This window comes from Malaclemys terrapin, chromosome 5 (assembly GCF_027887155.1).
Source record: "Malaclemys terrapin pileata isolate rMalTer1 chromosome 5, rMalTer1.hap1, whole genome shotgun sequence".
In the NCBI taxonomy this organism is placed as follows: Eukaryota; Metazoa; Chordata; order Testudines; family Emydidae; genus Malaclemys; species Malaclemys terrapin.
The window spans coordinates 48,619,390-48,763,568 of NC_071509.1; the positions used below are offsets into that span (position 1 = coordinate 48,619,390).

Consider the following 144,179-nt stretch of genomic DNA (forward strand, 5'->3'; position numbering starts at 1 on the left):
CCACAATCCCAATGCCAGCTACTGGATTGATGGAACTGATTATAGAGCATCACCATGGGTTCTGTGCTAATCTTCACTGGCTATCCAGAGTTGCTTAGAAAAGGCTAAAGTTTAAGTTGTATATTTGTGAACTTTAGGTGGTCTCCTTCATTAACATACGCACTGAGATGGCAGTTCTTAGGATATATGTATAGATGCTCACATGTACTGAGCTGATGTGATGATGACTAAAAGTTCTCAGTTATTGGTTGGCAAAAGCAACAGGTAAAAAAAAAAGAATGAAATTGTTCTCTTCTTCCCAGTATAGCTGGCCTTCTGCCTGTGTGAGAGGTATAATTTAATTGGGCAATCCTTCTCTTCACCCCTTATGTCATTTTGAATTCTCAGCCCAATTAATTACACCTGCTGGGAGTACAGTGTAAAGAAGCTGTAGAGTTATCTAACTACAGATAAGTTGAAGTAACTCCTACTCAGAATGTGCTACCAAAAGTGCAAGGGAAGTACACAGCAGAATCTCTCACTGACAGAAAGCTTTGAGGTGACAGAGAATGGGACCTGCTACAGGTGTGATAGCTGACTTCTCAAGCACATGAATCACTGGTAGCCAAACGTATTGCAGCAGGTACTAGCATAAAGCCACAAAAATGGTCTTTGCACAACACAAGCAACAGAGAAAACAAGTACAAAGTATGGGGAAGATGTGAAATGTTGCAACTGGTTATACAGTAGGACAGCAACTTATCTTGCTGCCTCTATTTCTTGTATAGAATAGCAGGTGTATTACCATTCTACCCCATAACAGCCTAATGGTTTCATTTCAAGTCAGGGTGTCTATCAGCTGGAGTTGTTTGTAGCTATTCTCACATATTCATGGGAGATGGCCATTAAAATGGCCTAGCTGATGTGTATTGTACTCTAGATACTAGACCTGAACACATTTTCCACCCCACCCCACCCCACCCATCCACTGGGATGGTACTGATGACAGAATAGTGAGCCAGGAGCTTTGATGCTCCCACTTTGCCCATTTTACAGGAATGCACATTTAGAATTGCATTGGGGGGGGGGCGGAGGGGACAACACCTAGGTCTGGCAGGACTGTATTGAATGAGGTTGGGATTTCACTCCAAGAGAAAGTGTCAAACATGCCACAAATGCAGATATCCAAGAGAGCACTATTATTCTCTCCCCCAGAGTACAGAGACAGTGGAAGTCTACTTCTGTGTCATTTTAAAAATGTTTAATTCCTTTAGCTTTGTTTGTACCATATTCTTTTACTCCTGGGGGAATTCTGCACCACTATGCAGAATTCATGTCCCCCACAGATTTCTTTGCTTCCCTGCAGAAAAATGACTTTGACAGGTAAGCTGCAAGAGCACTCATGCACCACACCCTAGTAGTGCAGGTACATCATTTCAGGCACCCAGAGCAGCTGTTGGAGGGATAAATCACCATGGGACTGGGGACACCCAAGCCAGAGGCTCCTACACTGAGCTGGGATCAGCTGCTAGTCCTGGCTGGGCTGGAGGCAGAAGAGGACAGGACTTCCTCTTCACCTGAAAGGAGAGGCTGGGGCTGTGTCAGACCCACCCCCAGAAACTTCCCCCAGCTGCAGGAAGCTCAGCATCCTCCCACCATTGCTCATCAGCTATGGGGGGAGGGGTCACTGTACAGGGAATTGCTCCCCCATCCACCCAACCTCTGCATCAGGAACTCCCATACCCAGTCACCTCTGCCAAGCCTCAGCTGGTACATCCAGAACCTCCCCCAGTCCTCCATACCTGAACCCCACACCACTGAACCTCAACCCCTGCCTCCAGACTCCCACCTCTGCACCCAGACCACCCCCCCATAGAGCTCCCTGCACTCAAACCCCCACCCTGATGTCCCACCCCCTGCACCACCTTGAGCCCCTACATCCAGATGTTCTGTATTGGTAATAGTTTTATTAACACAGTTAGCAAAGTTACAAACACTCCGACGGTTGTGCAGCAAGGTAAGTGCAGCAAGGTATGTAGAGATAATACAGAATGTGCTGAGCATCCATATGCTCTCCCCATCCCTTGCAGAACATCTTGAAGTATTAGTTATCCTCTTCCTCATCTTCCCTTTCACCATCACCAGTGGTCATCATTCTGGCACCTCCTAAGGCACACAGGCTGGGACACAGCTTTTATGTGTTATACTGATACCACCATGCCTAATGCATATTCAGAATGGGTTTCAGCACCTTTGTCTTATTTGTAGCTCCTCACCTTACTAATGTTGGGGTGTCCTTCTCTCCTAGGTCGTTAATCCTAGAGACTGCACAGGGGGTCTGCAAAATATTACCAAACAAACAAAAAAAAACTTTCACCACGTCTGCATCCCCTAACCATTAAAACCAACAAATCTACTATTTCTATTTCCACAATGTTCTATGGTGCATGAACACCGCAATACTCACATTGTGCAAGTATCAATGTAAAAAAATCTCACTGCATTGCAACAGCAAATCAGAAGTGACATCCATTTTTTTGATGACTGAGATGTCTTTGATGGGTGGAAGTGGAATATATTTTTGCAGTGTGTGAGCAAATTAGATTGAAAATGGATACATTTTTTAAAATGTCCTCATACTAGTACTGTAGTTGTGCTGAAGCCATGGACAATGCAAGCAATAAGAAACAAAACGAAGAACAGAGTTTGACCAAAATTATATTGATTTTGGTTTTATGGAATTTAGTGATGGATGATCGCAATGCATTGTATGCTTATAAATCCGATCAAACAAAGCAATTAAACCTGCCAAGTTGAAACAACACCTCGCAACAAGGTACCTGGAGTATAAGAGATAAATCCAGAGACTTTTTTCAATGAAAGAAGAATACAGTTGACACAAAACTCAAATAACAAACATATCAGTTCCAGAAAAGGCTCCAAAAGCATCTTTCTTAACAGCACTTCAGACTACAAAGAGCAGAAAATCCCATACAATTGGAGAAGAACTGATTCTTCCACCTGCTGTAGGTTAGGGATAATGCAGCGAAGAAACTTAAGGCCATACCACTTTCTAATGCCACAGTTAGTAGAAGAATTGAAGAGCTTTCAAATGATGTAAAATGCCAACTAACTGAAAGTCTACATACATGTAAACAGTTTGCAATTCAGCTTGATCCCACAAAATTCAGATGACACAAAAATTGATGGAGTGGTAAATAACAAAGGGGACAAGCCACTGAGCGAATTGGTAAGCTGGCCACAAGCAAACAATATGCATTTTAATATGGTTAAATGTAAACATACATCTAGGAACAAAGAACGTAGGCCATACTTACAGCACAGGAGGATGCTATACTAAGAAGCAATGTCACAAAGATTTGTGGGGTCCTGGTAGATAGTTAGCTGAACATGAGCTCCCAGAATGACATTCTAACTAAAAACAACTATTCTGAACCTTTGATGCATAAACAGGGGAATCTCGACAAGTAGACAGGTTATTTACCCCTGTATCTGGCACTGGTCCAACTTCTGCTGGACTACTGTGTCCAGTTCTGGTGTCTCACAGTCCAAAGTGTTGTTGATAAAGTACAGAGAAGAGCCACGAGAACAACTGGAGGCATAGAAAGTATGCTTTACAGTGTACACTCAAGGAGCTCACTCTATTTAGCTTAAAGAGAAAGTTAAGGGGTGACTTAACTGCACTGTATAAATGCCTATATGGGGAACAAATATTTAATAATGAGCTGTTCAATCTAGCAGATAAAGGTATAACATGATCCAATGGCTGGAAGCTGAAGCTAGACAAAGTCAGAGTGGAAATAAGACATACATTTTTAACAGTGGGAGTAATTAACCAATGGAACAATTTACTGAGGGTCATGGCGAACTCTCCAATACTGGCAATTTTTAAATCAAGATTTAATGTTTTTTCCTCAAAGATCTGCTCTAGAAATTATTTAGGGGATGTTCTATGGACTATGCTACACAGGAAGTTAGACTAGATGATCACTATGGTCCCTTCTGGCCTGGTAATCTATGAATCTGCCCCTCCTGCTGTGTGATTAAACAGATATAAGGTTTTAGGGGTACTCAGAGCATGCCTATGGGATTGGGCCCCACTAGAAAGATAGGCATACCCCCACCTACTTTGAGACTCCAGCTTTGGTTTATGCTAGGGCTCTGAATAGCTCTTTAGAAGTAGGGTTATCAATGTTTAGACGTGTTTTTGGACATTGCCTCGTGGAAATTTAGGCATTATTAAGACTTAAGTGCCTACAGGATTAGGAAGCAGCACAGTGGTTCTTTAGAAAATGCCAGTGGTATCCATCCAAGTACCTTTAAAGATCTGGGCCAGAGAGATAAAGTGATTTATCAAGGCCACACATGAAGTGGCAGATCAGGGAAGTGAAACCAGGTCTAGATGTACCAGGCTAATGCCCTAACCACTGGAGAATCCTTTCCCTGTAAAATACTCTTACATACAGAATAAGATGGCTTTCAAATGCATTAACCTTTATTGTAATAAAGTGCCAGCAGCTTTTATATAAGGCAGGGTATTATAACTGAGGTCCTGAGCAAGTATACAATTGAATGTACAAGCAATAGGAATGATTGAGTGTAAATCACATACACAGAGCAAGAGAAACATTAAAAATACAAAGGTTTCAACAAATGTTTTAAATTCATACCAAATTCTATATTTTAGGTATTCCAGACTTCTATTTTTTCCTCTCTGAATTCCTGATTGATAGGCTGGTTTAATACAAACTGAATCAGAGGTGAATGTTTCAGTTTCTCATGGCCTTTATCTAGAAGCTGGCACACCTCTAGTGTGAGCTGTAAGCAAGCAGAAGTCTGGCTAACATTTCTAAATAAAACTAATTTGACATTTCATGCAAGGGACAGCATGCAACTGGCATGACTAGACCTCCCACTAAGGAGCCTCTATCCTGTTTAATGATATATAAGCAGTGCAATATTGCTGAGAGTCCTAATGGTTTCAAGGTTTGACTGAACAGATTATGGAGACACTGTTCCCTTAATTAGCTGGAGCTGTCAAGACAATGGTTGGAGGGCCTTCATAGCAGAGTTATAATCCTACCATTTTAGGTTAATCTGTCTGTGCCCATTAACTAAGAGATAACATTATGCATCTGATTTTTAACAATGCATTCACAAATTATGCAAACAATACACACACACACACACACCCCTAATTGGCATTTCACAATTACCTAGTTTGCTGTCAAATCATAGCTGTACCTGTTCATACAAATCAGATCTGCATCACTGTCATGAAGAAAAGCGGTGTTCGTTTCTGCTTTCCAACTAACTATATATTCATGTTATCACCTGAGAGTCAGCCAATTAGGTACCAAGTGCCTTTCCTCAGTCTGTGGGGGGAGAGGATGTTTTCCTGTATAATTATGAAGAGCAGTGTAGAGTTGTAATCAGCTGATTTGATAAAGAGGACTAAATGCACAGCTTTGCCTTTGGCAAGTTGACATTTTATTTTTCCACAAAGTACATTGCTAAAGACTACAGCATGACTGAAATGTGCAAGGGCTTCTGAATAATGGGGTACCCATTCTAATGATAAAAGGTGACAGTCAAATGCATCTCTAAGGTTTAAAGACTCTTTGGGACTGGGACTAATAAATACCCTCTGACCAGGAGAGAGCTTCATTCTGGGTGCAATTCAATACAAGAAGCATGAAAAGTTCTCTCAAAGGTTGTATGAGGTTTACTTGGGGAAAATGAGATGAAACATGAGACGAGGCCATGAGTTACTGAGCTATGTGAGTTTTAAAGAGAGAGACAGACAAAAAAAAAATGAGACTGCAGCTGCAGACAGCTTGTGCTAGACTCATTTGCAATGATTCTGCGGGGTGGGCGGGAAATGAATATGTGCCCTTTCTACTTGGGTAGATCTGAGCCACTGTCAGTAAAACTGATCTACCAGGCTCAGAATCTCTCTTTTACTATGATTTTTTATTAAAAAAAGATTAGTATATTTAATACTACTTTAACTCTAGGTCCTAACATGCCAATTTCCATCAGTTGGTTTGAGGCTAAGAAATTCCTTCTTCCTGTTATGAAGGGTTCACTTTTATTGAAGTCTCTTTTTGGAAAATACATTAATGGGAAAGATCATTTCATAGCAGAAATCTGGATCCTTAGAGCCGTTCAATATATTCACAACAGAACCACAGCCCATAGCCAGACAAGTTTCACTTGGGTTTTGTTTTGAACACAATCTGGCTTCAAAGCTTTGGGGTTTTGTACTCCCTTTCCTTTCACAGGCCCTGGAATTAAATGGCCAGTATCAGCGCATTCCTTTGCTCTTCTCTTCTGTTGCTCTGAGAAGAGTATCCAAAGTCTTGAATTTGTTAGACATGCTCTAGAGTGGCAGCCTGCAACAAGTTACTGAATACTTGGTATCCCTTTCCACGTGTAAGACTTTAGAGACATTGCCCTGATGAATTAAGCTCATTAGAGATGCATGGTCAAGTTCCAAGACTGCTGAAACAAACCACACCACGGGATGCAAGTAATCAGCACTGACCATGAGTTCAGCTGGTTTATTTTCAGGTGAGGTGGGTAAAAATCTGTGTGTGTGTGTGTGTTGGGCGGGGAGGGAACCTAGGTTCTTTCTCTGGCACTACCTTGGGATGAGGGGGCACCTCTTGTCTTGGACATCCTTCTCTCAATGCTATGACTCATCTAGGTTCCAGACTTGGGGTCTAGCCCTCCTGCTGTACTTCTTAGGGAGTGTGTCCCCATTCTGGAGTGTGGGATTTAAAGAAGTCCAAAAGAAAATAGAAAAACACCTCCACAGCCCATGAAAAAGGGCCAGGCTTTTGCGGTCGCACACCGGATAAAGGCCAATAGAGTCCCAATTATTTTTTTTTTAATTTTTTTTTTTTTGCAAAATGCAAAATAGCCTGAAATAAAATGTAAGAATATGTAGGAAAGTAGGAGTCTGATTTTATCTCACATCATATATCCCACAACATAATACCTGACACATACTGTGTGTATTTGATCATTTATTTTTGATACCATTATATTTCTTCAGTAGCATATTCAAAAGCTTACCTAGCACTGTAAGCTTTACTAGATTTCTTAGGTGCAGGTTGTTAAATCAATTGTGAATTATTGGTTCCCATTAGTATGTTTTTCACATGCTCTTTGCAAAGGTCAGAGAAAGAAATTAAGATACTGTACTTAGGTACACTTCCAGACAGATTCTACCATAGTAGAATGCAAAGTCCATCTCTAATCAGAGCATATACATATTATATGCAATATTTTTAAATTAGAAGTGCCTCATGTTTAAACACTACAGTGGCCAAGCAAAAACCATGAGCTTATCTGCCCTTATTTTTATTTCTTAAAGTCATTCAGCAAATAAAAATATAGGCACATAATTTCAAGAGCATTTCTTTGCACTTGCAGTTGTATAGTTTTAGATGCTTTACAACTTGGTGTGCAAGTACTCTGACAGAGTTCTAAAGAAATACTAGTGGAGGAGCATTTTAAAAAAAAACTTCCTCTATAAAAAGAAAATTCTATACATTGCTGATGAAGATGCTCCAAATGTAACTGCCAATGGTCACCTTGACTTATGATCAATCATAGCATTCATTGAGCCATGGACTCAATTGTCCAAATCCAGTTTAATTGAAAATACAAACAGGCCCAACAAGTTCTGGGCACACGATATTTACATCCCACATCACTAAAACTGATATTAACCTCATCAGGAGTCAGTATTGACTTATTGAATGTTTCTTTAAGATTCCATAATGCTAGTCCTTACAGTACAAAAGTAAACTTAAGATGGCCAAAATAATCTGTTGGACTTGGCCAGCTTAAAGAAATGAAAATCGGACTCTAAGAGAAAAAGCAAATTTCTTTTGGTCTATGAAAAGACAGCAGGAAAGAGTTAATCATCATTAAGATGAAAGACAGAGGCACACAATCAAAACTTGCTGGCAGTTCAGTATAGGAATGAATAGTAGTGAACCACTAAAAGTCCAAAACATTAAAAGTCTCAAAGAATGAATTTCGTTCTAGAAAATGATAGTCTGTTTCAAAAACTTTAATCCATTATTTTCTTTACTTTGATTTTTTTATACTTTTGCAGCCCAGGATTTAAAGTTCTCTGTTTTTATTTCCAATGATTGAGTTTTTGGAGACTATTTTGCTTGTCTGCTGTTGCTGAATTTCCTTCCCTTCAATGTTTCCAGAGTCTGATATTAATTTTGATACCAATCAGGACACTAGGAGTCTTATTTAGAAGTCTAACTGCCATTCCATCTACGCATCCGAAGAAGTGGGCTGTAGCCCACGAAAGCTTATGCTCAAATAAATGTGTTAGTCTCTAAGGTGCCACAAGTACTCCTGTTCTTTTTGCCATTCCATCAGTTATCCGTACAATAAAGCCCTTTGAAAGGCAGAGGGCAGTTAGAAAGCCTATGATAGTGCTGGTGTTCTTACTGGGTACCTCTGCTGTCACTTCACAGAATGGCAAGGCTGACACTCCCCGTGGGCACCTCATTGGTGCTGAAATGTGTACTGGCCATCAGCATCAGGGCTGTGGAGGCCACAGCAAGGAATGAGCTGTGTGGACCTACATGGCATCAGGTTAGAGAACATGTCCTTTGTAGGAAGAAAGTAAGACCCTGATAGAGAGGAAGGAATGTTTGGAATTTTGGCATGAAAGACCCTTTACCATATTATTTTTCTGTTTGGGTTGTTTACTTACAGCTTTTAAGAGCAATTAGGCGAGGGCTATTTAGCCCAAATGTAAATTTGGTACATAAATACCCAAACTCTTAAATGCAAAATTTGGATCAATCTTTGGTTCAGATTTCAAAACAACCCCAATGTTTGAAGGGAAGGGTTTGATGTAGGATGCCTCAGATCTGATGCTGTGGTTCAGACACTACTTCAGTACACACACCAGCTGTGCTAATGTCATCATCAGTAATGCTGATGAGCAAACAAGGCTTCTGCTAACTCTGTACGCCTTGGTTACAAGGGAGGGGACAATGTTAGTTTAATAATAATTTTAAAAAAAGGAAGAAGATGACAAAATATGAAGGGGAGGGGGAAGTGTTTTCAGCATCTACTAGGATATTAGAAATAATGGAAACCAAAACTTTAAGAAATCTTGGCAGTGTGTCTTTAACTTTACTATTTAAAGCTTCAATTCACTTTACTCACTGGAAAGCAGGTAGAGAACCTTCAAAATGGTCCTGGTTGTTTTAAAATGCTTTTTCACTGCTCTAGCCACTGATTTTATTAAGTGACCATTTTGAATGCAGGCAAATCACTTTCAGGTAGATTTAATCAGCCTGAGCACCTCAGGAACATGCTTTGGGCCCTGACTGAGTTGAAGAGGCCACTGCTCTTTCTGTGTTTGAGCCTTTATAGCCTGAATTCCCTTCATCCCTCCTGCAGCAGCTGTACTAGACCTCAAAAGTCCGTTTGCAAAGCACGTCCCTGAATAGGAGCTCCTATTTTAAGTTGTCTAGCCTACCTATATACCTTCTGATTCCTCCAGGTCATATACAGCCTAATGTAATGTGATGCATGTGTCAGGTTGTATCACTGCTTTAAACAAGTGGCACTTTTTGGAGCAGCCTAGTAAGTAGAAATGGTAAACAAGTATTCTGCTGTCAGCATGCTGCTGCAATCAGGTTGATCTATAATCTGGCCTTTCCTTTCCAACGTTTTCTAAACTGCAGTAATTCTGCTCTTCGTGTTTTAATAATACTAACAAACCTTATCCATGATGGCTGTGACTTTGAAATGGTAAATAATCAGTTTCATGAAAAAAGGCATCCTGGATTCAAAAGATGACAACTTAACAGGTTCTTGCAAGGACAAGTGGAAACAATGCCATCTGAAAGAATACCAAAACAGCACAGATATTTTTCCTTGCCAACGACAAATGGAAGTGGTAACTGAGTTATATTACAATATTTAACTAACAATGGGTCTGCTTTCCTTAACATTGCTATTATTGCTCCCTGTTCAGGGAGTTGTATATAGTAGTAGTATGAATCAGCAAAGTATGCTGCATCAGGAGTTGCCTCTAGAATCTGAGATTTTTACTAGTAGTATCTACACTTTATTACTGATTGAGGGAGCAGATTGAGGCCCATGAAGATTAATGATACTGTAATCAAGGGGATTGTGGGCTCAAATGAGATAGGGCTGCAGAACAGAACCTTTAGCCTGCAAGTCTTGCTTGTGAAGAAAGAGGACCTGGCTACTGTAGTACTTTTTGAATTAGACATTTGTTCTCTAAGGAGTTTTTTATTATTAAAAAGGTTTTGTAAGATTGCCTTGCAAGTGAAAAGGACCAATTGTAGTATACAAGTTCTCTCCTGACCACTATGCTCTTAATGAATTACCCCCACCACCCAAAGTTTGAATGTTCATTTCAGACATTTAAAGTTTGAAGATTTACCCAAAGCTTAATTGAAACCACATTGTTCTGCAAGCCGTATGTGAGCAGTATTACTTGGGATAGGTCCCATACTTCTCAGCTGAGGAGGAAGTATTATGGGAACAGCGGGAGGGGAGGGGGGGCAAACCTTTGGTACTTCCACTTTTGTTCTTAAGTCAGGCACTGCAGTCAGACAAAAGTTAGAAGAAAGATTTGGAACCCCCAAATGGATAGTCATTCAGTTCAACTTCTGAGCAAAGATTTGGCTCAAATTTATTGAATCTGAACCAGGTTTTCCCAACCCCAGTATTAACTGGCTTTCACCCAAGTCAGACTATCCTAATTTACACCAGTTGAGGATCTGGCACACATCCTGCCCAATGCTTCTATGCTTGTAACTAATGCTGTAGGTATATATGTTACTGTATCATTGCTAAGGCTAAATTGGTACCTGTAGGCCCAGCCCTAAGCAGGGATAGTTGCAGCACCACAGTGCCCCAGAGATTGCTCAGTAAGGTCTTTCATAAAAGCTAGAGACACACTGGTTATTAATACCATTGCAAAATGTATGTGCAAATACCATGTAAGGGTGTAGTCCCTAAAGTCTGAATCAAGGCATACATAAGAACAGCCATACTGGGTTAGACCAAAGGTCAGTTTAGCCCAGTATCCTGTCTTCCAACAGTGGCCAATGCCAGGTGCCTCAGAGGGAATGAACAGACCAGGTAATCAATTCATCCATCCTCTATCACCCATTCCCAGCTTCTGGCAAATAGAGGCTAGGTACACCATCTTTGCCCATCCTGGCTAATAGCCATTGATGGACCTGTTATTGGGTGATAAAACAGGTTTTTGCTAGATAAAGGATGTATAGTCACCTGCTTGCCTCAGTTCACATGTAAATTTAGCATTGTAAGCCAACACAATGGAAGTCACATTTATGTATGAAATCAGCACACAGCAGTATAAGCTTTGGGTGGGGGAAGGGGGTGCATGGGATGATCCTGACTCGGGAGATGAACAATGAACTTTGGGGGATACAAGGAAAAGGCAAAAAAAGCCTCCCCTTATTCCTGCACCTGAGGAAATAGACAGTAGGTTTACATTCATGAAAGTGGGATCCCAACCATCCTTGGTTGGAAGTGCTACAAAGGACATTTGGGTGAGATAAGACTGCCTCAGACAGATTGTTAGCCTGCTAAAGTTAACCTGCATTAATTAAACTTATAATTGTTTATATAATATATTTCTGTTTTCCTTAAACTCTTGATCTCTGGTAATAGGCTCATGATTGTTTTTGCTATACCACAGCACTGAGTTATATTTATTGTACAAGGAGCTGAACCTAAGCTGAATCAGTCCAGCTGGTGCATATACTGTTCCCCTGGGGACAACAAACCTGGTATTTCTGTGAATAGCCAGTGACAGGGACTGGATATCACAGGGAATGCTTCAAAGAGACTCAGGAACTGGGGTACACCTATTGTTAGCCTACAAGGCAAAGTAAGGAATTGCTATCTCCTTTGGGCTAATAGGCTGATGGCATCAGAGATGACAGCAAGTCTCTCTCGCGCTGGAGGCAGGCAGTTTGCAAGGTGACTCAGCCTGGATACCTAAAGAAAGTGTCACAGGAGTGATGTCAAAAAACAGATCCCCAGGACAAAATTAAATAAATTTTCTGTGATGATGCATTCATTGTGACTTGTGCTGCTAAACAAATATGGCTGCTGCATTTTGTATCAGGGCTTTTTCCAGATGTGTGGCTTCATTCCTAAGTAGAATGACTTGCAATAATAAAAGTCTACTTAAGTTCTCCTAAAACACCTATGCTGCATTCCTCAATGTAGCCTGTCTGGGTACTAACAGCTTCTTCAGAAAACACAGCATGGGGAAAAATAGGGTTTACCCTCTGAAACTGCAGTTATCCAGAAAAAAAAACAAGGAGTCTGGTGGCACCGTAAAGACTAAGATTTATTTGGGCATAAGCTTTCGTGGGTAAAAACCTCACTTCTTCGGATGCGAAAGCTTATGCCCAAATAAATCTGTTAGTCTAAGGTGCCACCAAACTCCTTGTTGTTTTTGTAGATACAGACTAACACAGCTACCCCCTGATACTTCAGTTATCCAGGTAATTTCATATGTGGTTCAGAAAGAGAAATGATTAGTATCATACCTCTCAGCCTGCCAACCCAACTCAGAAACAGGATATGAGAGAGAGGTTTCAGAGTGGTAGCCATGTTAGTCTGTATCAGCAAAACAAACAAGTATTTCTGGCACCTTAGAGATTAACAAATTTATTTGGGCATAAGCTTTCATGGGCAGATCCATGGAGTGGAAAATACAGTAGGAAGATATATACACACAGTACATGAAAAGATGGGAGTTGCCTTACCAAGTAGGGGGTCAGTTCTACCGAGACAATTCAATTAATGTGGGTTATCAACAGGAGGGAAAAAAAATCACTTTTGTAGTGGTAATCAGCATGGCCCATTTCAAACAGTTGATAAGAAAGTTTGAGTAACAGTAGGGGGAAATTAGTTTTTAGTTTTTGTAGTGACCCATCCACTCCCAGTCTTTATTCAGGTCTAATTTGATGGTGTCCAGTTTGCAAATTAATTCCAGTTCTGCAGTTTCTCCTTGAAGTCTGTTTTTGAAGTTTTCTTGTTGAAGAATTGCCACTTTTAAGTCAGTTATTGAGTGTCCAGGGAGGTTGAAATGTTCTGACTGATTTTTTTAATGTTATCATTCTTGACGTCTGATTTGTATCCATTTATTCTTAAAGAATATTCTTAAATATTTATTCTTTAATAAATAAATGGGGCATGCATTAAAGTTGTTGTTTAGCTGTATGCTTCTATGTTTTCCTTGTATGGCCTACACTTCCCAGAACTATTTTGGGGCTAGATTGTGACTAAGAGAGGGGGTATATAGCCCTCCTACTTGCCTTATGCCCCTGCACAGGGTATCCAGAGAATGGGTCCAGGCATGATGGATAGCAGGCAGTTCCTGCACCCACTCACTGTCCATCTGCTCCAGTGGGAAAAGCAGAGTCTTGGCTTTGTCCCCTCTGCTCATGGGGCCAGATTAGATATCCAGGCATGAAGAAATAAAATGCACCCTTTTAAAGGCTGCAGTAACTTACTTCCCCATGAAGCAAGAGAGGGTCAGGAGACAAATTTTACCTCAGAGGAGCATGTCCATAACACAATGCCTCCTGGGCTACTCCTGAGGTGGTGCAGTTTATATTCTGGCACAACCAAAAGTAATCTAGCCTTTAATTTTATTTCTCTTCTTTATTTTTAATTTAGGGTGTCATTCAAACTATTCTGAAGAAAACATTTTAATCTAAAAATGCCTTGCAGCTCTTCTAGTGCACATCTACAAAATCCTTAAAATGAAAATTGGTTAAAGTGTGCATGTTTTAGTAGAGAATAAATCATATTTTAGAAAAATGTAGTCAACTTTCTCAGGCGGTGTATCTGATTGGCATAACACTGTTTTCATTTTCAGGGTTATGATGAGACGTGGAATATTTGCATTTCTTTAAATTCAGAATCAAAAGTGGCCACATGAAAGAAACTCACACTCACATTGCTTCCGTGATAAGGACTCAATAGCCACATTACTCCTCATATAGCATAGCTGACTGTGGAACCAGTGTTATGTAAGCCATTTTTTGCAACAATAGACAGACATTCCCCTGCCTCCCCCCCCAACTTCTTCCAGCATTGAAATTATTCCAGAACTACCTTTTGTTCTTGTATATAAAGTATTGAGTCACTTTTTCAGACCAAAGTGGTTTTCAATTTAAGGATTCATAGTGAAGTTTATAGCAGTTTATTTTTAGGTCTAAATTTCAGAAATGGAAGAAACAAGTGTGAAACCAGTTTTGAGAGCAGATGATTTTCCATGGTTTCAAGAGAGACTCTTAAGTATAGCTAATTTTCTTCAATATTAGAAAATTTGGTATTACAATGAGGACCTTACCTCTCTGGCATGGAGATGCAACTATGTTTTTGTTTCCCTCCTTGGTGGATAGTTAGCCCTCTTGGCCAAATCAAGAATTTCAAATGATTCTATCAGGCAGTCTTCACCCAGCTTCTTTCCTTCTATGGGCCACGTCCTCTTCACTGAAGGCTGTATCAACCTTTCCACTAGTACCACCACCACTGCACGCAGGGTTATAAATCCAGTTCACAAGGCCTTCCTCTCATGCAGGAATGCATCACAGGCTTCCACCTACCCCCATCCAGTATCTGAGGACCACTATCTTCCCTTAAAGGTCTATCAAGGTTCTCCTTCTTTCAGTGTCTGACAGCACCCCTTGGTATTTCCTTAGGAAAGCTCATGCTTTTTCCTCTGAGAGCTCCACCCATGAGGTCCTGAATGAAGTAGAAGCCAGGGCTGGCTCCAGGCACCAGCGAAGGAAGCAGGTGTCTGGGGCGGCCAATAGAAAGGAGCAGCACTCCATCTCTCATTGGGGCGGCATGTCCGGTCTGCAGCGGAAATTTGGCGGCGGGACCTTCAGCAACTTGGTCTTCGGCAGCACTTTGGTGGCAGCTCAACTCCGTTTCAGTCTTCGGTGGCAATTCAGCAGCGAGTCCCTCACTCCCTCTCATCCTCTTCGGCTTCACTTTGGTGGCAGCTGAATTGGGTTTTTCTTTTTTCTCTCCCCCCCGCCGCTTGGGGTGGCAAAAAAGCTGGAGCCGGCCCTGGTAGAAACAATCCATTTTTCTCCCATTTCACTTCCAATATGACTTCCTATGCTCTTCCCCTCCTTGGGATAGTCCAAGCCTCCTTTAAACCCTTCAGTCTCTACTTCTCCTTCCCAGGCTCTCTTGTGATGTTCCCTGCTGCCCTGGCACAATCCAGGGTCTTTTCGTAGAGAAAGCAGGCACCAGTCTCTCTGGACTCTGTTGAATGGGCTATTTCCTATATTCCTGGTATTCCTTGCTGTGTCTCCAACAGTCATTACTGTGGGAATGTTAGCCAAATTATATATTTTTAGAAGACTTTGTATTCTTTGCACTTATGCTAACTGTGAACCAGGCTCCCAGTATGCTTTGTTACTCATGCCATGCAAGTGAACTGTATGTAACCATTTGTGTATGCAGAACCTTTCAGAAGTAATGCCAAATATAACCAACATGGTTTGTTTATCTTCTAGGGATAATTGGTGCAGGCACTAGAAATAGTTGGGGTAGGTATCTCTGTACCCTGAAAAAACAGGAGGTACAAACTAGGTAAGAGAAGAAAGGTCTGTATTAACCGTGGACTTTCCATCTGCTGTAATCAAGTGTGATACAAAAGAAGGATAGGATTAAGATCGTACTTTGAAAACTAACTGCTGCATGCTGTTTTTCAGATTGGTATAATATATTTGCCTGTCTAGTGCTGATTTATCTTAGTTCTATTGGTGTTTATTAGTCAAAGTTACCGGACATCTGATCAACTATCTAACAGGAACCACAAGTTCCAGAATATCCCTGTGGTTGGCAGAACTGGGAAGCAGACCATGCCAGTCCTGTAGCCTGTCTTACAGGGCCACATGACCTGCCCCTTCCTGGATATACACACATTCAACCTGTGTGTTGAGTCACCAGTACTACTACTTGCCTGTAAATATCAGGTGAGTTTGGCTGCTTTTCTTAACTCCATTTTAAGGGCCCTGCAGATCTCTGCAAACCCCAGTGATTGTCAAACCCCAATGTTGGAGGTGTAGTCAAAAACCACTGAAGTTTTACTTAACCCAACAGCAGTGTTCAATAATCTTTCTACTTCTAGAGACAGCCTGTTGTGTTCAGGCACACATACAAAGACATTAGATAAACATGAAATACACTGGCTGGAAGGCTGACATTACCCTACCTTATATCTTAGAATTCAGAACACACAAGAACAAACCAGAAACACATACAGCAGACTTCTCCCTAAACAGAATGTCACAACCCATCCCAACTTTCTCTAGGCTGGCTCTGATTCTATACTTTCCTCCAAGGCCTGCTAGCCTGCAAGCAATCAAAATTAAGTTTAAGTGTTAGCTTGTAATTTTAAACACAGTTTTCAATACTCTAAATAACCTAATCCAATAAGGGACCCGCAGTCCTTCCCCTCAGGGCCAGGTAGTCTAGCTTTGGCTCCTGTGAGGAGAGGGAGTCAATCAATGGTCCCTCTCCTCAGAAGCAATGGACAATCCTTCAAATTAACCTCCCAAAGTTCCAAATGAGCAGGAGTCCAAAGCCCTCTATGTCTGGGCACCCAGGGGCTTGCTTTTTTTGTTTTCGGGGGCGGGGGGAGAAAGAGAAGTGTCTATATCCCACTTCATACATTTTTCCTTAACACATCCTATTTCCCAATCCACAGTTCCTTCTCCACCAGCCAGCTTGCCCTGTTACACATATATTGGGAATGGAGCTAGCCAAAACCTTAAATTTCCTGTGGGATGGAAATTCTAAGATTTGAAAATCTGTCCCTATTCAGGATTAAACCAGAGTCAAAAACCTTGGAAGTTTTTATAAAATTAAACATTTCATTTGATCTTCAAAGTGTCTCATTTCAGTAAAGTCAGAACACTTCATACCAATAAGGTAATTTAGCAGTGGTGGTGGAACTGTATAATCTCCAGCCCCAACTACACATGTTGGATTAACTGATGAGGAATCTAACTTCTCAGTTTTACTCCCTTTCGGTCTAAAATGTGTCTGTAGTTGCATTGTTCTGGGGGAGCATTGGGGGCACAGTGTCTGCTGGCGCAACCTGGATTTGTGCTGAAGGGAAGGAGTAAATTTGCCCCAGCCCTGCCCTTTAAAGCTCCCTCACTGCTTAGCACCGTGGATCCTCCTACTTCCCACACTCACCTTATCTAGTGAATTGCTCCCATGGGGAGCAACCATACAGGGGCTATTCTTGTCAGCCTCTATGTGGCTAGCACCAAAGCACAAAGGGAGAGTGATGGGTTGGACCCCGCTTCTGGGATGCCATCTGATGTACTGGATTTCACTGAGTCTCTCCTGCTCCACCAGCCTACATATAGGTAGGGGGCCACACCCAGCTACAGCCACAGACTGAAGTCAGCTCTATGTGAGAGGACTTCTCCAGCACTCACATGATCATCCTTTTGGGAGATAAACCCAAAATAATACTGTTTTGCACTGTATAGAAAAATCTGCACAGCACAAACTCATAAAAATCCACCCTCTTCCTCAATGCAAAGAGATGTACACGACTTCCTGCCATCCCCAGTTAGAAATTACATAAACTGGGTTTAATAAACAAAATAAGATTAACTACAGAAGGTAGATTTTAAGTGGTTAAAGGGATAGCAAACAGAACAAAGCAGATTGCCTTAGTAAATAAACAAAAGCCGCAAACTGAGTTTAACACACTAGGATACAAATTAGTAAATTAGCACCCTGAATGATAAATGGGCTGGCAGATTCTTAAGGTACAAGTTGCCTTGACTTTCCCACATTCTCTTACACAGGCTGAAAATCCTTCCAGCCTGGGACCATCACTTCCCACAGTTCAGTCTTTGTTCCTCGGGTGTTTTCAGTTGTGTTGTTGTAGGGAGAGTGAGGACCCCTCATGCTGTAGTTGTCTCTTTTATATCTCCCCTCCCCCTGCACACACACACTTGCTGGAAAGCTTTTTTGCCTCCAAACAGTTCCCATTGTGCAGAGCTATCTCAGAGTTTTCTATTGCACACTGTTCCTGGGGTAATCCTTGTGTTTTTGTGCATTTCTTCAGTCAGCCACTAATACTGTTTGGCCTTATCCAATGTAGCTCATTTGAAATACATAGACATGGTCAATATTCCCAGCTTCAGATAAAACAATGATACATGCATACAAATTAGATAAACACATTCAGTAAATCATAACCTTTCCAATGATACCTTACATGAGCCATCTTGCATAAAGTAAATCTCAGTTGTCATATCCATACCATAAGGATCTTTCCATAAAGAATATGGAGTGTAATGTCAGAGAGGAAGGCTCTTTCCTCCCTGTTCATCTCTCCTTAACCCCCCCCCCACACACACACACCCAACAATCATCCCTCACCAAGTAGCCATTAAAGGCCTAGCCCCAATCTGGACTTTTAAAACTGGGCAATGGCTATGACAGCTCATTGTTTGTATGTACATAAAAAATGCAACACATTACCATTTCTCTGCTGTGCTGTAAGACAAAAATAGGTTTTTTGACCTAAAGCAGTTTATTGTTATAGTAGCTTATTCTGACAATAATCCCTTTAGTGAATGGGAGCCCTCAGAGGGAATATTTTCAGTTGGGAGCATAGGAACTCAGACACTGTAAAACAGAGAAGTTAAATTGTACCAAGCCCAGATTTTCTCTTCCCCTGAGCAGTCCAAAGCAGCACATGGCAGGGAAAACCCAGAGCAGAGATATTCATTCAAGTTTGTGCTATTATCCATTTAAGAGGTGGATTTAAAAACCTGACTGCTTTATACTAAGAGAGGAAACAAAGACAGAAGTCAAATGTCCATTAAAGTTGCTTGCAAAACTGAGGTAAAGTAATCTTCAGGTACTAGTTCATAACAGAAACTTGTATGGGGGAGCAAGGAAGAAGTAGGAAGGAAGCAAGTACAGAAGAAAAAATAAAAACAAAACAAAAAAACCACAGGTGAGAAGTTGTCAGATAATAAGCTTTAGTTTAGCCATTGGTGCTGAGAGTCAGGAGCCATGAGTCTATTTAAAACACACACACACAAATTTTAAACTTCCTTGAAGTGAACTGTAAGGCTGTTGGCCTGTTTTGCCAATCAAGGAAGAATTAAACACACATTCAGATCTTTCTGGATCTTCTCTCAGGAAGGTTTTATTTTACTTATTAACAAAAAACACCACAGTATCCCCCTCCCCCCCCAACAAACCCAGGATGAATGGGCCCAGAGGCCTTCCACGCTGTACCCCTCTTTCTGCTCCAGGGAGACTCATGGGAACAAGGCTCCCTCCTACAGCTTTCTTCCACCTGAGCTCTCTCCACTTTTATAGAGACCACTTGACCCCTTCCCAGCTGGAACTGATAATCAGACCAGGCTGGCTGGCCCCAGGCTCCCTGAAACTTAAAGAAGATGACCACTCCAATACAGTACATGAACTTGGATGTTTATTTACAAAGTGAAAGGGTTTCTGTATGGCCTAAGAGATTCATTTTCAGTTCCCCTTCAAAGTGTTGGTCCATCTTGCTCTGAAAACTGCTAATATAGCGATTTATAAAATTGCTTTTTGTGGGGAGGCAGTGGAGGAAAGGGGAATGTATAGCATCCTTCTCCTTCCAAACTCCCTGAAGCTACTGGTCAGTGAGAGCAGAAGACACCTTCTGAAGGCAAGAGGCTGGGATGGGGCCAAGCTATCACAGCCTCTTGGTCTCTCAAATCTGTACTTCATGCTTTCACTATGCAGAGCAGAGAAGTGGAGATGAGCTGCCAAGAGCAAGGGGTCAGAGCCCCTGTGGTCACTTTCACTGCAGCTGCCCTTTGGTTGTCCTGGTCACTGTATTAATACTATAATTTCTGTTGTGCCAAGGGAGGAGTGTTTCTCCTCAGATACCGTAGCATGCCCAGTTTGGCCTGGGTGCTCCCGGGAGCCCCAAGCCACTCTTCCTCCCACCCCCAACCCCTCAACATTCATTTTAACACCCTCTTTTTTTTCCGGCCGAGTGAGCATTAGGGAAAAATGTAATATGCCTACCCTTTGCAGCAGTTACATGATAACACCATCAAAACTATTTTCATTTTACTTTAGGGAAGACATGCTGCAATAGGTTATAACCTCTCAGTCTGTATCTACAAGCTTTCATTTTGTACTTGTAATATTAGAATAGTTACATTGCCTTGCTACCGTTAGTGGATAACTCAAACACTCTGTGCAAGCACCACAGTGATATTTTAGAATTGTTGGCCTTTTAAAAAAAAAAAGTTAATGGAATTGAAGAGACTGGGCAGGAGAAGAGTGTCTTTAATGGAGGTAAGAGATAGATAAAAAAGGCATCAGATGTCAGGCCTTGCCAGCATAGGAAAAGAAGGAATTTTGAGGTGTCTGAGGAAAAAGCATTTGCCAGGTTAGAACATGGTATATTGAAATACTCCCAAAAACAAGAGGAAATATGCTAGAGATGCAATTCCATGCTCATGGGGACATTTTCTAAATCAGTTGACTCATACCAGTTTTCAAGTCCATTAGAACTGTAGAATGGCTTGAAATGGTTTAAGGTGGCCCTACCTTAGATGATCTTGAAATTGGTTTGCAAAATAAAAAGGCAAAAGAGGACAACCGAGGCTGGTTCTACACCCTGGTTTTAATAGGTTTTAGAACAGCTTTAGCTGAACCAGTTTTAAAACCAGCATCTCCACTGCAAAGAGGCCCCAATCAAGTAGCCATACAACACTGCCAGTTCTCGCTAGTAACTTAAGTGCTGTTAAATATATTTTATTTCCATTCCAGCTTTTTTATAAAAATTCCACTTTGTTTAGCTCAAACAAGGCTGCTGAATCAAATCTGTTTTTAGAATACTGTCTGCCATCTTGGAAAGCATGAGGACAGTCCTTTTTCCCAGAGGAAGGTAAAAAATTAGAGTAACAGTGTGGTCACTGATCTTGTGCTAGGGAAGGCACTGATGACTCTGCTCCTAAGAGGGCACTGAGGAGTTTGAGGACACAGTGTACAAAATAATGACAGAGTTACAGATGCTGTCACACAGAGACCTTAATTATTTCCATTGATTAAATGTAGTAGATGGTAGAAATATTTGAAGTACTTCTACATAGTGTTTACTTCTACTGAACTTAGCCACTTCAAAACTTTCTGCAAGCATCTGATATACATTTTCCCCAACACTCGGGGTAACATCGGGCACATTGTTAATGGCTGTCTGCACACGTCCAAAAATTACTCACTATCTCAAGTGGCTTCAAGGATCATGTGGCTTCAATGTATAACTTCATTTAGTGTCATTTTAGAATGGTGCCAGGGCATCACATTCAATTGTGGCTCCTGGGAAGTGAAAAGGTTGTTTGTAATGCGATTTTTCCATTTAGCCAAGTCATCATTTAGAATTTTAAGGCACTATGTGTCACCCAAAGGCAGCCACAAATCTGTCAAGTAACATGTGATGTTAATTTGATTGAGGAGAACTATAGAAAATTGCAATGCAGTGTTTATGTAATTCAATCCTTACATTATTCACCTATATATACACACCTATAATTAAAAGACAAAACCAACCTGCTTCGTAACTGGAGATCTAGAAAAGCAATTCATGTTTAGTAGGAAAGAGACCCCACAGACCATGCCCCACTCCTGCCCTAAAAAACCTCACCATTCTGAAGTATAGATTCCTTGCCATGTTTCTCACTAAAGATGGGCCCAAAACCAAAAAGAGAGTCAAGCCACCTCCTGTCCAAACTTTGGCAGGGAGAACATCTGACCAAGATCCTAAGTTTTATTGGAATCTCTCTAGGAAAGACAGATTTGGAACACCATTCCCAATTTGTCCTAATTTTGAGGAAGATTGAGTATAAATGTTATGACTGAGATTTAACTCCATTCACATCTTTGGCTAGGTCTACACTACCCGCCAGAATCGGCGAGTAGAAATCGTCGGGACGCGACAATCGATCCCCGAATCGACGCTCTTACTCCACCAGCGGAGGTGGGAGTAAGCACCGTCGACGGGGAGCCGCGGAGGTTGATTTTGCCGCCGTCCTCACAGCGGGGTAAGTCGGCTCCGATAGGTCGAATTCAGCTACGCTATTCGCGTAGCTGAATTTGCATATCTTAAATCGATCCCCCTCCCCCCCCCGTAGTGAAGACCTGCCCGTTGATTCTTTCAGCACTAATCCAAACAGACCACTTAGCTGTGTTTAGATCAGTGGCAGCAACATTAACTAATATCAGCTGGACTGGTGTCTTAGAAAGACAGGATGTTATAGCGCTAAAAAAAAACAAAAAACAAAAGCCAGTCTTGCACATTGCGAAGTCATTTAGACCTGTGCAAAGTGGGTGTGAAATGCTACCAAGTCTGTATTCTCCACTCATGCCGGTGGTAACATTTTACACAGGTCAATGTCCTGGCACAGGGGGCATTCCACGGTGTGCCAGAAATGGTAGGGGGAGTGGCCAGGGCACTTTGTTCCTATAATAAGTTGCCTCCCTTTGGTCCCTGTGCCACACCTAGAGTCAGTGTAAGGAAGAATCTGGGCCTATAAATTCAGCAAGGGAGATGAATTTTGGTCAGTCCAACAGACTAGAGCAAAGCTTTTCCTGTATCTGTTTTTCCATACAATAAATTAAAGAATATCAACCCCATCTCTCAAGCAACACCTTCTTTACATAAATATGCATTAAATGACACAAATTGGAATATGCACACACTCACTGATAAGATCAGAACTGCAAGTATATTGGCAGTACAGTCACCATGTGACCTCTGAGTTGGTTTGCCATCATAGGTGCCGACTCCATGGGTGCTTGGGGGCTGCAGCTCCCATGGGAAAAAATGGTGGGGGCTGAACACCCACCAGCAGTCCCCTTATCAGCTCCCACCCAGCACCTCCCACACTGATCAACTCTTCCCCCTCCTCCCCAGTGCCTCCCAGCTGCCAGCGGGCCCTGCCGATCAGCACCTCCTCCTCTGTCCCCATGCCTCCTGCCCGCTGCAATCAGCTGTTTTGCTGCATGCAGAAGGCGCTAGGGGGGTGGGCTGAATGGGGCAGGGCCTTGGGGGAGGCGCGACCTGGGGCAGAACCAGGTGTCGAGCTCTTCCTGGCACATTGGAAAGTCAGTGCCGGTGTTTCCCATTCACTGAAGCCAAAAAGTCAGTTCTTAGCTATACTAAAACAGCAGTGGAATTTAATGCAAAAAAAAAAAAAAAAACCTGACTACTGTATCAAGTTTCTAGTCCATTACTCTCAATGAGTTTCTTTTCATTCCATAGGTCATATCATTTGCTGCTGTAAATCAGTGCATCTCCATTGGCTCCAATGGAGTTTATACTGATAGTGTCTGACCCATAAACTTTTTCAATAATCTAGGCTAGTCAATTAGGGCCCAGCTCTATACCACTGAATTAGATTTTTGCCACTGACGTCATTTAGACTGCAATTGGGACCTTGTATTCTCACAGAACTTCTTTAGCTTGGTGCATTGTTGTAATAACTGGGTCTACAAGTTTTACAAGTTTACCCTAATTGTAAGCTCAACTGTGGGAAAGTGGATCAACTTTTATAAAGTGTTGCAATAACCTAGAACAGTGGCTCTCAATCAGCGGTACAGGGCCTCCCTGGGGGGCCACAAGCAGGTTTTGGGGGGCCACCAAGCAGAGCCAATGTTAGACTTCCTGGGGCCCAAGGCAGAAAGCTGAAGCCCCATCGCATTGGGCTGAAGTCCAGGGCCCTGATCCCCACCACCTGGGGCTGAAGCCTGAGCAATGTAGCTTTGTGGGGGCCCCTGTGGTATGGCGGTCCAGGCAATTGCCCTGCTTGCTACAGCCTAACACCAGCCCTGGCTTTTATATGTAGAAAACCAGTTATTGTGGCACAGGTGGACCATGGAGTTTTTAATATCATGTGTGTGTGTGGGGGGGGGGGGACTCAAAGGAAAAGGTTGAGAACAATAAAAATTGATGGGGAAAGGTGCAAAATGGAGACAAAGACTAAGTAAATCTAAACAAGAAAGGCCTACTGATATAACTCAAGGACTGTTAAGATCATGCCAGGTAAACAAAAGAAGTCAGAGAAATCAAATTTGGTGTGTCTGAAGTTAGGCCTAATTGGTGAACAAAATAATCAAGGTGATGGGCTAGTCCACCCATCACTTCCTTTTGTGGTCCTTAAAAAATGCTGGCTGACTGGAAGATGGGAGAATAGAAAGGAGTGAGCTTCACCATCATGCTCCACATCTCCTGGACCCACCTTCACACCATTGTGTGAAAGATGGCCTGACCGGATTGTGCTAGAGAGAGGGACCCAGATGACACTGCCATCTCCACCAGCTCTGACTAAATCCCAAATACCGCTAGGATATGAGACTTGTCTCCCTCCCCTCTCCCTCTTTTTGGGGTGTCCTCCTTCCCCACCGTGTTTCTTCTCTTTCCTATCCTCTTCTTTTGCCTTCTGTTTTATAAAAGCCTGGCTCAGTCGGAGAAGACGGCATATTTTGCAACACTGCTGTAAGCTTGTGACTAGACAGCCAGCTAAAAGCAATGTCCTAAACAGCCCAATGGCGGTACAAGGTTGTCAGGTATCAGAGGGACTTGGCACATGGTCTTATTAGCCCTTGTTTTTCCAGTAGTGAGGTTGAAACATGAGTCAATACCAGAGATAGAAAATGCATTTTCTATATTTGCTGTTCTCTTCTCTTTTGTGAAAGTTTGTCTTGTTTTGTATTCTAAAAAATGGGATCAGATTTTAAAAGCAGCAGCAGCCTGAGCCCATAACTAACTTCCTCTCTTTTTCCTAAGACAGTTACCATATTTACTACCATTTAAAAGGCTGTCAAAAAGGTTTTTTTTTTCCCTTCTAACAGTTCTTTCTCTCCAGCTAAAGGAAAGGGGAACAAGCGATTGTGATGGGGTAGATTCGGAGTGAATAGACAGGTAGATGATTGCTTCACACTCTTCTTTCTCTCCTTGCTTATAGCTATGTTGCTTGAAGGAGAGAATGAGTGGGAAGAAGACAGAGAGCTGGGCTGCAATCAATCATGGCACCAGGGATAAGTAATGGGCTATAGAGCCTGTAATTTCTCAGTTACCAATTCAAATCTAGCTCAGGCTGGTAGTTACTAAAAGTCATTACTATGTGACTGCTATTCTTTGGCCTGTGTGAAATGAGTTTGATGGTTGCTGTCCAGTTCCCAATGGACAGGCGATTACAAAAATAGCTATTGCAAACGGCAACTCAGCTAGCAGTTCCAGAGAAGCCAAGGACTGAATGCACCTGTACATTTAACTACTGTCTCACAACTAGCAATGGTTCATCTAAGTCAGGGTTGAGACACATTGCCAGAGTAGCATGAAATACCTTGTGAGACTGATGTACCTGCTGTGTGGCTAGAGGGTGTCTGTCTCCAGATATTTCACTTCAGGAATTTAGCATAAATTCTAAGTCTACACACTTGATTAAAAAAAAAATCTATTCTGACTCGACATTAAAAGAAAAATCTCAATTCAGTTCTCTGATTGCACCTCCATTTGTACTTAGATGACGCTCTAGGCATCTGAACTGCATTGCTTGTCTAAATTAGACTTATATGGGAAGGACTGGATGTTCCTGTGTGTTACTGCACACTGCATCCAGTGCACTAATGTTTAATAACTTCAGTCAGAGCATATTGGTCCAGGGAATGATCTTGATCTGCTCTCTCCTGCTCAAGTCTCAGCACCCTGAGTGTGCAGAAAGAAATATTGTACATAGACTCGTAGAAGATTAGGGTTGGAAGAAACCTCAGGAGGTCATCTAGTCCAACCCCCTGCTTAAAGCAGGGCCAACCCTGACAAAGCAGGACCAACCCCATTGTTCTTTGGGGCTGCTCCAAGGATTTGAATGTATTTAAATCTGTACCAGGCACCTGTTGCTGAAAACTCATTCTAAAATATATAATAGAGAGAGAGAGAGATGGCAGAATTTGCTTTTGAGGCCTGTACATTCAGATTTTGTCTAAATTACCCCATTCATCAACTACTTCAAAAGAACCAAACTGTAGAAGCTAGTTTGGGAAGTAAAAGGCTATTTAAACAACACTATGCTCTCAGGGACGTGGTATTGTGTAGCAGCACAATTTTTACTGAAATGTACATCTAACAGAGCACATTGGCAACCCCTAGCAGAGTCCTAGCGTTACTAGATACTTCAAGTAAAACAAAAGGAATACACAGATTCTGTCCCCCAAATCAGCCCCTCTACATACTCTAGCTCCCTGCAAGCCTAGTGTAGTGGGGCGCATACCAGTGAGCGCTATAGCCCAGGATGCTACAGGGGATTTGGGAATGCTCTGGATTGTGTAATAGCCCATAGGCAACCCTCAGGAGGTTAATATAATTTGTGCCAGGGCCTGAACAAGTCCCCGGAGCAGCCCAGAATCCTGTACAGCAGTGGCCTATAGCAACACTTGCTGCCACCCCCTCCCATTCCCATGGGCTGTGCCTCTCTCTTGGCACAGGTTTCTGTAGAGGTGGGAGTCCTGGGATACTAAATAACATGGGGGGAGAACACAGGTATGTTCTACCCTCAGGGCCTTGTGTGGCAGGGCACTTCCCTCTAATCAAGATGGGCTGTATTTCCACCCAGAGTCAATTAACATTATTCCTGTAAGTCAATCCGAGAGGACTGCTGGAGAAGTATATCAGGTATTCCCACTCACCTGGATTGAAAGTACTGCCTCCACATTACTTCCTTTACCAACCAGGGAAATAGGGCTAAGTATGAGATCAGCACCCCGACATTGAAGCCCAATGCACGAGTCAGATTGACAGGATGGCCTTTCTAAGTCTTCACAACTTTTGGAACCATTCATTTTTAAGCTAAACATTTTTAGTGTTCTAGGCTTTGCCTCTGCTGGAAGGAGATTTAACATTTTGAGATACATCATCCATTTGACTAAAAAAATTCTGCATTGTTCAAATAAAAACCACACACTTTTTAAGCAATGTTACAGCAAAAACTTCTAAAATCCTCATCCTCACCCATGACTGGAGTCTGTTCAGTTTGGGAAGGGAAAAAATAAAATAAATCTTATTGAAAAATATCTTATCATCCTATTAGGCACCTGCTGAGATGCCAATAGAGGCTAATGTTGCTCCATGCAATACTTAAACCATGTTCTCTGTCTAGGGGTTGCTGTTTTCCCTGAGACCAATTGGTGGACCAATCTGCACGAGGGATACTGCATCAGTAAGAGAGCAAAACCCCTCCTTCCTCCTCTGCCCCGTTTCTCAGACAAAAGAATATGATAGGCATGAAAACAACAAAAAATTTAAAGCTAGGGTGTCAGGGTTTTGAGCTTTGTTGGCAGCTTCTGCTGTATTCTGAAGTAATCTGGTCTTTCCATTTATTTTAAAATACTACATTTTTCAGACCTGACCAATGATTTTGCCTCCATTTTTGGGTGTCCAACTTGAGAAAGCTTAAAGGACCTGACTTTCAGCAAGTGCTGAACACCCCACCCTCTGAAAACCAGGCCCCTTTAAGGTGTATTAGATTGGACACCAAAGAATATAGGCAGCTAAAAACAATAAAATCAGTAATCATGCTTGAAAATTTAGGCCGAAGATTCAATCTTTTCCCCATTGTGGACAGAGCTATCCCTGTTTAAAGCAGTGTGCACTTCTGCTCTTGAAGCACAAGCTTGCAAAAAGAGGTCTGTCTTCATCCACATAACAGCTGCACTAAGAGTAGGTATTCATCAGTCATATCCAAAACCCCTTACTGAAATCTAAATTTCAAAGATTATCTGCAGCCATTGAAGTGCTAGCCTTCAACCAGGCAATTTATTTTGCACTTTTTATAATAAAAAGAAAATTAAATGCTGTGTTCTCACCGCCTCCCCCCCCAAAATCCCTTGACTCCCCTCACAACTGTAAGACATTATGCCCTATCTATATTTTACTGTGCAGCCCTACGTGTTGCATTAGCACATTTTATTGTTTCCTAGAGTCTTCTTATTTTAACTGCCACATAAGCAGAATAGATCTTCCTCCCAAAAGTTATTCCAGTGCACAGTAGCATAAGAAAATATGCCCCAAAAACATATCAGAATGGTAGTTCAGAGATTGATCTGTATGTAAAAGTTGTAAACTCTCCCATCCATCCTAAAGAAAAATATGTCTCAATTTCTCATTTTCCTTTAGTCACTATGGTTCAAATAGGCCTGGTTTGGCCATGATTTTATTTTGTTTACTGACTCTGAATTCTAATAGCTTAGTCACTACCTTTAATAATGTTGTCAAATATTAAAAGAGAGTGAAGTTTGGACAGGATACTTACTTGGCAAAGGTACTTTATCAAAATGGAGAATCACATAACATTCCATTTAATACTTGCAAGTGCTTTAGTTTTGGCACTGAGAGACCATGATCTTTTAAGAGAGATCAAACAAGTCAGGGCCTAATCATATTAAAAGCTTGCTGGGATACTCTGAAGCTTTGTGTAGCTGAATATAATAGAGGCTGAATGAACACCAAAGTTACTGTTGGAATTGTACCAAACAGCCCAACAGAAATGTACATATTAGTACAGTCATAGGGAGACCAGCAAAACTGAAGCAGTAGTAGGGCTCTTGGAAGGGATTTTGTTATGAGTACAGGTTTATATTTACAATAGAAGTGTGTCTCTGTATAGACATACACATACAGTACATAGGACCAGAGCCTCAGCAGGTGTAAATAGACATCTCTGCATTGTTAGAGAGAGAACCATGTAAATTATTGTAATTAGCAGTAAGTTACATTGTCATTTGTTCCAATATTAAGTGCTCCACAAGAACTACCCACTTATTGTTCTACAGGAAAATCTGATAGACAGTAATGTCCAGCTATACATCTATAAATGTTCAATATGTACCACGATACATGGGGGCAGAAAAAACCCAACCTAATTCAACACCCTGAGTCAGACTGCATCACTATTTACTGAGACTCCCTTTAGTTTGCTAGCTCCTGTAACACTGAACTGAACCTCTGGGTAGCAGTTTTCAGCCTGCTTGGGCTCTGGGATGGGCACAGAATAGAGTAGAAACTCCCACAGAAGCATATAACCAATGACAGGCTAGGACTGCTCAGTCCCTCATGGGAGGGGGCAGGCTGCCACAGAGACAAAAGGAATGGGGGATTTGTTTTAGTTTCACTTTGGGGATGTTTGAGTTTGGAGCTGGGAGAGGAACCGTTCAGTTTGGGCAGTCTACTTAATTCCCACTTCCCAAATAAAGAGGGACTTTTAACTAATGTGGAATTTGACATGCTGTCTGGAAGCACCAAGCCCTACTGAGACCAGCAAGCAAAGAGGTAGAGAATAAACCTGGTCCAGCTGAGACCTCCACAGGGCTCCAGACCAGGGAGCCAGAAGACACCAAAGGGGACCCCTTTCTTTTTGTGTAAGCTGGCCAATGTTCTGCAGCACTCATCACAGGATTTATCCTCAGCATCCCTTCTACCTGGAACAATGCTAGCGAGGGAGCTGGGGTCTGTGTACAGTTGCAAATGTAGGGAGGTGGGGAATGTGTTATATGGTTGATGTTTTAGTTAGTACTGATCCTTTGTTTTCAGCCCCCAGTACAGTTCTCTGTTATATTGTTCTGAATGTGGCATTTCATTGGTTGGGGCTCGTATTAATGTATTGTGTTGTTCATGTACTGGGTTATATTCCTCATGAATAGAGTCACAGTATTAGTTATTTTCCCCAGGGACAGCACTCCCTGTGTCCCAGGCACAGAAAGGAGTTACCTTGAGCAGAGACAGGCACTGAAAAAGAATCCAAGACCCCAACCCATGGGAGGAGAGAAGAGAAGCCATTCCAGTTTGCAAGCACCAGGAAGGAGGCCTGTGCAATGCTTTGGGGAGGGAATACTTTTTTTAAAAAATAAAGGAAACTGAATGAAAGAAAGGACATGTCAATTTGAAAATGAAAGTAAAGTGCAGCCAGGGCACCAATGAACTGCTACTTACACTATAACTCTGGGCAGGGACCTCATATGCGTGTGTGCACATGCTAGCATAGTGCAGTCTCATTTCCCGATTGGCATCTCCCACCCCCAAATAAAATAATGACAGTACTGAGTATTGTCATTGCTAGGCTGCTACAGAGGTTTCTTTTGTTTGGTTATTTTTTAAAATGAAGTCTAAAATCAACTTTAATTGATTAGCACAACTTCAGGGATAGGGAAAACAAAGAAATCAAAGATCAGCCTTATGAAAAAATTAAGACGTAAGAATTGGAAGATCAGTAAACACCATACATTTTTCAGGGCAAGAATCCTGATTTCCAGTGGACCTAATTCTGATGCCCTTCCTCCCACTGAATAGTTTTGTTGATTCTAAAGGGACTATTTGTGGATTCAACACAAATAAGGATATCCCAATCTAGACCTTTATGTTTGCACAAAAGGTCTTAGCACACAATGGGCACTGTTGCAAAAAAAAAAAAAAAAAAACTTAAAGACTAATGTGAGGCAATAAAGCCGGATTTTCAAAATTAGACATATGCAGACAATTATGATAGACTTAAGTGCATGAATGCCCAATATGCGAGCACAGATCAGGTGTTTGCATTTTCGCAGTGCCAGTACAAGTTTCTGCACATACCTGACTTTGAAGATCAGGGCCATAACAGGACAGCCCCTATATCTCTGTTGCCATCATGTGATGGACAGAAAAACACACCTTTACCTTCTTAGGTTCAAAGAGATCATGACCTACTGTCTACAGGAGGTTTGGTCTCACAACAAGTATCCCCTGATCAGTCTTCTCAAGGCAAGGGGAAGGGTGGTGGTGGTGGCGGCAGCAAGTATCATATTTCTGAACAGATATAAAGACTCATTCTACCATTTCTATGCCTGAACCAACCACAAACGTGAGTGTTGTGTATTTTAGCATACAAGGGACTAGTACTTCCACTGGTCAACATTGCAACAGTTTTTTTCCAGCCATAATCCAGAAAGCACTCACTCTGCAACCCAACAGTGCTATCCTGTCTCCTCACAACTGGAGGAATCTAAGAGTCACCTCCCAGATGTGCTGTAGAATAGCAAACCACCACACACAAGCCCTAGCCAATCAGCCTCAAGACAAAACATTCTTCCTTGATCCCATACATGGCTGTCAACAAAAATCCAGCCCACTGACCAAGATCAGTCTGTGAAGCCAAGAAACATATGTAAAAAAAAAAAGTAGACTTACCACTGACCCCCCCCCACACACACACACATTTAGGGTCTCACAATCCTTCTTGAGATAATGTCCCACCTGAGGTCTGCCTCTCAGGCACATCTTCAGCAGCTCCTCCTTCAGCAGCTCCCTCATCTCCTCTAGGCTTCCTCTCTTTATAGTACCCAGCTCTCCCCAACTGGGCTTCATCCTTAATTAGGCCTGGCCCACCCTCCAGGTTCAAACAGGTGGGTAACTTGGCCTCTCCAGCCCACATTAACCTTTTTACTACCCTTGTAGTGTAGACACCCTATCACAACACAATACAATGATCTCCACTCCCAATTACCTCTGAGTTTTGTTTTCTATTAGAGTCTAGCCAATTAAGGGGTGAATGGGAGAGCAACTACTGCAGGGATTGTATGAGAGGGAAACCTTACTACTGCAAGCTGACTCCTCTCCCTCTTAGGAGAGAGTGAATAGATCTATGGATTGGTGGGAACTGTACCCCTAATCACATAGCAAACTTTCCCATGCCCACCAGCCATCTGCCTGGCCAGCAGATTGAAATTTCTGCCTCTCCTATAGGGCCACAGAAGAACTTGGTTCCTAAATGCTATGTTAGTTGCCCACCTAAACAACTCTGAGATCAGAGGGTTCTGGAGTGATGCTACTTTTAGAAAATCGATAGAGAGCAACCCTTCTCCTCAATGCCCCTTCATCTACTGACCAGCATACCATTAGATCTAGCCACATAGCAGGCTGGGGAATACCCCACCTTCTCTCTCTCTCTATAGTGGTTCACAGCTGGAGTGCTTTGCAGAGAGTCAGCATGGCTCACTCTCATATAGTCCAAGTTTTGTCAATCCAGCATTACCAGACATTTGGAGATGGAACCCTAATCCTCCTCTGCAGTGGGCACTCCAAAAACGTAGGGAGTCTGTTAGTCCTTTTTCCTTAAAAATGCCATGAGACTTCCACCACAGTTCACCTTGATTTTGTTATTAAACAAATTACTGTCAATTTTGTTAATAAAACCTCTCTGTGAAAACAAGGCCTAGAGCCATTTATCCATTTTATTTTTATCTACACTTTTGCTTTGATTTGACACCTAATAGTCTCTCTGTAACTCTATTACACAGTGAACTGATTTTCTTTAGTGAGTCATTGGAAAATTGCATGGGCAATTTGCCATGTGGTAAAGTATACACTATTTTCAAAAATACATGTAACAATTTATTTACTTAGTCCGATTCTTTGTGTAGATACAGTGAACATTTTTTATGAGACAATGAAATGTGATTCATGCAATCTTATTGGCTTAATGTAGAGGGCATTAATTCTCAAGAAAGGCCCTGTAAATACCAATTGAAACTTAATCAGCCATAAAACAAAAACATTTTCCAACTTGTTTTAATATCATAATAGCAATAACATCCCTATAACAGGATATTTCACAGGAATTCATGACCAATGAAGTTAATGCCGTTAGCTCCTTCCAGCCAGTCAATAATCTCTAGAAAAAAACCCAGGTGTTGTTTAATTATGTCTTATTTTAAATCTGGTTGGTTACAATTTTTTTCTGCTGTTATATGAAAAACAAAGTCAATTAAGCTGCAGGTAGAATAACAGTGTCACACTGAGCACCTCTTAAAGATACTCTAACTAAAAGAAGCCAAGAATATACAGTAGCCAGGATGTTAGGGTGAAGTTTTTCAAAAGTGACCTAATTCTGTCCCATTGAAGTCAGTGGTAAAGCTCCCATTGACCTCACTAAGAACAAAATTAGTCCAACACTGGATGCTTTTGAAAATCTCAACCTTATTCAAAGCCAGGACAGAGACCTTCCATAGCTTATAGTGCATGCACTCTGCCATGTTGATGCTTTACTTGTGCAGAGCTGCTGGTCTGGGGCTTCTACACCTCGGTGAATTGCTTCTTTGCCATGTTTATCAAGGTGCGTTGGAGATTTAAGCTTCTGTGGAAATGAAAGCAAAGTAATTCTGTCAAGTTCTGTTCTTGTATTTTAGTAACTTTTTTAATTTAGCTCATGGACAATGATTTTGCTTTCCATTGGCTGTATGCATAATCATTAGAAGCTGCATTTTTAGATGAATACAATAAAAACAGATAAAAAGATAATTTTGAAAGTATGACTATGCAAAGAAGAATTACAACAGTGCAATTTAACTTTAAACACTGATAAGGATTTTAAAAATATATAAATTAGGCTTATTTGCAGTAAGTCTGAAAATATGAATTGTGATGATGAAGGACACTGCAACAAAGTATCTTGTTTTATACAAATATTTAAAAAATAAATCTAATCTTTTTCCGTGAGCTTTTGATATGAAAGACAGGCTAAGGGTTCACATTTTTATGACCAAATTACAAAGCATCTTTCAAATATCATCTTAAAACAAACCATACATTAACATAACAAGTAAGCAACAGGTAATTACAGTGGCAAAACAACATTGTCTGAAGTAATTCTCCTTTAATATGTTGCAATATTCCATGTCATAAGACAAGGGACCAGGCCTATAAAGCATATTGAAAGAAATTGTGTGAAGCACAGTAATCAGAGTTCACATTTTTTTGCTTGGTCCTGTCACTACATAAAATAAAACATTCAAACACTGAGGGTAATGAGTGAAATACAATAATATACACAAAACCTTGCTGCAAAATAACACATATAGCTGCATTAACTCACAACAGAGAGATGATCACTTGACTATAAAAGTATCACTTAAGGTCTTTCACAAGATACATTTCAGAAATTTCTCAAGTCTATGAAGCACAGGTTTCATGCAGTTGTCTCTATTTCCATTGTCCCAGCCCTTTTCATTTATATGGCAGCTGCTCCAAAGCCCTTTGCAATCAATGAGAAAACCTCCCATTGACTTAAATATGCTTTGGATCATGTTGGTAGGGCTCAGTCATTTAAGTGCTGCCTATTGAAATCAATGGGATTTAAACACGAGTTTAAGGACTAATTTTAGGAAAACATCTCTATTCATGAGATCACTTAAGCATATGTGCAAGAGCTTTCCTGAATCCAGTCCAAGGATTGTTCTGAACAGGGATGGACTTAAGCATGCACTTAAGTGCTATGCTGAATTGGGGCCAGAGTGCACTACTCCAAACCTCCAAATCTGACAATGGCATACCTCAGCAAATAAGCCACTCTCCCTTTGATAGCTATGTGTATTTAAAGATGATCACATCTAATCTCTGCTTCCTGCCATTTTTCATTAAGTTCAGTTAGATGTCTTGGTATGTAGGGAGAGTTTCCATGCAGACTAGAAAGGAAACATGTAGGGCTAAATCAACACATTTATTGCATGCCAAGTTATAGTTCACTGCACACACAGTACTATGAAAACCTGAAATGTTTTCACCAGAAACAAATGAGGTACACACAAAAGTTGGTTAACAGACAGAAGCAAATGTATTTATAAGCCAAACAGCCCTAACATTCAATAGCTTTAATACTCCATTACGTTGTTTCATACAAATTAGAGATGACAGACTTCTTGTCCATCCCCTGCCAATTCAGGATGTTCTCTCTTTGCTAATTCATTCACTGGAGCTGACTGGCAACTGACAATTAAATGAAATAGAAATAACTAACTGGATGTGCCAAGAGAGGGTTCCCTCTGCAGCAGTGAAGTACTGATTTCCTCTTGCAAAGTGCTGAGCTCCCTAAGCGCCGTTTACTTAAACGGGAGTTGGTGGAGCTCAGCTCTTCATAGGATATGGCCTTTAGTGGTATAGTAAGCACGGTACCCTTCATTTTCCTTTAATCTTCTGCTATTGAAACCACCCTCACCACATTCCCAATGCACAGTGCACAACTGCACTGGTAGTTGAAACTGGCTCATTTCAATTTTTTTGGACATGTCCCAGAAACTGGACTGTTAAGCAACAATAAAATGATAGTATCAGAGGGGTAGCCGTGTTAGTCTGAATCTGTAAAAAGCAACAGAGGGTCCTGTGGCACCTTTTAAGACTAACAGAAGTATTGGGAGCATAAGCTTTCGTGGGTAAGAACCTCACTTCTTCAGATGCAAGTAATGGAAATCTCCAGAGGCAGGTATAAATCAGTATGGAGATAACGAGGTTAGTTCAATCAGGGAGGGTGAGGTGCTCTGCTAGCAATTGAGGTGTGAACACCAAGGGAGGAGAAACTGCTTCTGTAGTTGGATAGCCATTCACAGTCTTTGTTCAATCCTGATCTGATGGTGTCAAATTTGCAAATGAATGTCAATATACAAAAACCTGTAGCAGAACACTTCAACCTCCCTGGCCACACAATAGCAGATGTAAAGGTAGCCATCTTACAGCAAAAAAACTTCAGGACCAGACTCCAAAGAGAAACTGCTGAGCTCCAGTTCATTTGCAAATTTGACACCATCAGATCAGGACTGAACAAAGACTGTGAATGGCTATCCAACTACAGAAGCAGTTTCTCCTCCCTTGGTGTTCACACCTCAACTGCTAGCAGAGCACCTCAGCCTCCCTGATTGAACTAACCTCATTATCTCCATACTGATTTATACCTGCCTCTGGAGATTTCCATTACTTGCATCTGAAGAAGTGAGGTTCTTACCCACGAAAGCTTATGCTCCCAATACTTCTGTTAGTCTTAAAAGGTGCCACAGGACCCTCTGTTGCTTAATAAAATGATAGTAGGTTAGGAAATGTCTTTAGATGCTGCATCACTTTTACCCTCATTCTAACGGATAGGAGAAGCTCTGAGCTCTGAAAAGGTCACCCAGTAAAAGAAGTCTGACAACGTCAGTGGCAGTCTTTCAAATTCTCCTGATCATTTCTACATCCTATCAGCTAAATATTGAAATAAAGTTTGCATTAAACTGTGTCCATCAATACATTTTCCCCCCAGAACCACTGATTTTTTTTTGGTCTTGGATTCATCATTGAACTCAGAGGTCAAATGCAGTTCTCACATTTCACATGAGTAGTCCCTCTGGCCCAGACCCTCAAAAGACATTTAGGCTCCTAAATCCCATTGGTTTCCTGGGAGTTAGGCACCTAAATATTTTTGAGGATCTGGACCTCTGAATTCAGTGTGGAATGTACATCAAACCATATTGTTTCTGATACCAGTGACTATAAGGATACAGTATGTTTCTGAGACGCATCCAGAGAAGGGATGATTTCAATAGAACTCTAGAGTCTTCCCCTTTAAAATGATAAATCTTTGTCTACTTCAAGCTATCAGTTATTTTATGCTTTGTGGAGATATCCTCTGATACAGTGAAGTCTGCACTAAGGCCCATCTATAGTAGACAACTCCTTGTCCCACACATCCCTTTTAAAGTATCCTCAGGGACTCTTTTGTTTGACTTTTAGTTAAGGAATTCTTCAATTACACAGCTGACTTTTGTGGGTTAGCTTGAGACCAGTTTCATTGTCTATGAAAGGTCAGAAAGCAGAAAGGATTGTACTTTTCTGCAGTAAAGACAAAATGATTTATGATACAAAAGTGCTAATTAATTTAGCCAGCCAACAATATTCAACAAGCGGTGAGCTCAGTCTAGCAAGTCCACCACTTGCACAATATCCACTAATGTCAATGGAACATCTGAGTGAGGAGGGGGTGCATGACAGAGTCCTATGCTTTTTAGGGATGTGTCGCACCATGGAGAATTACCTGAAATACATAATTATTTTTCTTTCTGAACAATACACATTTCCAATTAAACATACAATTATTACAACAGCCATTATAAATCAATTCATATTGCAAGTGTACTAAAACTGCTGCTTTTTAGTATTGACTCAGAAGGAGACACACAGAGATGAACAGAATCAATAGAAGCACTACCATTTTGGATTATCCTGTAAATAATATGGGTTTCTGAAGAAGTGAAGGAGGCCATGCCCTTTGCTCTGAGGGCTGGAGTTGGAAAGTAATGCCTCTGAATGTAATGACTATGGCAGTGGTAGAGTTTGGGAGAACAATAGCTGGCCCCAAGTCCTACAAACTCTACTGAGCACAATGGTTTTTACAACCCTGGATAGTCCATTAGAATAAATGAGACTAGTTGGGGGAAGAGAGCAGGAGAACGGAAGGAGAAGCACTATGTTCAGTGCCCAGATCCTGATCTGGTTTAAAGTGGAATAGTTCTGGTGAAATCAGTAGAGCTGCACCAATTTACAATAGTTAAGGATCTCTGCAGGATTTTGCCCTTTTTTTGGAACCCTAGGAAACTACCAATAGCTAAGCAATGACGGGCAAAGAGCAAGCATAAACTTAACCCAAGTTCTAAGCACAAAACTTATGTGATGGTCAGGATCATACCAGTTCAGAATTACTATTGCCTTCATATAACATGTCAGTTTCATGCTGCTTTCATTAAGTGCTAATTAACTGCATTCAGGTTTACACATTCTTGTTACCAGTATTATGCAGAGGACAAAGGGTTAAATGGACCAGAGGAATATTCCACGCCAACCTCTTTAAAATAGGAATTTATAAAAGTTCAGGTTTTTTTTTATTTTTAAAAGTCACTCTGTGGTAGAAAAGGTAGATATGAGAATGATTCAATAACAGTACTGCTACACCTATTTTATTAAGGCTTTGTTAACTTTGGTGTAAGAGATGCTACAATGTTTAGCTGTTATTCCATTTAAAAACAAAATTTAAAAGTTATGAAGAGGTGCCTGATTCAGCCATTTAACCACTGGTTTCTCTGCATTTTTGTTAGATCTGGACAAAAGAAAAAAAATTAGAAAAAGTTTTTTGAAAGTTTTGCCCCTAACTTCAAAAGTTAAAAATTAGCTATATAATTGATCAATTAGATAGTATGAAAATGTATGAAAATGTTGTTCTATTTCCTTTCATTTTTTCAAGAATTTCAATTTTCATGTGAATTTCAGAGATTTTGAGCAGCTCTAATTCTATATTTTTCACTGAAGTATATTAAACGGTATCAGTGTTAAGTTATCCCTTTTCTGAGTTTGTCAAACCTCTGGAATTTATAGGTAAAGGTAACCAATCCAATAAACGAGATTGAACAAGGCAAAGGCTGTTGGAAAGAAGATTCGAGAATAGGAGTCGATTTTGGCAAGACGGATGTGTATTCTTCCTTCTCTCCAAGAACCTGTGCGGCAGTCTTCAAAACAACAAAAAAAGCTGGTACAGTCTTTGCCTTCCAGGCACTCATATCCATAATCCTCATCACGCTGTTGGAGGTGATTAATGTTGTTAATTGCTATTAATGTTGATCTAGGACGGACAGCAATTGCAGTTGATTTCTAAAGAAAACAATATGTTGGTTACAGTCAGAGAGAAAAAAATAACCCTATGTTTCCTGGGCTATGTCCAACTACAAACATTTTACAGTACAATACACAGAATTTCATGTTTGAAGAAATCAATTTTGGAAACTTTTCCTGTTATGAAACATTTTATAATTAACTGATGAGGCCAAAGGATCATGAATATTTTCACATGGTGCAATGCACAGTAGATTGTTCTGTGAGACAGGAATACTGAATAATAGGTTAGACAGACAGAGTTAGGTGATCCAATCTATACAGCACAAAGAACATTTTGGAACACAGTTGCAGCCTGAAAGTTGGGTCACAAACTTGTTTACAAGCAGGATAAGATCACTACTACCATGGAAAATGGTGGATTCTCCGTCTATTAATGTCGTCAGATCAAGCCGGGATGTCTTTTCGGAAGATATGCTTTAGACAAACAAGTTATTAGGCTCAATACAGTGGTAACTGTATGAAAGTTTCATGGCCTTTGTACACCGGAGGTCAGACTAAATGATCTAATGATCTCTTCTGGAATTAAAGTTGATGAATGGTAGACCCAGGCAGTTGGGAACCAAGAGCCAAATTCTTCCCCAGCAGAACTCCATTCAAGTCAGTGAAACTGAACCAGTGATTAATATGGCACCATGTGTTAACTGTGTTGAATGGACATGTGCCATATGGAAAGCCAACCTTGCTATAACCTGGTAAAATATGTTATGTAGATAATCTCATCAGGTAAGTGATGGAAGTCCTATCACCTGATATAAAATAATAATAAAATAAATAATAAAGTAATAATAATAATACATAACGGACTATACAAAGGATGTTCTGTTCTACTGTCCTGAATTTTCTTCTTCCGACTCACACTATTTACTTTAATCTTTCCTCCTTCAACTACTCTCCTTTTTTCATGTTATTTCTCAGCTTCAGTCCCCTGGTTCCTTCCCCCATGATTCCGCTATCAACTGTTTCCCCACTCTTCTTCATTCCCAAGTCTATCCTCTTTCCAACCTCAACTCCATACTCTTCATCTGTCCTCTTGTTCACTCTCCTTGTTTCTTCCAACCTCAGATTTGGTGTTCCCGCCCGCATTTTCAGACAGAAAAAAAAATGGCGATCCTTCATATTATCCCTATATCATGCTCATATATGTTCTTTTTCCTCTACCAGCACTTTGACTGAGCACCTTGGTATACTGAACAGGAATGAGACAGAAAGCAATGGAAAGAAATACAGTTAGAAGATAGGCCAAGAGAGCACAAATTTGCAATGAAAGGATTTATATCCCTAGCACCTGAAAATATGGAAGGGAACCTCTCTAAAAGATTTGTGGGTGCACATGTTGGGGTGCACATGGTGGGGGCAAGCAAAAAAACCATACAAGATGGCCAATAACAGACATGGGAACCAAAGTCATCTGGGACCTTGCACTTTTGGGGTGCTGTTTCACCACTTACAAGGCTCTGCCTTAAACATTGTGTAAGTCTCCGATTCCTTGCTAAGAGAGTGATTTGTGCCAGTGCATCTTTGCAGCCAGTAGTCTCCCAGAGTTGGTACTGAAGTGGTACAATGGACAGCAGTTACTGGCATTGCCCAAAGCCTCCAGAAATGTTATTTAAATAATGTATTTTAACATGTTATATCAACTTTATCATAAGCATGGACATTTTGCAGAGACTGCTGTTTCTCATTTTTGGACAGGAGCTAATTATTATCCTGTAGGAATTAATTATTGTCTTCAATTTTGTGAAAATACAATACTACCTACATTAGCAATCAACAGTTAGATGTTTCTCATTTCAATTAATACAAAAATGTTTGTTTTTAAATTAGAAAAAAAGTTGCAGTTCAACTTTATTGTTTATTACTAATTTATACCAATAAGTAGAAAGATACAAGGCCTGATTCACTACAGGGCTACCCTGGTTTTACACCAACCTTATTCCATTGGTTTCACTGGTGTAAAATTCAAGGAACAGTGGTGAGTGCTGCATAAAGGGTGCTGTGGGGGATGAGGTCTCTAAACTTGATCTCATGAAGAAAATAACCAAAACCACTTCTTTCAGCTTTTACTTCTATGCTTTTTTCAGAAGCATTTTTCTTTTAACTAATTATTCATTTAGCAAATAATTCAAAAATGTATAAAAGTGTTAAGCAGCAGAAGCACAAAACAGGTCACAACATTGTATACCTTTCCACATTCAATAATCCCGTTCATTAATTATGGCTTCACAGCACTTCTGTAAGACAGTTAAGTATTATTATACCCACATTATAAAAGGGAAAATTGAGGCCCAGAGCTGTCAAGTCATTTATCCAAGATGGCACAGCTATTCGGTGCCAGAGGTGTCCTGACTATTGGTGTAAAAAGAAACCCAAGAATCTTGAAACTACACAAAGCAAGGGTCTCTGATGCTCCATTGAGCAGTTCTAATTCTATCCAGTAAGGCAGTGATTCCCAAACTTGTTCCGCTGCTTGTGCAGGGAAAGACCCTGGCGGGCCGGGCCAGTTTGTTTACCTGCCACGTGCACAGGTTCAGCCGATCGCAGTTCCCACTGGCCGCGGTTTGCTGCTGCAGGCCAATGGGGGCCAGGGCTGGCTCCAGGCACCAGCTTAGCAAGCAGGTGCTTGGGGCGGCCAATTCAAAGGGGCAGCCCGTCGAGTCTTCGGCGGAAATTCGGTGGCGGGTCCCTCATTCCCTCTTTTCCTCTTTGAGCTGCCGCCAAAGAGGAAAAGAGAGAGGACCCGCCGCCGAAGTGCCGCAGAAGAAGCGGCGCGGTTGAGCTGCTGCCGAAGTGCCGCTGCTCTCTCTCTTTTTTTTTTTTTGCCACTTAGGGCAGCAGAAAAGCTGGAGCCGGCCCTGATGGGGGCTGTGGGAAGGGTGGACAGTACATCCCTCGGCCCACGCCGCTTCCAGCAGCTCCCATTGGCCTGGAGCAGCGAACCGTGGCCACTGGGAGCCATGATCGGCCGAACCTGCGGACGCAGCAGGTAAACAAACCAGACTGGCCCACCAGGGGCTTTCCCTGAACAAGCGGCGGAACAAGTTTGGGAACCACTGCAGTAAGGGAACACACACATAACTTACCCAAACAATTACAATATGTAATGGCTTGATACCCTTTTATTCTTACCTAAAAATAAAAGTGTATCTGAGGCATGTCTAGGTCCTTTTCTCCTAGATTTTCTTCCTCATAAAGATCAAATTTTGTAGGAGAAGAAGCTATGGTGTAAGCATGTCAATAAGTGAAAGATGGAACAGTAGAAAAAGAAGCATATGCATTTAAGAGAGTATGTCCCACTGTTAGGAACAAGTTTAATCTGTGTCTAGTTTGGAAGACATAATGGCAGTACACGTCCACCAGGGTAAGTGCCATTTACAAAAAATATTGTGGACAACCTAAAATGCTCCTTTTACTCCAGAATATGACTGAGACAACCACAGCAAAAGGCACAACATGTGGAAGAATAACGCTATACAATCACTACTGGTCTTTCTCTCCTTAGGCCAGCAAAGAGTTGAGAATGCTGCAGATGTGATGTCCTCATACTCATTCAGGAGATTGAGAAGGAATGAGAAAGACCTGAGTCACACAATAGTGATCAGTCTAGTCATGAGGAGAATTAGTGGAATGTTCCACAGAGGGACTCAGAGACGTGAATGACAATGATTAGAATGTTTCATAGCACAGAGTTTCAGAGGAGAGAGAATCATTGGAGATCAAAAAAAAAAAAAAGAGAGAGAGAGAAAACGTAGTATGAGGGGAAAAAAGAAATAATGGAGAGAGGAGAAAGATAGCATGAGAATGAGAAAGGGGAGAGAAAAGAGCAGAAAAGCTCAGAATGAAAGAAAACCTTAAAAATAAAAAAGTAAACATTAAAATCTAGAGGTCAGGAAAGGCCAGATCCTCAGCTGGTGTAAATCAGCACGTACGTTTCCCAGACCTGAAGAAGACGCTGTGTAAGCTGGAAAGCTTGTCTCTCTCATCAACAGAAGTTGGTCTAATAAAAAGATATCATCTCACCCACCTTGTCTCACTAATCCTAGGACTGATATGGTTAGAACAACACTGCATACACCTTGCCTCTTGAAATTTCCCTGCTGTGTCTTTTCATAGAAACATAGACTATCAGGGTTGGAAGGGACCTCAGGAGGTCATCTAGTCCAACTCCCTGCTCAAAGCAGGACCAATTCCCAACTAAATCATCCCAGCCAGGGCTTTGTCAAGTCTGACCTTAAAAACCTCTCAGGAAGGAGATTCCACCACCTCCTTAGGTAACCCATTCCAGTGCTTCACCACCCTCCTAGTGAAAAAGTTTTTCCTAATATCCAACCTAAACCTCCCCAACTGCAACTTGAAACCATTACTCCTTGTTCTGTCATCAGGTACCACTGAGAACAGTCTAGATCCATCCTCTTTGGAACCCCCTTTCAGGTAGTTGAAAGCAGCTGTCAAATCCCCCCTCATTCTTCTCTTCTGCAGACTAAACAATCCCAGTTCCCTCAGCCTCTCCTCATAAGTCATGTGCTCCAGCCCCCTAATCATTTGTTTTGCCCTCCGCTGGACTCTTTCCAATTTTTCCACATCCTTCTTGTAGTGTGGGGCCCAAAACTGGACACAGTACTCCAGATGAGGCTTCACCAATGTCGAATAAAGGGGAAAGATCACATCCCTCGATCTGCTGGCAATGCCCCTACTTATACAGCCCAAAATGCCGTTAGCCTTTTTGACAACAAGGGCACACTGTTGACTCATATCCAGCTTCTCGTCCACTGTAACCCCTAGGTCCTTTTCTGCAGAGCTGCTTCCTAGCCATTCAGTCCCTAGTCTGTGACAGTGCATGGGATTCTTCTGTCCTAAGTGCAGGACTCTGCACTTGTCCTTGTTGAACCTCATCATGTTTTTTTTGGCCCAATCCTCTAATTTGTCTAGGTCCCTCTGTATCTCATCCCTACTCTCCAGCGTATCTACCACTCCTCCCAGTTTAGTGTCATCTGCAAACTTGCTGAGAGTGCAGTTCACGCCATCCTCCAGATCATTAATGAAGATATTGAACAAAACCAGCCCCAGGACTGACCCTTGGGGCACTCCACTTGAAACCGTCTGCCAACTAGACATGGAGCCATTGATCACTACCTGTTTAGCATGACGATTTAGCCAGCTTTCTATCTACCTTATAGTCCATTCATCCAGCCTATACTTATTCAACTTGGTGGCAAGAATACTGTGGGAATCTGTGTATTTTATGTAATCTGCATCCATGTGACACATAACAATGACTTTTAAATATGGAACTTCGTTACTCAGCCTATTTCTCACATCCTGGGAAATTATTATCTTAATGAATATTCTACTTTCAGAAAACTATTTACCATTCTAGTGTTGCTTAGACAATAACTCTTCATTCAAACTCCTTTATTCATGGAAATATGTTTTCATCTCCATATATTGTAGTAATCTTGCTGTTGTGAGAACATACAGACGAGATGTAACCTTTTGCTTATTTATATGACATGGTTATATCTTTATATATTGCATAATGAAATGCTGCATATTAATATTTTATTATGTTTACCCTTTTGGGATTATTAGAAGTGTATTATGTTCACTGAAGGGGAAAAAAAAGCCTTTTTTATAATAACTTGGATAATTTTTCTCTGGGCATGAAAATTAACTTAGCCCTACAGCCATCACTGAAAGGGCTATGTGAATACTAACAAATGAAGTAAAATGCTGTTGATGAATTCACCTCCTGCCCCTACATGTTAGTAAGTATTTTGTAGAATAAACACAGTTCTAATCAGCTGCAGAATCTTGCCCTTTGCTAAAATGCTGTTATCAGCCTCTTCTTGGAGTAAATTCCAGGAGTAATAATCTCTTACTAAATGCCCAACTGGAAATAGAAGACTCCTATAAGACATATTTCCAGAAGAAGTGTGAATGAAATCTTTTCATAAAGAATTAAACTGTTTTTTTTTATTTACATTGGTTTTAAAATAATATACCCATAATCAGAAGGAAAAAAGGAATTAATATAGGACTTGAAGAAAGGCAGTTGAAAAAAACATCAGGGTTTGTAACTATATGGCTTCTCTGTAATTAAATAGATTGATAGTTTAATTGTTCTATTTGGAATTAGAAATCTTGCGCATTTAAACAATGTCAGTGAGCAAAAACGATTTTTCATTAGACTGGCATCTTTTATAACTAAATGCATTAAATTAAAAACATTACTCCTCTATTTTCAGATTAATCACTTAACAAATGTGAGCGCTCTGATATTTTTAGTTTGCTATAAACATGTTTGAAGAAATCTGGATGAACAGATGGGTGCATTTCTCAGACCTTAAGAAACAAAGCACATTTATAAAGGAAAACACATAATTTAACAGTGTTCTAGATATTGTATCATTGGTTCTCATCTTAGATAAATCTTTAGCTACACATTCAGTAATTGATTCTACGTATGCCTCACCAATACTGTATATTTTATATTGCTTTATGTGCTGTAAGTCTTGTACCATTTGGCAGAATATCACACAAATGCTTAGTTTATGAAAGCAAATTCTGTAGACTGGGAATTCTATATTAATGCACCTCCATTACTTTAATGGATATTGGTCAGCCACTATATCAAAAGAGATGTTTAGATATTTTGACTCTGATATTAGAAGACATTTAATACTAATAAAATATTATTATGAAAAAATATATAACATTAACCAACTCTCTTTCCCACAGGCTGGGAAAGAAGAGAGATTCTTATTATTTCTATTATTAAAATACATGGGATGCATTCAGACCCACTGGTGATGGTGGCAGATTAGCTAGGTTAAAGTGAAGGGCAGTTTCTCCTCCTCTCTCTGGCTTGGATAGACAGCACTCCCCCACAGCAACCTCTCCTCCTTGGTACATTGAGAGCTACCCCTCCTGTTTCAGTCTACCATGACCAGTAGACACATACTGCAGTGCCCTCCCTGGAGCCATGCCCTAAAAGTGAAGCTCAGACACACCATCACTGGCAGCCTCTTTGTCACCCTCTCCCATCAATTAGGCTAGGCTCTCCTTCCATCTGTGACTGCATGTCCTCTGACCAGTTGGACTGAGGAGATTCCAAGCCTTCCTTTCACCTGCTGCCTCCATGGCTCCCTGATTGGGCTAGACTGCCCTAGAATCATGGGGCTGCAAAAGTGACTTAAAATTACATCTCCCACACACACACACACACTCCATCCTAGACCTATCCCAAATATAGTTCAGCCAGAATAGAGAGCCTGATTTCAACAGCAATGTTCACCTTTGCTACCTACAAACTTTTTCTTTGATCTGGTCATGAAAGCTTTATCTGTCATTCTTTGATTTTCTCAGGCAGGGGGAAAAAAGAAGGAGGTCTTAGTCACCCATGCAGTGGTATTGCCACCAAGCTGTATCTTCTTATAATTCAATGATTTGGAAGGGAGTTTTGCAGCAAGACAGCTTTGGGGAATTTTCCTGCCTCTTAGATCTTCCTGCAGGGTTCCCAAAGAAAGTGGTGACCAAACTTAAATTATTATGAAATAAAGCTATTTCAGTTTGTGTTTCAATGCATAAGATATTCAATGCCTTTATCTCAATGTTCTGTCAATTTAAAGTTTAGTTTCAAGTATTTTTCCTATTTGCTAGTATTAGATTCTTTGGAAAATATACTGAACAGGTTTTATATATTAGAACACACAGTTCGTTAAAATAGTCTAATATTTGTTCCTGCACTTCTGCTGTGTGGAGCTTCCCACTCAACAAATCACAGACTTTAATACCAGGGTGTTGATTCAATTAAAAAAGATTCTTAAATGAGGCTATGGAATTTGCTTTTCATGAAAGCAAGGAATAAAGAATTCTGGCTGAAGTTGGATATAATGTTTTCTATGCAAGTGTCCAAAGACAGTAATGGCAGTCCAAGTGAATCCTCAAAACCTCAATCCACCTACATCATCTCTGCGGCTACAGTATTGTGCCCTGATCCTATGTCTGGATGTGTTAGCATGGACCCTGCACACATGCCGAATCTTCAGTGGTATTCATCACTCTGTGGGTTACTGGGTCTGCACTGGTGGATCCTGATGAAACATTGAGGCTTTGGGTTTCTCCTTTGAAGCTATGGAAAATTATGTTCAACTGCTTTTTGGCTTAATTTATATCCATTAGAGAGTAGGATGAGCCTAAATTCATGTTTATTTGTGCAATTATCAGGAAATGAATCCAAGGGTGAAAGGCTGTTGTGTTATCTACCTTTGACTGAGCCTCGCAGTTTGCCAGCTAGTCTCTTAAATGTTCCTTTTAGATTGCAAGCTTCTTGGGGCAGGGACCATCATTTTGTTCTGCGTTTATACAGCACCTAACCCACTGGGTTTCTGGTCCATGACTAGGCTCTCAGGTGTTATGGTCATACCAATAATAACAAGTACAAAAATAACTTTTTGTAAAAAATAAAATAAAGGCATTACAACTAAGTAGGCTTTTCCCAAATTTCTTAAACTTACAGCTGGCTTGTGTTTTGAAGACTTCTCTTTCTCTTTGTTCCCTTTTTTGTTGCTGGTGAAGTAATGCAAGGTGCCATATTCCATCAAGGCAGCAAACACAAAAATGAAGCAAACTGAAACAAAAAGGTCCATTGCTGTCACATATGAGACCTTAGGGAGAGATTTCCTAGCAATTGTACTTAGTGTTGTCATAGTCAATACTGTAGTAATACCTGTTCAAAACAGAAACAAAGGGAGGTATTTCAATAAGTGATCCTACAGACAGATTTAGTTGTGAAGCATTTAATTTATTCCCTTTAGTACCAAAGCAATCAAACTGGCACAGCGTTCCCCAATGCTACAATCAGATCTGAGCAAACTGACTCTTCCACCTACACAGAGCCTATGACTTTCATGAGGCTCCACATGAGCACAAATATATGTGCCAGCACAAGAGTCCATCCCCATGGAGCCAATGGCAGGACTGGGGCCATAGAGAGCTAGATGATTTTAGCCTCTATTCAGATCCTCTCTGTTCTCCCCACACACTGCAGAGTTAAATAAATTGTAAAGGTCTGTGAAATTTTCAACATTTTATACAGTATAATGTTATTCAGACTTTACATATTTAAAAAGTGTGAATAAGAAACAAATGTAAATATCTAGGGAAAAGGTGCACTACTTAACCATCGATTCTTCCAAAAATCCCAGACGAAAGGGTTAACTGGGTGAAATGTAATGGCCCTTGATATACAGGAGGTCAGACTGGATGATCTAATGATCCCTTCTGGCCTTCAAGTCTATGAAAGTTCTAACTCATAGAAGAGGTATTCCACCTAAGACTCACTGCACGGTCTTTGACATATGAACCAATCACACAGAAGAGCTGGCTTTAGTAATATATATTCAGAATCCACACCAAATCACACTTCATTGATGTAATACAACAATTTTTTTATTATATTTTCTGCTTCATGAGGATTAACTTTAGAATACAACGGCTACTCCAATTTCATATTGGCACACCTGACAATGCAGATAAGTGTCTAGTGGGATTTTCAAAAATGCCTACCTCCCACCAGGTTTTTGTTTTTGTTTTTTTTAATCCATTAGGTGCCTATGTGCATCTTTTGGCCTATGTGCATCTTTAGGTGCCTTCAAAAATCTGAACCACTGTGCTTTGGAAAGGCACAATTTCCACCAAAGTTCTACCATACATGTGGGTGGGGTGAGCAGTCAGCTCCATCCATTAGCAAGTCCCCATCTTCAATGCACCATTCCCACAGCAGCAGCCAGTGGGGAAGGGATGGGCATGGCCCTCTATCCTCCCCACTACTCTATTTTCAGAGTCCTGTTCCATAGGGGAAGAGGTAGCAGTTGCAAACATTCCCAATGTTCCTCACAATGAAAGCAGTACAGACGCTGCTATTGTGAAGCTATGGAATGGCTGCTCACAAGTGGAAATGGGGTGGGGAGAAAAGGTGTCTGGATTGCTCCTCTGTCCCCATTGATGCAACAGAGTTTCCTCATAGTCCAACCCTTTAATGATAGAAATAAACTTTAGCACAGGAGCTCTGTTTGTCAAATAGAGTTGAAATGTGGTTAAACTCAGAAGAGTGACTCTAAAAAAACAGCATGGTGGGGTATTTTGGTTTTGTGTTTCCCTCCCACAATGATTTCATATCAAATTAGCTCCATTTACAAGTAAAATCTCTGACTACCACCACCACACCACTCCATCTGCCAAAATCATCCTGGGATCTGACAGTCAACCAGGGTTCTTTACTGCTTATACATCAGTCAACAGTAACTAACCCAACTGACATGAGTTATAGGTGCAGTACTATAAACCTCTATAACATACCTGAAACACATTTTAGTTGGAACAGGGTTACTGTTGCTGAGAGCCGGGGGGTAATAGCTTGATTGTCATATCCTAGGGTAAGTTTTCAGGGCTGGCAGTTTAGAAGAAACAACTTGTAAAGTGAACAAATTGAATATGAAGTTCGCAAGAGACAATGAATCGGGAACATAGGATGCCATATTTACATTCTCTTTTCAGACTGTACCCACGCTGAGGTTTAAATACTATACTTTAGAGGTAATTTAGATAGAGTCTAAATATCGTGAGACATGTCAAATTATTAGGTTTTAAACTCTATTCACTAAAATTTTATGTAACTTTTTTGTTAATTAAATAGCATAGAACTAAGTGACCAAATTTATCACATTTTTTTAAAAAATCTAGATCTTCCTGTGTTCTTCCTGTACATTAATGCTGTCAGTAAATTCCTGTTACTCATACTCCAGTATGTAAATACTAGTATATTGAACAATATTTCTTTGTAATCAAATTTGCAAGTGTTTTCCTACAGACTGAAAGTGTTTATTCTGACAAACCAATACTTTTGAAGAGAGCATAAATAACTGCAACATGTTAACAAGAGTAAATATGGGTTTTTTAGTACCACTAAAATTAGAAACTGTTTTAGCTACTACTACTCTTAAACTGATTTAATTAAATGAGCTGGGATGAGTGCCTTAACCAAATGTTAAAACAGAACCAATATTGAAAGGGCTATACATTTAGACTGATAGGCTGCTGTGCTCCGTCGCATGGAGCACAGGAAAACCATGGAAATAACAGAAATGGGGCTTAATTCTGCTCTCACACAGGCTTAACTCCATTATTAATTTCAGTTGAGTTACTCCCAATTTTTCCAGGTGTGAGGGGATAATCAGACACATGTAAACAGGAACAACTGTTATGTTTAAGGATCCTTTCCCTTCTGCATACAGTAAAGGGTGACTCGCTCACTGAGAAAGGAGCCAGAGAACGGAAAACTTGTGGTCCCAGGCCAATAAAGACACAGATATGTTAAACACTGGGATTAGTTAATCTTCCTGGATCAACTTCCCCTGTGTTCCGCAACTCTCACTGCAGCAAAATCATGCCTCTCTGCCTAATCATTGACCATACTGGATGATGAGAAGAGCATGTATAGAAAACTCCTCTATGTGCACAGCTGCAGATCTATGGGGTTTGGATCAGGATTCCCTGAGGATTTTCAGCCTCTGCTGTGGTGTCCCCTGGTGCAAGCCCGGAATCATAATTTTAAAGTCATGGATATTTTTGTTTCTTTCTCTCTGAAGATTTTTATGCATGGGGAACATACATACCTAATGATGTCCTTGCAGGCACAGCGTCTTTATTAATCCAAAATGAGACCCATGAAAGAACAACTGTTAGTATACAAGGAATGTATGTCTGAATAGTAAAGTATCCCATCCGTCTGCTCAGATCAAAGAAGATTGTCATGATAATATAGTCCCCTACGAGGAAAAAGCCCACAATTCTAATTAGACATTGCAAGTGGTTTTCTATCCCATAATTTTTGGTATTCTTGTTCCAAATATATACCATGTTGTAAAATTTACAGTGGGAAACATAATGTACTTTCCTTTTAAACAAAGCTGCCGAAGGACTTTTATCCATTAAAACAGGTCAGCTGCAATTCTGTTTTGCCCTAGACATTAGCAGCACACATAACTAAATGGTCCCTTGCACAATTTAGACAAAGAATGAAAGTGCATAGGCTGCTAATCCTTTAAATGCATGCAAGAAAACATCAGGTTTTTCCTTACCAGACAGAGTATGAGAAATTTCAGTTGTATTTCGTAACCCTACAAATGCAAACTGGTATAATCTCCAGTATTTGGGATCTGCGACTTCAACAGAGGTTTTCTTCCATTTGTATTCAATTTCATTTCTGGGATATCCATCTAGAACAAAGTAGAGTAAACCAAGTATTCATTCACAGTATACAGCAAAGAATGCTTTCACTTGTGATTTCTGAAATTAGATACAACCCAAATAAGTGGGTCAGAAAACAACTGCTCCATAACATACCTGATATACTATTAAGCTTTAGCCTGCAAATGTCTCAGTTTTAAGTATGGCTAAAAGTTCTACCAACCAAAATGTTAGAGAATACAGACATTTAAGGAAAATGTATGTCTCAAATTAATAATGCAATATTTAAATATGAAAAAGTTTAGCTTTTAGTGATTCTGTTTCGTTAGAATGATATTTTAATGTAATACAACAGAGGGGCATAATTTGAGAAGCATATTTAAAGCTTAAATGTGGTAGCTACTTTTATTTATTTCATACTTTATTTGCTTTAAAAGGTATAAATGCATTTGGAAACTTATTTGCCTTTCCATGCTGAATATTTGGGGACTGATTCAGAACTGCGTTAATCCAGTTTTAGGTGCACTAGGAGAATACAGTCTTTCAGAAGACAGAGGTTATGTCTACACTACAGTAGCACAGCTGCAGCTGCGTAGGTATTTGCTACAATAACAGAAGGGTTTTTCCACTGCTGTAATAAATCTACCCATTCTCCCTCAAGTGGCAGTATCTAGGTACACAGAAGTTTAGGTCACCTTAACTACATCTCTCAGAGGTGTGACTTTTTCACACCCCTGAGCAGCATAGCTAGGTCAACCTAAGTTTTAGATGTAGACCAGACCTGAGCTGTGAAAGCATGTTTAGTTGAAGCATTTAAGAAGCAAACATTAAGCAATAATATTCATTTAAGAAGATTCACTGTAGTTACATTCATCTCCTATTACACTGTACATTAAGGAATAAATTGTTTAGATGTGTTCAGTGTTTTATTTTATCAGTGGTAGCACAATGTCCTTGGGAACAAATTAATTTTACATGCTTAATAGAGTTTATACTAAAGAGGATAAACCTGTAAGTTAGTAATTCTTACTCATATATACTAGTCCCACTGAAAGCAATATGTGAATGTATAAGATATAATTCCTCTGGAGTCAGAGGCCAGTAGCTGGCTGGCTGATTTGCTCCACCTGCTGCACCTAATAACGTACTGAAACTTAATTCCCTGACCCTTATAAAAGGAAGCAGCAAGAAATGGAGAAGTGGGACTGCAGCACACACCAGAAAGCTGAGGGGCTGGGGCAGTGCTCCCAACGGACTGCTACTGGAGCTACTGTGGAGAGAAATTGCTCCAAATGGACAGAAGGGAGGGTCTGAGGTAAGAGCAAGAAAATTTTAGTTACTGGAGTTACTGGCATGAAGGGACTGCTCGGCCTGCACAGACTTTTGAGGGAAGAGTCTACAAGGTTTTGCTTTTGTTTGTTAAGAAGGCTTAGATAAAATAACTAACCATGCTGGAAACTGCTTCCCAGGATTCCCTGAGAGAGCTCAGACAGAATTAACCCAAGGTGTGAATGACTCATCAAGAGCAATGCTGGTAGGAGAAGGGTGCTTTAAGATAGTCCCCAATCTGTTTACAAGTGATGCCCGAACAGGGGCCTGACCTAAACCCCTTCCATCAAGAAAGGATATGGAGAAGATACTCCAAATAATGGTGAATCAACAGCATGCAGAGAACGAAAGGAAATTCCAGACGGCACTTCTGCCACCCAACGATGTCTGCAGGAAGCCCAGCTGGCGGAGCATGAGCGGAACAGACAGTTACAAGTTGAAATGGCGTGGCTGCTCTCACAGTGGCTGCTGGTAGATGGGAACAGCCCCAGAGGGGTGGCCTGCACAGGTGACAGGGCTTCACCAAGTCTCACCTTGATGAGCAGCAGTGATAACCCTGAGACTTACCTAACAGCCTTCAAGTGCATTGCCCCCACAGCAGGTTGAAAGAGGAGATCCTGGGTGGCCAATTGGCCCTGTACCTCACCAGAGAGGCCCAAGCAACTTATTGAGCCCTGAGTGTGGACAAGGCACAATCCTACATGAAACTAAAGGCAGTGCTTATGGGCTGCCTCTGTCTCTCTCCAGAGGCTTATCAAAAGAAATTTCAGCCAGAGCCATTCCTTAAGGGAGCATGCCCCTCGGCAAGTAGTTCCACAGCTTTAGGACTCCACTACCTGATGGCTAAACCCAGAGACCAAGACGGTGGCAGAGCTTATGGACAATACTGAACTACAACAAACCTGAACATTCTCCCTATAGTGTTCAAAGCTGGGTTTGAGTTTTACCTGACATCCATTCAGGAGTCAGAAGAGACAGCTGAGAGGTTTTTGGAAGCCAAATTGCCTAGGAGTAGGAAATCCAGTCTCCCTGAGGGCTGGCCACACTTAGGACAGGGTCAAGGGACAATAACCTGCCAAACCTGCAAGAGTCATAGTATTGGTATGTCCTGAGCAAATTAAACTTTACCCTCATCACAGGAACATCAGGAAGAGGTGCTCCAAAGTCCCAGACTTTCAAGGGACCACCACCACCCTCCCATGCAGGGCCAGTGGTATGTTATCATTCTGGGCAACCTGGACAGAGACTATGGGAATGCCCTGTGATGGAATATGACTATTTAGGATGCCTCTTTGGCCAAGCAGGTGAGAAACCAAATCAACCATTAGGACTGACCCCAAGGCTTTTCATGGTCCCTATAAAAATAGGGACAAACAGAGTGGAGGGATTGATAGATTTGGGGTATGGACAAACTCTACTTCAAAGGGATTTAGTCTCACCCAAAGCCCTGGATCCAGAGTGATCTATCTGAATTTCCTGCATTCATGAAGAAACCTGTACATACCCAATGGCCTCAGTTGTTTTGCAGTTAGCAGATCAGGTAGGGCACTTCCAGCTAGAGTGTTGATCACCTACCCTGGACAGTGATCCTGGGATGTGACTGGAAATGTCTTCTGACTCTCCAGGAAGGAGAATCAGTTCCCTCCAACCCAGACCCCCTATCTCAAGAAAAGACCCTTTCTGAGGATGCTAGGACCCATTTGAAGTCTCATGAAGGTCCAGAGCTCACAAAGACATTCAAGGAAGTCTCGGGATCAAGCACAAGCCTAAGCCTATCCTGGAGTTGACTCCATGCAGCCTGGAGAAGGACCTTCCCAAAGGGCAAACTCTGTGAAGGGAACATCCCAACAGTCTGTATGTTATCACTTATCCATGGACACTGCAGATCCCATTCCCATCTTAGACTACAGTGTCTTGAATGACACCTTTGATGTTGTGGCAGCTCAGCATTATGACCAAACACTACAAGAGGCTTTCAGTCAAGTTACTGCTGCCAACAGGATGGTTACTTTTGAACACACACCTCACCAGTTTCCCTGCTTTGAATTATGGGATGAGATTCTGAACTGAGGAGAGAGACACCCATAAACTAAAGAACCCAGAGATCCACTCCTAGTCCACAAATCTGCCAAGCAGGAGTTCCTATGGCTAGTCCATACTCTCCCCATGGTTGGACATCTGGGTAAGGTGAAAACCCAAGGAAGATTGTTGGCTCAGTTCTTTTGACTGAAGATATGTAGAGAGATAGCCGATTTCTGCATGACATGCCCTGATTACCAAAAGGACCCCCAAAGGGTCAGGGCCAGGCCACTCTCATTCCCCTATCCTCATCACAACCTACTGTGAGCAGCTAGGGATTGATATAATAGGCCCTCTATAAAAGAGTGATTGATGTCACAAGTTCATTTTGGTTCTTGTGGACTATATCACCCAATGTCCAGAGGCAATTCCCTTATGAAACACCTTTGCCTCCACCCCGAGCGAGAGTTACTCCAACTGTTTTTCTAAGCTGGACTTCCATTGGAAGTAGTCATTGATCAAGGGACAAGTTTGAGCACTGCTGAAAGTGTGACCACTCCAGTAGTTTATCTTCCTCAGGCCGATGGTCTGGTGGAGGGGTTCAATAAGGTTCTCAAGAATATGTTAAACAAGCCTGTGGGAACAGAGGCCAAACACTGGCACCAGCTGCTCCCCTATTTGTTGTTTGCAAGAAGTACCACAAGCCTCCATGGGCTTCTTTCCTTTTGAGATTCTTTAAGGGAGACAGCCTCAAGGAATGTTAGACTTAGTTAGGGAGTCTTGGGAAGCTCAACCTACCAATGTCCTCCAATATGTCAGTCAAATGAGGGAAAGATAAGAACTCGTGTGCCTCTTTGCCCGAATTAACCTTTTAGCCCCAACAGATCCAGATGCAGCAATATAATAAAGGGGCTAGAGCAAAGGAATTCCAACTGGGATACTAAGTGCTCTTACTCTTTGCCAAACTCTTTGGAAAACAGGCTCTTGGCCAAAAGACAGGACCCATATGAAGTACTCTATCAAGTGGGACCAGCAGATTATGAAATTTACAGCCCAGACCAGCAAAAACAAGGCAGATTATTCATGTAAACCTGTTAAAATCCTAGAAGGTACAGGAAAGCCTTGTCATCCACCTGGAAGAGGGAGAAGAGGATCTGGTGCCTCAGCTTCCTAAGCAAGCCAAATTTGGGATAGAGGAGGTATCACTTGGGAAGGGATTCTCTAATGGGCAGAGAAGGCAAATAAACAACCCCCTGAGATCTTAAAAGGAGGTGTTCTCCCTATTACTGGGACAAACCTCCATGGTGCCTCACTACATCCACATAGGGTTAGGGGCCAAGCCCTTTCAGAAGTCATATCAAATCCCAGAAGATGAAAAACCCATTCATTCAGAAAATACAGGAAATGTTAAGATTGGGACTCATCAAGGACTCCTGGTGTACTTTGGTAGTTCTAGTACTAAAGCTGGATGGGACCATCCGATTTTGTGTAGATTTCCATCAGATAAATGCCATTTCTGAATTTGATGCCTAGCCGATGCCCTGAGTCAATAAGCTGCTAAATTGTCTCGGTCAAGCTTGCTTTATAACAACATTAGCTCAAATAAAAGGGCTATTGGCAAATTCCTCTTTCTCTCGATTCCCAAGAAAAACAACAACTTTTTCTACCCCAGTGGGCCTATTCCAATTTACCATGCCCTTTAGGTTGTATGAGGCCCAATCCACCTGTCATAAGCTGATGGATCAGGTTTCATGGCCCCACCATCACTATGCCACGGCCTGCCTAGATGAGAGGTGGTATACAGTTGGGACTGGCCCACTCAGCTCCAGAACCTAGCAGCTGTCCTTCAAGCCCCACAGGAAGCCCATTTAACAGCAAACCCAAAGAACTGCAAAGTGGGAAAGGAAAAAAATATTTTTTTTCCTATCTCGTAGGGGAACAATAAGGTATGATGCCTACTTGACAAAGTTGAGGCCTTAGCAAACACCCCCAAACAAAGAACCAAAAAGCAGGTCTGGGCCTTCCTAGACCTAACAGAGTACTATAGAAGATTTGTGCTCAACTTTGCCCTGTTAACTGCACCTCTTACCAACCTGGTTTAAAAATAAATCAGCCCCTGGACACATGGTCCCCTTAGCGTGATCAAGCATTTCAGAAAATTAGGCAGATTCTCTGCAACAAGCCAGTGTCCCTTAGCCCCGATTTCACTCGAGAATGCATCCTGCAAACAGATGCCTTGCATTACACTGCAGGTGCAGTGCTACCCCAAAACTTCCATGCACAACAGCACACTATCCTTTACATAAGTAGAAAACTCTTAGCCCAGGAAACCCAGTACTCTGTCCTTTGAGAAGGAAAGCCTGGCCATACACTACACTTTAAAGGCTCTGACATACTATCTGTTTGGAACACCCTTTGTCTTAGTCACTGACCATGTGGCACTAAGATGGCTCCAAACCATGAAGGACTCACATGCCCATGTGACAAATTGGTACTTAGACTTTCAACCCTTTCAATTTATAATGGAGCATTGGCCTAGGAAGGACCACTGGAATACAGGCTTGCTTTCAAGAACCGAAGAATACAGCAGGCTCTGTGGTAAGTGCCATGACAGGCCCACTCAAGACAGGTGGGTATGTAAAGGTATCAGGGATAGTATTCCTCTAGGGTCAGAGGCCTGCAGCTGGCTGATTAGCCACACTCTCTGCATCTGAGAAAGGTCTGGAACTTAAGTTGGCTGACCCTTATAAAAGAGGGCAGCAGGAAATAGAGGCAAGGACTGCAATACCCTCCAGAAAGCTGAGAGGCCAGGGACAGTGCTTCCAAAGAACTGTTACTGGAGCTACTGCAGAGATGATTTGCTCCAAACAGGCAGATGGGATACTACGTGGAGTCATTTATGTCTGAGGCTCTGAGGTAAGAGCAAGGAAACTTTGGTCACTGGAGTTACCAGTGCAAAGGAAGGGACTCCTCAGCCTACACAGACATTTGAGGGAAGAGTCTGCAACGTTTTGCTTTTGTTTGTTAATAAAGCTTAGATCAAACAACTAACCCTGCTGGGAACTGCTTCCATGAATTACTTGAGAGTTTAGTTAGAATTAACCCAGGAAGTGAGTGACTCAGCAAGAGTCAAGTCTGGTCTGGTAGGAGGAGGGCACTGTAAAATAGGCCTTAATCCTTTTACACAGTGGGCCTAGTTGTGGTGATTAAGTGTTACTTTGTTGTGACCTGATCCTGAAATTCTATGCTGTTAAATATACTACATGTAATCACTTAAATGCACGTAAATTTTGCAGTTTATATACATTTCTTCCTCTCCTAATATCTGATCCAAAGCCCCCTGAAGTCAATGAGCAGATGGCTGTTGACTCCAGGGTGCTTTGCATCAGGCCCCTAATTGGTAGGATTATTTTTAACCTTTTACACTTCATTTCACTGCAACTTTAACATCATTCTTTCAATTCAAAAGAAGACCAAGCAAACTATAAACAGCTAATTTGTTTCTGTTCTGCAATAATTTAATGTGCAATCACTGACCTGCTGCTTTGCAGCCTATCAATCAACAGTGTCTGAATTTAAATAAAAGAAAATAAAATTATTGAAGTATTTTACCACCTACAGCTTGAAAACTCCAGAGGACAGGAATGCTCATCCATAGGAAAGTTATGAAGCTGAAGATAACATTCAGCATTAATTGTCAACCTAATTAGAAGAAAAAGTGTTATGAGTGAGGTTATGTTCAAGCACCTAGACTCTTTGGGCTACATATTAGAGTACATGCAAGTCGTTTTGGCCAATGAATGTGTATTAGGGATAGGCAACTGGCCATGTACAAAGAGTATTCAGTATCATTTCTAAAGAAAGGTATCCATCACCAAATACTACTTGAAGACCCATGCGTCTGCCTGGTCATGCTAGTTTGCATGACCAGTTATGCTACCCACAAGGTATATCAAGTATGCCATTCTATTTTTGTATCCTTTCAGCTCTTCACTAGTACAAGCTGATTAAAATAGGAGGCACAGTTCTCCCCTCACTAACCAAAGAGGAGGGGGAATTGTAGAAAAGTGCCACTTACCCAAGACTGGGAGAGCTCCCCACCAGTATTAGCAGAGGTGCCAGAGCTGTGCTCCCTTCACTGCACCCCCTGAAAGTCTTCAACCACATGTCCTTTATGTGAAAGCCATTGATAGATGGCTATATGTTAGACCACCTAATAACCTACTCTATTGGCTTCTCTTAAAGTGGAATTTGGAATCATTATGCTTGATGACTAGACATGCAATAGTGGAATTAAATCCTGCAGATCTTACTCATGTAGGTAGTTTCAATGAAGCTCGTGGTACGAATATGAGTAGCAGGATCAGGCTCTTAAAGAGAAGATGCCCATGGGTAACATTTTCAAGAAGATAAATGCCCTAAATCACTCCAGAAAATAGGACTTAGGCTGTTGAGTCATTTAGGGGCTTTTGAAAATTATACCTTACATCTACACAGAAAACTTTCAAAGGCACAAATTAGGTCCCCAGCTCCCATTAACTTCCACTTGGAATTAGGCACCTAACTGCTATTTGTGCAATTAAATCTCCCCTTCTTTTTTGGTAGGGGTCAGCTAAACTGATTTCTGAGAGTAATACCATGCTTAAATATCCACATCTCTGTGTGGTTGGAGGGGTGCCGGGGGGAGAACCTGACAAGCAAAATAGGACTATGAAGTAAGTTGCTATTTTATATACACACTTCTCTGGGGCCTTTTTGGAAATCTGACCTGACCAGTTGAGACAGACAGATAGACTTTAGGATGCAAGAAGGAAAGGACTTCTACTATGCTGTAGAAAACATACTATATTTCAATTTGAAAGTTTTGTGTCCACTGGGTCACGTGTTTGTGTTTCTTTAAGTAGCTAACTACAGTACATGCATTTATTCCCCATGATTTCTTTTCTGTGATTTGCTCTTTTTGGATAATTAACCAATAAAATCAGCTTTTATTTAAGACTAAACAAATTAGGTTTCGGATCACAGATGGGTGTCTTGAAGAGATCAGCTGACCAACCTCAGGAAAATCAACCTGCCTATGAAGTTGAAGGTGAAGTGCCAGTCCTGCTCCACAAAGTGCCAAAAGGGAAGTGGCTAAGGCCATTAGGGGTAATTGTAGACAAATGGCCTGATGTGTTGTCAGATCCTGTTGTGGCTCCTTCATTTGCTATCATATGAACTTTGTTTTACTCCACTTACTTCCACTTTAGGCCAAATTCAGGCCATCTCTTTCCCTGATACAAATGTGTGCATTGGACAGCACTGGGTTATGCTGAAGGTCGATTACACTTCCTGTCTCATACACTAGCTTGGTTACATCACTCTCATCCACTGCTCTTGGAGAGCTTACATGAATGCTCTTCCCTAGGCCTTCTAAAAGAATGTTAACCAGAAACAGCAGCAACAAACCTGGAACTGCAATTGGACACGCAGCAAGCTGGCTGGAAGACAGTAGAAGATATGGGTATGAGCAGGTTTGGTGGTGGTGCTCCAAAAAGTTAACAAACATTTTGAACATTAGCAGATGAGCATAAAACTCTATACAGGAAATTCTACCGAAGAGGATATACTCTTTAAAGAGGGCTATATCAGAAGTCTCTATCAGAAAACTGCACTCTTCAAAATAAGATATTTTTAAAAAATCAAGTTAACACTGTTCTTTAAATCATGTTAGATTATTTTTCCTTCTAAAGGATTATTACATACTATACTATCCTATACTGGCAAACAACTGTTTCCCATGAGGGGCACTCCTACCCCACATATATATAAGTATTTATGACTAATATTTTAACTGAGTGCTTTCTTTTATTCAAACATAATCTTGTGAAATATAGCTATACAGGACAGTTAAGAGTTCAATTCAGTCCAGTAAGTCTGCTATCCAGTGTACAGCTGGAGTGGTGACACTTCAAGAGTTAAACACAAATTATGGTATTGGCTTGTCACATTACATTAATCTTATTTATCTTTACTGTCTTCTTGTATCTAAATAAAACAAATCTGCCCCCTGCTCTGATTTAATTTCTTATTGAGCAGTACATTACAACAGCATATATTTTATGTTCCTCTTGACTAAGCCACAACTAATTCCTCTCCACATTTGTTTCTGAGCCTCTGAACTTTGGAAGCGAAAGGGACCTGGAATTTACTTCTTACTATAATTCTTTCCAAGTCCCATTCACAATATTTTGTTTATTAATGATAATGCATTTATTTCTGTCATTTGCAATTGTTTTTAAAGTTGTAAAATTAATAGGTTTAATTGTAATGGATTGCAGAATATAACAATGAGTGAAAATATTAATGAAGAGCTCCTTTACATCCAGTTAATGAAACCCTTACCTCAGAGTATATAATACTCGTCCATCACTCCAGATTCGAAGCAAACGATTTGGAGTGGTGATCCAATGAGCATCAGATTTTCTTGAGTTCCGGAAGAAAGTGTCTGGAATCCAAATTTTTCCAACCATATTGCTATTAAGCATAAGCACTTTCATTGAGCTGTTAAACTTTAGGCGACTATCATACCAAGTCTGGGCAAAAATTATATCTATGGTGTATTCCTAGAAAAAGAGAAACAACCATATAGTTTTTTATATTTACACACACACACACACACACACAACCAAAGCCTATATGCCAAATATTTTTTTAAAAAAGTTAAACTTAAGGTCAGCGCCTTCATTCTGCTATGGACTCCTTTGCAGAGCTTGAGGAGTGCACAGCACTTCTAGCCTCTGATATAAAAGGAGTAACTGAGGAATGGGGGACATGACTAAATCAGTTGCCAGAGCAGCCACTTGGGACCATAGGTACCTAGATGCGAGTTAGAGCAGCCCAAAGGCTCACAATGCAGATAGAACTACTCTTTCACCAAGCATAACTTGGTTAGACCCGAGTTTCTAGGCCTGGTTGTTGTTGGGTTTTTTTTTTAAATTATCTTGAGCATTTTGTGAAAAGTTTTCCCATGTGTAAAATGTGGTAATTTTTCAAAATTTCCATGAATGTCTCATGACAAAAATTATGGAATTTGTCTACCAGTCAAGTTAAACACAGTTTGAAAAATTCATGAACACGCAGCAAGGGAAACTTCACCATTTGCCATGTAAATTTTGATCATGAACACTCTCGGCATAAGGACCAGAAGTCCACAGTAGGAAGCAAACCTTGTTAAAGAAAACCACATATCTGTTTCAGGCTGTAAGTAACATCTTATCTTGATGGAAAGTAATTTCCTTAGTAGATATTTTATGTCCAGAACAGAAGAATGGTAATAAAAAAACAAAGAAACCAGGATTCTCATTAGACAATTTAGTCTGCATCTTCATATGACAATAGTAACTGTACAGCGTGGGAGGGGAGAAATTTTACGGCTCTGTTAGATTTGTTCTTCAGAAATCCTTCAGGGCTGCTCTGCACTTAAGACAAAGGAGCAACTTGACACTATCTCCTCTGAAGAGAGTTTGGTTACTGTAACAGGGTCATATTAGGCCCTTGAATCCCATAAGGGAAGGGACCATCCATGCATGGAAGTGTCTGCAACAGTGTTTCTTTCCCCACAGAGACCTTGCACAGGCGTTCAGTGCATCAAGAGTCTGCTCTGAGGAACAAGACAACTTGGAAGGCTAGGGTAGAGATGTACCTTTCCACATAGCTCTCTATCCTCGTCCCAGAGACAGCTGTAGCCACAGGGAGTGTGACCGGAGGGGCTGACCCTGTGTAGGGGCACAGGGTCTTCATGCAGCTGGCTTTGGTCTTTTGTAGAGGTGCTAGTTTTGCCAGGGGAGGGGAACAACACATCATTTCCTGGGGTGGGGGAAATCGCCACAGCTTTAACTTGGAGGGTCAGTCTGCCCTATTATATAATATAAATTGTCTTGCATAGAATTCAATGCCATGAAAAAGGAAGGCATTATCAATTACAGTGGACTCCACTTACGTGTATTGCTCAATTATTTGACCTGGGTCACTCAAATACAGCCTCGAAATGTTGGTCTGTCCAGAAAACAAGATACAGTGTCGGTCATATAAAAGTAAAACTGACTGCAGAGGGATTAATGTCTTTGTTTTCTAAGAAATGAATATACCTAAAATATGTTCAGTTCAATGTGTTTTCAGCAACATAAAAATCAGCCGGATTTTACAAAGGAAGGAAGGAAGGAAGAAGGAAACTATACTTGCTAAATAAAAACCTTGGGCCAGATCTTCAGTGGGTGTAAACTAGCCATAGTTTCACTGAAGTTAATAGAGCCATTGCCAATTGACACCACCTGGAGATCTAGCCCTTCCTGTATCTAATAACATAAAGCATAAGATCAATAAGAGATGCTGCTGATTCACTGCCTCAGGAAAATCACTGTCTTAGTTTTAATTCCCCGCTCTGCAAAATGGGGATACTAATACTTGTTTCCTAGAAGGTTGTTAAGATTAAATTTAATGTTTGTGAAACATTCAGAGACAAAATAAATGAGTGTCAGAGAAAAGACCACAAGGAAATGAATGATTCAATGTTTGGTGCAGGTTTTGGTTGGGGTATAGTAAATATGGCAGGGATCACTAATTGAATGATGATGATAAAAATATGGAGCAACTGTCTCATTCCCTGAGCACTGTCCATCCTGTCCATTGAATGAAGCAGGGAGACATGTGGAAAAATAGTATGTGATCATGTAATTAAAAATTGTATCAGAATGCATGTACACAAGGGAATAGAATTAATGTTCCATGGGCAATCTTAATTCTGGCATTTCCTAATTTTCAAATGTTCCTTTTGCAACCTAGGGTGGAGGGAAAAGACATATGATTGAATCATGATGTTTGGCACATATTGCTAACCCTACTTTTCAACTGCTGGATGTTTTATTTGTTTAGCTGACTATATATAAAAGAAAAATGTCACATTTTATTGATGGGAGAATTGGGTTTGAAGGTCTTTTTGATTAAGTATGTTGTGGCAGACCTGGCAATTTTCTAAAAAAACCTTACGGAGTTAAATGTAAGTATCTTTGGAGTCCATTGTACTATAAGCAAAGGTTATGTATTACTGTGGATTGGGATTCTATGTAACCTCTCTGGGGTGAAGATGGTACGTAAACAGTTGGAAGTGATATGCACTTCAAAAGACTGTGTTGAACAATGGCCCATACAAGAATGGATTTCTGAGCTAACGCTGTTGTAAGCACAGAAAAACTCCTTTGTGGAGCTTGCAGGAATGACTCTGACAAGAGCCCTTGTTGGAGTTTGGGTGTGATCTCGGGTAAGTTCATTTGCATGTGTGTAGGTTCTTTTATTGTTTTTAATAGGTTTTCTGTACAGTGCCTTCACCTTAAGAATAAATGTGCTTGCTTATAAAAGACTTTGGGGTAACTTATAACTGCTGGCAATTATGCTGTTCATAGCCTTTGAAGAGAAAGCAAAGTGTAGATGCTGGCTTGCTGTGGACATCACAACAAAGTCAGGGAACTGTGCAGCCTGGAAAAAAACCTTGTTGAGGACGAAGTGAAATGTTGGTCACTGCCCAAGAGAGGTGACTGCTGAAGAGCAAGGAGCCTAGAGTCAGTGCTCTTGAGGGACCATGGAGGGGAATACAAGTGCAGTTGCCCTGAACTTTGACATATGTTTTCAGAAGTGCCTTGAGGGGCGAGAGATGCCAAGGCAGGCAAACCAAAGAGAGGATTCCATGGCTAATGGGATGAATGGAAGAAAACACAGAAAAGAGAGGTAGGAAAAGAGCCCAGGGGGAAACAAAATATCAGCTGAATAATTGTAACATAACACACTTGGAACAAGTTATGTCTATCACAGTTACGGTGACCAGATGTCCTGATTTTATAGGGACAGTCCCGATTTTGGGGTATTTTTCTTATATAGGCTCCTATTACTCCCCACCCCCATCCTGATTTTTCACATTTGCTGTCTGGTCACCCTAATAACAGTTTAAAGATGTTAAGTGACTGATACAGGGAAAGATAGTGACTTGCCCTTTTATGTCATGAATGGGAAGAAGGGAATATAAGACCTGACCCATTCCCCCAACCTGTGAAAAGTTCTATGGGTCCACATGTGTAGAGAATGCACTGCCCCAACTCTCTTCCCTCTCCCTTGCCCCATATGTCAACCTGCACAGCTGAGCTAGCATGGGGGTGGTATAGCAGTAAAAGTTACTGACTCTCTGAATCAAGGAGCGGGAGATCAGGGAAGGAATTATTACCCTCTGTGTCACTGTTCTTTTCCTGGGCTACTCCTGGGGTGGATTAGCTATTTGGCCCCTTACACAGAGCGAAACAAGTCTCAGTCATATCCACAATCTTGTCAGAAATTGCAAAGACTTTAAACACAATTACAATTTGAAGTGTCTCTGTTTTCTGAAAAATCACTCTGCCAATAAGGCATTGGGGGACTTTGCTTATTCTCTTTGAGTGATTTCCTGTTCAAAAATGATCAGTATATAAGGAAAAAGGTGGGAGGGAGGAGACTGGGGGGGCTGTAACTGCTAATCATGTAGACTGACCTGGGATCATCTGGATCTAAAAGTCTGATTTATTTCTTGACGGCTACTAACACCAGCAGTTGTGGTTCCAGAGGTCAAATTAGGCCACTGGTTATATCTGTGCAACCCCTTTGTCTTTAAATTTTGCCTTCAAAAGAGAGCCTGACTCTCCATTTGCCTGTCCTTTGTGTAGTCAGCTACAGCAGTTCAAAGTGGATGCAAAATGCTAGCAAGTCAGAATGGCAGGCAGCCTTTGGCACTCACTCTGCACTGGTATAAATGATCACACAAAACATAGTGCAATGGAGAACTTCCCCACCCCCCTCAAGTGACTTCAATGGGCTGCACAAGTTTAATTGAAACTGAGTAAGTAATTCTTTTGAAGACACAAGAACAGAACAGACTCCAGCTCCCTTTTCTAGAGCTGCCTCTGCAGCATTAACCGGAGTAAAAAGTAGTCACTAGGTGAATGAATCAGCAGATGATATTTTCAATATACAAAAGGAGCAAATCAGGAGAGTAAGAAGGTACCATTTTAAATATTCACTTTTCACAGTAGAGCTGCAAAAAAGAAATATGTCAAAGTAACATTACAGTCAAACCCACCAGAGCAGGAAAATTTCAAGCAGCCACAGAACATTTATCACCTCAACAAACTAAGGTTAAAAAGGAAGAAAAACTACTAGAAGATTTTGAAGGAAAATGGGATTTCCAGCAAGGGAACAGCCGAACCAAGCCAGCTGCTTATATTATCTTGCATTTTAGCTCTGAATACAAGTTCTAGACATAGTCATAAATTGTACAGTACTTAACTATTCCCCCTTTTAAAAAATGACACAACTTTGCTGACACCTTGCATGCAACATTTATCACTGTTCAAATACAACCTAATGCATAAAATATAATACAACAAAATTAATAATCTGTTGCTGAGTATTTCACTGCTGTGCAACATTGTACCCAATTTCATGGATCCGTGAGAGAGGGATGGAAGAGAGGGGGCCCTCCACATGCAACTCACTCCCTTTCTCTGCCACCTCCAAAGCATTCTCATCTTTCCTTATCTGCATCGAGAGACCACTATTTTTGAGAATCCATAATACATTCTCCGGCTGCATTACTTTTCTACGGAACCCCTCTACACAGCTGACTGACACTTTCAAGAGGTTTTTGGGTGCAACAGCCAGCACTGAAGGCTGTGGTAAGGAGAGGTGGGAAGAGAAAGACCAGAGAAAGATCCTGCCTCTGGTGTTGGCCTGATATCTGTGTTGCCAGTGACGTCAACATCTGCACTGATCTTAGTGGATTCATGAATTCTGGAAGATGAAACCGCTACCTATTTCATTCCCTATTTACTGAAGGAACTGTCCTTTCTCTACAAGAGGAAGAAGTCTGGCTCCTAAAATTTGCTGAATAAGTGTGGCAGTTCCTATGATCTGAATCAGACTCAACATCCATCTAGTCCAGTATCCTGTCTGCAGTGCTTGCCACAGCCAGATGATTGAAGGTCATAGTGTGTGTAGAAACTAATAGTTTACTTCTATACTATCCAGCAGAATAGTAATTTAGATTTATAATATACTCCTTTACTGCAGCATCTCTCTCCAGATGATTATTTTATCTCTCTTATTTTGGTACAGAAAGTTACATTTAACAATTCTATTACTTTCCGTTAGTCTTTCATCAAACATTTTGCCTTTCAGCGCCACAAAATAAAAATTTTAAAATAAAAATGGTTTACTGCTTTCTCTTTGAAATGACACGAGTGATAAAATAGCCATGCAAACTAAAACAGATTTAATCTATGGCCTCAGCAAATGTGTGCTCATTCACATTTAGCCTCAAATTATACCTAGGGTTCAATGACCATGACACGTTAGCTTATATTTGCCATTTGATTAGACACTGAACTCTTTAGAACTCTGCTCTCCCATGACTTGAAGAAAGAGCTAGCCTGCCTAATTATTTAAAGCTTACCTCAATTTTTCTCCATCTCTTTTCAACTGTGGCACAAATATTATTCTGCAGCACTGTAACATAATTCAAAGTGGAGAAAATAATGAATAGTGATGGATGACCATCAAACAGCTAGATTGTGAACAGTTGAGCAATTACTCAGCTGAGTAGTCCCAATGAAAAAAAATCAATAATAAAAGTAACTGCACTAAGAAAATCAGGAACAGTCACTACATGATATTTAAATTAGACAACTCCTGAGATCTGTCACAATTTCAAATAGCAAATGAAAAAATATGCATAGTCAGCATTCAAGTACAGCTAGATACTTGACTTTTTGTTGGAAGGGCCTGAGAAAAGGAAACAGACCCTGCTCTGTGATGTTCTACATGGATGTAACTAATTCTGCAAAAGTTATTGCACAGGTTGTAAACCAGCTATTGCATCTGGAACAACAACATCGATTCTGAGGCCTAACTACAATCACTGTGATGGAAACCATGTGTCATTCCAGCATGCTGAGGAGTACAGTGACTCCAAAGAGTAAGTAAAATCCAACAAAAAAGGAAACTGTTCATTTCTTAATTTTTTTCTAGTAGTCTCATAACTGATTTTCTATTCCACAATAAAAGCATGTATTAAAGAGTAATGTGCAGCAAAGTGGTTCTGTCATGCTAGCGGGGACATGCTAATTGGAGCGTACTTTATATGGGAAACAGGAAATTAAGAGTAAAAATGTCCTCATTCTTTATGGGACAAACACAAATACAACCATATTTCCCTAAGCCAGAAGTCCAAGAAATAGCATAAGACTTGCTTCAGCCAAAGTCTGAGATGAAGACTCAGCAAAGGTCTGCAGTGCAGCTTGCTTCAAATGAGCTGCAGAGATGAAGAAGAAAACCCATTTAATTCATCTCAGTTCAGTTCTGTCTAGAGGTCATTGCCCTCTTTGGTTGGTTCTGGCTGAAAACTTAAACTGAAAGAAAGAGTTTTCAGGAAGAGATTTCAAGAAAAAGGGAATTTTTTTATTCTTCTTCAGGAAAGTTAAAGAAAATATACTGGCATTCTGTTCTTATCAATAAGGAGAGAATTACTAAATTCCACAGACACAGTTTGGTGTGGGGATAAAAGGGTTAGGCGATCAAGGCAGTCAAATACAAAATAGTGAAAATATGATCTAAAAGGCAGGAATGCATGGAATAAAACTATCAGCATTAGCTGTTTTTATCAGCATCTCACCAGCATGCTGTCCGTGAGCACTTATTTTCTCTCTCTCACACATACATACACACACACCCCTCTACCTGCATGTAAGCAAGGGCTTTCAAGCAAGATCTCCAGTATTAAAATATTTAGCAGTCTTTCATTTATAGCTACTCTAACAAAAGTTCTAAAAATGTGGCTGCTCTCTTTGGTGAGTTATTTTAAAGCCCCCTTTTTTAAAACTATGGGAACTGCTTCAGGCTTAGCAATGGATTCATCAACAGCAGATCCCCATGCCTGGGACTGAAGCTGAAATTAAATTACTTGTTTCAGCAAACACTTTTGGTTATTTCCTTAGGACCCTAAGGCCAGATATGGGAAGTCCAATGAGTCGCAATACATTTTGACCTATAAATCTGACATTTTTTATATTGTGTTGATGGGGAGGAGAGGCAGCCGGGGCTTGTAGGAACTTTATTGAACAGAACACAGTTTCATCAGTGGTTGGAAACATTAAACCAATCAGATAATTCCCATTAACAGATCTTACTATATAGACTGTCATGTGAGCATATGCCAGGCTAATGGAAATAATACTGCAATGACATGTTCACAAGGGGTGTATAGAAAAAGTCCATTTGACTCCCTAAATTGTAATAATACAGCAGATAAATTCATATTCTTTGTTGTTACATCTGGTGTACACACTAATCTGGGCCATTATGAATGTGAAAAACAGATAAGTGGTTGTATAAATAAATAATAAGAGTTATTTTGACTCTTCTGTATAAATTAGAGACTACTAATAAATATCATGCCTGTTAATTATTTTTCTACCTGAAATATTTATTAGAGTACTTCCTGCAATTATGGCACTTGAGAGTTTGAGTTTTATTTATTTGTTTTAAACACACAGGAGTTCCCTTGCTGAAAGTGATGCATTGCTTTTCATTTAAACATAAGTATGCCTGCTGTTGCCATTCCTATAAAAACCTCAAAGCAATGAAAGAGAAGGCTACTCAGCCAAACAGCATCATAAGGTGTAAATACACAAAGAGCCATGGGGTGAATGCTGAAAGGGGCTAGGGTTCATCTTCCCTTTTTGTGGTTGACATCAGTGACCTGTAAACCTGAGTAACTGCACCTCTGACTTCTTGAGTTACACCCACTATCATATAACTAGAGAGACTCAAGCCCAATCATCCATAATTGAGCTGAAGGCACAAAGATGTGGGTGCAAATTTTAAGGGAACAAATTGCACAACATTCAATTATGCTGTAAAATCTCAAAAATGCTTCAACATTCATTTTGAGGTAACCTCTATTAAAGTGAGATTTGATCTATGATGTTCAGAGATATTTATTGATACTTCAAAAAAAAGTATCAATAAATTATTATTTTATGCCAAACCAACAAAAAAGCAAAAAAAACCCCAAACTGTCTGAAGTAAAATGTCATTGATGCACTTTCCACAGCACCTAAGGCAAAACATGGTAATAAGAATGTATAAGACTCAACCAAAAGTAATAAGCAAAGAAAAAGAAATAAAAAATAATTTACTTACTGTTAGCATCTGTGATGCACAAATGCAACCACAATGAGAAATCATCACTTCTTGACTAGAGTAGTATGTATACGTGATGGCATAAACACAGACTTTCTTCTAAGGATCTCAAAGTGTATTTTAAATGTTAGTTAGGCAAGATGAACTGTAAAAGTAACTATTGCATGATAATTTCTGTCTATTAGGATTTCACATTAAGTTTGGTAGGATGATTCTCACAACTTGAACACAACATCAAAGGCATTATTTGCACAGGAAGGCTAGGAAGTTAAAAATGGTACAAGAAATGAAAAATAGTGAGTCTGTCCTACAGATCACCAGAGAGAGGGGCTGATTGGAAATCTCACAAAAAATGCAGCCAAGTAGCCTGTGTGTGTTGGGAGCAAGTTGGATAGAAGAAGGAGAGGGGAGTGAAGGCTATGAAGAGGAACATATGGTCTTGTATAGCATTAGCAGAATTTGATACTTATGTTTAATAGCAGATACTAAAACATGGTTAAAAAAAGGCAGCAGATTTCCAGGTGGAATTTCATTTCCCAAAACTGTATCTTTCAATTACTAATTTCAAATACTTTTTAAAAAGATATAGGTAATAGTGTAGATATACATCAACAATTGAAATATATATCAAATATTGGAAAGCCAGGAAACATTAATACACCAAAACAAAAACCCTCTGTCTTTGGTGATGGTTTGGCCATTCATATTGTTGTTTTGTCTAAGATGTCTAAGATAGCATGAGCCAAATCTTCAGCTTGTATACATATAGCATACTCCACTGAAGTCAATGGAGTTATATTAGTTTATATCAGCTGAGGATCTAGCACCATATATTTTGTCAATTATCCAATGATAGTTTTAGATATGGAAAAACTAAGCCAACTGTGGTTTAAACAGCAGAGTTATTTTATAGATAGACAGTCAAAAATTAGCTGGCTGGATATATATGATTTAAAATTTCACTACAGCATAAAGTTGCCTAGGCATACGGTGTTAAAAATGACAAAAGCCATACATCAAAGGATTCATAGGTGGCATGCACAAATCAGGGTATCTTTCCACTGAAGAGCATTTTAAAAAAAAACTTTGTGGAACCATAAATAGATCAACTCCTGTAGACAGTAAGTCTGTTAAGAGACAATTGCCCAGATTCTCAGCGGTGGCTGAGAAGAGCACAATGTTACTTGGGAGAGGGATGCAAAGGTGACATTGCCATTCTGGGCCAGTTCTAGTTGAATCCCTGAAAGCTGCTTTAGCATGTGCCAACTGTCCAAAGGTTCCCTTAGAGACACTTCCTTTCCTTTTCTCTCCCAGCCACACCCCTTGCACCAGCCATGGGAAGGGGGAGTGGCATAGGATCTGCTATTCCGCACCACATAACTGGAAGATCCTCATATACTGCGGTAATCTTCCTATAAGTGGATATGACAAGTTTTGCGTTACTTTACAATAGCTGTGATGTGAGGCAAAGCAACTGCAATGCAAGATCTGGAACAATAAGAATAAAAATGGAACAATAAGTTTCATCTACTGTGAAATACCCAAATGTCTGTACAGAGAATGTTAAGATATAAGAGAATGAGAATGTAAACTGATATTTGTTCAGTACTGTGTATGTTTATAGGGCCATGTGAAATTATAAAATAACAGTGATTAATGATACTAATACGCATATGGATTCTAAAGCTAAGTACATTTCAATGCAAAGCACAATACAACTGACACGCTTACTAAAGTAGTATTTAGACATCTGCTTACTCATTGTTTACATATATATATATATATATATATATATATATATATATATATATATATATATATATATATATATATATATATGTATATATATAAGCAAACATCAAATATGTGGATAATAAATCAGCTATCATACATAATGCTGACAGAAACAAAAAACATTAAAAATCCACCTTTCCTTATTAAGAAAAGTAAATTGAAAAACTGTATTCTGTTAGCTCAATTCAAAGAGGGGCTTGAGCTGTAAAAGCTGAGGGGGTTTCCAGAGCTGAGCAAAGATTGGTACTGCTGACCTGACCTGAGATTAGAGCATCATGGGAGACATACTGTCATCGGAGAAAAACTACAGTGAGAATTGTATACAATATGCATATAGAAGCCATACAAGTTGTTTGGATTCAGTGATCTAGAAGTTTAGAATCCTTACCCCAAATTTTGACAAATTTACATATATGGATACAGGTTATATGCACATCTGCACCTGTGAATCTTAGTAAGCCTCATTCACCACCACCCTTTTCTCTCCCTCACCACACCAAGCCAAGAGATTCTACTGACTGTGGCATGTTCCTCTTAGACATCATTGCACTCCAGCTGCTAAGCAAAGCTGTCAAGCAAAGCTTCAGGAATTGGCTCACTCTCAATGTCTCTTCAGTTCACAAACCCATCCTGAGCCAAAACGTGGAGGGTTCACATAGCTCTAGAAATAGATGGTGAGTTGCTGTGTGGGACAGTTATTATTTATTATGTATTTCTTGTGTGTCTTACCTGTAACTATATTTACTTTTTAAGAGCAGGTTTAGGGCACTACACCATATAGATATATTTATTTAGATTTGTCCATTTTTCATACATGTGTTTCAACTCCTCCTGTAGATGATTCCACCAGTGTGTGTCAATAAGACTAGTTACATGTGTAAACTGAAGTACAATCCTAAAGCATATGCAGGATCAGGCCCTTACTCCCTACAACTAATACAAATAGCTACAGTACCTCTCTCCAAGTATCACTCTTTATTTATACTGGTCACTTTACATTCATTAAATAGAACACTTAATTCAATAATATCCAGTTTCAAATACAATTAAGTGATGCACTATTAGGTGTTACATTTTTCAGCATAGGAATAATGAATGCCTATGGTAATGTACTTTCTGACCAAGTGTGTTTAATGTACATTGTATGATACTTTAACTGAATTTTAACAGAACAAGTTTCTGTTCTTTAAAAGGTGTAAAAAGGAAAAGTAACTGAAATCCTGTGTCACATTCCCAATGCACCAAACTACAAAGCATCCTATACTAGGACAAATAAAGGACAATGCTTTGTAATCTATATCAGGGCATTTATACCTTACCAGCCACAGGGAAATGAGCCTCACCAACCTTTACAAATGAAGTATTGCTTCTTAGTGATTATGATTTAGGAATAAAAATGGCATTTAAAAATTGATATTTAAAAGTAACCATCAGCAAGTACTACAGATCAAAGTAACGAATGGTGCAATAAGATGAGAAAAAACAAGCCTTACAACTGCCCATGCCATTCACTGTGCCTAGTGAAGCAATGTTTGATGTACCGTGTGAATCTTTGACGTATCCAGTGCTTTTGCTACCTTATTAAAAATAATGGTGCTATGCTTCAAAGTATGGCTGTTAGCTTGCTGTAACTGGAGCCTTCAATGGATAACTAGCAAGAGTCACATAGAAGTTACACAAGCTAAAAATTCAAGTTCAGGAATAATAAGGAAATGAAACTGTAAGACTGAAGTATAATTACAGGAATGTATTCTAGTCAGAAGTTCTACAACCAAAAATCCTTTAATATACTTTAAAAGTTGAATAAATAGTGTCATCTTGATTGACATTCAAGAAAAAATAACAAATACCACACTAAAATAGAAGCAGATCCAAAACTGTTACCTAAATATTAAAGATGTGGGAGTCAGCCAAGATAGAGATTTTTCTTTTTTATACACTTTTCATCAAAACCATGCAAGCAAAAAGTTTTTCCCCCAATCATTATGTGCACTTTCCATTAGTGAGTAACTATACAATCTCATTAAAGTGGCCCCTGTCTTTATTACCACATTCTCTCTCCATTATTTGTTTCCCCTCCATAGTATCGTGTGTGAAACTAGATTCTGAATACTTTGGGGCAGGGATCACATGTGGTTTATCTGTGCTGTGAAGTGCCTAGAATGCCTTTTGGCTCTGTAAAATAACTGTATTTCCTAACTATGGAACTTTTCCCGCATTCCTTCAGTGCGAGTATGCATTGATTTTAATGGGAGTTTTGGATTAACAAAAATTACAGGATCCAGCTCTATTTTATGTAACGGTGGTATAAAAGAAGTATTGGAAGCTTGTCATGCCTCTCTTCAATCACCATAACATGCCTCTTGCATGGCCTCTCCAAAACTGAAAAGCAAGGGATTGCCACAGTTCCACTGCATGCAGGAAAGGACAGGGAAAGTCTTTGCTCGGGAACTTGTATCACCTGCACACTTTGGAGCAGTGCTACACAAAAACTCACTCCATGGAGAGAGACAGGGCAGAGTCCATAGACTAGACTCATAGCTGATTCCACTACTTCGAACTGGTACTAGTAGACATAACGTGGCTCTGTACCTGGCTCCTGTCTGGGAGGAGAAGGAAAGGATTCCATCATCTGAAACCCCTATGTGGATCTACGCAAAGCCCAAGTAAATGGGCTTGCATCGGGATGAGAATTGGAAACTCATTGTGTGATCTGGGCCTAAGTTCTATGTTGATAGAACCTGTGCCTCAGCAGAATTTACCGCTGTAACCAGGGCATTGGTCATTCAAAATGCTCTTAGTCATATCTTGTGTGGCTACTGTATGATGTCAAAGACTAGACAGGTTTGTACCTGTACTGTACATGGAAAATATTTACTCAAGCACCTGGTGTCTATAGATACTCACAGACCATATGGTGTCTGAAAACACCCTTTAGGCACAAGAGAATGATTATCATGTCCACACCTTTTAAAATTTATGTAGAACTTCAGTAAATTAAATCCTGGCAGCCACACCTACAAAATGGTGCAATCAAAGACAAATTCTACCAGCTATCTCATATACACTTACAGCCTCTTTTTTCATGCAAGTATAAATGTGTTCATCAGGTAGAAGTGGGGGACAAAGACTAAAATCAGAAAGGTAATTGGTTTGCTCTTCAAAATATGCATCCTTCTATCAAACTAGTTCAGAAACAGTGGTTCATGTGACATACTACTTCAGTGTTATATTCTGTTACAAAAAAGCTGTTTCTGACTATATTGTGTCATATGACCAGATTAAATAATAGAAGGACACCACAACTTTCTAAAATAAGTTAATTATAAATATTGTCATGGATTATGCCTTCCTATGTTAGTGGTTTTACAATAATGTCTTTAAAATATTACAAACTCCCCTCCCCCACCATCCCCCTTTTGCTTACACTAATTGCTTATACAGTAGAAATAATGAAACTGATGATATACAAACTGTTGTCAAAATGTACAAACTAGAAAAGAGACAGAAGTTATTTTGCTCTAATCTCTTTAGGGTAGTAATATAATGTGTTACATGTAACAATAAGTATATATAAAGAGAAGAGGTGCTTGGTGTTTCTTGTGGTCAATGATCAGCCCATTTTCATTGGCACTAAATACCAAAAACACTTTAAAAGGCTTTAGAAGATAGGGTACTACCATCCTTTTCAGAGGCTATAACAACATCTTATCAATTCAAATATGGATTGTACACTTCAAAGCTACAAAGTATTTTTTTAAAAGCATCCTCCAAACATCAATCTATCTGCAGAATATTAGCACCCAAAACTTGGAGATGTACTGGCTGAAAAAAAAAACTGTAGAATTTTGGGTGTTTAACTTGAAATCAGTAGTTGAAAGAAAAATCTGCTTCCCTGTAACTCCTTCCTAACAGAAGTGAAGTCAGCCACTCACTGCATAGCAGAGGCTGACAAAAAAGCCAGCAGATGCCCTGAGAGTACAGAGTGGAGCCTTGTCTTCAAATCAGCACATTAGAGTCTTCCCTCATATTGAACTCAACCTAACCCAGGAGCAGAGATATCCTGTTTACCTAATCATGGCCTGGAGTATGGAGTGACGATGAATGAGATGTTTGTGTAAAAAGAGGGAGAATGGAGAAACTAGGAGAGTGAAACTAAGCATTTTATTGGTTTTAGGATAGAAGGAAAGAGAGAAAAAGAGGCATGAAAGAAGAACAGTGGCAGATAAAGAGAGAAAAGGTAGTAACAATTAAAAAAAAATCAAGATTATTATATTTTATTTTATTTATGCCCGATAAAACATTATGGGAGACATTACAGCAACTCAGATAAAGTTGTGTAAATATACTTGCAATGTAATGTCCATGGGTGGGTCACTGGAGGTGGGGATCAAACCTGAGACCTTTGGACCTGAAACAATGAGCCTCTGTTGTCTGCACTGAAAGGTAAGGTTATAGCAGGCTCATCAACCTCAGCCACCAATAGAGGGAGACAAAGCACCACAGAGCAGATGTGCGTTACATACTTGTGTATTTGAATCCTAGTAAAATCACCTTCCCTAATAAGCGTGCAACACTTGATAGCAAAGAGAATTCCACGAATATTTACAAGAACTAACTGAATATGAAACACTGGTGTTTACAACAGGATATGGAATGTGATGCCTTATGGATGTCTTTGCAAAAACACTGGACCTCTTTATAATCATTTAAGGTAACCATTTATAAAAAGCTCAGAAACATCTAACACTGCAATGTGCACATTCTTTACCTTTTTAAGTACTCACATGCTGTATGAATGCAAGAGTTTGTCTGATGCTGGACAGGTGTGCTTGAGGGTAGAGGGTACAATGAGCTGACCTCATCCATGCATAGGGGCCAGACACAATCTCTGTCCTCAAGTTCATGGGAGTGCAAGGATTGCTAACAGCTCATCCTATTAGGAGCAACAGCTAACAGAGAGGACTCTTTTGCAGGGGATGGCATACGCTGACTCCTTTTTAAGCTGCCAATATTTTTCATGAGAAACTACACATATTGTAAAAGTAAAATAATACAAATAGTTTAAGAAACTGCATACAACCAATATCAATCAAGAATGCTGTTAATTCAGTCTTTTACAAAATAGTTCCTTTTAAATGTGATGGATCAGTTCTTCAGCTGGTGTACATCAGCATACCCCCTTGAAGTCAATTGAGATACACCAACATATACCAATAGGAGAAGGCCTGGTGAGACTAAGTAAGAGTTGTAAGAACAGCCAAAAAATGCAGTTTCATATTTCCCCCGCTTTCCATCCCTATGAAAATTACTCCATAAAACTATTGTTAATTCACAAATGCCAGCTCAACTCTTATTTTTCTTCATTAATTAAGATTTGAACTGGTGAATACTAAAATATTGGGCTAGATCCTTAGCTAGTGTAAATCAGCAAAGCTCCATTGACTTTAGTGAACTACCCTGATTTATCTCAGCTGAAAAGCTGATGCATTATATTTGGTAGGTCATGGCATTTTTTTTTTATTAATTACCATTTTTGGTGATGGATTTTAATAAGAAAACTATTCTCAAAGTACAGAGAATCTTCAGCTTCTGTCATAATGGTATCATAATTCAATATAAAAACATAACATAAATGTTCTTTAACACTACGGGGCACATTATACTTGGATGAAAGTTAGAGGAGTTAAAGGCATTAATCTGAATAAAGATAGTGATATTTCTTATTTATCCAAATATATTTTTCAGTCAATCAGGACTTACCATGTTGATTGGATCAACGGGGCCAATGCTGTTAACATAGACATCTGTTTCAATTACCGTAGTTCTCACTAAACAAAAGAGTAGCCATAATAATTACATATGTAATCAACTCTATATACTGTATGCTGTTAATGTAACCTATGCTATTTATTGAAATAAGAATAAAAGTGATCCTCTTATCAAATACAGAAGAGGTAGTCATTGCATAAGATTGGCTTTTGATCACTGTGCACAGAATCACATGAAACATAACTCCCTTTTTTCATTGTCATTAAATTACAATCTTCGACATGAATCTTTGTTTCATACTGGAAAATTTACCTTTGTCTGATATGTTTTGTAACTATATGAAGCAGTGATGGAAAAAGGTCAGGTGGAGGAAGAAAATAAAAAAATTCATCTGCCAAAATAAAATTTGAATCATAAACAGAAAGAAGAAAATGTTTGGAAAAATCATATGTACAGCAATCCATCAGGTCTAGGAGTAAACATATCTACATACTGCACAGAGAAAAATCTCAGTGTAATTTGTCAATTCTCATTGAAGATGTGTAGGAAAAATAAAATGGCTTTTAGCCAGGTTTCTTCAAACTATGTAATTATATTCCAATGAAAGCATACCTGAAGATGCATTAATAATTCGTATCAACTAGATCAATATGTCACTTCATAGACAAAATTTAGAACTCTTAAAATATTTAACATTTAAATGACTTTCATTTCATAATACAAGGAAGACAGTCTAATGTGTTCAACAAAAAACTAGCTTCTTTAAAGAGATCATCTTCCAACAGAGGAAGGATAGAATTGCCTTCAATTTATTTGGATAGTCTCTTAAAATACCTGTCTGCCTTATAAAAGTCTTCTGTTGTATAGGTGTCACAGGATGGATGCAGTACCTTCCCCCGGCTGGTTTATAGGAGGGGAATTTGAGAGAGAGAGGCCAGGACTCAGCAATAGAATTATTGTTTTTAAAAACATTGTTACTATGAATTTTTCCTTTTTCTACTTCATATTGCAGAGCGTGAAGATATACATGAAGGGAAGAGGACATGTCATGCAGCACCTCACAACAGGGCAGGAAGAATTAAGGTTGTCTCATTGTCCCTAGCCAAGAGGACCGGGCAGAATAAAAATGTGGTGGGTATGGGCTGGAAGATTTTAAAAATGAAGCCCCTTTGTCCCTCTGCTGATTTATGGGCAGAAAGAGAAAAGAGTCACAAGGAAAGTATTTAATATAGAATTAATTTTTTTCCGCTTTCTCATTGACCCAAGTAGAGTTCTATTTTCTCAGTTCCAAAGAACATTTGAGGTCATATGACATGGCTGTACAGAGGTGATGAAGAGCTGCTGAGATACTGTGGGCACACTTGTGGTCTCTAGAATGGGCCTCTCCTAGTTTGGGAGAGATCCATGATATAACCAATTGTTTCTCACACTCAAGGGTCCTCATGTGAGGTACCACAAGGTTCCATCTGTCTACCTACACCTGTTCAACGCGTTCAGGGTGCTGTTAAATGGGCCAGGAGGGTGAAATCCTGGCTCCACTGAAATCATTGGCAAAGCTCCCATTTCAGCTGATCCAGCAGAATAGATAACCTAATCTCAGAATGAGATCAGAGTTTAGATGACATCAGGATGGAGGATGCCCAATTCGGACGAGACAGAAGTAAAGTTGGCAGGTGGGGGAAAACATCTATAAGAATTAGTGAACACTCTAATGGCTTCTGACTGGGTGAGTGTGCCCCCCTTTCATACTGCAGATTTGCATTTTGAGGGTCCTTGTGAATCTCCTGTTGCTCATGCATGCCCCTTTAGTAGCTGGACCCTGTGTCTAGTAAAGGGAAGTGTCATTTTTTCCTTTGCATCTAGGCAGTGCCTGTCTAGAACAGGTCAAAAATGGGGGTGAAGGGAACAGAGACTGGAGTGGGGAGTGATGAAAACAGTGAACATCTTTATTTTTTCCATTTTATTTCACATTGGAAGCTCTGAAAATGTCAGCCATCTCAATCCATGTTTTTGTCACTTTGAGAACTGACCATGCATGGTGTGACATTACACTCCATATGTTTTATGGAAATATGCTTATGGGTGTGAATATGAGGTAACTGGAATATGCTTTATGCAAAAGGTCTCTTGTACGGTCTCATAACAAAAGTTATAACCTACTGAATATATCCATCCTAATTGTATGCATGTATCATTCTTGTATCTGAAGCTAGAAATATGAAGTATAACTCTGAGGTCCTATTGTAATTATGCAAAGTATGGGCCATTAATGATGGTTTAGAATCTTGATGGCTCGCATTGACTAGGACAACTGGTTGTAAATGGTTTATTTACCTGCATGCCTTCCTGTGTACCTGTGGGCCAACCCAGGAAGAATGGAGACTAGGGGTCTTACAGTGACATGTGACCATGTTACATGATATTGGAATCCATCTTAACCCTTGTTCTCTTCCATTGATGAGGTGGGGGTGGGGACAAGCACAGACAAAAGATTCCCACCTTGTGCCAAAGCTCTAAAAGGGGATGGAGTAGGACGAAGGGGGCTGCCAGTCATGAGAACACCCCTGCTTACCACCTGAGATGTCTGCTGGACAACTAACAAGGACTGTACCAGGGGAAAGGATTGGGCCCAGAGTAGAAAGAGGTCTAATCTGTGAAAAAAAGCTTATTGGAACATCTCTGAGGGTGAGATATTACCTGTAATCAGTTTCTTCATGTATTAGGCTTAGACTTGCATGTTTTGTTTTATTTTGCTTTGTGACTTTCTTTGTTCTGGCCGTTATTACTTGAAACCACTTAAATCCTACTTTTTATACTTAATAAAATCACCTTTGTTTATTAATAAACCCAGAGTAAGTGATTAATATCTGAGGGAGCAAACAGCTGTGCATATCTCTTTATCAGTGTTATAGAGGGCAGACAATTTATGAATTTACCCTGTATAAGCTTTATACAGAATAAAACGGATTTATTTGGGGTTTGGCTCCCATTGGGAACTAGGTGACCTGCTGAGTTGTTTTCAGTTAAGTCTGCAGTTTTGGGGGCGTGGACCAGACCCTGGGTCTGTGTTGCAGCAGGCTAGCGTGTCTGGCTCAACAAGGCAGGTTCTGGAAGTCCCAAGCTGGCAGGGAAAACGGGTGCAGAGGTAATTCCAGCCCATCAGGTGACAGTACCAAGGGAGTCTCTGTGACCAAACCCGTCACACATGGGACTAAGGATGAAACTACATGGATCACTGTAAACTCAGAAGGGCCAAATGAACCAAAAAAAATCCCTGGAACAAACAAACAAAAAGCAAGGCAAGGCATTACCGCACTTTCACTTTATTGATTTCCTAATATATACAGATTAATAATAAAAACCTTCCACAAGGTAATGTCTGTATGTAATTTGGATTTATACAATCTTGTTTCCATGTAGAAACCAGCAGTAGTATGCTTAGAACAGAATATGGTTTTAGAATAGCATCTTCATGCTCCAAGCATGTCAAAGTACATACAACAAATAAGTTAGTAATAATGAACATATAAACAAACCAAGTGGCTATAAAGCAGTTAGCAAAGCTCATGAATATTGGAATGAGAGGGACAGAAAAAGACTGGCTACACAATGGTGTTCTCTCTTTTTAAATTTCAAAATTGTCATAGGATTCTCAACTTTCATCTAGACAGTCACCAGAAACAGGCAGAAAAGGGAACCCAGTGTCTCAGTCAAAGGATTCTACTTTTAACAGCACAGCATTCCCCCTTGTTCTCACATGCTGAAATGCTGCGTTAACATCAGGAAGAGACCGAATCCTGCTCTGGTATTTGAACCCATGAGCTTCAGGCTCAGAGACAAAAATGTTCCTACTATAAATGAGTCAAATTAATTCAACAGCAAAAATTCTTCAGTGGGATATTATTACTTTGAAAATTAAGGATAATCCCAGTCAAGTAACTGTTCTGCAAGTCTTGAGACATTGAAATCAACACCAGATTTTATCAACATAATTGGAATGGAGTATAGGATGAGTGCATTATTGACTGATTTTGTTTCTTTCTCTGTTAAATGTTTACTGCATTTCAATAAGTAGCAGGACAGGAGTTGAAGGTATAGATTGTATTTCTTTGTATGGGCCAAATTTTGAGGCCTGTGAAGCATAGGGCTACAAGCTTTCCTGGTTCTGGAGAGAAGTAACACAGGAAACAGTATGATAACCTATGCTTTATTCAGGGACAAAAGTTTGTGAAAAAAAGATTCTCAGAAACAGAAAGGTAATGTGACTTATGAATAAGGCACTGGTGTGGGAGTCTGGAAACCTAGATTCCAATCCTGGCCCTACCAGTGACCTTGGACAAGTCATTTCACCTTTTTGTGCCTCTGTTTCCCTTCTCAGACTTTGTCTCATCTATTTATACCAGTGGTTTTCAACCTGTGGTCCATGAACCCTTGGGGGCCGCAAACTATATTTGATTTCCAAAGGGTTCTGGACCCCCCATTTGAAATATTTTAGGGGTTCAGAAATGAAAAAAGGTTGAAAACCACTGATTCGAACTGTAAACTCTTCAGGTAAAGGCCACCTCTTTCTGTGTGTTTGTACAAAGTCTAAAACAAAGGAGCCTTGATCCATAAGAACATAAGAATGGCCATACTGGGTCAGACCAAAGGTCCATCTAGCCCAGTATCCTGTCTTCCAACAGTGGCCAATGAGATGTGCCCCAGAGGGAATGAACAGAATCGGTAATCATCAAGTGATCCATCCCCTGTCACCCAGCTTCTGGCAAACAGAGGCTAGGAACACCATCCCTGCCCATCCTGGCTAATAGCCATTGATGAACCTATCCTCCATGAATGTATCTAGTTCTTTTTTGAACCCTGTTATAGTCTTGGCCTTAACAACATCCTCTGGCAAAGAGCTCCACAGGTTGACTGTGCATTGTGCTGTCATTAATTTCATTTGGTGACCCCTAGTTCTTGTGTTATGAAAAGCAGTAATAACACTTCCCTATTTACTTTCTCCACACCAGTCATGATTTTATAGACCTCTATCATATCCCCCCTTAGTCGTCTATTTTCCAAGATGAAAAGTCCCAATCTTATTAAGCTCTCATCATATGGAAGCTGTTCCATATGTTGTCATTTTTGTTGTCCTTTTTGGAACCTTTTCCAATTCCAATTTCTTTTTTTTTTTAGATGGGGCACACGGTATTCAAAATTTATATACAGTCAATATGATATTTCCTGTTTTATTATCTATCCCTTTCTTAATGATTCCCAACATTCTGTTAGCTTTTTTGACTGCTGCTACACATTGAGTGGATGTTTTCAGAGAACTATCCACAATGACTCCAAGATCTCTTTCTTGAGTGGTAACAGCTAATTTAGATCCCATCATTTTATATGTGTAGTTGGGATTATGTTTTCCAGTGTGCATTACTTTGCATTTATCAGTACTGAATTTCATCAGCCATTTTGTTGCCCAGTCACCCAGTTTTGTGAGATCATTTTGTAGCTCTTCGCAGACTGCCTGGGACTTAACTATCTTGAGTAGCTTTGCATCATCTGCAAATTTTGCCATCTCACTATTTACCCCTTTTTCCAGATCATTTATGAATACATTGAATAGGACAGGTCCAAGTACAGGCCCCTGGGGGACACCACTATTTACTTCTCTCCACTGTGAAAACTGACCATTTTTTCCTACCCTTTGTTTCCTATCTTTTAACCAGTTACCGATCCATGAGAGGACCTTCCCTATTATCCCGTGACAGTTTACTTTGCTTAAGAGCCTTTGATGAGGGACCTTGTCAAAAGCTTTCTGAAAATTTCAGTACATTATATCCATTAGATCCCCTCTGCCCACATGCTTGTTGACCCTCTCAAAGAATTCTAGTAGATTGGTGAGGCATGATTTCCCTTTACAAAAACCATGTTGACTCTTCCCCAACCAATTATGTTCATCTATATGTCTGACAATTTTATTCTTTACTATAGTTTCAACCAGTTTGCCCAGTACTGAAGTCAGGCTTACCAGCCAATAATTGTTGGGATCATCTCTGGAGCCCTTTTTAAAAACTGGCATCACATTAGCTAGCCTCCAGACATTTGGTACAGAAGCTAGTAGGTTATAAACTACAGTTAGTAGTTCTGCAATTTCACATTTCAGTTCCTTCAGACCACTTGGGTGAATACCATCTGGACCGGATGACTTATTACTGTTTATCAGTTTGTTCCAAAACCTCCTCTAATGACACCTCAGTCTGAGACAGTTCCTCATATTTGTCATCTAAGAAGAATGGCTCAGGTTTTGGAATTTTCCTCACATCCTCAGCCATGAAGACTGATGCAAAGAATTCATTTAGTTTCTTTGCAATGGCCTTATCTTCCCTGAGTGTTCCTTTAGCATCTCTATCGTCCAGTGGCCCCACTTGCTGTTTAGCAGGCTTCCTGCTTCTGATGTACTTAAAAAAATGTTATTACTTTTTGAGTCTTTGGCTAGCTGTTCTTCAAATTCTTTTTTGGCCTTTCTAATTACCAGTATGTTTTTACACTTCACTTGCCAGAGTTTATGCTCCTTTTTATTTTCCTCACTAGGATTTAACTTCCACATTTTAAGAGATGCTTTTTTTGCCTCTCACTGCTTCTTTTACTTTGTTGTTTAGCCATGGTGGCACTTTTTTAGTTCTCTTACTATGTTTTTTAATTTGGTGTATACATGTAAGTTGAGCCTCTATTATGGTGTCTTAAAAAGTTTCCATGCAGCTTGCAATGATTTCACTTTTATAGACTCATAGGCTCTAAGGTCAGAAGGGACCATTATGATCATCTAGTCTGACCTCCCGCATGATGTGGGCCACAAAAGCTGACCCACCCACTCCTGGAAGAATTCTCTCCCTTGACTCAGCTGTTGAAGTCCCCAAATCATGATTTAAAGACTTCAAATCGCTGAGAATCCTCCAGCAAGCGACCCCTGCCCCATGCTGTGGAGGAAGGCAAAAAAACTCCAGGGCCTCTGCCAATCTACCCTGGAGGAAAATTCCTTCCCGACCCCAAATATGGCGATCAGCTGAACCCTGAGCATGCGGGCAAGATTCTCTAGCCAGACCCTCTGGAAAAGTTCTCTGTAGTAACTTTTAATATCCCATCATTGACCATTGTTACTAAATACCAGCGATTGCACGTTATTGACCTATTGACTAAAATCACTTTATCCCATCAAACCATCCCCTCCATAAATTTATCAAGCTTAATCTTAAAGCCAGAGAGGCTTTGGCACTGTACTTCTTAATTTCTGTTTAACTAACTTCCTTATTTTTGTGTATTAAATTAAAGCTACTGTGTTGGGCAGCTGTGGTGTTTTCCCCGCCACAGGGATGTTACATTTAATTATATTATGGACACTATTACCAAGCTGTCCAGCTATATTCACCTCTTGGATCAGATCCTGTACTCCACTCAGGACTAAATCTAGAATTGCTTCTCCTTTTGTGGGTTCCGGGACTAGCTGCTCCAAGAAGCAGTCATTTAAGGTGTCAAGAAACTTTATTTCTGCATCCCATCCTGAGGTGACATTTACCCAGTCAATATGGGGATAGTTGAAATCCCCCATTATTGCTGATTTTTTTATTTTTATAGTCTCTCTAATCTCCCTGAGCATTTCACAGTCACTATCACTATCCAGGTCAGTTGGTCGCTAGTATATCCTTACTGATATATTCTTATTATTTGAGCACGGAATTACTATCCATAGAGATTCTATGGTACATTTTGGTTCATTTAAGATTTTTACTTCATTTGCTTCTATACTTTCTTTCACATATAGTTCCACTCCCTCACCAGCATGACCTGTTGTGTCCTTCCGATATATTTTGTTCCCTGGTATTACGGTGTTCCATGATTAGATACAAATAAGTAGTAACAGTGAGTTGAGTTAAACCTGTTCATGAAACAGATTGCATTGTGTTATCTCCGACAGGACTAAAAATACTGGGTAGAAACATTTGAATAAATATTTGCAGATTTCAGGGTAGATTTCTGACAGTCAATGAGAGCTCTGTATGTGGAATACCTTCTTATCAGAGGTATCACATTTAAAATAGCAAAATGAAAAAACAAACTTGGAATTGCAGTAATTTGTTACCTATTTGATACTGCCTTAAAAATTAAATACTTTACATAGTACAAAAAACAGATATATACAATTTCTATTGTACTTGCTATAAAAAAGTTGAAAGTTATTTTCACACATTCCATGTTATTTACATTCTGTTTATCTAGCTTGATACATTAATTATGAACAGTTGACTTTTAAACAGCTACTTGCCACCATTTCATTAAAGCCCATGCAATGTCTGCATTCTCTGGTTCATATTTTCTATTTACTATATGTGAGATGAACTTACCTCCAATATCTGGCCGAAGTTTACTGTCATAGCCTTGAAGTAAAGAGTCCAGTATGTGAGTGACATCTCCACCATGAATCTTTGGTGCAAGTACCCATGTTTTGTTCACTGTTAGATCTTCATCATCCTCATCATCTGCTTTATCAGCACTAAGCGTGGTTCAATGAAACATGAGGGAAGAAAAACAGTGAAACAAATGCACACTGCATGAAGAATGAAATGATAAAAAGAGTAAATATGGCAGCCTAGTTATTATGTAGAATAAAGATTTGAACATATTCTGGTGCCAGCACATAGTTACACTAATTGATATATTTTATTGCTTATTTTTATGGCAGCACAGAGAACCTAATATCTCATCCACGTGAGAAATGTGTCAAGAAGAGTGTTTGCCATTCAGAAACAATAACTCAGATCACAAATAAAGTGAAGTTGAATGAAGTCTTGACAGCAATTTTACTGTTAGTTTGATTTTTTGTAAGCTTTTCCCAATTTAATTGTTGTATTTAAATCACTATCTTAATGTTTCTAAGGGGTGTTGAATCATGAGAGTAGGTGTCTCTCAGAAATCAAGACCATCACCTTAATGTCGCCATCTCTCCTAGTGCCCAGTGACATCATTCCCAAACCAAGATTTCCCATATGGTAATACTTGGTTCAAGCCTCAGAATGTTCTAAAACCAAATACATTTATTTTATTTAGTCCAGATAATGAGAAAGGATTCCTAATGTATGCATTTTTTATGACTAAATGTTCATAGTTAGGAACTAAAATTTGTGTCAGTTTCATTAGTTTATTTGCATTTAAACATATGGCAGCAAGAGTGCTATTATTTATTTTAGTTCCAATTATTTATCAGGACATTTTATCAAGATCGAAGAAATACACAAGGAAAACAATTACATGCCCATTTATTATCTACCCTTCAATTAGATAAGAAGCAATTTATAATTTATCACTGAGTCAGAAGAAAAATGGTAGTGGCTTATTGTGTCTATTGTGTCTATTGACCCACTCAGATGATCTCCAAAAGGGCAAAAGTTGCCTAGAAGTAATTTTCTCTCCATTTGAATCAAATGAGTGTGGACTTAAATATTTCTCCATTGCTAACATTTGCAATCTATGTTACTCATCCACCTATTTCAAGGAAATTGCTGTGGGCTTCTAATCAAACAAAGTGCATCAAACTGATAGTAGTAACTATAGTGTTGTTGTAGCCATTTTGATCCCAAGATATTAGAGAGATACGGTGAGTGAGGTAATATCTTTTATTGGAAGAGCTTTGTGTAAGCTCGAAAATTTGTCTCGCTTACCAACAGAAATTGGTCCATTAAAAGATATTACCGCACCCACCTTCTCTCAGCAGTAACTACGGGAGTCATACAATGTATCTTGACAAAGAGACAATGGCTACCATTAATTATAATAGAGCATATGGAACCCATAAAAGTCATAGTTACAATGATAAGATAAGCAAAGGTATTTAGGCAACAAAAAGGAATTATATTATTATCCTTGGAAGAAGTTGCACATCAATACTGTTTAAAAAAAAATTACAGCTTTCCATTGTACTCCTAGGGTAAGATTTTTCAGAAGTGCCTAAGGATACATCTACATTGCATTTTAAAACCCATGGCAGCAAGTCTCAGAGACCTGGCCTTCAGACATGGGTTCATGGGGCTTGTGTTATGGCACTAAAAACAACAGGGTTAACCTTACAGCTTGGGCTGGAGCTCATTCTCTGAACCCCAACACCCTGCCTGAGCTTCAAAGCCAGAGCTCCAGCCCAAACTTGAAATCTACACCGCTGTTTTTAGCATTGTGGCAGAAGCCTGTAGACCCAAGCTCTGAGAGTCGCTGCTGCAGGTTTTAAAATGTAGTGTAGACGTATTCTAGTGACTAATGATCACAAGTCTCACTGAAAGTCACTTAGGTGATTTGGAAAATCCCACCTTTAGTTTTAAAAAGTTTTACTTTCCTATAATGAATTAATGCCATTAAGATGTGTTATTATAAATGACTACAAAAGTCAATGCATATTTTTAATCATTAAGAGGGAATCTTCAAAATTCTTAAGCCTAAATGTCTAAACTAACTTAAAAGTGTTATGCACATATAAATCAAGCCCTCTTGATTCTATTTCATCAAAATAAAATAAAAAAGAAACAATTCTACATGGAGAAAACTTTAAGCCTATAGAGTCAAGTATCCAAAGAAGTCGGGAAATGACACTGCAAGAATATGAATGATTAAACTTAATTCTGCTCCTTTGTATAGATACCCCAAATTAGTCTTTAATCAGATGATCTCCTACAATTTCTCAAAATACATAATTAGGGCTGGTTGAAAAAATTCTATCAAAACTGTTTTTTTCCAATTGAAAATTGGGATTAAAACTAAACTATTTTTTTCACAGAAAGTGTTGGCTTTGGGTCGATGATTAATATTAGTTTGGTTTTGTCTCTCACTTTGGGAGGTGGAAAGACTTTTCTGTCTCATGTAGTGCCCCTAGAGGGAAGACTGGGCTACTAGGGTGACATGCTGGATGTCCAGGTGGTCAGGGGGAGCCCAGCAGTGTTATCTTCCCCTCCCTGCTACAACAACTATGGCTGCTCAGTCTGTTCCTGGGGGGTCACATTGCAGTACATGTTGCTGCTGCAGTTGTGAGGACATGGCCTTAGAACGTTCATGGTGTTTGGCTTACTGCCAAAATTAAAGCAGGCACAAGAGGGAAATTCCTATTTTCAGTGGTTTAGAATTAAGCCAAAGCTGAATGGATTTTCATGGAATGAGCAAAAGGCACCTCTCTGATCCCAGGGCTTGCCTCCTGGGAAAGATCAAAGGGCTACAGCAAACAACTGAGGTGTTAATAACTATTCAAAAAGTTGTAAGAATCTTTTATAATAGAAAGTGTTGGGCAACCTAGATATAGGGTTCACTGCCAGCTCCCCCTGTAATAGTGTGGAAATCACTTTAGTTCCTTAGATTTGAAAGGCATTGCATAACACTTAACATCTTTACAGTACTGTACAGACATTATACAAATATCAGCTATTAAATATTTAAAGATTCCCATTAGTGGAATTCCATACTGAACACTAAAATGAGTATTAACAGAAGTCTCGCAACTGTACATTCATCTTTTCAGAACTACCAATTGCTATTATTTTATGTTTTGTCCCTGTTTTTACCTACTTGGTTACTCTAATCACTGCTTAAATTTAGTAAGAGCGTATGGGCTCTGTACTCTTTTTGCTTTTTTCCTTGAGGATAATGAGTAGCTAGACTGAATTTACAACAAATGTACATTGGAAGGAGACATCACTGCTGTGGAGCAAGCCTTTTCCTCTTCTTTTTTATTTAAAGGGTCCAGCCCTGCAACTGTGACTCAGTGCAGTTACCAAAGACTCACTAAAACCAGCAGGGCTCCATGGAGGTGCAGGGATCTGCCCAAGTGGAGTCACTTTAAGGATCGGGGCTTTTTCATTAAATTCTGAAGGAATAGACGAAGTGGATATGATCATGTCTCCTTTTAGTGACCTTCCCACACCAAAGTTAAGAGCTACCGACTCATAGCTAAAGGAGTTATGTCTTTAGCTCAAGGAAGGGGTATTTTTGTTCATTTTCTTGTGTGGCTATATTTTTTCTATGGCATAGAGATGAAACTGTTGAATTAAAGGCTATAGCTTGAATATCTGGCAAGGGCAGACTTGGGATAGAAACCTTTTTATTACTGTGCCATAATAAAAATAAATTATTGATACTCATGTATATTAAAGCCACCCTTCACTCCCATCTTCTGCCACAATCCTTACCACTAGAACTTTATCCATTCCTAAAACCAATGGAGAGAGGACAATTTTACTTTTTTATGTATATTTATTTTCTTCCAGTTTCAGTCACAGAATATTTCAGTACTTCCACTGCATGACATCTCTTTCCTCCTGTGTATTACGGGAAGTGTAAAGTAATGGAAAATAAATGTGATTTGTCTCAACAAGACCACTCTCTATGAAGCCTTTGGAGAATATTTGTAGGCACTAAGATTAAGAATGAATTTGATAAGACTCTCAAACATTAAAAATTTACTGTTCCGTGGCACTACACTAATTATCACCCATTATACTTCAGATACTGAGTTTGACTTCACTATGAATTCTTTTAAAATAAAAATAAATTTGAAGGAGCATAAATAAGTCTCACCATAAATAAAAAGAAATTTCATTTCTAAACAGAGGTTTTTATTACAGTAGCTATGATGATAAACTGAACAGTAACTACATATATATGGTTAACTGTAATTAGACAAAAAGTGCCCTAATTTGCTCTATACCCTCCAACTAATTAGAGACATTACCATGACTAATAAATCCCTGAGCATAAGTGACTAACGACTGAATAAGTCTTTTCAGCATCAGGCAGCATGTTCATCTTTAGACTTTAATATCATAGGTCTTTGTTCTACTTTTAATATGAGGGGAAATAATCAGATTAACTTTAAGTTGTAATTAACATCTGTCAGGTTATGCAATGAATTATAAAAAATGAAGCAGTGATATTGCTCTTTCTGCCGGATGCAGCATATGTAAGGTTAGGTACCAACCAGGGATTATATGCACACTATAAATGTAAGTGCCTAAATGCAATCAATGATCATAAAGATTAAATGTTCTAAATAAAATGACCTCAGAGTTTTCATAAATGAATTAAATGATTAATTGTGGTTGATAAGACATTTTATTTCTGGATAATGGGAACTAATAATGCACAAGCCACAGGGGAGTATACAGTGTTCGCTATGACTTTATGAACTTGGAGACTTTGCTTTCCTTCCTAACACAGAATAATACTTATAATAAAAAGCTATGATGAGACGTCAGTAAGGTGGTCATAACTGGGTCAACATTTCAGGTCAACGCTCTTGTAAAAGAGCTGAAATTTGCACCCACCTTTACTATTGCTTTGAACAGAACTACTAGAATTGCACTTACCTTTAGTCAAAGCCCATTGTTAACCCCTTCATTGCTCTGAGTAGAACCTCAGAGTTACAAATACCTTGGAAATGGAGGTTGTTTGTAACTCTGAACAAAACGTTATGGTTGTTCTTTCAAAAGTTTACAACTGAACATTGACTTAATACAGCTTTGAAACTTTACTGTGCAGAAGACAAATGCTGCTTTTAACCATCTTAATTTAAATTAAACAAGCACAGAAACAGTTTCCTTACTTTGTAAAAAAAAAGTTTTTTTTTTAAAAACTTTCCCCTTTTTTGTCAGTAGTTTACATTTAACAACGTACTGTACTCTTTTTTTTTGCTGCTGCCTGCTTGTGTACTTCTGGTTCCAAATGAGGTGTGTGGTTGACCGGTCAGTTTGTAACTCTGGTGTTGTAACTCTGAGGCTCTACTGTACTTCAGTGCCTATTAACTGTCTACTGAAGTCACTACATTGGTATTCATGACACATCCCCTATTCCACCTCCATATACCTGGGACATTTGATACTGGTTAGATATGAATGAACCAAGGACAAAGTTGAAAACAAAAGGAACAGTTTGCGTGATCAACAGACAGCAGAGTACTGCTACATTAAGAAGACCCAGTCTTGGTTCTGTTTCTTTGCTCTATAGGCTGACAGAGCCCTGATATGGCCAGAACCCAAATATATTTAACAGAACCTGGAAGTAAGTAACAGCAAGACTTGCTCCATGTGTGCTCTATCCTCCAAGGCCTTGTGTGAGTGTGAGATGTATCCACTAAATAAAAATCATTACAAGAACAAGATTCACAGGAGTAACAAATTAAGTTAACAAAATTAACAGCCCCCGTGTTCAACCCACACACTTTGTTACTCATTTATAGTCCCAGTAAGTAAAACCCTTCCATGCCGCACATAAGTGAGCCAATCACATAACACAAGCTATGAAAACCTAGTTATTCTTTTTTGGGCTTCCCACTGTGTTCTGTCTAGGCCTCCTGTGTAATCTAGACTGTATTAATTAGAATTTTGTCTTCCATTATTTTTTTCTTTTTAATTAAAAATGTGATTTTGCCTTTTTGCCTGGACAAAGTGATGCTTTCCTCATCTTTTTGTTAAGGCAAATAAACATCCTTTCTAATGATACAGTTTGGGATATTTTGCATAGACTTTGTCTTTATACAATAATGCTCTATTGATAAGCCTTCCAGATAAGGCTTCCAGCTCGTCAGACACCTGAACAGCCACTATCCTACTCCAGATGATTGAACATGGTCCTATACTATAAAGAAGTTCTTTTTCAAGGCCTGGTAATGAGGCTTCAGAAATTGGATGAATTGGCCAAAGTTCACATCATCAGTAGGACCTGATCCAAAGCCCATTAAGGGCAAATAAGAAACCAAAATGGACCAACTGTGCCTTCCATGGGTTAGAGAAAGGCTGGGAGTCCTGGATATACACAAATATTATTCATTTGTAAATGTGTATTATTTCATTGCAATGGGTACTTAATCCAGAGAACTCCCCACCTCTGTGGCTGCAATTGAAGAACTAACCATATTGGGGGCGGTGGGGGAGAGAGAGAGAGGCATTCTTAGAAAGTACATTAGAGTTGATCAATCAAAGACGATAGTTTGATTCAAAAAAGGGAGCATATACATGAGGTAATCTCTATGTTGCTTTTGATGTATTACCAACCCTCGTGTTCAAAAGACATGAGGTAGACCTCCATGTTTACTTCTCAGAAGGAACCCTATGCATTTTCTCCCATCCCTTGGGATGTGGGGTGGCTCCTCCTGTTCTCTACATTCCCCAACAGCCTCTTTACTCTACCTCATGTCCCTATATTCCTTTCAATTTGCCTCCAGCTTCCTCTATTCCATGCTCCCCACATTATCCTGCATCCCCTTATTCTGCTTTCTGTACACCATATTCCTTTGACTCCTCATAACTTCCTGCCCTATACCCTAAAACATTCCCTTTCCCCTGCTCCCACAGTCTCATTTCCTGATGGCAGCCTGGCTTTGGAAACAATGGAAGCCGGCAGCCTCACTTTCACCTGCAAAGAATAAAAGGACATGGAGGCCATTTTGCTGAGGGCAAACGCAATCTCCCATTATTGTCAATGTGATGACAACAACTCTGGTTAAAGCCAAAACTTCATGATCTTGAAGTTAGACATTCATGGAAACCCATTTAAAAGGAACCCCAAACATCACAAGTTGCAAGAGCGGACAATAATGGTTACATATTTTATGTTACGGGGGAATATGATGAAAAGCTAGGGTTAGATTTAAACACTAATCAGTGTGTCCTTGTATATGAATAAATAAAGGCCTTAGAAGTGCTTTGAATGTAACTAGCCTTTTTCTGCTCAAGACATGTAACTCCTAACAATCAGTTCTGCCACCCTTTTTCACATTGCCTCCCCAAGTGGATCCAGTGATTTCAAACAAGGCTGCTTGCAGACTGTCTATTCAATGTAAGAATCGGGCTCTAAGGCAGTAGAAAAAGGTAAAGGAAGAGGAAGTCTGAATATACTGTTAAAATATATTGTACACAGAAATCAGAGGCACTTTTATTGAGCAGGAGGAATGGTTGAGTTTTTAGAGGATATACTAGATACAAAAAATTGTTTAACATTAAATATTAAAAACTTTGTTTCAAAATCAAAAACACTCAGCTCCCTAATAGAAACCCATTCAGTTCTCTTTCAATCATTCTGTGTAATGAAATCCTTTGCCAATTTTTTTAAGTGCCCAGGCAATCAAGCTAGCAGTATCTTAATGGGTATGCCAAGGTGATCAAGCCCCTTCTAATTCATCACAGATTAGCAATATATCTTCAAAGGACATTCAAAATATTCTCCCACAAATAATAAGCTCAGCAATTTAAGTTTAGTCACAGTAAAATCTTCACTTGAAACAGTTTTCTTATATTTCTAGTTAAATGACCTTCAACATCTGTGATGCTTGCATAACAAAGTCTATCTGAACATAGGTAACTGAACTTTCAGTGCAACCAAACTTATCTCTGGGTACTTAACAAGGACATTGTCTGTCATCTCTTCCAGTAAATATTCACTGTTCCAGTTTCACTATTTCTTTCATAATATCTTGGTTGAATTTGTGAACAGTCACTCACTGAAGAATAGATTCTAAAAGATATTCCATTTAAATGATGTTCTGAGGAAGTTACACATTGCTCTCTCTTGCTTTAAATATATTTTTAGGTGGATACCATCTGTAATAAATTTTAAATTGACCTCTGATGGTTATTGTTGCTATTGGTTTAAGCAGCTTTAAAGCTTTAAACTGAATTTATCATTGGACCTAATGTACCAAAGCTATTCCATAACGAACGCTTCTTTTGTACCATGTATGTTCTGATTTCTCTTGAAAAGCTTTGTTCAGAAGCTGAAGTACCCAAACCAATTTAAAAGTTATTTGACGCCTTAACAATGTTGCCCATTTTACATAACTGTCCAGAAATCAGTTGAGTTTTTCACTTAACTAACTCTATTCAGAACCACATGCATTTTTTTATGCTGATTTCAAAACTGCTCAATTTTGTGATCCCAAAACAATTTACCTTGATTGGCAGAGGGATTTCAGATAGGCTGCTTTTGCATACAGGGCTTTTGCAAAACCTTTGTTTTTGCTTTTCCAGTATTTTGGATTTACAAAGGACAACACCTAGCTGTTCATGCATCCCCTTCTTTCATAATTTGAGATAAGGAATAAGATTCTCGTGTGACTAAAATAACATATGCTGAAAAGTAAACAAAGAGATAACAGCTGCCTTCCCCCCCCCCCACCCCCAAACCTGAACATTGTTTGGCCAATTACATTATCAGGGTCAGCTTAGGTTACTCTGTTATAGTCCCAAAAAGATATCAAAAAATGTAAGAAATATCTTTTCATATGGTTTCTGTGGCTTGGTTTAAAAAAAAAATCTTCCTGGAAAAGGTTTCATCATGAAAGACTATGCAAATGCTATCTTACTGAAGACTGCACATATCTTTTGTTCCATCACAGATGACAGCAGCAATGGTTTCTCACTCTACTCCATATTCACATGTCAATTCCCGCCACTGTAATCTTGTTGAAGATGTTTCAAGTAGTTTATTTTGGATGTAAAAACTTGTGTAGCTTGATAATTGTGACATCTACTTTTGCATTTTAGGCACACATCTACACCCATTGTGAGAAATTCACTGAAGTTGCCTGTCTCATTACCATGGGCCCTTAAAGCAAGTATTTGTCTAGCAAGGTACTTGAGAGTGCTCATTATTTTCAGCAAGGAAGCTCTTCCTTTCTCCTATTCAGATATTTTTAATGTTACCACACGAACATCAGTAGAATTCTTATTCTGATTGTGCCAAAGAACAGCTGGATATTGTAAATGTGATTGGGATTTTCAATTGCAAAATCCTCTTGTAGTAAAAACCATCTCAACTTTTTCCACAAAGTACCTTCTGAAATCAGCATTCAATATATATCATGCAAACAGAAAAAAAAATCTATCCTATCATAATGAATAAAGTAGTCATCAAAAGTATTTATACCACTAACAGACAATGAGGAGTGTGTCCAATCAAATCCTGCTTAGGAAAACTTATTTCAAGTGAATATAAGAAAAACAGAGAAATATGGATTGGCAAGTCTTCTAATGCTTTGATATCCTTCTGAAGTTCCTGATATCATCTACACATGAGTCAGGTTTAAAGGTCCTTCTGATTTTTGAAGTCCATCATTTTTCTGTTTTTTGGACAGATCCTGCAATTAACTGAATAATTAAATGTAAACAAACTCTACACTGTAATGTGGAACTACCCACCCAAACCAAACAGGGATAATTAAGTGGAGAATCATCAGAGGACCCAAGATAAAAGGATAACCCTAGGTAATTACGTAGCCTAAGTAATTACAGTCATGAAGGGGGAAAATGGTATAGAAAAAGGATATGATATTCCATGAATGCTGAAGACATGATGTTGGAAGTATAGTAAAGCCTTGTGTATCTGAAATTTGTGTTGTCCAGAACAGGATCACATCTCCTGGGGGTTTCATGTAAGCAAGAGAAAAGTACTTGTTAATGGAGAATCTTCATCCAGTGAGAGTGGTTCTAATGAGGGCCACTAGGGATCTGTTCTTGGCCCAATGCTGTTCAGTAGCCTTACCAGTGATTTGAAAGAGAATATAAAATCATTGCTTGTAAAATTTGCATATGACACAAAAATTGGTGGACTGACAAATAATGATGGGGGCAGATCAGTTATTAGCGATTAGCCTGGATCACTTGGTAAAGTCAGGCCATTTCAGCAACATGCATTTTAATATAGCCAAATGCAAGGTCATACATCTAAGAACAAAGAATGTAGGGCACACGAAGTAGGTCACACAAGAAAACAACACTGAAAATTACTAACGCGGTCATGGTAGATAACCAGCTGAACATGAGCTCCCAGTGTAATGCTGTAGTTAAAAGGGTGAAAGAAAGCCTTGGATGCATGATCAGAGAAATATCAAGTGGGAACAGGCAGTGGCGTATTATCGCCTAGGCCCCCCCGGCCCCACCCCAACTCCGCTCCTTCCCCAAATCCCCGGCCCGCCTCCTCCCCCAGGCGTACCGTGCTTCCCTCCTTCCTCCTCCCTCCCAGGCTTGCTGCGTGAAAGCACTGGGAAGGAGAGAGGAGAAGCGAGTAGCAGTGTGCTCAGAGGCAGATCGGAGGTGAGCTGGGGCCGGCGGGCACAGGGAGTAACCCTTGGGGCGGTGCAGGGAACCGCTCCCTGCCCCAGCTCATCTCCGCTTCACCACCGCCATCCCCCGAGCATGCCACAACTCCCCTTCTCCCCCCTCCCTCCCAGGCTTGCCGCGGGGGAGCGGAGGTGAACTGGCGCGGGGGGGCAGCAATTTTTTCAGGGCCTGGAGTGGCAAATTTGTTAATCCGCCACTGGGAACAGGGAGGTGGTTTTACTTCTATATGTTCAGTTCTAGTGTGCCCACTTCAAGAAGGATGTTGACAAATTGGAAAGGGTCTAGAAAAAAGCTATGAGAATGATTTGACATCTGGAAAGTATGCCTTATAGTGAGATACTTAAGAAGCTCCATTTATTTACAATAGTCACTACAAGAAAAAGTAAGGAGTTACTTGATCATAGATTACAAATACTTATTATGGGGAAAGATTTCAAACAGTAGACAGTATGACAAAGTGGGATGTGGCTGTATCAAATTGTGAACTCTGTTTTGTATTGCAACCTCCATCTTGGTTTGTAACCTTCACAGTGACCTTTATTTTGTAGTGTTTCCTTCTATGTTAGATTATAACATCCATTTATTATTTGGCGCTTGACACCTAGTTGAATGTCTATGGCTGAGAAACCATCATAGAGCAATCAAGGATCACAGCTTTGATGGTCTTTCAAGTACTGGCCCATCATCATGGGAATATGGACTCTCAACACAGAAACAAGACTGGAAGAAGAGGTTAGAATTTCCCAGATGGAGCACATGGGCATTAAGGAGCAGACTGTACGTAAGAAGGGGAATTTTTGAGCAAGAGGGTCCATACATGTCCTTATGCCAGAAGACCTGGCTGTAGAGAGGGAGAAGCAGGAGGGACACTGCCTTGCCTGAAAAGCTGACCAGACCTCAGACTCTCAGAAGTGATGTGAGACTAATGAGGATGGGTCTCAGTATGTTATTTTGCATAAATCTGTAACTCTCTAATACTTTCTTGAGAGTAAAAGTGAAGGTGGTTAAGAAATTCCTTTGCTAAGCTTATATTCCTTGCTTGCCTGCCACTTTGTTCCTGAAGTAGTAAATTGAGAACTTGGGAGTTCCTGCAGTGAGGAGCATCTGAGAGAGTCTATATGAGCAACAAGGGCTCAGGTGGGTTGAGACTTTGGATCAAGGTTTAAGGCAGATGGGCTCCTGACCATATCCCAAGTAAGTGTGTCAGATGTGGAGTCGACACCTGTCACTGTGTCTGAGACCCACAGTTAGAAACAGTGCATAGTCACTACCCAGAGTCGAGGGAATGGGGGTTAGAAGCATGTGGGATCCAGTGGTCAGGTCCACTCAGAACAGACTGGAGACCATCCAGAGATGGGGACTGGTACTGGCAGTAACATATATCTCTAATCTAGAATAAAAAATGTTAACAAGATCCAATGTCTGGAAGCTAAAGCTAGACAAGTTCAAACTAGAAATAAGGCAAAATAAAGTAACTAACCATTGAAACACCTTACCTAGAGACACAGTAGATTTGCTATACTTTACAGTCTTTAACTGAAGACTGGATATATTTCTGATACGCTATAGCTCAAACAGAAGCCATGGGCTTGATACAGAAACTATTGGGTGGAATTATATGGCCCATGTTATGCAGGATGTCAAACTTTATGATCATAATGGACCTTTCTTACTTTAGAAATCTATGAATAAAAACATATTTTAAAGAACCTCTTGAATTTTAAAAAAATACTTGCATTCATCTCTCCCATTGCACTGATGTGAGGAATCCAAAATACAGTGCTGGATATGCTTCCCCTCTCCTTTTAGATATATTACCTGGCATTTTTGACATTTACATTTCATCTTGCTATTTCCTGACAACATTTCTAGTCTCTCAAGGTTCTTTCGTATTATTTCAGTGTCCTCACTGCTGCTAACAATTTAGGCCCTGGTCCTTCAAGTACTTCACAAATCTAACTTTACATGGGCAAATAGATTAATAGAACTCATTGAAAATACTTACATGCATAAAATTACTCATGTGCGTAAAACTTTGCAGGACCAATACTTTAGTTTTATCTTCTGACTGACTCAATGCATTGTTTATTCCAACTTACAGTCATTAATGTTAAATAAAACTAAGTTTCTGTGTCTCCTCTACACCATCCTAAGCTGGAAGCTTCCCTTCAGTGTCATAAACGTTAACATAAGAATGGCCATACTGGGTCAGACCAAAGGTCCATCCAGCCCAGTATCCTGTCTACTGACAGTGACCAATGCCAGGTGTCCCGAGGGAGTGAACCTAATAGGTAATGATCAAGTGATCTCTCTCCTGCCATCCATCTTCACCCTCTGACAAACAGAGGCTAGGGACACAATTCCTTACCCATCCTTGCTAATAGCCATTAATGGACTTAACCTCCATGAATTTATCTTGTTGTCCTTTAAACCCTGTTATAGTCCTAGTCTTCACAACCTCCTCAGGTAAGGACTTCCACAAGTTGACTGTGCGCTGCATGAAGAAGAACTTCCTTGTATTTGTTTTAAACCTGCTGCCTATTAATTTCATTTGGTGACCCCTGGATCTTATATTATGGGAACAAGTAAATAACTTTTCCTTATTCACTTTCTCCACACCACTCATGATTTTATATATCTCTATCATATCCCCCTTTAGACTCCTCTTTTCCAAGCTGAAAAGTCCTAGCCTCTTTAATCTCTCCCCATATGGGACCCTCTCCAAACCCCTAATCATTTTAGTTGCCCTTCTTTGAACCTTTTCTAATGCCAGTATATCTGTTTTGAGATGAGACCACATCTGTACGCAGTATTCAAGATGTGGGCGTACCATCGATTTATATAAGGGCAATAAGATATTCTCCGTCTTATTCTCTATCCCTTTTTTAATGATTCCTAACATCCTGTTTGCTTTTTTGACTGCCGCTGCATACTGCATGGACTTCTTCAGAGAACTATCCACGATGACTCCAAGATCTCTATCCTGATTAGTTGTAGCTAAATTAGCCCCCATCATATTGTATGTACAGTTGGGGTTATTTTTTCCAATGGGCATTACTTGGCATTTATCCACATTAAATTTCATTTGCCATTTTGTTGCCCAATCACTTAGTTTTGTGAGAGCTCTTTGAAGTTCTTCACAGTCTGCTTTTGTCTTAACTATCTTGAGCAGTTTAGTATCATCTGCAAACTTTGCCACTTCACTGTTTACCCCTTTCTCCAGATCATTTATGAATAAGTTGAATAGGACTGGTCCTAGGGCTGACCCTTGGGGAACACCACTAGTTACCCCTCTCCCTTCTGAACATTTACCATTAATTCCTACCCTTTGTTCCCTGTCTTTTAACCAGTTCTCAATCCATGAAAAGATCTTCCCTCTTATCCCATGGCAACTTAATTTACGTAAGAGCCTTTAGTGAGGGACCTTGTCAAAGGCTTTCTGGAAATCTAAGTACACTATGTCCACTGGATCCCCCTTGTCCATATGTTTGTTGACCCCTTCAAAGAACTCTAATAGATTAGTAAGACATGATTTCCCTTTACAGAAATCATATTGACTTTTGCCCATTGCTATTTATTATCACCACTCCTCTCTGCTACGTAACTGACATGACAACATGGTTATTCTATTAAGGCAGGGTCCGCAACCTTTCAGAAGTGGTGTGCGAGTCTTCATTAATTCACTCTAATTTAAGGTTTCACATGCCAGTAATACATTTTAACTTTTTTAGAAGGTCTCTTTCTATAAGTCTATAATATATAACTAAACTATTGTTGTCTGTAAAGTAAATAAGGTTTTTAAAATATTTAAGAAACTTCACTTAAAATTAAATTTAAATGCAGAGCCCCCCGGACCGGTGGCCAGAACCTGGGCAGTGTGAGTGCCACTGAAAATCAGCTCGCGTGCTGCCTTCGGCAGGCATGCCATAAATTGCCTACCCCTGTGTTAAGGCATACTCACAACTCAATGGCTTAAATGCAGTTAGATGGTTGTTTATACTTTGTAATTAGAAAAAAATAAAACAAGCAATGATTTTTGTAGGTGATGCCACAGAAATGGGGAGAAGTTAGATGTGATTTAAGTTCAATTGACATTGCTTTGCCGAGTTTGTGCTGATCTGTACATAATGGTGTTGAGTCATAATGACTGGTCACCCAGATGGTAGTGCAGTGTCAAGTTACCCAAACTCTTCAGGTTTGAATAGCATTGCCTATAGTTTAATTTCTTGAATTCACAGAAACCACATATTCTGTTATACACAAGAAATTATAATTTCACTGTGGGTTCAAGCAGAAACTGAGGTGCCAATTCCGCAAGTTACACTGCAGAGATAGTCTCCATATGGATGCAGGGGTCTGACTAAAGACAATGGGAGCCTGCCTGGATAGTTCTTTTTGCAGGATTTCTGCCTGAATGGGTAATGGAGAACCTCTTATTCAAATACAGGTATATGTCACAAGACCCTCATATTAAAAGTGACCGGCAAAGCTTTAATAACCTCTTTCATCTAGTTTGCCAAAGTTTGAAAGTTTCTTTTTAAGTCACTTGTAAGAAAAGCACAATTATTTTAAGAACAGTTTCTTCTCAGTACTTAACTATGACCTGATACACTGTATATTAAATCAAGAAAATGTTAAAATTAGGTTAAATGTTAATAAAAACAACCTTCACTTAAACAAACAAACAAACCAAAACTAGTTACAGTTGCTAATGGACAACAGTGTCCTTTCTTATCACATCATATACCAAGCACATAAAAGGAAATTAACTGTTATGAACATCATAAATATTTTATTGTCACTACAAATACATTAGCCTTATAAATTATTAAGAAAGGCATATTTTATCACAATAGCCTTAACACTTTCATTGATGGACTGTTGTGAGAAAAAAGGAAAATTGTTGCTATCTGGAATTCACTATATAAATATTTTCCATAAAGGATACATAAAGATGGAAAAGTTTTATTAGTTAAATATATTTATCAACTAAATTACATTTTTGATAAAGTATAATTGCTATTTCTTGAGAATAATGTACATTGGTAGGAGAGTGTATCAATATTGATTTATGTTTCAGTTGTCTATTTATGTGCATTGGAGGCTGATAAACATATATCACTTATGTTTCTTTTTTATAAGGGTTTTATATTGTGTGTATTTAGAGATTACTAATAAAAGAAAAGTAGTTTTATTGGGTTATAGTCTAGGGTTTTGTGTCATGGTGATATATGCATTTATTTATAGTTACTGTGATTTTATATTTAGACAGCATAATATTTATGATCTTATAGCAAAACACAAGCATTTAAAAGTAAGTGACTGATGGGTAACTACAGTAGAGCCTCAGAGTTACGAACACCTCCACAGAGGTTGTTCATAACTCTAAAATGTTTCAGAGTAGCAGCCGTGTTAGTCTGTATCCGCAAAAAGAAGAACAGGAGTACTTGTGGCACCTTAGAGACTAACAAATTTATTAGAGCATAAGCTTTTGTGGACTACAGCCCACTTCTTCGGATGCTAAAATGTTTGTAATTCTGAAAAAAAAGTTATGGCTGTTCTTTCAAAAGTTTACAACTGAGCGTTGACTTAGTACAGCTTTGAAACTTTACTACGCAGAAAAAAAATGCTGCTTTCCCTTAATTTTTTTTAGTAGTTTACATTTATAGTACTGTACTGTATTTCCTTCTTCTTTGTCATCTCTGCTGCTGCCTGATTGCGTTTTTCTGGTTCCAAATGAGGTGTGTGGTTGACTGGTCAGTTCGTAACTCTAGTGTTCGTGACTCTGAGGTTCCATTGTACATTGTTCCAGCACAACAACCATACACCACAGAAAAAGCACCACAACCTTATCTTCACCCCAGTAAAGGTACCAACCATTCAACATGCCTTTCTTCAAACCTGAGCATGTGTAATTTCACAGAACTGTGCTGAAAGGACAGTAGAGGAGGGAGGTCTGGTCTGGTCTGTTTGGGTATATCTATGCTGCAGTTAAACACAGGGCTGGAGTTGGGTAAGATTTGGGGATGGGATGTTGGAAGGTCGGTATCTGTAGGCAGAGTTAAGGTTGTGATGCATGTGCATCTCTAGGTTGTAGTCTAGACTAAAAGGGATGTACTACTGGTACTCAACTTTTCATTTCCTTGCTTTTAGGTTTGCATTAAGTATGTTACTTACGGAGCAGTCTTTACTGACATAACAGAGAATGTCCAATTTAGGTCCTTTGAAGTCTGAGTGGTGTGAAAGGTAGGGACCTTGTATCAGAGTTTGGAGATCTCCGATCTTGAGCAATTTTTGGAAAGTGTCTGCAGTTTGGGGCATTGCGGTCTATTCTTGAGGCAAATGTTGCTTTTTAGAATGTTTTTCACATGAACTTCAAGGAAAAGCCATCTCTGACAGAGATTAGAACAGAATGCAGAGAAGCAGAAAATTCCCTCCAAACTTCCTTTCAACTTAGAGGCAGAATGTTAAGAATGGGCTCTGGAAAGTCCCAGAGAGCTCCCTGCAGAACATCAGCAAGCTGTAACAAACTACACATCAGAGATTCAGTCTCTGGAAAACATATCCATTTGTGGCCACTTGGAAAAGCTCTCAACAATGAATATTACCAATTAGTCTCTGAATGAAAAGCAAGCCTGAAAACAGCTGATATAGGTACATACATATTTATATTGAAGGTTCCATATTATCTGAGAAGAGATTGTGCAGCCCAGAATAAAATAATTTATCCAGGTGCATTTCTTTCTCTCAATGGAGGGTTCTTCATTAATTTATTTATAAATCTACTACTAATTATATATATATATATATATATATATATATATATATATATATATATATATATATATATATATATATGATTAAAAACCCATACCTAGTCCTCTAAAACAATCATACTTTATTTTTAATAAGTGAAAAAAGAAATGTCATCTGCAACTATTTTTAAGAGAACTCTTCCTGTCTTTGAAACTTAGTATTTGAACTGATAAAATGAGCATACATATTCTTTTCTCTCAAATCACTTGGTAATTTCCTTCATACCTGAGGCACAACATGTTCATTAAGAAACATTCTGAAGACGCACAGCTGTGCTGGTATCATTTCCATCAATGCCTTTGAAAAATGTTACCTTAATCTGACAAGCTTTTTAAAAGAAACAGACACTAGTACATGCCAAAGAAAAGGGTAATCAGTTATGTTTCTAACTGGGATCACACAGCAGTCCTCTGAAGATGAGAGATAAGCCAAGATCTGCGCACTTCACATAGACTGATAAATTATAGTTCAGCGTGGGGGGGGTCTAACTTTTAATGGATTTCTTTAAACATATGCTAATGGATTTCTTACCATCCTAGATACTACACATCTGCTACATCATCTCTGAATGATAATTTTATGCATATAGTTAAAAAGATAGGCACGCTGGGCAATATTCTATTGCACTATTATAGCTATTTAATGTTTTTTATGACTGCATTAAGTAAGGAATAATATATGTTAACTCTGAATTATTAAAGGAGTTGAAAGATAAAAAGAAAACAAAATCAGCATTATGTTACATCTTTTATGGACATTTATAAATGGCATATTGACAAGGTAGAAAATAATGCCTTCTTCAGAGCCCATATGCTCAGTCTTGTAAATTTGTCTTAAAGCTTGCATTTTCAGCTTCACAGACTTCAACAGCACCTCAGAACCTACCCAGCTGTTCCACATGTGCACAATGGACCTGATCCTGATCCCATCAGAGACAAAGGCAAAACTCCCATTGATTCAATTGTGCAGGATCAGGACCTATGTCCTAAAGCCATGCAGATAGTACCAGAGTTTGGAGCAAAACTAAAATACGATAAGCAGTTGCCTTTTTTTTTTTTTTGTACAAATATCTTGGTTTATTTCTTCTGCAAATAAATGATTAGACTAAGTTATTTCCCAAATTATTTGTATTATTTATTTACATCAGAGTACTTTTCAGCTACAGGAACAGCAACCTGACACTTGTCAGATGACAGAGATTTATTTTTCACATACTAAACCAAATCAATAAATGCATAAAACTAATTGCCTACGATGAAACTCTGATAACTTCCAGCTTGCATGAAACAATGTTTACTGTTGAGTATTAAGGTCCTCTTGAGAAACAGATGCTGGCAAATGTGTACAAGCTCTGATAGATTCCTAAGTGTACTGACTTCTATAGCCCCCATACAGTGAATATCGAGTGGTAAGAAAAATTCATTATTTTAAAGGAAGGGTAAATTGAAGATCACTTACTGCAGCTAAACTGAAGCAGGGGCTCCAATAACGCTTCTTACGCAAATGACAAACATATCAAGTTAAGTTTTACTTTATCAATGTCAGATTCACTAGCGGTGGCTGCAGAGAGTCATTTGCAAAAGAGCTATAATTTATGTCAAGGTTTGTAACAATAGGGCACCCCCCCCCTTCCTAGAGGATGCTCTCAGGCAGGTGAAAGTGATGCAAGTCCAAGCTGAAAGTAATCTGACAACAAACATAAAGGAGGAGTTGGGTGATGGGGGCGGAGGGGAGTGGGACAAACCTGCCCGTGATCTCCGTATTACAATGGGCTGCTACTATGCACGTCTCCAACCCAAAGCGATCAATGAAGGAGGGAGAGAGGCTACTAAGCAAAGCCACTTCAGGTCCCGTCGTCACTTGTACTTACCAGTTCCCCAAACGCACGGTCAATAACAAGAGCAGAAGCCTCCCCCTGCTGCAGGGACTGCACAGAGGCCACAGGAAGGAGGGACGCCTCCATGAATCCATTGGCTTTAAGTCTCTCTTCTCTGGTTTTCTTACAAGTCACTCTCTAGTAGTTACTCTGCAATCTCGGTATCCCCCCAGCGCGTAGGAGCGAGAGGGAGACAACCCCCCAGCCAGGTAGGATCCGACTCTAAAAGGACCATCCAACTTGGCCAATAAGCTCATCAGGTTGCTCCATAAATTATCTTAAAAGTGCTAGACGAATCAAGCCCTCGCAGAGGTGGAGCCTCTTTACTAGAAGGGAAACATGCCTGGCGTCTTTTAAACGGGAGCTGGAGGCGAAACAAAAACAACCCACCCACAGAGGGTCTTGCAATAGGACAAGGGTCACCTCGGCACTGCTTGATTGCGACCCTAGCGGGGCGTGGGAGTGGGAAGAGAGCTAGGCGCTCCTCGCAGAGCTCGGTACTGCTGTAGAGGGAGGAAGTTGCAACTCGCTTTAAAACAAAACAAGACGGAGGCGGCATGGGGCTGTCCGTTGCCGAGGGCAGAGTGCCAGCTCATACCCGCCCGCGGGACAGGGACCCCGCGGCGCGGGGACTGAACGTGCTCCCCCAAAGACAGAGCGCAAGGAAGCCAGTTGCTTTCAGCGCCCTGCTAGCGCAGCGAGCCGCCTCTGGCTGCGCCCTGTGTGGCTCCCCCGCTGCCCACCTACCGCCCCTGGTTGCTGCATCCAGCTCCCGCCCAACGCTGTGCGACCCCCCGCGATCCCTATGCAGGCACCTTGAGACGGCGAGGCTGCTCCCCGGCCCGCTGTGCTAGAGGAGCAGCGCGGAGCTCGAGCGCCTGTTGCCCGGGCAGTTGCTATGGGGATGGGAAAAGCCGGGCCGTCGCCGCAGAGGTAGCAGAGCTTGCGGGTTGCGCTCTGGCTCTGCCCTGCGCGCTCAGTCCCTGCAGCCAGCCGGGGCGGGGGGGGGGGGTTCGTTCTGCTGGCTGCCACAGCCCCACAACGCGGACACCTGCAGTTCCTCATCCGCCCCAACTCCCCATCCTTTGGGGCATGACTCAGGGCAGGTCCGGCTGGGTGATGGGGATGTGGTTGGCACGGAACTTTCCTGCAGGAGTTTGGAAGATGCAGGACTGTCCCAGCTCAGGCTGTCCCTCCCACCAAGTGAGTCAATAAACGGGGAGCCCTCGCCCAGGAGGCTCTATCACCTTTGATCTCATCTGCAAACGTCTCTCTTCCCCCCTCACTTCATCTTTCCTTCTGCTGATATTGATTCGAGCTGTATTATTTAGAGGAAGAAGCCTGCTGAAGAGAAGGGGGCCTGGCTTCTGTTCCCCACTCTGACATGGGCTTCTGTTATACTTTATTATTTATTTGCATTGTATTCATGCCCAGAAGGGCCAATCTAGATTAGTTTTCCACAGTACAGCTCTCTACTAGGTAGAGCTTACATTTTAAACAACTTTGAAATCAGTGTAGTTGCACCAGCTTCCAGGTCAGCATTTTTTTAAATTAAATAAAGAGTTGCCCTACTTCATTAGATTGAGTAATATTTAACTTAGATTATCAAGAGTAAAATGGGTCAAAGATAGAAAATATATTGAAGTGTAGCTCAATCTACTTGCTAATGCTTATTTCGATACAGGCTAGTAGTGGGTTCTTTATTCTTGTCTCCTTCTATAGGGTACTGTTATATTTTGAGATCTATATCTTCTTGAAAGGATAAGAATTTTTACACTACACTTCAGCCAGATGCAGTACATCAAGTGAAAAAGTCAAAGACTTCAAGATAAGTAACTGGACAGGCAGGTGATGACAGAAAGTAGAGCCTGGTATTTTTGAATGACCTCCAGCTCTTCTTATTGATAAATTAGCACCAGCAGGCAGAATCACTCCAGGGAATGATGACACTGACAGGCATGAGCTCAGTCACCACAAAACATGTATTTGTTACTGAAAATGGATACAGAGAAGCTCCCCTTCTGGTTGTGTTGACTCCAGAGACATTTGGCCCTGTGCAGGATGTATACTAGACCCACCCTCCTTTCACATCTAGGTTGTCTGTGGATGGCACTGATGTGCGCGCACAAACACCCTGTTTTTCAAAGGGCCTAAAGTCAATCATTTTACTAGGACCATTAAGGATCTTGTTAATCCATAAAAAATTTATCCTATGCCCATGCTGTCATAACAGAAAATGGAGACACATGATTAGTGGAGAAAATTGTATAAAGTGTAAATAGATATCCATGATAACATAAGCCTGGACTCCACAACTTCTTTCATATGAAGAGACTGCTGTGCCTGTGCTGATGCCCATGGACTTCAATGCAGCTCCCTGAGGGTAGAGCAGTCTGTGCATACTCAAGAAATTCCAGGCTCAGGCAAAGATTAGGACTATACTAGTATGTACCAACAATAAACAAAGTTGAGAGTAAAATTTACTTAGCACAGGTTTCATTTTCAACTGATTTGTAATTTTAAAATGGTAACTAAGGGAAAAAAATAGTTGAAACCAAAACCAAGAGATCACGGCAAAAAGGCAAGCAAGCAAAGTTGATATGTGCTCTGTTTGTCAGAGATAAATGTAGATCAAGGTAACTCCAAGCCTTAGCCTTCCCTCCTTGTACTGTCTTTCAAAAAGTAGAAATTAATCCTTCACACCAGAAAGGAGGACAATCTTTGGTAAATTAAATGAAAAGTGAAAGATTAAGAGGGCAAAGAGAGGTTTTGAAGAGTAAATAGCTAAAGACATTTTAAAAAAAAATTTCGAGAATTTCTTAAAGCTTATCAGAAGCAGGAATCCTGAGAGATGGACAAAAAATGTACTTGAGTACAAGTGAGCAAAAGAAAGAATAGAGAAGAATAAGGAAATAAGAGAAGATGTTGGGAAAATACTAATTCCAGAACTAAAAAATATGGAGGTTTTAGGGGTGATCCTTATAATTTTAGACAAAGAGCATTGCCTCAGAAAAAGGAAAATTGATTATGTTAACTGAAAAATAGAATTCTAGAAGTTTCAGATGGTGTAATGGGGACAAACCAGCATGGCGTCTAATCTGTTAGAATTCTTCAGTCATCAATGACGTAATGGATAAAGAAGTCTCTCAAAAAGTCCATCACAAAAGTCTATTAAGGAAATTACATAGTCATAGGATGAAAGGCAAAATATTGTCATGAATTGGAAAGTGGCTAAGACACAAGGATAGGAATAAATGGTCAAAGGTTAGCATGGCTAAAGTTAACAGTGAGGTGTCCCAAGGTTCTATACTAGGATGGCTGTCAGTTAATCTATTTCTCATTGGCAAGGAAAATGGGGATTAGCAGTGAGGAGGCAAAACTAGTGGGAGACACAAAGTTATATAGGTCAGTCAAAATTGAGGTGAAAGTGAGAAATTTCAGAGAGTGCTAACAAAAAATAGGTAAAGGGACAGCACAATGGCAGATGAAGTTCCACGTTGGCCAGTGCTAGATGCCAAACGTCTTTTAGTAAAACAAAAACAGAAAGTTAAATCCAAAATATTATGAATGCGATGAGTTCGGTCACAGAGATCCCCTTGGGACTGTCGCCTGATGTGCTGAAATTACCTCTGAGCCTGTTTTCCCTGCCAGCTTGGGACTTCAGAACCCTGCCCTGAGCCAGACATGCTAGCCTGCTGCAACACAGACCCAGGGTCTGGGCCACACCCCCAAAGCTGCAGATTTTAAACTAAAAACAGATCAGCAGGTTACCTGTCTCCAGCACCCAGACACACAGCTCCCAATGGGATCCAAACCCTAAATAAATCCATTTTACTATTTATAAAGCTTATACAGGGTACATTCATAAATTGGACACTGTCTGCAGTCCTCTAGTTTAGGTAATCATTTAACTTTCTCTCTCATGTCACCCTTATGTCTGCCTTCTCATACAGCATTTGATTCACATTTTATCCTAGCTACTCTTGAAAGGGATAGTCTCTTAAGTGCTTTTTAAAAATCAGGGATCATGAGGGCTGTTTTGTTTCATTTCCCCTACATGCACACACTCCTCTCTCCTTGGTATTGCTTCTCTCATTTAAATTATTAAGTGTTGCTATAATCATACTGTTGGTAATCATTTTAATGATTAACGTGAGTGAGGCAATTAATGTATCAGATGGAATCTTAATTTTAAAAAAAGGTATTTAGCTCTGGGAAATAGTTTTATATAAATATTCGAATACTGTGTACAGATGTGGTCTTCTCATTTCAAAAAAGATATACTGACACTAGAAAAGGTTCAGAAAAGGGCAACTAAAATGATTAGGGGTTTGGAAGGGGTCCCATATGAGGAGAGATTAAAGAGGCTAGGACTCTTCAGCTTGGAAAAGAGGAGACTAAGGGGGGATATGATAGAGGTATATAAAATCATGAGTGATGTGGAGAAAGTGGATAAGGAAAAGTTATTTACTTATTCCCATAATACAGAACCAGGGGTCACCAAATGAAATTAATAGGCAGCAGGTTTAAAACAAATACAAGGAAGTTCTTCTTCACGCAGCACAGAGTCAACTTGTGGAACTCCTTACCTGAGGAGGTTGTGAAGGCTAGGACTATAACAGGGTTAAAAGAGAACTGGATAAATTCATGGTGGTTAAGTCTATTAATGATTATTAGCCAGGATGGGTAAGGAATGGTGTCCCTAGCCTCTGTTTGTCAGAGGATGGAGATGGATGGTAGGAGAGAGATCACTTGATCATTGCCTGTTAGGTCCACTCCCTTTGGGGCACCTGGCATTGGCCACTGTTGGCCGACAGGATACTGGGCTAGATGGACCTTTGATCTGACCCAGTATGGCCATTCTCATGTTCTTATAAATTTTCTATTAAAATGTTAACTATTTGGCTGAATGTAATGGTTTCATGATTTGATCATAATATGAATGCTACATCCAAGTGATGTGGTTTTTATAATCCATCTTCTGTGCCCTTCATACCCAAATTCTGCCCACCTCATCTTTACAATTACACTTCAAAAAGTCAATGCCATATTTTAATAAGAAAGGTCAATATTCTTCAGATATTTTGTACAGCTATTAAAGTACCATTAGGGCCACCACAATGCATTAATTCTTTAATATACAATAAATGTTCATGTGGGTTTGAACATGAATTATATATTTAATGCCACTTTGCTGGATCCATCCAACAGCTTATTTGTGCACCACGTTTTCAAAAGACGTACTACTGCACATGCATTTATCCAACCTATGAGCACAATACACAATGTACATGTGTAAGTCAGATTACTGCACACACATTTTGCCAGCTAGCTGGCTAGGTATATGAAAATACTTGCTTTGTACATTCACACTGGAAACTTGTATGTGTAACATCACCAAATGTGTTTACAGAATGGCACATTTACAGGTTTAACTTTTGAAAATATGGCTGTAACAATTGTCAAACAGGTCAAACCCTCTTAGATGCATCACCATACCTCATTTTCCCCTTCTCCGTGCCCATTCTGAAAATGGAAAGGGATCATAGAGGCTTTTGGGCCTGCACCTAATGCCAAAATATTGCATGATGTACCTGCTGCCATTTTGCTAGTTCATGCTGAAGATACTGCTGTTTTCAGAGCTGAAATGTAATAGGAATAGCCATAGGCCAAATAATGGCAGTAGCACCTCCTGTACATTGAAAATGCTACTCTTGACCAAGCATTGCCTCCTGGTTGTGGAAAACATTATGCACCTAGTGTATTTGTATGGGACATAACTGGTCTTCTGAAAATGCCATGCACCTTGACTATGAGCTATATGCTGCTTTTGGTGCAGATATATTTGAAAATCTAACTCGGGGGCAACATAGCACTAGTAGGTTGGAGTCTCAGACTGGGACCAGTTTTTATTTAACGGCTTTGAAAGCCATTGGCTGTCCCTGTTCCCCACCCCCACTTCAATCCTGCAGTATCACGGTAAGGAACATATAGATCGGTGAGGGCTGGGACAGGGTGAGGGAGGGTTGTTTGCAGGTGGTAGAGAGAGAGAGAGAGAGAGCAGGGATCAACCAGAGAGTAAAGAGACATGTTCAACAATTTAGTGATGCAGCAGCTGGCAGAAAGGGAAGAGATATATAGGTGTGTATGTCAGGCACAAGCTCGGAGGCAACCCTCATACCCTCTCCTCCTCACATGTATCAGCCCCCTCAAATTTCCTTGGCCTTGTCAAGCAGGTCTGTATCCAGAAGCATCTCTCAATTGGGTCTCCATTATTCCTCACCATGATAAAGGAATCAGTGTCTGTCATTGTCACCACTTCCCTCAGGATCCTTTTAGTGGACCATTACCCAAACCACAGGTGTTAGTCAATCCTCAGACTTTTGTTGATTTCCCCATGAGACTTCTGTGAGATCATTAGTTTCCCATGAGTATCTGGAGCAATGGATGGGACTCACATTAACCCTAGGACTCCCAGCTGACAGGTTTCTACAGAAAAAGGACCTTATTCTATGATCATGATGACTGTATGCAATGCTTGCCTGGAATTAATGGAAGCGGTGACCAGCTATCCAGGCTGTTTCCACAACATATATAATTGGTCCAGCTCAGGTGTGTCTCCAATGGAGAATTTTTGGAAGGCTTTTGTTAGATAAGAAGTGATACATGGGGTCTTTCCCTGTCTTGCCACCACCTGCCATTGGACTACTATCCCATTATCAGCAGCTCCCATTCTGCCCCCAGCCCCTATTCTTACACTGTCCATTTCACATGCTAAAACATGGGCTTCATTATCCTGACAGCTGGTCTCATATGATTTCTTACCTTCACAAGAGGCAGAGGATACCCTTTCTGACCCCAACTCCTGATCTCCATTATCTGTCCTTTGTCTGCAAAAGATGATTTATCTATGACCACAAATCAAAACTGGTCACCAAGAGAGCCTTTGATATCCTAAAAATGTGTTTCAGTTCCCTTCTAAAGGTGTGGAACATTACAGCATTGACCTACTAGGTTTGGGAAAGATATTCCTTGCACTCTGTATATTTCACAACACAGCCACACAAAAAGGAATATCTTCACCTTCAGTGTCAAATAGAGATACAAAGGAGAGTGGTGGTGGTGAACTCTCAAGGCACCCCCCAGGAGGAGGTAATCCAGAAGCCACTAAAAGTAGCACTGAAACAAGTTGCAAGGGACAGACGGCTGCAGGAGGCCTTAAGAACTCCTTCTAGCTCCAGGAGAAAAAAAAAAAAAAAAAAAGTGAGTAAAACTACAAGCCTCATAGGACCCATAATTGGCAAATTAAATGCTCTTTATATGCATTTAGCTCATTCAAGCTCATGTGGGCCACTTCCCTGGTATCAGTGATGAATCTCAACACATTAGAGATTGCTACTGCATGCACCCTACTATATTATTTCCCATGAGTCATATATCCATGGCCAGAAGGGACCATTGTGATCAATCTAGTCTGACCTCTTGTATAACATAAGCAGTAGAACTTCCCCAAAATAATTCCTAGAGCATATCTTTTAGGAAAACATCCAACCCAGATTTAAAAATGGTCAGTGATGGAAAATCCACCATAGTCCTTGGTGAGTCCTTGTTCCAATACTTAATTTTTTAACGGTGAGAATAATTATGCCTTATTTCCAGTCTGAATGTGTCTATCTTCAACTTCCAGCCATTAGATCATGTTATACCTTTCTCTGCTAGACTGAACAGCCTATTATTAGATATCTGCTCACCATGCAAGTCCTTATAGACTGTAAGAACATTGTAGGGTCTGTGGTCATTCCTCCCAGTCAGTCTTGGTGGGAGGCCAGACCCCCTCACTATCACCTATCTATAAAGTCAAGGCTCAATGGGGAATTAGTAATCCTGGGGGGATCCGGCCCTCTGGCTCGGGCATATAGCAGACAAATGAAGGCCTCTTTTCATTAAGTGGGTAGGTTGCCACAGGGGTAGGAGGACCCAGGCCCACCCTAATCCACTGGATCCCAGCCCAGAGCTCTAACAGTGGTGGATGGTTCCACCACTTGGTCAGCGGAGATCCTGCCAAAATATGTTGACCTGAATTCTGGCAATCCAACCAATGTCTGGTGTCCCTGGCTACTTCCTAATATCCCTTTGGAGTGTACCTCTGTCTCCTGGGATTCCTCTGTTTCCCCAGGTACACATTCAGCAACAGTCCCAGTAGCTCCTCCAGGAACTGGTCCAACAGCAGTCCCAGCACCTCCTCTGGGTCCTCAGTGCAGCAGAGCTCCATCTCAGGAGCAGGACTCAGCAGCAGGTGAGAGATGTCTGCTTCCTTCTCTGGCTCTCTCACAACTGAGCAGCAGGGCCCACCTTTTAAACTTCCATTCCCACCCCTTTGCTTCCAGTGGGGTGGGTGTGGCTTGCCTGGCTCTGCCCACTGCGGGGGAGAATGGCTCCTCCCTGTCAATCTCGGAGGGAGGCCATGGCCCTCATTACACATAACAAAGAGAAGGTTAAGGGTTGACAAACTAAATAGATTGAACTTGTTGAGTCTGTCACTATAAGGCATGTTTTTGAACCCTTCCATCATTTTCATGGCTCTTCTCTGAATCCTCTCCAATTAATCAACATCTTCCTTGAATCGTGGACACCACAAGTGGACATGGTATTCCAGCAGCAATCACATAGATGGCACATTTATATTTAGCCATATTTAAAAAAAAAAAAAAAAAACCTGTTTGCTTGTGCCTAGCTTACCAACCAATCCAGATTTCTCTGTATCATTGACCAGTCCTTATTTACCACTCCCCCAATTTTTTTGTCATCTGCAAACTTTATCAGTGATAATTTTATGTTTTCCTCTAGGTTATTAATAAAGATTTAAATAGCATAGGGCCAAGAACAGCACCCTGTGGGACACCACTAGAAATACACAAATTTGATGATTCTCTGTTCTGAGCCAAAGCGGTTATGATCTTGCAACAACAGTAAAACCCCTTGATGATCACCTTCCAGATCCCTTGTTGGAGGTGAGGTGATCTCTGGTAAGCTTATTAGCATGGGTAGGCTCTTATCATTTTAAATATTTTTTGTAATGCTTTCACCTTAAGAATAAATGTGATTCCTTAGACAGAGCTGGATGGTAACTTAACTGTGGCAATTACAATAGTTCATAGCCTCTAAGAAAGGAAGGCAAAGCAGGGTTGCTTAAGCAATCTGACTTGCTGGGGAATTCACAATCTGCAGCCTGGAAATATCCTAGTCAGAAGGAGGAGAGATCTCTGCCCAAGAAGGTGACAGCTGGGGAGCCAAAAGCCTGAGAGTGGATGCCCTTGTTGGACTGTAGAGGGAGAATACAGGTGCAATTGCCCCGAACAGTGAAATTCCCCTCTGAGGATCAAGCTGCTGGTCTCCAGGGAGCCATTGTGCCTGAGAATTAGGGGGATGGATTTAGTCTGCATAAGGTCAGATTATGTCAGTTTCTCCCACACCCAGTTCTCTTGTCCACTCTCCCTTCCCTTGCTGACTACTGGTCACCTTTGGCTGAAAGAGAAAGACTGACTCACCATTATGTGAGTTGGACGTTGCCTCAGCTATCTAGGACCAGGGATGCAGAGTGCATCCAACCCAGGGGCTTTGGGAAAATCCGTGGAAAGATGCTTTTCAAAGGGGAGGTGTTTAACAAGCTTATTTTGCCCCATCATTCCAACTAATGAGACTAGCCTTGTGTGTGTCACAGCTGCAATATTTGTAGATGATGCCAAAATGTAAGAAAATTGTTTGAGATGGACTCAGGTGTATAAGGCAGTCTTGTTTCCCCTGGCTTCTTCCCCTGCCCTTTGGAGCTGGCTCACTGGGCAGTTAGGCTACCACCACTCATGTGTGCCTAGTATACATTTAAAAGGCACTGACAAGTATCCCCATTCACTACATGTGACATAGGGGTGTAAAGGACAGAGAGTCAGCTATGACAATGCCATGAGGCCCTAGGCACATGCATCAGAGTATATTAAACTGGGCAAGAATGAGCACCTTTGACTATCTAGGCCCCAGGTATTTTTTTCTTCTTGTGGTCATTCAATTTCCTACCTCCTCATAGGCCTTCTCCCACAGCCCCTTTCCTGGAGTACACACTTTTCCTCTGTGTGTGTCTTTAAGCTTTACCTGGTGGAAGTTTTTTATTCTACTGAGCCACAGGCTTGCCTTTATATAGCCTAGAAGTCATGTGCTGCCTCTTGTTTACCTGAGGTCTGGGCTTTCTTGGAGAATTACATTGTCCAGATTTTTTTCTTTTTAAATAAATAGCCAAGTACCAGTAAAAAGAGGGCTAGCATTGCCTGCTCTTAAAGTGGCTAGTACACTCTTCTACAATGGCTTTATATTTCAATTAGGAATGAGATATTTACAAATATTGTAATATCAAACATCTACATTATTAGTTATTCTGATTTGCAGTAGGAAAGTCATACTATGTCAATAATATGGACCTGATTAACCATTGCCTTGCATCACATGAAGGCATTTACGTTTTGCAAAGTGGGTGTAAAATACTGCCAAATCAAAATGGTTGCATTTTACTTCCACTTGTACAAGTGCAAAAGGCTATACAAGGTATGAAGCAGTTGAATATCAGATTGTATGGAGTTAGTTTAATATATTTAGTAGGTCTGTAGTGAACAATACAGTTTTTTGGTTCAGCAAGCAAACAAATCAGAAAAAATATTCAGTTCATTTCTGATTTTTATTTTTAAAATTTGTCATCAAGTTGGAGAAGACTATTTTGGGCCATACAAGTCTATTTCACATCCTTCCTCTGAATCAGCCCTAGCTAAGATTTGAATCCACATCTGTCTCCTAGGTGAGTGCTTTAAACATCAGGCTAATACATACATAAATAATCATTGGGCCTGTTATAACTATAAAGGGAAGGGTAACAGCTGTCCTGTGTACAGTACTATAAAATCCCTCCTGGCCAGAGACTCCAAAATCCTTTTCCCTGTAAAGGGTTAAGAAGCTCAGGTAACCTGGCTGGCATCTGACCTAAAGGACCAATAAAGGGACAAGATACTTTCAAATCTTGGGTGGGGGAAGGCTTTTGTTTGTGCTCTTTGTTTGGGGAGTGCGTTCGCTCTCGGGACTGAGAGGGACCAGACATCAATCCAGGTTCTCCACATCTTTCTAAACAAGTCTCTCCTATTTCAAACTTGTAAGTAAATAGCCAGGCAAGGCGTGTTAGTTTTCCTTTGTTTTCTCAACTTGTAAATGTACTTTTTACTAGAGTGTTTATCTTTGTTTGCTGTACTTTGAACCTAAGACTAGAGGGGAGTCCTCTGAGCTCTTTAAGTTTAATTACCCTGTAAGGTTAATTTCCATACTTATTTTACAGAGATGATTTTTACCTTTTTCTTTAATTTAAAGCCTTGTTTTTAAGAACCTGATTGATTTTTCCTTGTTTTAGATCCAAGGGGGTTGGATCTTGATTCACCAGGAGTTGGTGGGAGGAAGGAGGGGAATGGTTAATTTCTCCTTGTTTTAGGTCCAAGGGGGTTGGATCTGTATTCACCAGGAGTTGGTGGGAGGAAGGAGGGGAATGGTTAATTTCTCCTTGTTTTAGATCCAAGGGGGTTGGATCTGTATTCACCAGGAGTTGGTGGGAGGAAGGAGGGGGGAATGGTTAATTTCTCCTTGTTTTAAGATCCAAGGGGTTTGGATCTGTATTCACCAGGGAATTGGTGAAGGTTTCTCAAGGCTTCCCAGGCATGGGAATTCTTGGGATGGTGGCAGCGGACCAAAGCTAAGCTGGTAGTTAAGCTTAGAAGTTTTCATGCAGGCCCCTACATTTGTATCCTAAAGTTCAATGTGGGGATACAGCCTTGACAGGGCCAAAGTGAAACAGCTTCAATAGGAAAGACTGAGCACAGCACTCATACCCCTGCATAACCTAGTGATTTGGGTGCTCACCTTGGAGAGGGGATTTATTAGTTTAAGTCCCTGCTCCAGAGTGGGGATACAAACTTCGGTCTCCTATCTCCCAGGCAAGTGTCATAACCACTAAACTAAGACATACATATGCTTTCCTGAAGCTGCCCCTAAAAAGCTTCCACACACCCCCTCCCCCAGTCAAACCTAATTGGATCAAATTCACAAATAGTTTCTGGTCAACCAAAACTGCATTTTTCAGCAAATAACCTATTTGTCCAAAAAAATAGTGATCACCTGTGAAAAGTTTGGTTTAAGTGACTTGCCCAGCATCACATAGGAACTCTGTGGCTGAGACAAGATTAGGATAGAATTCAACTCTCCAGGTCAGCATTGCATTGTGGGAAAAAAACAGTATATGATAGGACACAGACTTTAATTACCTAATGCATACACACAAGAGGGCTGAATTAAGATGGCCCAGGCAAACTTAATTTTGGTGTTTTCTAATTTTTGAGTGCTTGACTTTACAATTTTAACATTCTTTAGATGCAGGGTTTTGTATAATAAAATTCCCTAGGTTTTGAGAAAAGGAAACTCAACAATCCCCATCAAATTCCAATGTGTGGACCCGTGTTGGCTCAATAGCAGATTTAAAATCTTTAGACCCACAGCACAGACCTCTGTCACTGAGCTACTATCAGAGTAACTGGTACCAGTAGTAGATTACAATCTTCTGTGTGGACCAGCCACTAATGAGAGATAAGGCACACATTTTGCCCACTGGTTGTCACAGTTATTGGCGTACAGCAAAGAAATGTTGAGACTCATGAATTCCAATTTTTAATCCAGGTTATGAGGAGACTGTGCTCCAGTAGTTACAGACCCTGCTGCCCCTGTCCTCCTCAAGTCTGACCCTTTCTGTCCCCACCCATTCGACCTATTCATGTCTTAATCCAGCCTCTCCCCTCCCCCCGACCATGGTCCAGACCCACATTCTCACCTTTTTCCACTCCCACATCCCAGTTGCCTTCCCTGACACATTATGCCTTTGTATGCCAGTCAGGTTGTTTCCTCCTTCTCAATCACAATGCCAGGATGCTAGCAGAGGGAGAATTGACAGCATAGATGACAGTCTCCCGGCTCTCATTTTCTGTGCCCAGCACCACAGCAGCCCTCGCAGCCAGAAGGAGCAATTCAGATGGAATCGTTGGAGAATTCAGCTACCAAACTGTATCAAGTCTCTACTAAGCATGTGTGAATTGACATTTTTCCAGAGGCTCTTAATTTGGCCACATTTGGACACCGGTTCATGGGAACCGAAAAAGGCATAACCCTGACACCAGTGAGACACACCCCTGCCAAATTTCAAGGTAATTCTCCAAAGTATGGAGAAGCTGGAGCTCCTCAGTTAAGAGGTTGAGAGAATTTTTAAGGGGTCAAAACAAGAAATTTTTTCCCAACCTCATTCTGAGAAGTGGCTGACCCACTATTGCTGACATTTTCTTAACAATTCGGCCTGAGAGATACTCTGAAGGGAAATTTCAGCCCAAATATTTAAAATCTGGCAAAGGTATAAACAACTGAGAAAATGGTCTTGTAATGGAACATGTCAGGCAACCTGAAATATGAGCATTGTTACCAACACTGCTGTCAAGGCTGCTTCCCCACTCTGAACTTTAGGGTACAAATGTGGGGGCCTGCATGAAAACTTCTAAGCTTAACTACCAGCTTAGATCTGGTCCGCTGCCACCATTCCCAAGTGGATTCCCTTCCCTCGGAAGCCTTGAGAAACTTTTCACCAATTCCCTGGTGAATACAGATCCAAACCCCTTGGATCTTAAAGCAGGGAGAAAATGAACCATCCCCCCTCCTTCCTTCCACCAACTCCTGATGAATACAGATCCAACCCCCTTGGATCTAAAAACAAGGAAAAAAATCAATCAGGTTCTTAAAAAGAAGACTTTAATTAAAGAAAAAAGGTAAAAATCATCTCTGTAAAATCAGTATGGAAAATAACTTTACAGGGTAATCAAACTTAAAGAGCTCAGAGGACCCCCCTCTAGCCTCAGGTTCAAAGTATAGCAAACAGAGATAAACACTCTAGTAAAAGGTACATTTACAAGTTGAGAAAACAAAGTAAAAACTAACACGCCTTGCCTGGCTGTTTACTTACAAGTTTGAAATATGAGAGACTTGTTTAGAAAGATGTGGAGAACCTGGATTGATGTCTGGTCCCTCTCAGTCCCAAGAGCGTGGAGAACCTGGATTGATGTCTGGTCCCTCTCAGTCCCAAGAGCGAATGACTTCCCAAACAAAGAGCACAATCACAAGCCTTCCCCCCCACCCAAGATTTGAAAGTATCCTGTTCCCTTATTGGTCCTTTGGGTCAGATGCCAGCCAGGTTACCTGAGCTTCTTAACCCTTTATAGGGAAAAGGATTTTGGAGTCTCTGGCCAGGAGGGATTTTATAGTACTGTACACAGGACAGCTGTTACCCTTCCCTTTATAGTTATGACAACTGCCTATAGCAGAGGCAACATCTATTCAAAGATTTGTATTTTCAAATAAGATGAGGTAGAGACTAGAATGGAGCAAATCACACGAGATCCAAAGATTTTCCCTGAATAAGCACACAAAAGTTCAGATAGTTTGGATCAGTTTTGGAAAAGCACCTCACCATCTTGAGTCTGCAAAATGGGGCTGAAAGTCTCATGAGAACAGACTTCTATGGAGATTTATAATAAATAATTCTAGCACATAGAGGCCTCTGTAAGGCATCTGGCTTCATTTGTTATGTGCTGTAAAAACCATCTCTCTGTGTAAGCTCACAAGCTTGTCTCTCTCACCAACAGAAATTGGTCCAGTAAAAGATATTACCTCACCCACCTTGTGTCTTTAATATCCTGAGACAAACAAGGCTACACAACACTGCATATATCTAGTAAAGAGACAGTGCTTGCCCTAAAGAGATTACCACCTTGGTTGATGTTTTCCATTTCCATTCTTGATGGAAAGTGTCACAAGAAGATAGAAGTAAGAATTGTTTCATGGATTAAAGATGCTCTTAAGAGGCTAATATTTGATTAGCGTTCTGGCCTTATTTCATTAGGGGCTAACAGGGCAGCTGTTCTCTCTGAATACTATGGGCACTTACTGTTCCAGCCAGAATCAGTAAGGATAGAGACACGAGAAAAAGAAAAATAATGGTGCAGGCAAAGATCATCAGCTGAACTTTTTTCAACATCAAAAAAGATTCAGTTCATACTTGGTTCAAGCTTTAGATGGAAGTTTAATTGCTTTTTAATTTTACCCCAACCTGTTTAGCCTTCCTTATCATGTAAATATACTGTATGCTTATCCCAGACTGCTAAAAAAGATGAACTTACTAGTATCTTGATAAGAATGAAGTCTGACTAATGAATGACATTATACTTTCTCGAGAATTGCAGTTCTGATTAAACCAGTGTGTCAGTTCACTGATTACACTGCTCTACAGCCAAAATGCTTCTGAAATAAACATAGTCAAACTTTACTAATTCTGGGTCACTGAGAACAAAAATGATGCTTAAAATTGTTGATTGGCTCTAGTTTTCAAGATATGCTATTTGGTCAGTATATACGACCCTTGACTTGGGTATGGCGGAGGATAAGTGAGTTATAAAGGGAAGGGATCTCAATTTAAACCAGAAATGACTAAAATACATCTTTGACTGGATCTATGAATAAATCTATGACTGGGTTTGGACAGTACTTGCTTTTTAGGCAGAACAATGAATGATGCAATCTGAAGCTGGTATTGCATCATACATGATATGACTTGCATCATATTATTCCTAGAAGTCATGGATGATGCAATCATAACGAAGCTTACATCACTCTGCTGAACAAATTGCCCTATATCAGCTCTAGAAATCATACAGTGTCGTGCTCTCTTATTTGTCAGTGTTTGATTTTGCAAAGGGATACATTTCTGTTTAGCCAAAGTGAGCAGAGATGCCTCGTACTTGTGTGAACAGTGCAGATAACTTCTGCTATGTTTGTGGTGAAGTGACTTTTGCATCACAAAAGCGCAGTATAACCACTATGGTTAAGAAAGCCTATCACCTTTATTTTGGCTGCAAAATTGGAGATCAGGACAGGAGGTGGGCCTCACACGTATGCTGCAACACTTGTGCAACAAATCTTCGCCAGTGGTTGAACAGGAAAAGGAAATCTATGCCTTTTGCAATGCCGGTGATTTGGAGACAGCCAACAGATCATACTAGCAATTGTTACTTCTGCATGGTGCCTCCAGTTGGGAAAGGTGTGTCAAAGAAGAAAAAGTAGACTGTGCATTATCCAAACATTCCATCAGCTATACGCCCAGTACCCCACGGAGAAGGACTGCCAGTTCCTGATGCACCAGAATCATTCTCACTTGAGTCAGACAAGGAAGAGGATGAAACTTCTGGTCCTGAACCATCAATGTCACAGGACCCACATTTTCTCCCATCCTCCTCCTCTGAACCACACCTCATAACACAAGGTGAACTGAATGACCTTGTCAGGGATTTGGAACTACCCAAGAGTAAGGCAGAGCTACAGCAGTGGAATCTCCTGGCAGGTGATGTTAGAGTTTCCATGTTCCATGACCGTCAAAAGGATCTTGTCCCATTCTTCTTCATGGAAGGTGATCTTGTAGCCTGCAACAACATCGATGGTGTGATGGCAGCCCTCAACATTGTTCATGATCCAGATGAGTGGAGACTGTTCATTGATTCATCGAAGACGAGTCTTAAAGCTGTTTTATGCATAATGGCAATGTTTTGCCATCAATTCCAGTTGGTCATGCAGTCCATATGAAGGAAACCTACGACAACATGAAACAACTTTTGAAGTGCATAAACTATGACCAACATCAGTGGCAGCTTTGTGGCGATTTGAAGGTTGTTGCTCTCTTGCTTGGTCTGCAGACTGGATACACAAAGTACTGCTGTTTTCTCTGTGAATGGGATAGTCGTGCAAGAGATTCCCACTACATCAAGAAAGATTGGCCACTCCGACAGTCATTGGAGCCTGGGAGGAAAAGTGTTCAGCATCCACCACTTGTTGAATCAAGGAAGATTTTGTTACCACCCTTACGCATCAAGCTGGGTCTGATGAAGAACTTTGTCAAGGCCATTGACAAAACACAAGCAGCTTTCAAGTACCTCCATGGAAAATTCCCAATGTTAAGTGAAGCTAAGATAAAGGAAGGTGTCTTTGTTGGTCATCAGATTCGTGAACTTCTTCGAGATGATGCATTTGACCATGCACTGCATGGCAAGGAAAAGACGGCATGGAAAGCCTTCCAGTTAGTGGCAATAAATGTTCTCGGAAACAACAAAGCAGACAAAAGCCTTGGTTGCAACATGTCACTAAAGATACATTTTTTGCACTCTCATCTAGATTTTTTTCCACCGAACTGCAGAGCTGTGAGCGACGAGCACAGCGAGCGATTTCACCAGGACATTGCAACAATGGAGAAACGCTATCAGGGCAAATGGAGCCCATCAATGCTTGCAGACTATTGCTGGACAGTGACAAGAGATGCTCCATTTAATGAATACAAGAGACAAGCCAAGAAGCACCGAGTAGACACTGAATAGGATTAAACCATGTACAGAATAGTTTTTTGCCTTTTGTTTCATAATAAATTTTATTTATATAACCCTTTTACTGATTTTTAAAGTGTTACATAAACAGGACAGGTGAAATATTATCATGTAAAGCAACCATAAACACATGAAAAGACCTAGGTTTACAATTTATGATTAAAACTCTACTATCTACACAATATACATAGACATAAAATGTAAAAACTTAAATATCTTAGAAACAGTAGCCAGTTGTTTTAATTGTCATATTTGAATTCAGCACATCAAAATACATAATAAATAGCTCATTTTATCTCTGAAGCAGACGACTTCTCAAAAATTGTAGACCAGTGCTATCTAAGCAAATGTAAATGGAAGAAGTTATTGTTGTTATCCAACACAAGTCCACTCCCCATCTGGTACACCAGTGCTCTTCACTGTTCTTGAAATGGGGGCCACTTTGGCAAAAAACCTTCAATGTGAGAGCCACATGGGGTGGGGCCGAGGGGTTCGGAGTGTGAGAGGTGGCCCAGGGTAAGGAAGAGGGTGCAGTGCGGGCATGAGGGCTTTGGCTGGGGATGAGCGCTGTAGGGTGGAGCTGGGGATGAGGAGTTTGGGGTACAAGAGGGGGCTCAGAGCTGGGGCAGAGGGTTAGAATGTGGGGGGGTGAGGGCTCTGGCTGGGTGTGCGGGCTCTGGGGTGGGGCCAGGGATGAGGAGTTTGGGGTGCAGGAGGGGGCTCAGGGCTGGGGCAGAGGGTTAGAATGTGGGGGGGTGAGGGCTCTGGCTGGGTGTGCGGGCTCTGGGGTGGGGCCAGGGATGAGGAGTTTGGGGTGCAGGAGGCTACCCCAGGGGTGGGGCTGGAGGACTCCCCGCAGCCTGCTCCCTGCTGGCAGCAGGGAGCTCCAGGGTCAGGGGAGAGGCCCACAGCAGCCCTGCAAGCCCCAGCTTGCTCCCCTCCCCAGTTCCCGCCCACCCCCGACCTCTCTCCTCTCCTCTCCAGGTCCCTGCTGAGTGGCCCTTTAAAGCTGATGCACAGCTATTTATAGCTTGCTGTGCAGCCGCGCAACTTAGAGGGAACTTAAGGAGCTGCACTTAGGGTTGATGGGAGCAGCCACTGGCTCGCAGGCCTTGCAATGAAAAACACTGTGGTACAGGTCTGTTGCATCTTAACATGCGTGATTTCAGCTTTATGCAGTCAGCAAAAACAAAAACAACAACAACAAAAAAGAAAAATAACAATTTTAATACTGTACCTGTAGTGCGGGCAATTCCGCCTGCCATTGAACTCAATGTAATTTTGACTATACACGGTTTTCGTTTTCCGCGCTAACCGCGGAATGGAACCCCCGCGTAAGATGAGACAGACTTGTATACTGTGCCATTTGCTGAATCCACTGCCATTCCACCAATTATTTGTGTTAGATCTCCTGAGGGCATTACAAAAATCCCCCAAACTTTATTCGTAAGACATTCACGTATGGACATAATGAAGACTGGAACATATGGCCAGAATCATCTAAAGCTCAGCACCTAGCACCATGTATGTAGCAAATCCAGAAAACCATACATTTGTAAATTAACTGCAGGTACCCAAACAGCCACTGTTTCTAAAGGGTATTTAGAGTCTCCGTTTATGGTAGCTCTGTTTTCCGTTAGGGTTTTAGATTTCTGTGTCACTCTTGCAAATGGCAACTGGGTTATTGCATATTGTGATTATAGTATTTAGGTGGCATTCAGCTATAGTTATGGGGGGACAGTTACTATTGTTTGGATAACCTTAACTGCATTTATGTTCGTTTAAACATGGAGATATATTGCCAATATGGGGATGCTCAGGAAGCCGTGCCAGAGGCTAAAGCAGCTGCAGAAACAGAGGGCTTTTTCAGATATGACTCTGGTATCTCACAGATACTCCAGGATCTGCATGGATTCCAGGCTGACCTCTTTGTGTAATCCACAGGAGTTGCAACCAGCAGTCTTCCCATGCCCACTGAATTATCAGAATTCTGAGGAGACTGTTGCAGAGATTTCCTTCATCAGAGCAACCTTCTGTGAGTTTTTCTATAGGAGAGGGCTGTCCAGTCCGTTGAGTTTCTAGGCCAAATCTTGAGATACAATGAGCCGCTAAAAGTTGGAAAAGTTTTTAAGTAGTGAAAAAAATATTTTTATTAAAATGTTCCTATCTTTGACTTTCCTTGTAATATGATATTTGATCACATATGGAAAATGGTTTCAGATGGTTTTGCTTAAGTTAGAGGGGATGGGTCAAAACCAAAGCTTAAAATGGAAAGCTAGTATAACTTCAAGTTTAATTACTGAAAAGAAAAGCAGTATATCATTATAGCTCACGTTTGGATTTTGGAATGAAAATACAGATCAATTTACTAAACAGTTAACCATTAAGCCACATTTGTTGACTCTCTCATATTTGGCTGTTTTAAGGAATGCTAAGGAAGATTGAAGCTTAAAGAATACAAAAATAAATAAATAAATTTATAAATAAGTTTGTTAGTCTCTAAGGTGCCACAAGGACTCCTCGTTGTTTTTACAAAAATTAAAGTTTAGGAATGTTCCTTGTTTTTTCCCCTATTTCATTGTATCTGAAGCAGTAATATTGTTACACTTTTAAAAAGCTAATTGTACTTTATATCCCCCTTACTTTCTAATTGATCACAATTGCCACAGTGTTTTGAATTTTATATATATATATGCTCGCAAGGCAATACAAATAAAAACATTTTGGTCTTTCAAGTACTATTAGTTTTGTAGCTTCTGAAAGCTCAGAATAGAAGACCCTAAGGGTATGTCTACACCAACTCACAGAGACTTACTCAAACTAAGTATCATTGAGCTAGCATGCTAAAAATAGTAGCATAGGTGCTGGAACTAATGGTGCTGCTGCACTCCCTGGCTTGAAATGGTTTCCATTACATATAGGATTTACAGTTTGGTTCAATGGCTCTCAGAACCCCAACTATAAAAATTGTTCCAGCACCCCAAATAGTAGTGTAGCCATGGTAGCCTGGGCAGCAATAAGCAGTGGCATGGGCTAGCTGTCCTGAGTATGTACCCATGCGGTCGGGGGTGGGTTTGTCCTTGGGGCAGCTAATCCATGCCAGTGCTCAATATTGCCCATGCTACCACAGCAACAGTGCTATGTTTAGTGCTTTAGCTTGAGGACAACTAGTGCTAGTATATCAACAAGATCTGGAAATCACACCCATAGCTCCAAGTCTTCGTTCACCTGATCTTACCACCAGGCACACTGCAGTTCCCTTTAATCACTGGCTTCAAAAGTCAAGCATCTCTATGTGATGAAAATTCATCATGCTAGAATGCTGAAAGTGTTGCTCTGCATAGGCCAGAGTGATGTAGAAATGCAACTATTCAGTCACATATCTAGAAGAACTGTCTGATAGTTTGCAGTATGCTCTCAAGAGGGCCAGATTTCATTATCCTTGGCTCATGTCATTTGGGGCCAACAAACCAACTACTCCATTTTATCATTCAATACAACCATTCCCCAGCAGTTATTTGTCCTTTGTCTTGAGAGCATCTCCTTAAATTATCTAGTTGACAAGATAGGTAGAATAGAGTCAGTATCACCATTCAGCAGTCTTGCTAATGCTACATTGGATGTTATAATATGGAAAAAATCAAGAGTGATAACTGTTAAAAGAGCTGTGTGTTTTCATGAAGCTTCACCCACAACACTGGCCTACTTGAACCCTGATTTGCTAGGTTGTAGATAGAATTCTTAACAAATCTTACTTCAGTCATTACTACACTGATAAACTCCTTTGTAAAGCTCGTTTTCTTCATGTTTGAAGACAGCTGATGTGAGAGTGGTTTTGGGGGGAAACCACTGGACTTTCTCTGGCCACTTAAGCATATCTTATCAAATCTTGTTCATTTTCTTTTTAGATCAAACCCAGGGTTGAGAGTTTAATCCTTGAGGGGACCACTTCTGGATCTGGAGCAAAATCAGTACTTGATCCTGCTAGTGAAGGCAGGGAGCTGGACTCAATGACCTTTCAAGGTCCCTTCCAGTTCTAGGAGATAGGATATCTCCATTTATAAAAAATATAATAATAAAAAAAAAGATGGTTGTAGATCAATAGCAAAGCGCAAGTTAACTTGCAATGTGTATACTCAGTTTCAGTTGAATTTTTATCTAGCCCATAATAACTAGTCACTATATGTATGTGCATTGATGTGTGTCTGTTAAAGAGTAATACATTTATTGTCATGATGTGTGAGACTGCTAAAATATTCTTCTGTCAATAGCTGTACTAACCTTATCTGGAAAGTTAATTTTTAAGTGTGTGCTGATCTTAAAATTCACAATTTGTGTTATTTTCATTGGTTGCCTAAGTCATCCACTCAGTATCACACAACTTGCGAGAACAACAGCACAAATTGCAAATATTTTCAATAAACTGTATGCAAATGATCTTCAGATCAATAATTTCCTGAAGAAATGTGCAATTCCACATAATGAATTCACTTGAGAAATGTATGAACTGTTCACGAACAATTTATAAAGAGGGAAAAGGTAACATTTGTGAATTATTCTTTGTAAATTATTCCCTCAACTTTACCATCAGCCCTGTGTAAGACTCAAGTATCTGTTTTTATTTCCAGACATCAATTTATGGTTCCAGAGGCGGAGCAAGCTTTTGAGGGATTCTGGGCCAGAGCAAGTGGAGGCCCCTCCCCACCCCTTCTGCCTGCAGGAGTGCCAGGGATCAGGGTCAAGGCCCAGGGGCTTGCCCCACTTCATCTGCTCGGCACTCCTGCTGGGAAATGGGGTCAGGGACCCATTTTTCTGGAGCTCTCCAATTGGCCAGGGCTCATGTGCATGGGCCCCATTGGCCCGGTGGCTAATCTGCCACTGCATGATACAGAACAAGTAGCAAAATATAGTCTTTACACACTATAATTGGTGTGCTGTACTAACTGTGTAATCTCCCCCTGGGATAAAAATGTAACTATCATTTTCTGTTAAATAGAATTTAAAAATGGATACTGATTTTCTAATATTTCACAGTAAGTGGTCACTAGGGCATTTACACTCCAACTTTTCAACAGAAGACAGAAGTTAAATATATCGTAACTTGTTAGGATTTATGAGAGACATGCTATTAAAGTCAAGGAAGTACAAATCATGGATACACTTACTGCCATGGTTAGGACACGTGTCACAGCTAGATAATAAATACTTTGCAAGAAGTAATGATATATGTAACACTTCATAGCTCCTTTAATTGCTACCAAATATTTGCTCTAAATGGTTCTCTCTTTGGTTTCTTGCACTAGCCAACACCTAATGAGCATTGACATCAAACAACAATCAAGGACAATGAACTGCCCCTAAAAAAGCAGTGCAAAGACGAGTGTATTAACATCTCTCTGATGGTGTCACTCCATTATTGGCTTATGATGGGGGGACACACAGAGGCTCATGCATAATGCAGGAGCACATATCCTAGCTGGAGACATCTCTCACACCCGTACTCCACATCCCTGACTCCTCATCCTATTTCAGATGCAAATCAAGATCCTGGTGTTGATTTACAAAGCAATACAAACTCTTTCTGTATTACACTCTCTCCCCTCAAAGAGGTTTACTTGACATTGACACTGCACCTTCACAGCTCCATTCTCCAACTTCCCTCTCATTACATTTTCTCTGTATCCCTATCTATTTTGACACATGATTATAGGAAATTCCACAAAGGCGCTCAGCACTATAGGATGCTATTACTGAAAGCGTGTTGGGTGCATAAAAATCTGTGAGAAACAGAGAGGTGCCAGGTTTCAGAGTAGCAGCCGTGTTAGTCTGTATCCGCAAAAAGAAGAACAGGAGTACTTGTGGCACCTTAGAGACTAACAAATTTATTAGAGCATAAGCTTTCGTGGACTACAGCCCACTTCTTCGGATGCATCCGAAAAGCTTATGCTCTAATAAATTTGTTAGTCTCTAAGGTGCCACAAGTACTCCTGTTCTTCTTTTTTTAGAGAGGTGCCACTACTCTGAAGGCTCATCTTTCTGGGAAGGCCAGTGCACAGACATGTCTGTCCTGAACCTTGCTCGGGTTGTTCTTTTCTGATAATTTGTTCCATAGTCTATGAGGCCTTATGGTGAGAATTCTGTGCCTCCAGTTCTCGATAGCTTCACTCTGGATCTTGTTATTTGCATCAACCCCAACGTGCTCTAAGTGAGTCGTGGATGAGAATACAGTTCTTGAGTTAGTCTGACCCTAGTCAGCTTCAAGCCTTGTCAATCAACACCTAGACCTTGACTTGGACCCAGAACAGAATGAGGATGAAACCGGGAGGAGAGCAGAGCACAGGTTTAAGGGAAGCGTTCAGACTGTGTCTCAGCCAGGAATACTGGCACATTATGCATGAACTGTAGCCTCTTTGTAGCCTAGGTCATAAACCCCAGGCAGAGTGAGTCACAGTAGTGAAGCTAAAGGTGATAAATGCATGTAGTACAGTTGCCATATAGTTGTCCAGAAAGAATGGGTGTGGTCCCTTGGCCAAATAGAGATTATCAAAAGTCTTCCTCATGATGTGCACGTGCATCTAAGAATGAGTCTAACCTTGTCTGAGTTCAAGTCCAGTTCTTCATCCTTATGAATATCTCTTTTGGGGACAGTAACATCCTTATGACATTTGCTATATCTGCCGAGGGGTCATAAAGTTGGTGCCATCAGCATATTCATCTTAGTTGAGCCCATGATGGTAATTTATATATTGAAAAAGAGTTTACAGACTAAAATGCAACGAAGTCCAAGGCTATAAAACAGTACTGCTTTTACTATCAAATTCTTACCTAATTTATGTTGTTTTCATTGAGTTTTATATTTGTTTATAGGATTTTCAAGGAAGCTCAGTATACTTGTTAGAATGGTTGCCCTTAAAACTTGCCAATTGTTCCTTGGAGAAATATTCTAAATAAAGTAGTTCTATTTCCCTATACTCCAAGGAACAATTGGCAAGTTTTTAAGAGCAATCCCTGTACTCTGCTAGAATGTATTGCTAAAAAGCAAAAGTTGACTATATTCAAGGCATAACTTATCTTCAATAAGACAACTCAATTTCATTAACCAACACCTCCAAGTGAAAGGTCACTACTGAATGGGTAAAATTACACAAATAACCGAATGCTGAATTAAAACCAAAATGATTTATTTGGCTAAATTATTTAAGCTACTACACTCCTACATTAGCACATCTGCCTTAATAGTACTATGCTGCATTGGTCCTGTCTTCTCAACTATAACTCTGGTATTTCTACTGCAGTTTTAGAATATCTCAGGAATCCACAGGTCAAACAAGAGGTAACTCCTATAAACATAAGTACTTATCTGTACATTTAAAAAAAAACGTAACAGTGTTTTTAGTAGTGAAACTCCCATTAGAGCCAGTAAGACTCATGTGGCGTGGCTTCATGTAGTTTCCTAAAGATGTAGCAGTTAATCTAATCCCTTTTAATGTTTTTAAAATGCTTTAAGAAACTCAGGTGTGCAAATGACTCCAGCTTTAGTATAGCTGCAAAACCTTTGTTTTCAGCGTAAATGTAGTGTTCATGATAGATGCCTGATTGACAGCCCAGGGAACAGAATTCTTCTATTTATCACAGAATTGGTGCAGCACAAGCAACAGTTCTTCACATTGTCCCATGTAGGTCCCTTAACCCAGTAGTGAAGAGACTACCTGTTCGGGTGAAAGAGTAGTTCATTCCTTAGGCTAATCAATCTTGCCTTCTTTTCTCAAGCTGACAATTAAAGCTGTGCTAAATGTGATGTTGGTACCTCTCTTGCAGACTTTAGGAAGTGGTCTGAGAATCACCTTCTCATTTCATGACAATAGTGATGCCTTTTAGTCATGGCCAGCCTGATGACCCAGAGGTAAAAGGTTCAATATTTCATCAAAAGTCCTCTGAGCCTTCCACTTATGCAATGGTATTTTGACCCATTACCTATAACATTATTTTTAAAAACTCTTTATTTGTTTATTTTTTCACCAAAGCAGCTGTAATTCAAGTCCTGTTGATATTTTAATGGTTCAGCACTCGGGTATTGAACAATCTGAGGGCAAATTTGGGAGGTGACTGGTTGAATATGATATGCAATTGATTTTTGGTGGGGCTCTGATGAGTCCATTTTTCTGCATGTGGCAAACCTATTGACTGTTTTTTTTTCTGTGTACCTCAAAAAAAAAAAAAAAAAATCAGGAGTACCACCTCAGTTCCTGACAATTTCACAGTCAGACCTTCTTACCCATATCTCATTAAGAGATCACACCAGGAGATCTTTCTGTACAGTGAGTTACTGAGTCCCCCAGTCAGTGTGATGTTTAGTGCTCTGAGATGCTGATGGCAAAAGGTATTTCCTGTCAGGGTTTTTCATATTTATAAATATATCTATCTTGAGTGAACATGTAGTATAGCAGCCCTTTATCCTGCAGATGCTGTAGGCACGGCAATTAACAATGAAGAAAGGAATTGCCAACTTTCATCTAAGCACCTTTGTCACCATCTTGCAGGGCTCCTGGATCTCTGTGGGTTCTGTCTATAACCCAGCATTCGTCACATAGATTCAGCAAGGCTTCCTGCTGAGTCCTTAGCACTGCCTGTCCTAAACTTTGAAAATTCCTCTGAAAGCAGCCAAAAGAGAGCCCACCGCTTTCCTGCTTCATGCCCCAGCCATCTCTGTGATAATCTTTCTGCACATAGATCCAACATAGTCCTGCCATGGGGAGAAGTGATATTGTCTGCACCGTTGGTGCTCTCTCTTGATTAGTGTTAGAGGGTAGGCTTTACTTATTGCCATCACCAGTTGCATGCCTATGGCTCAGTTTCCTACACTGGTAGGGCGATTTGGGGTGTTGGCCCTCCAGCCAAAACCAAAGTTCTCTCCTTCTAATCTAAAGTTCAAATATCACACCATATCTTTCACCCTCTTTGGGTCACAGCTCTCTGCCTAGTCTCTGTCTGACTGTTAGGTTCTTCCCCTGTGGTTGCAGAGACCTCGGTATCCCCTTATTGCAGGGGCTCAATAGTCTTTTGCTCCCCTTAGGCTGAAAAATCCCTCACCCTTCAATATAAGGGCTCCCCTTTTCCCTGTATTTCAGTCAATGCAGCAGGGCTCAGTAGACCATGGCCCTCCCTGAGCTAACCAGTCTTGTAGCATCACTAGGGCTTTCACAATTCTTCCTGCCCTCCCCAGGTTAAGCCCTTGTCCCACAGTCACAGAAGTTTTCACAATCCCTTTACCCCTACATAACGGAGAACAAGTCCTTCGTTCTCATTTCTGGGGATTTTATCAGCGCCTCTAGGTGGCACCATACAGGAGCCCAGACCTCTACTCTCGGCTCAATTCCCAGAAAGCTACCCCATGGGCAAGTGCCCAGCCTCAACTCTAATCTACCTTGCATCACACCTTTCTAAGATCACTTTCTAGTTCAGCCTGTTTCTATCTTTATTTAGAGCCTTCTTCTCAGCAGTCCTCCACTATACATGGATTCCTCTTCCAATTACCCCTCCTCAGGGAACCCCACTGCTAGTCCCAGAAGTCCCACCAGTAAGCTACTACTTCTGCTCCTTCCCCACTCTCCCCACCAGGAATCAAAACCTGGCATGGGTTTGTCCAGTTTCTCCCCTACTGAGATGGAGGCTGCCTCTTCTAGTCCTGGCCCCTTTCCCAGCAGGCCCACCTTCCAGTCTGCCAACATGTGATCCCTATTGCACCTACAACTCCCAGGATGCCTGAACCTTGAAGCTGAGGTCCAAAAACAGACATACTGGGTCATTCCTGCTCTTACTGCACTTGCGAACTCTGTTACAAGCCTGCAGAGCAATCAGAAAATGTTTTAACTGTTGGCATTATTTTCTGTGAGGAATTTTGCAAATCCAATGGACTTAGACATAATTGCTCCATCGTTATTTCAATATAACTTTTGACACCATGTAATATTTAAGAGGCACTCGGGAGTTGGGTTTGTCAGGAGAGAATTGCACAATGCTGTTAATTAACTGCACAAACATTCAGCTCTCTCTGAATCTGCTATGACCTTGGGAAAGAGCTAATTCACACTAGACATGCTCAGAGGCTAGAAACAGGCATTAGCCCAGTTGCTCACAACCTAACATTCCATAAAGTTTTTCTGTATAAGTACTCCCATCCTAGCAACTTGATATCCTTCCATACAGATATAGGGCATACCCCCATGATCAGGTGTTTTCCAGTTTTTTTAGCTCATAATACAGGTATCTTATGTAACCATATATTTTCTGAGAGGAAAAAGGCACATACTGAAACAGATTTTTTTTAAATTGAATAATCATCATGCATATCAGATGGCTTAAGTGCATAGTTGTGTGTCTTTACAAAGGGAGCCCTGTTTGCAAACATCCACAATCTGTGCACAGTGAAGGTGAAAATAAGTTTGTGGAAGAGCATGTGTGATGGCTGACATCTTGACTGACACAGTAGGGACCTCAAGAACTAAGAGTATTAGTAGCTGCACTTGGAGCTGTACCAGATCAGATCAGGTATGTGTACACACAGAAATTGGAGTCTATGTAACTTTTCTGAAAGGTTCATGTGCACTCTTCTGGGTGTGCCATTGTTGCTGCGGGCCAGTACCTCATCTTGCAACAGAATGGCTGAGGGATACAGGCATCCAACTTCTCTCCAGCCAAAGTATGCTTCCTGGTGATATTGGTAACCCCATAAGGTCAAATTCTTCTCTTTGCACAAGATGATCATCTCCTTCCTAACCATAGAATTATTCTTGATCTCCATTCAAATCAGTTTCTTATCCCAAAGATGGAGGATCTGAGACAAATCGAAAGACCTAATGGACAGCGCCTCATGTATTTTACATGTATTTTGAGATAAATCACAATTTAGCACTATTGGAGATAGTTTGGGGATAACTAATGCTCATAAAAAGCATTAAACATCGTTAGAAGACTTTGTTAGATTCCTTCATAAAAATTAGCAGTCAGGCCAAAGAACGATTACTGGGAGGGCACTTTGATCTGTTCTTTACACACCACATTACTTTTTAAAAAAAAAAGTATCCATAAATATACAGCACCACAAAGCATGTTGCTGGGTGTTAGTGCATCCACCTTACCCAGATGTCTCCAGTTTACAAGAGTTTTCAAATATTGAGTTAGGCTGGAATGGGAGATTAATTCTTGAGCAGAATGTCTTCAGAGAATTCTCCTTTAAAGATCTATACTGTAGCTTCTGATTAGATCTAGCAAATACTTATCTGATGTATTTACTTTATTCCTGCCTCTGTTCTAAATTACCAGAGCATAGTTATTTTCTTTTTGCCCTTTAGTTACTTTGCACACATTCTGTCCACTTTAAAGTATCTATGTTGGTCATAAAGCACAGGAGAGCTAGAAAAGATGACTTTAAGTGGTTCCTAAAATCCCATGGGGACCATTCAAATATGACAGTTTAAAGTAGTAGGTTAAACAAAGTTCTTGTGGCTGAATTGGCTTCTGGGTGTTAAGGTGCAAATTCACCCCAGAGGAGGGGGGAGGAGAAATCTCTGCGGATACCATAGTATCCCTCTAAACACTTAAAGGCTTATAGACCACAGCTATCTGGCAGAAAACAGTATGTGGCTTCAAAACAGAAATTCTTTTGGCAGAATTATCTTCAAACTTTAGCAGCTGACAAGGTCTATTTGGCTTATGCTTCACTTGGCTTCAAGATTGAGCTTGATTATTTTATGGAGGAGATGGTATGATGGGACTGCCTACAATGGCATGTGGCCCACCAGTGACTGCCAGTAGCTAAAATCCCCAACAGCCAGAAACAGGATACTAGTTGGGGCGGGTTCTAAGTTACTACAGAGAATTCTTTCCCAGGTGTCTGACTGGTGGGTCTCACCCACATGCTCACTGATCGCCATATTTGGGGTCGGGAAGGAATTTTCCCCTGGGTCAGATGGCAGAGACCTTAGGAGTTTTTTGCCTTCCTCTGCAGCATGGGGCACTTGCAGGTTTAAATGAGTGTAAATGATTAATTCTCTATAAAAGTCTTTAAACCATGATTTTAGAACTTTAGTAACTCATCCTGAGGTTGCAGGTGTATTATAGGTGTGGGTGGGAGAAATTCTGTGACCTGCAATGTGCATGAAGTCAGACTAGGTGATTATGATGGTCCCTTCTGATCTTAACATTTGTCAGTCTATGAGTTATTCAAACAGTAGGAAATGCTGCTTTAGCAGCAAACAAACCATCCCTCTTTCACTTAAAATTGAATGCAAAGTCACAAGTATGATTTAAACAATATTCTGAAATGTTGTGGCCGCTGGAAGGGACTTAGCAACTGTGGACAAACAATTACTACTTTTAAAGCACCAGAGGGGTACATGTCACTTTACAGACAATTCTAACACATTATCTCTGCCAAATAGCATGACATTAAAGTTTAGACAAAATTTTACTGGTAACATTAAAGAGAGGGACTGGGCAAGACACTTTGATTTGATATGCTTATCTTGATGAGTCTTTTTTTAAAGTCATTTTCATTGCTGCTTATTTACTCCTTTTTGCTTGAGAACTGAGGTGATGGGGGAAAAGGAGGAGGTACAAGAGGGTGGGGAAGGAGACATAGGGTGACGGTGACTAAGGGTGAACATGAGAAAAACATAGGTGAAAGGATGGAGAGGAGGAAATATACAGTGGTATGGTAAAACAAGACAATTAAACTGAATTTGGAGCAGTGAGTTTGTCAAGCAAACTGAAGGGAAACACAGTCAATTAATGGTGATGACACTACAATCAGTGAGCAGCAATGAAGACAGCTCTTAATTCCCAAGGAGAGACTAAAGTCAAAGCAGTTATAGACCAGTAACTGTCTGGAATCCTTGCACTCCTGGTGAGAAAAGTGGGAGGCAGACATGGGGAAGAGAGTTGAACAAAACTGGAGATATGGGCAAGATGCTGCCATAAGCAGCAAAGATGTGGCCTTGCTGCTGGAAGTTTCTTCCAAGGGAGCAGGGGCTTTTTATAGGCTGCCAAGACAAGGCTTGTGCAGGAGGCAGCGATGCTGCAGAACTGAAAGGTTGATTAGCAGGGTCACCTTTATGGAAAAGTGCTGTAGAATTTAATAAAAAGTATATCCCTTCTATAGAACAGTACAAGATAGTCATTCATGTTTTGAACGCTCTCAAATTCTATAGTTTTTTTTAAGTAATTTCTAGAGAGTGCTACTCATTTTCTGTATGCCTATTAGTTTTATCCCTAGGAAAGGCTCTGGCAAGGACAGGTCAAGACAGCAGATAGGCTATTTCTGTTTGTAATGGTGCTGGTGTGGAGGGAAGCAGCTGAAAAGGATGTTCTGTGCCGCTTGTCCATTCCACCAGGGCATGGAGGATTTTAACAAGGATTATGAGTAATGGTCAGGATCAGTGGCATGCTACTAGGGGAACATGAGCCCTGCAGAGGTATCTATGGGTATCTATTTTCTATGGGTCTTACCTATGTTTGACTAGGTGGGAATGGGACACTGGAGAAATTTCATTTTCCCCTATATTTCTGCTGTAACATTTTGGCTTAGTGCAAGTTGGTCAATTTCAGCAAAATATCATACATTTGTTTAGAGTGATGCTTTCCCATTTTCATTATGAATCCATGAGTTTGCTGAAAATAAAAAGTGATGAAAACACACAAAATTTGTAAAATATGATCATTTCCCCACAGCTCTATACACAACCCCAGGAAGTAAATACTCATTCTAGATCACTTCTGCTAGGCGTGCATGGCTATGGAATAGATCTTGACTTCCAGAGTTAAAATGCCTAGGAGGGGGCCCAGGGAAGGAAAAAACCCAAACAACAAACTTTGTGGGGTTCCTTTTAGCTGAGTTTTCTCCAAACCCTTCTATTAGAGGTAATGATTGAAGCAGAGGAATCATGAATAAAAGGCTACAGGAGCCCCTCAAATCCTACAGATCAGATTGTATGTGCCTTGATTACATTTTAGAAAAAAATATATATAAAATGGAATAGAGAATGTGCTATCTCCAATCATTCTTCAGTACAGCTGAAATCAGAATGTAATTTGAAGATACTAGGATATAAGGCAAGGAAATTGTCTCCTCTTCAAATAAAATAATTTGAAATGTTAGTCTCACTAGAAAATAACTTGAATTATTTTGAAACTGGCAAAACTCAGTATAGTAACTTTATGTATTCTGAGTGGAAAATAAAGATATTAGAGGAGATTTTTTTATGGACTTATTTTACAGTTGTATTGGTTAAACTACAGATTAATACTTTGATATAAAGATAAAAAATTATTAGAAATGTTTTTTAAAAAGAAACCTTGCTCTACTGTAATTTCCCAAAGGGAAATCAGGGGAACACTTAACTTTTTCTCACGATGCTTTATGGCAAGTATAGGTATTTTGTGCAAGCAAATAAAGTGGGAAGAATTCCTTGGAGACAAGTTAAAGGGCAAGAAGAATACAATTATGTTCCAGCAACTCAGAATAGTTTAGGGAATAGATATACTAAAGTAAAGGAAATGGTAAAAGTATGAGCTATAGTTTATCAAAAACTACAATATGTTCTTCTTAAGGAGAATTCCCTGAACACCAGTTTAAGGCATTCAAGTGCAAGAATTAATATTCTAGTTGTTACTCTAGATTTCAGAAATGATTTGAGGCACAAGGCAATCTGGAGGAGGTGGAGAATGTCTTAAATGAACACAAGTTAAATATCCCATGGTACATGTTTTGAGGCCTGAATATCATAAGTTTATGAGCCAAGAAGCTCCTTTAGGGCTGTTTAATGCTTGTTACAATCACTGGTGGTCTCCCATGTTATCTCAATATTTCAACAATCACATTTGCTTCTGAATGGAAAAAAGCAACATGCTAAATCTCTAAATACACAGAGTAAGAGGACTGCAAATGTCTGATCAGTTTAGAGGGTATTTTACACTCATAGGCATTTCTAAGGCACCTATCATTTTGGCATCTAAACTGTACCAAATCATTTTTATTCTAGGATGCTCACGCGGGGTTTACTGCGGATGAATATTGGTCTGGATCTGCTCCCATCCCACCCACTCCTCCCAGACTGATTCTGATTCCATAGCTAGTGCAGGGTAAAAGTGCTGTATGAAAAGGAGTTCCAACTCTGTCCACATATCTATTCAGGGGACACCATCATAGGACCTAATCACATCAGCCACACTATCAGAGGCTCGTTCACCTGCACATCTATCTATGTGATATATGCCACCATGTGCCAGCAGTGCCCCTCTGCTATGTACATTTGCCAAACCAGACAGTCTCTACACAAAAGAATAAATGGACACAAATCAGACGTCAAGAATTATAACATTCAAAAACCAGTCGAAGAACACTTCAGTCTCCCTGGTCACTCAATTACAGACCTAAAAGTGGCAATAAAAAAAACTTAAAAAACATACTCCAATGATGGATGGGTCATTACACAAGGTAGAACTATTCTCCCTATTGCTTATGCTTAAATAAATTAGTTAGTCTCTAAGGTGCCACAAGTACTCCTCGTTCTTTTTGCTGATACAGCCTAACACAGCTACCACTCTGAAACTTTTTCCCTCTCAGTTTCTCAACTTTTATTCTTTGAGATACCATAAGTTCACCAATTCTCCGGTCAGTATGGTGTTTTCTAGAGTAGATGATATCTGAATTTCTAGTGTAAAATAAGCTGAATATTTTCTTTATACAATCACAGAGAAGCAGAAGGGAGTGGGGGGAAAGAAACTCAGTTACATTTCCTATGCAGGTCACAGTCTAGTCCTGAATTTGTGGATCTTAGCCTCCCAGTCCTCAGTTACTAGGTGCCTAATATGACAAAGATATACTATACTGAAGTCTTCTTAGTGTATGCGCAACATGCCTTAGGTGGCAAGTAATGAGGATTCATCACCAAATTTGATCCATTGGTAGGATCATCAGTACCAGACTTGGGCTGGGGAAGCTAATGTGGAGTGTGATGTGAATGCTGAATTAACATGAAATACATTTTGGTTGAAACAACAAAATTGTTAGGTAACCTTCCAGTTACTGTAGTACTCATGATCCAATGAGAGCTGTTGCGCCCTTGCAAGCCTTAAAGTGAGACAAGTTATATGTGAGATTAAGGTCTTCTAAACAGCAAATGCATCAAAAGGTCAGTACTAGCTATAACGTCTGACCAACTTCTCCAGCATTTCAGCATTGTAGCTTTTAGTTAAAAGGGTACAAATAAAGGGCTCAGTTTTGATCTTTGGAAAAAAATAAACTCTTAATCAGGGAATTCTGGTCTTATTTACACCATTGTAACCCTGCTGACATGAGTGACTTTGCACCCTTGCCCATTCATTATATCCGTGCATAGCATAGAACATTCCACCTCACATCACAGAGAAACTCGAGGAGGACTAACATTGCTATTAGCAATACCAGCCTCAGAGAGGGCATTGCAGCCTCCCCCCTCTCATCTCGGCAGCTTGCTAGGCTGACTGCACTGAGAGAACTGACTACCCCTATTGTAGGGGGTATAGCAAGTAATGCTTGCTTACTGCACCCATCCAAGGGCCCTGTAGGAGGTATCAGACCTTCCAAAGGGACAATATTTCCAAGCACTGCTGACTGGGTTGAGTGTCACCTTCCTTTCCTTCTCCACCATAGCTAGGCCTCTAAACCACCATAACTGAGCTCTTAGCACTATATAAGCAATCTCTGGCTGAAAATTCAGGCTTCAGGAAACTTAGCCAGTGAATTTTTGAGCAGGGCTGTCATTTCACAGAGCCATGACACAATACTTTTCTTAGGATATTTCATTTCATAATACACGGCAGGTCAGACTCTACTTCACTGGTGAAACATCACTTCAGAAGGGGGTCTCTGCCCTATCCACATATTGATATCTCCCTCTCTCTCTCTGCTCAGTAGAAAGGAAGCCACATTTCTGTGCTCTATCTCAAGGTAAGATGTGCGTGTCCCTCAACTCAAAGTCTCCTTTTTTCAGTACAAGGGCATATAATCAAAAAAACAGTATTTGCCCAGCTTCTTGTCATATCGATAACTCCTGAAATGACAGACAGCTGCCTTAACCACTTGGGTGTTACACATAGTGGACATCTGGGGGCCACTTGTGTTCCACTGATTGACTTGAAGTGACTAGGAGAATGCATAATAAACATCTATATGGGTGTCGCTGTGTTGGATACTTGACAGCTATAAGAACCCAAAGGGGCTTAAATTTACAATTTAGCAGTTTGGCATTGCCACGGAGACCAAACCACAAAGAGCTAGTCTGTGACTTGGACAACCAATACAAAGTAAGCCAGCACCTCCTCGCCTTTACACCCTGGCAAGGGCGCTGGAACAATTTGTATAGTAGGGGTGCTAAGAGCCATTGAACCAAACTGTAAACCCTGTATATGATGGAAACCACTTCAAGCCAGGGGGTGCAACAGCACCCTTAGTTCCAGCACCTATGCACCCTGGTGAGCACTTCCCAGATCTTAGGTCAGCATGCAGTATGAATAAGCAGCCGGTGTGTGCCTGTCTGTCTACTCCCCACCTTGGGAAAAGTAGAACCAAAGTGCCACCCATTCCCCATCTGCCCAGCTTGGTGGCTAAGCACAGCTGAGCTGGGGCAGGATTGTTACAATTGGCTGTTGGTATAGGCCAGCAGGAGAGTAACTATAACTATAAGGTGTGTCCCTGAATCACAGTGCTCAGGGCTGGGCCTTAAGTCACAATTTAGCCCAAAGATAATGGGGTACGTGAGACAGACTTTGTGCTGACTTCAGACTTCCAACAAACTTCAATGGGATGTAAATCAACACAGAATTTAGCCACATGTTTTTAAATTATTCAATCATTGGTGCTTATGGTTGAAACTATTCCCAAATAAGACAGATATAGATATTAACTTTGTTCTAGCTATAGCATCAGGGAAGGAATACTTTAAAATCACCTACTAATTACCAGTCTAATGCAAACTCACTAGCTAGCAATAGATTGAGCATGTGTAATTCTGAAAGAGCAGCATGCATCATGAAATGCAGATGTAAGTCTGATCCCACATTACATTTATTGAACATTTATTTAATATTTAAATGCTTTGAACATTTGTTTGAGCTGGTTAGAGCATCAAGAAGAAATGCAGGATTGTTTTCATATATTCTGTAATACTAATCACACATTACAGAAAGATCCTCAAAGCATCAGTAATCTACTTCATTGAGGCTTTTCTATATTTCTGTTATAGGTACATCACATAAATGCAGATCTTTTCTTTCATGGGTATGTACTGAACATGGTTTCAAAGAATTCATTTCAACCTTAACTTAACATTTAATTGATTTGGTCATCCTCTTGGATCAGTTATTTAAAAGAGTAAGAGAAATATCTGTTGTGACTATTACTGAGGTTTAAAAAAACATTTCTTTCAGCTAGTCATTTCTGTAATTCAAAGGAACAGGAACACCACTGGTATCGTTAAATGTAGGTCATGGGGGGTGGGGTGGGGAGGGAGTTTAGGATGAAAGAGACTTTCTAAATTATGTTCAATATTTTTGAGTGGATTTTAAATACTGAATTCACCTCGAGGGTTTCCAAACAACTTATTTAGAAATTACTATTACATTAAAAGGGGAGGGAGTTCTTTTGAGTTTCTGCTTCAAGATAACTTGAATTAATGGGGAAAAATTTGAATTTTTTTTCTAACCTTCTGTCCCTAGGCAGGGCTACTCCCCAGCTTCAAAACATACACTGCCACACCCTGTCTCTGGCAAAGAGATTTATTCTCTTAATAGAAGCAAGTAAGCAAACAGAAAAAGTTTTTTAACTCAGTCCTTACCTTCAGGTTTCAGCTCTACCCCACTCAGAGACTTGTGGCTGGTTCTCAGTTCTGACCAGCTCTGCTCCCTCTCTGGAGCAGCACCTAGCCTCCTTGCTCCAGGGGACCCACCACAGTAGTTAGCTTTCCTCCACTCTGGCTTTCCCTCCCCAGGTACAGCCTGTCCCACTCAAGCCCCACACCAAACCAATAGCAGCCCTTTATGTTGGCTGGATTGGACTCACCTGCCCTGGTCCAGGGGTACGAAGTCTCGTCTATCCTCAGGGACCAGCTACCCTGATACACTTTCTTATGTTACAGGTCAAAAACAAACTAGGGAAATACAACCTAGATGGAGTTACTATAAAGTGGGTGCATAACTGGTTGCAAAACTGTTCCCAGAGAGTTTTTATCAGTTATTCACAGTCAAGCTGGAAGGGCATATCAAGTGGGGTCCTGCAGGGATCAATTATGGTTCTGTTCTATTCAATATCTTCATCAATGATTTAGATAATGGCATAGAGAGTACACTTAGAAACTTTGTGGACAATACTAAGATGGGAGGAGTTGCAAGTGCTTTGGAGGATAGGCTTAAAATTCAAAATGATCTGGACAAACTGGAAGAAGGGCCTGAAGTAAAAAGGAGGAAATTAATGAAGGACAAATGCAAAGTACTCCACTTAGAAAGGAACAATCAGTTGCACACATACAAAATGGAAAATGACTGCCTAGGAAGGAGAAGTGCGGAAAGGAATATGGGGGTCATCGTGAATCACAAGCTAAATATGAGTCAACAGTGTAACACTGGTTGCAAAAAAAGCAAACATCATTCTGGGATGTATTAGCAGGAGGGTGTAAGCAGGACACGAGAAGTAATTCTTCCTCTCCATTCCGCACTGATTAGGCCTCAACTGGAGTATTGTGTTCAGTTCTGGAAAGATGTGGACAAATTGGAGTAAATCCAGAGTAGAGCAACAAAAATGATTGATGGTCTAGAAAACATGACCTATGAGGGAAGATTGAAAAAAAAATGGTTTGTTTAGTCTGGAGAAGAGAAGACTGAGGGGGGACATGATAACAGTTTTCAAGTACCTAAAAGATTGTTACAAGGAGCAGGGAGAAAAATTGTTCTCGTTAACCTCTGAGGTTAGAACTAGAAGCAAAGGGCTTAAATTGCAAGGGCAATTTATGTTGGACATTAGGAAAAACTTTCTAACTGTTCAGGTAGTTAAGCACTGGAATAAATTGCCTAAGGAGGTTGTGAAATCTCTGTCACTGGAGATTTTTAAGAGCAGGTTGGACAAACACCTGTCAGGGATGGTCTAGAGAATACTTAGTCTTGCCTTGAGTGCAGGGAACTGGATTAGAAGACCTCTCAAGCTCCCTTCCAGTCTTACACGTCTATGATTCTATGTTTGTCTTTTCCCATCCTGTCTTCAATTGTATCCAGTTTCCATTACTTTTTCAGTTGCTCTTTCATGTGACCTGTTTTATTTATTAAAGATGTTGTTGGGGCATAGCTGCTTGAGTGGGATGCTGTGTAGGTCCCTGGACTAAGAGTGCCATTACAACCATAACATTTTATGGTAAATTTAAGGACTCTTGTCAGATAAATGGCATAACAGTGTGATAAATTCCCTAGGGGCTTGATAAGGCCTTTATGTCCCAGCCCATGGTAAGGGATGCCCAAGATTCTTCCCAGGCATGCAAATAGGGAGCAAATCCTGTTTACCTCTTACTCTTAAGGGATGCAACTCACTTCCTCGGCTGCATCAGGCCTACACCATAGCTGGCGTGAAGGGGGGACAGGGATATGGATCCAGACCCAGCTCCTCATTGTTTCTACCTTTCCCCTTAGGGGCTGCAATTCTGGCTAGAGGTACTTGACAAATAAGGCTCCATGTAAGCTTCCCCCCCCTCCCCCAACATACATTCTGCACACCTGTGTAAGAGCAAGGCAGGAATGATCAGCAGGACTTTTTTTAGATTAACCTCCTCAGCTAGCTGCACGTGCCAGCTACTAATTCACAGACCGTATGAGACTCTGTTCCAATTCTACTGGAACATATAAGAACTAGAGCAGGGGTCAGGAAGGCATTCCCCACCCCCAGTGTATTCTGGTAGGTTTTTTATCATCTCCTTCCTCTGAAGCATCATTTATGGCTCTGGCTGGAGACGGGACACTAGGTGGGGAGGTCTGGATTGCTCTGATGTAGCTCTGACCATTTTCTCTCTCAGTGGCTTAGATGGCTAGTACTTGCTGGCACACTTAGGATCTGATTGGCATATGTGGGGTCAGAAAGAATTTTTCTCCAGGTCACATTGACAGGAACCTTAGGAATTTTTGACCGTAGGGGTTCTTCACCTTCTGCTACAGTTTGGGGTATGGATCACTTGCCAAGATTATCTAGGTATACCTCGCTTAATCAATTTCCTGCCATTTTAGTGACCTCAGGAACTGGTGCACCTCAGTCCTTCCTGTTCTCTTCCCTTAATAGTCTACTCTCCTGTGAGTGGTAATACTTTCTAATTTCAGTTGTTGAGCTTAGTGTGTGGGTGCTTGGTGGTGTTGGTGGACTGTGATATACAGGAGGTCAGTCTAGTTGACCTGGTGGTTCCTTCTGGCCTTAAAAGCTATAATTCACGATCTGCTACTGCAACCTTAGGGATCAATTCTGCCTCTCTTTCTCACACTGAATAGTACCTTACTCTGCGAGTTGTCCTGTTAATGTTAACCACAGGAACAGAAGTGGGCTGTAGTCCACGAAAGCTTATGCTCTAATAAATTTGTTAGTCTCTAAGGTGCCACAAGTACTCCTGTTCTTCTTTTTGCGGATACAGACTAACACGGCTGTTACTCTGAAACTTAAGTTTTGAAAAAAAATGATTGATGGTCCAATTCTGCCCTCGTTATTCATGCTGGACAGCATG

General features: G+C 40.4%; 1 protein-coding gene across 1 annotated transcript; it reads right to left on the bottom strand.

Moving 5' to 3' along the window:
• Nucleotides 1-38,196: 38,196 nt before the first annotated feature.
• Nucleotides 38,197-104,979, bottom strand: GABRG1 (gamma-aminobutyric acid type A receptor subunit gamma1). Its single transcript, XM_054030283.1, has 9 exons — nt 104,855-104,979; nt 85,432-85,580; nt 77,039-77,106; nt 60,611-60,831; nt 57,846-57,928; nt 50,770-50,907; nt 50,305-50,457; nt 47,146-47,357; nt 38,197-38,608 (listed from the first exon to the last, which is right to left on the bottom strand). Exons 1-9 carry the CDS (start codon nt 104,953-104,955, stop codon nt 38,330-38,332), a joined length of 1,404 nt encoding a protein of 467 aa, XP_053886258.1. The 5' UTR covers nt 104,956-104,979; the 3' UTR covers nt 38,197-38,329.
• Between the last annotated feature and the right edge of the window lie 39,200 nt (nt 104,980-144,179).

Excerpts from the sequence above, each read along its gene's own strand:
- GABRG1 (XM_054030283.1), bottom strand. The coding sequence starts at position 104,955 with ATGGATTCATGGAGGCGTCCCTCCTTCCTGTGGCCTCTGTGCAGTCCC. Across the intron at positions 50,908-57,845 it reads TCCTCTGGAGTTTTCAAGCT|ATGGATATCCCAGAAATGAA; the intron begins GTAGGTGGTAAA and ends ACTTTGTTCTAG. Across the intron at positions 38,609-47,145 it reads CTTCAAAACACAAGCCAGCT|AAATCAACTGCAATTGCTGT; the intron begins GTAAGTTTAAGA and ends TGTTTTCTTTAG.